Source organism: Triticum aestivum, chromosome 7B (assembly GCF_018294505.1).
Source record: "Triticum aestivum cultivar Chinese Spring chromosome 7B, IWGSC CS RefSeq v2.1, whole genome shotgun sequence".
NCBI classification, from domain to species: domain Eukaryota; kingdom Viridiplantae; phylum Streptophyta; class Magnoliopsida; order Poales; family Poaceae; genus Triticum; species Triticum aestivum.
This window is the reverse complement of record NC_057813.1, coordinates 311,643,762-311,787,940: the sequence shown is the minus strand read 5'-3', so window position 1 is coordinate 311,787,940 and position 144,179 is coordinate 311,643,762.

The window sequence follows — 144,179 nt, the reverse complement described above, 5'->3', positions numbered from 1 at the left end:
TGGTGGAGTCACTCATGTCACTCATGTGGTAGTGGATCTCCTCACATGGCAAATGGGGCATCTCGACATATGTGGGTGTCGGAGAGGTGTAGGTGCCAATGTCTCCATGTGCGGTCGCGTAGCTTGACTCGGAGTATGAGTCCAATACAGGCGCCGTCTTCATGTTGTTGAAGAGGTTCGTGCTCATCACCGTAGTCGAAGGGGATGGCCCATGCTCGACCATCTTGTCACCGTCTTGGTGTGGGAGGCCCATATGATGTGGCACCTCGTAGCTCGTCTCCATGATCAAAGGGAGTTTCCCATGCTCGGCCATCTTCCTTGAGGGGCTTCCGAAGATGGAAGTGTCGCCCTCGCTTGTAGGTGGTCGCCTTGGACATGATGAAGTCATTGTAGGTGTACTCATGGGAAGTAGGCGAAGATGTCGTACGTCCAAAAGTGAAGATGCCTTGATAGCGCTTGGCGAAGATGCCGAAGTGGTTGTTGTAGCCGTAGCACCATGTTGGTGGTGCTCGTCTCGCGGTCTTCTCTTTTGCTCATGAAGCTTGGACTTGGCATGAAGTAGGGCTTGTTGGGACTCGTACGTTTGCGCTTGTGGAGCATCTTCATGATGATGGTGTCGTTGTCGTGCTTGAGCTCGATGTCGTTCGTCGTCGTCGTGCACATGATGCTTGGAGGTGACTTGCCCTTCATGACGATGTTGCTCACCAACGTGATGGTGGTCGCCATGGAGATGTGGACGTGGACGAATGCGCTTGCATCGTTGTCGCGCTCCGAAGACTTGTGGCTTGAATGTCGCTGCCTTGAAGATGACGAAGGGGAAGAAGACTTGATCAAGCTCTAATATCCTCCATCCTTGCATCTTGCTCCTCTTTATGTGTGGAAAGCTTCTTGTCGATGTAGTCCCTTTTCCTTTCTTCAAAGTGAGGAATGTCAATGGAGATGTTCTCGATGCGCTCTCGCAATCTTGATTGTGCGCCGTGCATTTGTCGTTGTAGAACGAAGATGGACGCTTTGGAGATGTAGTTGTTCACACCGTCGTTGTTTTCGTAGACCGGAGAGGAAATGCCTTGCGTATCCATCACAAGACTCGAGCAAATATGAGTGGGAGAAAGAGAAGAACTATACCAAATGTACCTTGACCAATGTTGAAGATGGATCAATGAACTCAAATGTGTAACAAGGAAATAGCACAATTGGTACCAATTCTTGTCGGTTCTCACACCTACACAAGTAAAGCTTATGGTGGAGCTCAGTGAGGATAGTGGCACAAAAATTTGATGCAAAATGTTAGCAAGAGTCAATAATGTTGAAAGAGATTCACAAATTTGCAAGCGAAACAAGTAGACCAATAGCAATGAAAGGTACACGGAAACACACACACGGATAGATAAATGGGGTCGTGCAACCAAGGGATGAGCACAAAATGTGGAGTCCATGGAAAACTCTTGTTTTGCACAACTCAAGAGAGACGCTAGCACGATTGCTAAATAGGCGGATACGACACTTGTGCACAACCTATAAGATGCAAAATGGATAAACTCTCTATCCCAAGTATGCTATGTATGTATGGTTCCCGGTGTTTCTCACAAGATGATCCAAGATGATCGGATATGACAATCTTATGTGCAATGTGGTATGATGTTATGGCACTTGCTTACAAGCTTCTTTGCTCTCTTTCTTTTGCTTAAAAGCTTTATTTCTTTTTTGTATGGCCACTTTTGCACAATGCACAAACCAAGATAGCAATTGTGTATATGCGGGAACAAACTTGTGACACAAGATATGATAGCAATATATGCACCACGATGATATGGTATGTATGCTATGGGAAGTATGATCACTAATGTGCACAAGTAACATTGCCGGCAATACTCAAATGGCTAGTCTCGATAGGCAAGTAACGCAAAATGGGCTAGGGGTTAACAATGCAATGGCAAGGGGAATATATAATTGAGGGGTACCACGATACCAAGATGATATGGAGGTTACCGTCCTTGGCGATGATGAGTGGCGGTGTTCTTGATGTAGAAACCAATATGATGGAGACTCGTCCCTAAGTAGCCGAAACACCTTAGGAAACGGAAAAACCGTGAACTCAAAATCTCAAATGTCAAATGTCAAAATGGTGGTAGCAGAAAGCAGTGGTGGTTGCAGAAGTATTAGTGGAAACCCGAGTAGCCGAAGTTGAACGGGTTATGGTGGTGGAAGCGTATGATGGGCTATACACGGAGTCAAAGTTGAAAGCACGTCCCTAAGTAGCCGAAACACCTTAGGAGACACAACTCTCAACAAAACAAAATTGGGTTAAGTTGGGGTGGCGGAAGTTTATGGTGGGCAAGCCTATGCGGAAGTTATGGTGATGGTTGATGAAGAAGCAAGCGTCCCTAAGTAGCCTAAACACCTTAGGAGACTCAAGTCACTACTCAAACAACCTCAAATGCTATGGGGAACAAAATGGGTTAGGTTGCGGAAGTCGGTGGTGGCAATGCGGATGTTATGGTGGAAGGCCTAGGCAAAGATGCCAAAGTTCCAAAATTTTGATGGAGTAAAAAGGTGGTAAAACCAATGTGAGGATCTCGGGCTCGTTGATAGCTTCAAAACGAGCCAAAGAACACTCAAATCGGAGTTCGGAGCGAAAAGTTATGATGAAAAAGGTGAAAGAGGCGGATGTTGAAATTCTGTGCAATGTCTCGTTAGGCCGGAAGTTCCAGGGTTAGGGGGGATTTTGGGGTAAACTCTCTGTTTAGCCCGGAAGTTCTGGGGTTAGGACAGAAGTTCCGGGGGATGGAAGTTCTGGAGGAGGCCAGAAGTTCCGGGGGTCATGGAATTTCTTCCGGGACGAACCCTAAATTCCAGATCTGAGAACGGGGGCGGAAAAACTCGATTTTCGGGGTCAAAATTGGGGAGATTTTGTGGATGGAAATGGGGGAAAAGAAGGGGGTCAACTTAATATTCATGACATGATTAGATTACATGATCAAGATTATGCTAGGTAGCATTCCACATCAAAAATTATCTTTTTATCATTTACCTACTCGAGGACGAGCAGGAATTAAGCTTGGGGATGCTGATACGTCTCTGTCATATCTATAATTTTTGATTGTTCCATGCCAATATTCTACAACTTTCATATACTTTTGGCAACTTTTTATATTAGTTTTGGGACTAACATATTGATCCAGTGCCCAGTGCCAGTTCTTGTTTGTTGCATGTTTTATGTTTCGCAGAAACCCAATATCAAACGGAGTCCAAACAGGATAAAAACGGACGGAGATTATTTTTGGAATATTTATGATTTTGGGGAAGAAAAAACAACGCGAGATGGTGCCCCAGGGGGCCACGAGGCAGGGGGCGCGCCCCTAGCCCTCGTGGGCACCCCGTAAGGTAGTTGGCTCTCTTCTTTTGCCGCAAGAAAGCTAATTTTCGGAGAAAAATCTGGGTGAAGGTCTCAATCCAATCGGAGTTACGGATCTCCCGATATATAAGAAACGGTGAAAGGGCAGAATCGGAGAACACAGAAACAGAGAGAGACAGAGAGACGGATCCAATCTCGGAGGGGCTCTCGCCCCTCCCACGCCATGGAGACGATGGACCAGAGGGGAAACCCTTCTCCCATCTAGGTAGAAGGTCAAGGAAGAAGAAGAAGAAGAAGTGAGGTAGGGCGGAACCCTAGGGGCCGATCTTTCACGTTTGGAGAGGATCCCTACGAGGAACACGAAGAACGCGCGGAAGAACACGAGGGAAATCACGGGGGGTAAACGAGAGAAACACTCAACCAACACGAGTATGATCACACATGTGCTAGATCCAAGGAACGCAAAGAGATTCACGGTCCAAATCCAACAAAGGACGATACAAGTGGCAGTAGCTCATCTCTGAGAGGAGGTCTTGAATCTACGAGGGATCTTCCCGTAAAGGGGTCTTGAATCCATGGTGGATCTTCTCCGAAGAGGTTGCGGTCTCTCACGAGGAGGAGATCCGTATGGATGAGCAAAGCTCTATCTCAAATGAGCTAATCCTTTGCTAACTCTAACTAGGAGGAGGTGGGGGAGTATATATAGTACTAGCCCACGAAGGGGTAAGTGAGAGGGGGATACATGGGCCCTTGGCCCGTTCTCTGCGCACAGGCAGGCCGGAAGTTCCGGGCGGGGCCGGAAGTTCCGGGATCCGGAAGTTCCGGGCAGGTTCCGGCCGGGTTCCGGGCTATCCAGAGAGTTGGCGCACTCGGGGCTGGTCTGGACTCTGGGGGGCGGAGGTTCCGGGCAGGCCAGAAGTTCCGGGCTGAGGCCGGAAGTTCCGGGCTTTCCAGAAGCTTGTCCCTGCTTCTTCTTCCTTCTCCTCTTCCATGCTTGGCCTTGGTCCTTGGATCCTCTATGGTCGTCTCGGTTGTACCTGAGTGTATGCAAGGTCGAGGTCTCGTCATATGTCCTCTTGGGGCTTGGAGAGTCGTCGGAGTGTGCATGGGGATGAACGTGGGATGCTCCGCATCAAGAAGGGAGGCTCTCTCCCCCTTGCTTCCGGTGGCGCCGGAACGCCACCGGGGGCCATCATCATCACCGCGATCTACACCAACACCGCCGTCATCTTCACCAACATCTCCATCATCTTCCCCCATCTATATTCAGCGGTCCACTCTCCCGCAACCCACTGTGCCCTCAACTTGAACATGGTGCTTTATGCTTCATATTATTATCCAATGATGTGTTGCCATCCTATGATGTTTGAGTAGATTTTCGTTGTCCTACCGGTGATTGATGAATTGCTATGATTGGTTTAATTTGCTTGTGGTTATGTTGATGTCCTATTGTGCCCTCTGTGTCGCGCAAGTGTGAGGGATTCCCGATGTAGGCTGTTGCAATACGTTCATGATTCGCTTATAGTGGGTTGCTTGAGTGACAGAAGCATAAACCCGAGTAAGGGGGTTGTGGCGTATGGGATAAAGGGGACTTGATGCTTTAATGCTATGGTTGGGTTTTACCTTAATGATCTTTAGTAGTTGCGGATGCTTGCTAGAGTTCCAAGAATAAGTGCATATGATCCAAGAAGAGAAAGTATGTTATCTTATGCCTCTCCAACATAAAACTTGCTATCGGTCTAGTAAAGTAGTCAATTGATTAGGGACAATTTCACAACTCCTACCACCACTTTTCCACACTCTCTATATTTACTTTATTGCTTATTTATCTAAACAGCCCCTAGTTTATATTTACGTACTTTTTATATTCTTGCAAACCTATCCAACAACACCTACAAAGTACTTCTAGTTTCATACTTGTTCTAGGTAAAGCGAACGTCAGGCGTGCGTAGAGTTGTATCGGTGATCGATAGAACTTGAGGGAATAGTTGTTCTACCTTTAGCTCCTCGTTGGGTTCAACACTCTTACTTATCAAAAGAGGCTACAATTGATCCCCTATACTTGTGGGTTATCATCGTATCAGTGGAAAATAGGACTTGAGAGAATATTGATATTACCTTTAGCTCCTTGTGGGTTCGACAATCCATACTTATCACTTCCACCTTTGGAAATTGCTACGATGATTCCCTGCACTTTGGGATTATCAAGCTTTTTTCTTGCACCGTTGCCGGGGAGCAATAGCGTGGGGTTCATATTCTCGTGTGTGCTTATTTTCTTTCTTCACTGAGTAGTTTTTGTTTTCCTTTTGAGTTTTGATTAGTTGTGGGTGAAACATGCAACAAAAAAATGAAAATACAAAAAGATGCACTTGCCTCATATGCCTAAAAAGTTTTTAAAAAGAGAAGTGATTGGAAAGTTATGCATTGAAGAAGTGAGGGTCGACCTTGAGCACTTGTTCTCATGCTCATGAAAACAATGTAGAATTTTTCATAAAAGTTTTTCTGTAAATAATTATCCCCTTGTATATATCCATTGTATTATAAAAATAATGTGCCAAGCTTTGGTTTTAGGATGATTCGATTGCTTGTTTACTATGTGCAGTACGAAAACAGAAACTCTAGCTATAGCGTGTGAATTTACATTTTTTTACTAGAATGTCAAATAGGTCTGAATTTCTTTGCACGTTACTTCTGTACAAACTTTTTAAATTTTCATATTTTTGTTTGAATGTTTGGAGTTATAGAAGTATACTAAATTTCCAGATTACTACAGACTATCCTGTTTTTGACAGATTCTGTTTTTCGCGTGTTGTTTGCTTATTTCGATGAATCTGTGAGTAGTATCGGGGGGTATGAACCATAGAGAAGTTGGAATATAGTAGATATTACACCAATATAAATTAAGAATGAATTTTCAACAGTACCTAATGGTAGTGATTTGCTTTATTATACTAACGGATCTCACAAAGTTTTTGTTAAGTTTTGTGCGGATGAAGTGTTCGAAGAACGAGGAGTTACCGATGTGAGAAGAATAAAGAGAGGCAAGAGATAAATCTTGGGGATACCCAAGGCACCACAAGTAAATATTTCAAGGATACTCAAGCATCTAAGCTTGGGGATGCCCCGGTTGGCATCCCATCTTTCTTCTTCAACAATTATCGGTACACCTCGGTTTTTGTTTTCTTCACATGATTTGTGTCCTTTGTGTTTTTATTTTTCTTTAGGAACCATGCTAGTATGAGATAGCCCTTCAATGATATTATAGAATGCTCTTTGTGCTTCACTTAAATTTCTTGAGTATGGTTTTATAGAATGCTTCGTGTGCTTCACTTATATATTTGAGCTTGGATATTGGTTAGTATATGTTAATTGTAGAATGCCCCATGAACTTAAGTTATATCTTTTGGAGTATGAATAATACTATCATCTAAAGTGGGTTTGGAAGAGTGTCAACTTTAGGAATTAGTGATCCTGCTATTTTGGAGGGTGTTGAATCTTAGTGTGATATTTATGGAAGTGGATTTGGAAGAGTGTCAACTTTAGCTAGTAATGATTCCACTATTTCAGAAGAGGTTCCAATTGATTATGAGAACGAATTTGTTATCTATGATGATTATTGTGATGACATGTATGCTATAAAGGAATAAGTTAACCATGAAACTTGTCATCGTGCTTTTAATTTTCAATTGGATTATGCCTCACATGACAGTTATTTTGTTGAATTTGCTCCAACTATTCTGAATGAGAAGAATGTTTGCTTATGTGGAGAGTAGTAAAATTTCTATGCTTGTAGATCATGAAAAGAATGCTTTATGCAATGGTTGTACTGTTAAATTCATTCATGGTGCTACTGAAAATTATTATCAGGGAGGAATATATGCTTGTAGGAGTTGCAATAATATCAAGTTTCCTCTCTATGTGCTTAATGTTTTGAAGTTATACTTGTTTTGCCTTCCTATGCTAGTTGATTCCTTTTTCATAAGTTGTGTGCTCACTAAATCCCTAGGCATAGTAAGTGGGTTAGGTTTAAATTTGCTAGTCATATTCTTCATGACGCTCTCTTTATGTTTCAATTCTTATCCTTTATGTGAGCATCATTGAAATCATCATGCCTAGCTAAAAGGCATTAAAGAAAAGCGCTTGTTGGGAGAGAACCCAATATTTACCCTTACTGTTTTTGTGTGTTTTATATCTTTTGGTTCAATAAAGTGCCAAGTAAGACCTTTGGGAAGACTTGGGTGAAAGTTAATGTGATCTTTCTGTAAAAATCAGAAACTTTGCGCTCACGAGATAACTGTCATTTTTTACAAAAGAGTGATTTTGAGTTGATTCTTTTTGCTGAAGATTAATAGACAAATTCCTCACGTCCAACAATTTATTTCATAATTGGAGTAGAAGAAGTATGGTTGTTGTTCACATCATTACAGACTGTTCTATTTCTGGTAGATTCTGTTTTCATTGCATAGTTTGCTTGTTTTCTAGTTTCTATGGCTTATATTTCTCAATATAAATTGTAGAAATGATATGGTACAATAGGCATTGTGTGAGAAAAATTATGAATCTTGTCTTCTACAGTACCAAAGTGAATGGTTTACTCTTTATCATACTAACCCATCTCACGAAGTTCCATTAAGTTTTGTGTGATTGAAGTTTTCAAGTTTTGGGTGAGATATCGATATGAGGAGAATAGGGAGTGGAAAGACCCTAAGCGTGGGGATGCCCAAGGCACCCCAAGGTAATATTCAAGGAAGACTCAAGCGCCTAAGCTTGGGGATGCCCCGGAAGGCATCCCCTCTTTCGTCTTCAAAACTATCGGTATACCTTACTCGGAGCGATATTTTTGTTCATCACATGATATGTGTTTTGCTTGGAGCGTATTTTCAATTACTTACTATTTGAATAAAATCATTGGATCTGAAATCTTGAATGAAAAAGAATCCTCCCATGGCTAGTTAATTATTTGACTACTCGGTGTTCTTCATTTATATCTTTTTGGAGTAGTTTGTCATTTACTCACGTGCTTCACATATATCTTATGAGTAAACGGCTGAACGAATTGAATATCATAAATCTGAATTTATATATGTTTCATATGCTTATAACAGGGGGAGTAATGACTTCACACATAATAAGTATAGGTAGTAAACTTATTGAAAGTTAGCAAACACAGAATTGGTCACTTGAACAATTCATGAAAGAATATTAAAGGAAGAGACATTTCAGATATAAATATACTATCTTGGACATCTTTTGTAATTGTGAGCACTCATTAAAATATTACATGCTAAAAGGTTGATGTTGGACAAGGAAGACAATTTAATGGGTTATGTTTTCCTATATCCAAAACATTATATTGTCTTGGATCATCCAACATGTTGAGCTTGCCTTTCCCTCTCATGCTAGCCTTTCTTTTCACCAAGTAGAGATACTACTTGTGCTTCCAAACATCCCTTAAACCAGTTTTGCCATGAGAGTCCACCATACCTACCGTTGGATTGAGTAAGAATCTTCAAGTAAGTTGTCATCATGCATGCAATAAAAAATGCTCCTTAAATATGTATGATCTATTAGTGCGAAGAAAATAAGCTTTATACGAACTTGTGATAGAGAAGAAATAAAAGCGACAGACTGCATAATAAAGGCCTTTATCACAAGCGGCAATATAGACGTTCTTTTGCATTAAGATTTTGTGCATCCAACCATAAAAGCGCATGACAACCTTTGCTTCCCTCTACGAACGGCCTATCTTTTACTTTTATCTTCTACCCTTATACAAGAGACATGGTGATCATCAGCTTTCCCTTTTTACACTTTTTCCTTTGGTAAGCACCTTGTGTTGGAGCGATCCGGATATTATATATATATATATATATATATATATATATATATATATATATATATATATATCCACTTGGATGTAGGTTTTCATAGATTATTATTTTTGACATTACCCTTGAGGTAAAAGGTTGGGAGGTGAAACTATAAGCCCCTATCTTTCTCTGTTTCCAATTGAAACTTTAAAACCATAAATATCACATAAGTGTTAGCAATTGTGAAAGATTAAATGATAGTTGAGTATGTGGAGTTTGCTGAATCAAAGCACTTACATAGACCCTTCCCGAAAATAAGATGAATTGCAATTGTTTGATGACTAAGAGTATGGTTTGTTAGTTTTCGAGAAAGTTTATGATCTATACTTTAACATGTGAATAGCTTGGTACTTGATCATGAGAAGTTTTATGAGTTGAGCTATTGTTATGATATATAATGATGCTAGAAAAAGTGATTGAAACTATCATTGATCAAACTTAAGCACTTGCTAGCATCCACACTTCATAAATTATTTCTTTTATCATTTACCTACTCGAGGACGAGCAAGAATTAAGCTTGGGGATGCTGATACGTCTCCAACGTATCTATAATTTATGAAGTATTCATGCCATGTTTATAATATTTCTGCATGATTTTGGTATGATTTTATTAAAACTAACCCGGACTGACGTTGTTTTTAGCACAACTACCGTGGTGTTGTTTTTGTGCAGAAATAAAAGTTCTCGGAATCCGCTGAAAATCAACGGAGATTTGTTTTGGAAAATATAAAAAGTATAGGATCAAAAATCTACCGAAGGGGAGTCTCGTGGGCCCCACGAGGGTGGGGGCGTGCCCACCCCCCTAGGGCGCACCCCTGTACCTCGTGGACATCTCGTGGGGGCCGCTGACTTGTTCTCGATGCCAACCTCTCAAATAAATGCCCAAAACCTCCGGAAAATAACCTAGATCGGGAGTTCGGCCGCCGCAAGCCTCTATAGCCATGAGAAATCAATCTAGGCCCTCTCTGGCACCCTGTCGGAGGGGGCCATCATCACCGGAGGCCATGGGGAAGGATCTCGGAGGGGCCATCATCGCCATGAAGGCCAAGGACCAAAGAGGAACCTCTCCCCATATCCAGGGGAAGCCATGGAGGAGGAAGCACAAGGGGGAGAACCTCTCCTCCTCTCTCTCGATGGCGCCAGAGTTCCATCGGGAGGGGAATCATCATCGCAGTGATCGTCTTCATCACCATCACCATCCTCATCTCTTTTACGTGGTCCACTCTCCCGCACCCCGCTATAATCCCTACTTGAACATGGTGCTTTATGCCACATATTATGATCCAATGATGTGTTGCCATCCTATGATGTTTTGAGTAGATATCCTTTGTCTTTGGGTTAATTGATGATCTAGATTAGTATGAGTTGTATGTTTTATTTTGGTGTTGTCCTATTGTGCCCTCCGTGTCGCGCAAGCGCGAGGGATTCGCACTGTAGGGTGTTGCAATACGTTCATGACTCGCTTATAGTGGGTTGCTTGAGTGACAGAAGCATAAACCCAAGTAAGGGGGTTGTTGCATATGGGATAAAGGGGACTTGATATGTTAATGCTACAGCTGGGTTTTACCTTAATGATCTTTAGTAGTTGCGGATGCTTGCTAGAGTTCCAATCATAAGTGCATATGATCCAAGAAGAGAAAGTATATTAGCTTATGCCTCTCCCTCATATGAAATTGCAATAGTGATTACCGGTCTTGTTAACAATTGCCTAGGATAATTCCGCACATCGACCCATCATTATTCCACACTCGCTATTTATACTATTTAGTAATATATTCTAACTCTATGATAACAGCACCTACTTTTATATTCTAGCTCTGCGATATCATACAAAGTTATCCTCTTCATACCCACAACGTAGTTTTATTTCTCGTTTCTAGTTAGAAGCAAACATTCGGTGTACGTAGAGTCGTATTAGTGGCATATAGGACTTGAGAGAATATTGATCTTACCTTTAGCTCCTTGTTGGTTCGACACTCCATACTTATCACTTCCATCTTTGGAAATTGCTACGATGATTCACTGCACTTGGGGATTATCAACGCACTAATGTCTCATTTCACTCGGACATTATGTAGTCCAGAATCTGTCGAGGAATCACAGAAGGACAAGACCGACGGATGACCCGGGAGATTTAATGAGCGCCTTTGTAGCACTCAACTCACTCGGAAATGCACCTCAACTCGGCCCGCTTAACCTCGACCGATTCAGGGGCTAATGATGAGGACATTTACTAGGGATAGGGTAACAGCATGACCTACAGACCCTACTCAAGGACACCATGCACCGTATACTAGGCCCCTGGGTCAGATCACCGTTCAGACATACTGTACCTGAAGGTCACTCGGAAGCAAACAACCACTCGGGGTAAAGCACTCCACTTGACCATCTTATTTCACTCGAAGTACCCAACTTCACTCAGACGGAGAAGACTAGGAGGCTCCCTGGGACCGCAAAGGTCAGTACGTGCATCCACCCTCATCAAGTGTAATTAATACAGCCGTTACTAGTAACTGGCACCCTTAAAACCTCCCTTTAACCCTAGGTTATGGCAGCATTCACAAGGGGTCTGGCAGACTCTATATAAGCCACCTCTGGGCTCCATAACAAGGATTCGCATCTTCTGTAAACCATGCACTCAATCTAAATAGCTCCAGAGCACCAAGACATGGGGCTATTACCTCCACCGTGAGGGGCCTGAACTTGTAAATCCGAGTGTACCAATTGCGCCGTAACTAGGCTCTGCCCTCTAATTCATACCCATATACACTATTGTCAATCTTACACCCATGATAGGTCCTCTTGGACCTTGTCATATGAGACGGAGTCCCGCTCATCCGATCTCGCTCAGAGGCCCTCCTGCTGACGAACCTGGACGTCCAAAATTGGAAGGTGGATGGTTCGATCGCTGCCCGAATGGACAAGGTTTGGGTTGGCCCGGATTGTCCGGTAGGAGTCCGGACGTCTGGCCAGGGGCTGGAGCGGTCTTATCTTCTCTTATTCTCCTTGTTCTACTTCTATCCTAGATTGTCCATGCTCAGTTGCTTCTCCATGGTTGTTTGCATGGTACCCAAGTATGCACAAAATCTTTGTTTGAGGTAGTAGCCGGTCTAATTTGAATACACATCGAGAGTTCAAAGAGGAGAGAGGTAACCTCTTTTCAATAGCACGTGCATGGGCTCTAGTCATTGGTCCACTTGGCGCTTGGGGTGTTGGTGTATAATCCATGGGAATGGTCGTAGGGTGCTCTGCACCATGTCTGGAGTGGATCGGACGACGTCAAGCCATATACATATAGCAAAAGAAATCTGGAATGATGTGGCTGCTTGAGAGTGCACAAAAAGAAGAAGTTAATGGTTATTTATGGCAGGCTACATGCGCACGAAGAGTTAGTGGGAGCATGCACATGAAGAGTTAGTGGGAAAATATTTTTACATGGTGGACCTACTTGATGATATGGATAGGCTGCATGTCAAGATAAATAAGATAGTGGTGATGAATTTCTTAGGTATATAGGATTAATGAATTGGTTGTGTGCTATATGATCTACGTGCATGCGCTTGCACTTAAATGAGGGTTTGAGTATGAGAGGTGTGGTTTTCCAGGGTGGACAGATGAGGGGCGGACCAATGTTGTCCATGGACAGGATCACTAGTTCGGTTGTAGAAGCTCTTTGGGTAACTACAATGTGATTCACCAAGACGGCCCCAAATGTTTAGACCATGCTGTCTTTGACCCTTTTGGACATCCAACTTCGTGCAGCATACCTCTATGGCACGGTCCCGACGTCCAAATTCCCCAAATCCAGTACCAAACCTTGGAGAGGTTTGGCTGGGTTGAACATCCGCATGGCCCATTTGTTAGATTACTATTGGGAAACGTAGCATGCAATTTCAAAAAAAATCCTAGGCTCATGCAAGATATATCTAGTAGATTCATAGCAATGAGAGGGGGAGAGTGTGTCTACGTACCCTCGTAGAGCATAAGCGGAAGCATTTGACAATGCGCTTGATGTAGTCGAACTTCTTATAGCTCCGACCGATCAAGTACCGAACGTACGGCACCTCCGAGTTCTGCACATGTTCAGCTCGATGACGTCCCTCGTCCTCTTGATCCATCAAGATGTCGAGGAAGTAGATGAGTATCGTCAGCACGACGGCGTGGTGACGGTGATGGTGAAGTGATCTGCGCAGGGCTTGGCCTAAGCACTATGAAGATATGACCGGAGGCGTAAACTGTGGAGGGGGGGCACCGCACACGGCTAACAATTGATATTGTGTGTTCTAGGCACCCTCTCCCCATGTATATATAGGTGGGAGGGGGAGGGGAGCAGCAAGGGTGTGCCCCAAGTAGGAGGAATCCTACTTGGGGTCCTCCCCAATTCGGCCTCCCCCCTTCCATATTTGCCAGAGGGGGAAAAGGGAAGAGGAAGGAGAGAAGGAAAGGGGGGCGAACCCCCTCTTTCCCTTCCCACACTCAGACTCCTTCCATGGGGGGCACGTCACCCCTTTGTGGGCTGGTGTGCTCCCCTCTTATGACCCATATATTTTCCCCAGGGTTTCCAGTGACCCCCCCCCCCCCCCCGTACTCTGATAAATACCTGATACACTCTGGAACACTTCGAGTGTCCGAATACTATCATCCTATATATCAATATTTACCTCTTGACCATTTAGAGACTCCTCGTCATGTCCGTGATCTAATCCGGGACTCCAAACAACATTCGATCACCAAATCACATAACTCATATAATACAATATCATCGTCGAACGTTAAGCGTGCGGACCCTACGGCTTCGAGAACTATGTAGACATGACTGAGACACCTCTCCGTTCAATAACCAAAAGCGGAACCTGGATGCTCATATTGGCTCCTACATATTCTATGAAGATCTTTATTGGTCGAACCGTTATGACAACATACGTTATTCCCTTTGTCCATCGATATGTTACTTGCTCAAGATTCGATCATCGGTATCTTCATACCTAGTTCAATTTCGTTACCGGCAAGTCTCTTTACTCATTCTGTAATGCATCATCCTACAACTAACTCATTAGTCACTTTGCTTGCAAGGCTTCTTATGATGTGCATTATAGAGAGGGCCCAGAGATACCTCTCCGATACTCGGAGTGACAAATCCTAATCTCGATCTATGCCAACCCAACAAACACCTTCGGAGATACCTGTAGAGCATCTTTACAATCACCCAGTTACGTTGTGATGTTTGATGGCACACAAGGCATTCCTCCGATATCCGGGAGTTGCATAATCTCATAGTCAAAGGAATATGTATTTGACATGAAGAAAGCAATAGCAATAAAACTGAACAATCATAATGCTAAGCTAACGGATGGATCTTTGCCCATCACATCATTCTCCTAATTATGTGATCCCATTATCAAATGACTACTCATGTCCATGGTTAGGAAACCTTAACCATCTTTTATCAACGAGCTAGTCAAGTATAGGCCCACTAGTGACCCAGTATTTGTCTATGTATTCACACATGTATTTAGGTTTTCGATCAATACAATTCTAGCATGAATAATAAACATTTATCACGAATAAGGAAATATAAAATAACAACTTTATTATTGCCTCTAGGGCATATTTCCTTTAGTCTCCCACTTGCACTAGAGTTAATAATCTAGATTACAATATAATGGTTCTAACACCCATGGAGTCTTGGTGTTGATCATGTTTTGCTCATGGAAGAGGTTTAGTCAACGGATATGCTATATTCAGATCCGTATGTATTTTCCAAATCTCTATGACGCCCTCCTTGACTTGATCACGGATGGAGTTGAAGCGTCTCTTGATGTGTTTGGTTCTTTTGTGAAACCTGGATTCCTTTGCCAAGGCAATGGCTCCAGTATTGTCACAAAATATTTTCATTGGACCCGATGCACTAGGTATTACACCTAGATCGGATATGAACTCCTTCATCTAGACTTCTTCATTTGCTCCTTCTGAAGCAGCTATGTTGATAGAGGCAAAGGTGTCCCGTCTTTCGATGAGATGGTGAATTTCGCTTTGGTGGAAGTCGACTTTGACGATCCGACTACGAACGTGCGAGGACGTCACGCCTTAGCAATCGCTAAACCAACTCCGAGAGGTTATTGACCACGCCGGAGCACGATCAACCTGACCACGAGGGTCTGTTTCCTGCGAGCAAACGAAGAACAAGCAAGAAACTAAGATTGCAATCTGGATATTGCGAATATAAGATGAAAGCTTTATTGATCAAGGTGGGGTTCTGTGACGCCTTTGTCTGGTCGTTGAACACAAACGAAGTACGCGAAGTTGCAGCTATGGCGAACTTTTAATCTAAACAAAACCCCAAAGTCTAAACGATGCCCTAAGGGCTGTATATATGGAGGAAGAGGGGGGAATTTCGTGGCCCTTGGTGGAGGGGTCCGAAATCAACCCTATCTCTTGTTTCCCCACACATACGGACTCTAAAAATAGCCTATACTTATGTATTTCGAAATTACATGGGCCTGGCCCAATAATAAGGTGACACAGCACCTAAAATAGCCTCGGGACGAAATTTATGAAGTGGCATCTTGTATATTTCGTCCAAGGCTTCATGCACCCATTATGGTGGCTTCAAAGTCCTGAAATCATCACTTGTAACTCCGTTCTTGTTCCCCTTGCGCATGCCATCATCTCCATGCTTGTTCTTGCTCCAATGTTCATCCTTCTCCAAGCTAGACCCTTCATTTGTAAGCAAAACAAATGTATCCAATTTAGGCAGCATCATATTCTCATGAACATTAGAATCATTACCAAGAAACGAAAGTACCTGGTAATTTAGTTGGCGTGCACGAGCTCTAGTAATTGGTCCAGTATGTATAGCAGCAGGGGCTGTGGGTGTAACAATTGTATTGATGTCCTCATCATCCTCCCCTTCTTGAAATGAAGTCGTCCTCGACGGAAGTTCATCTTCCTCACCCAAATAAGGCTTCAAATCTGCAATGTTAAAAGTGGGACTAACCCCAAAATCTGCAGGCAGCTCAAGTTTATATGCATTATCATTTATTTTCTCTAACACCTTAAAGGGACCATCAGCACGTGGCATTAGCTTTGATTTGCGCAAATCAGGAAATCTATCCTTACGCAAATGTAACCAAACAAGATCTCCAGGTGCAAACACAACATGTTTTCTACCCTTATCTCCAGCAAGTTTATATTTAGCATTCATGCGCTCAATGTTTTCCTTAGTTAACTCATGCATTTTTAAAATCAATTCAGCACGTTGTTTAGCATCAAAATTAACCTTCTCCGAAGATGGAAGAGGCAACAAATCAATAGGTGCACGAGGTAGGAAACCATACACAACTTCAAAAGGGCACATCTTAGTAGTAGAATGCAATGAACGATTATAAGCAAATTCAATATGAGGCAAGCATTCCTCCCACATTTTCTTATTATTCTTCAAAACAGCCCTAAGCATAGTAGACAACGTTCTATTGACTACTTCAGTTTGTCCATCAGTTTGGGGGTGACAAGTAGTACTAAAAAGCAGTTTAGTCCCCAACTTAGCCCATAAACATTTCCAAAAGTGGCTAAGAAATTTAGTATCACGATCTGAAACAATAGTATTTGGTACACCATGCAAGCGAATAATTTCACGAAAGAACAAATCAGCAACATTAACAGCATCATCGCTTTTATGACATGGTATAAAGTGTGCCATTTTCGAGAATCTATCCACGACAACAAATATGCTATCCCTCCCCTTCTTTGTTCGAGGTAAACCTAAAACAAAGTCCATGGATATATCCTCCCAAGGAACACTAGGTACAGGCAAAGGCATATATAAACCATGAGGATTGAGTCGTGGCTTAGCTTTTTGACATGTAGTGCAGCGAGCAATAAAACGCTCAACATCCCATCTCATCTTTGGCCAAAAGAAATGTGTAGCAAGTACGTCCTCCGTCTTCTTCACGCCAAAGTGTCCCATTAATCCTCCTCCATGCGCCTCCTGCAACAACAAAAGACGAATGGAGCTAGCTGGAATGCATAGCTTGTTAGCACGAAACACAAATCCATCGTTAACAACAAACTTGTTCCACATTCTTCCTTCTTTACAATTCTGCATTACATCTTTAAAATCAGCATCATGCACATATTGATCTTTGATGGTCTCCAAACCAAATATTTTGAAGTCAAGTTGTGAAAGCATAGTATAGCGACGAGACAATGCATCAGCAATAACATTTTCTTTTCCCTTCTTGTGTTTAATGACATAAGGGAAAGTCTCAATGAATTCCACCCATTTAGCATGTCTACGATTCAGTTTAGCTTGACTTTTAATATGTTTCAAAGATTCATGATCAGAATGTATAACAAATTCTTTGGGCCATAAATAATGTTGCCATGTTTCTAAAGTCCGAACAAGAGCATATAATTCTTTATCATAAGTAGAATAATTCAGACTAGGCCCACTCAATTTTTCAGAAAAGTATGCAACAGGTTTGCCATCTTGTAATAACACACCTCCTAATCCAATTCCACTAGCATCACATTCAAGCTCAAAAGTCTTATTAAAATCAGGAAGTTGGAGTAAAGGAGCATGTGTCAACTTATCTTTCAATACCGTGAAGGCTTCTTCCTGTGCGGTACCCCAAAGAAAAGGCACATCTTTCTTTGTAAGCTCATTGAGAGGTGCAGCAATGGTGCTGAAATCTCTCACAAAACGCCTATAGAATCCAGCAAGGCCAAGAAAACTCCTCACTTGTGTGACCGTTTTGGGCTGCGGCCAACTCTCAATAGCTTCAATCTTGGCTTTATCAACTTCAATTCCCTGTGGAGTAACAACATAGCCAAGAAAAGATACTCGGTCGGTGCAAAAGGTGCACTTCCCAAGGTTACCAAACAAATGTGCATCACGTAGAGCAATAAAAACAGCACGTAAATGTTCCAAATGTTCTTCCAAAGATCTGCTATAAATCAATATGTCATCAAAGTAAACTACCACAAATCGTCCAATGAAAGCACGTAAAACTTCATTCATTAATCTCATGAAAGTACTAGGTGCATTAGTTAACCCAAAAGGCATGACTAACCACTCATATAATCCAAACTTAGTTTTAAATGCTGTTTTCCATTCATCTCCCAATTTCATACGAATTTGATGGTAGCCACTACGCAAATCAACTTTGGAGAATATTGTAGAGCCACTCAATTCATCAAGCATATCATCTAGCCTAGGAATAGGATGACGATAACGAATAGTAATATTATTAATGCCTCTACAATCAACACACATACGTGATGTACCATCCTTTTTCGGCACTAGAATAATAGGAACAGCACAAGGACTAAGGGATTCGCGTATATAACCTTTGTCGAGAAGCTCTTGTACTTGACGCATAATCTCCTTCGTCTCCTCTGGACTGGTACGGTATGGTGCACGGTTTGGCAGTGAAGCACCGGGAATTAAGTCAATCTGATGCTCAATCCCTCGAATAGGCGGTAATCCCGGTGGCACGTCTTGTGGAAAAACGTCAGCGAACTCCTGCAAAATGTTAGTGACAGCAGGAGGCAAAGAGGAAGGCACGTCCTCGAATGAAAATAATGCCTCTTTGCACACAGAAGCATAGCTAACAGATTTGCTGAAATCTAGCTCATCAATATCAGATTTGGTGGCAAATAAACATGCACTTTTCAATTTAATTTCAGAAGCAACACTAGATGGTTTATTATTAGGCTTCATTTGTTGCTCAAATTCTTTTGCCACAATCTGATTTTCACTCTTATTCTTCTCCTGTTGTGCTTTATTAGCTCTATTAATATCATCTTTCAAAATGGAATCAGGAGTCATAGGAAGCAAAGTAATATTTTTATCCTTATGAACAAGAGTATAGTGATTGTTTCTACCATGGTGTACAGAATTTTTATCAAATTGCCATGGTCTACCAAGTAATAAGGAACATGCTTGCATAGGTACCACATCACAATCAACATAATCAGCATATGTAGAGATACTAAAATGCACACGAACAGTACGTGTTACCTTAACCTTGCCGCTGTTGTTGAACCATTGGATGTAGTAAGGATGTGGATGTGGTCTTGTGGTGAGAGAAAGCTTCTCCACCATCTCCATGCTAGCCAAGTTGTTGCAGCTCCCTCCGTCTATTATGACGCGCACAGAACATTCCTTCACAACTCCCTTGGTATGGAACAAATTGTGCCTCTGATTTTGCTCAGCTTGTGTGACCTGCACACTCAAAACACGTTGAGCAACTAAACATTCATACCTGTCAGCGTCTTCAGGAGCCATGTATTGCGTCTCATGATCAGAATCATCTCCACCATGTTCTTCACGTGTAATAAGAGCCAATGTCTCCTCATCATAGTCACTAGCGGACTCATATCCACCATCCGCGGTAGCAATCATCACACGCGGAGATTTGCATTCTCTCGCATAATGACCTCCTCCCTTACAACGACGACAAATAATATCACTTGTGTGCCCTGTTGATGCCATGGAAGAAGAAGAACGCTGTGCAGGCCCCGCAGGTGCGCTCTTGGCAGATAATGGTGGTTGTGCCTGTTTTCTTGTATCACGGCTGGAGGTGGCACCGGATGGAGGTGCTGGTGCAGTTGAAGTAGAAGATGCAAGTGGTGTCCATGATGAATGTCGGCCTGCAGAAAAGTTAGTTCGCCCCAATGCTTGTCGATCCTGCACTTCACGTTCAGCTTTACAAGCAAGATGGAATAAACGAGTGATATTAGTATACTCCTTATAGTCTAGAATGGTCTGAATCTCTCTATTTAATCCACCCAGAAAACATGCAAGCATAGCTTCATTCTCCTCGACAATACCACATCTAATCATGCCAGTTTGTAATTCCTGATAATATTCTTCTACAGAATTTTTCCCTTGTCTTAAACGCTTCAATTTTTGAAGCAATTCACGTTGATAATATGGTGGAACCCAACGCGTACGCATAGCAGTTTTCAAAGCAGCCCAAGTAGTTGGAATAGGATATAATCTACAATGTTCAGACCACCATACACATGCAAAACTAGTGAAAGCACAAACGGCAGCAGCAACTCGTCTCTCCTCAGGATATTGTAAACATGTACATCGTTGTTCAGTTTCTAACTCCCAAGTAAGATATATATCAGGAACATATCTACCCTCAAATAGTGGAATATTCAATTTCAGTTTAGGAATATGGACATCATCTCGTACCTGAGGTGGTGGTGCAGGCCTACCATTACGAATATATACCTGAGGTCGACCTGCTGGTGGTGGTACAGGTGGCTGCATGTAGTGTTGATTTTGATCAACCTCATCCTCATAATCTCCCACATAATCATCCTCCTCCGCATCAGCAGCAGGAGCCACAGAAGTATCAACAGCAACACCAACAGTTTGGCCAAACGCAAGAGGAACACGGCTTGCTCGGCGGAGGTCTGCTTCGCGACGTGGAGGTAGTCGTTGTTGTTGTTGTTGGAGAGGTGCGTTAGGTGCAGCGGGTGGTGGTGGTGGAAGACGCGCGAGCAATTCATTAAACTTGTTATCGAGCTTTGTTTCGAACGTCTTCTCAAGGCCAGTGATCTTCTCCATGGCCTCTTCAAAATTGTTCAGCACATCTTGCACCTGTTCAGTCATCATTTGCTGAAACTTATCATGAAGCTCCTTGTTCGATAAATTCTCCCAGTCAATCTCGTCGGCTTGTGATCCTGGCATGGTTAGCAGCAATAGAAACACACAAGAATATGATCCTACAGACTACTAAGAAGTGGTGGTGGTGTATCACAAATCCGTCAAGCAAATCTCAAATTCTTACCAGTTCTTACCCAGCAGCAGGCGGTGATCGGCAACCGTTGTAGTCAAAAACTCTCAAAGCTTGGATAGAGCGATTACCAGGGAGAGTCAAACACACGACGTAGATGTATGTGGAGCTGGGAAGGCTTATAGTATGGTAGCAAAAAGGGTCAGCAATAATCAATTCAGAGATGCAAAGTTGAATAAACGCTCAACGACGGTACTGTGCTGGTCCTAGGCTAGACTGTGCTAGAGACGCGAGCCTAGAACACCAACAAAATCACGGCGCGGCACGTAAACAAGGGAAAAGCACACTCTGAATGTTTTTTTTCGCTCTTCTTTTTTTTTGCGCTGTTTTTTTTGCGCTGTTTTTTTTTTTGCGAAAAAGCACTATAATGGCGAGTGTCTCAAAACTCTTCTTAGCTCAAACTGACAGGATGGGCACGAAATTGTTTCGACCAAATTTTTTTTTTTGACTGCCCGGACCCAAAAACTGGAAACGGGTCAAAAAAAACTTCCTATAATGGCACCTGTCTCAAAACACTCAGAAACACCTAAAAATAGGATAGCCAGAAATTTTTTCGAAAAATGCGTTTTCGAAAAATTTTGGGCCTAAACGGAGCGTGGCTACCCGACTCTTTTTTTTTCTTTTTGCGAAACCTACTCCGGCAAGGAAACACGAATCAGAATCTAGATGGATCTCGAAAACAAACCTAATATGCAAGGAACTCGGATTGGTGGTGGATATATGGTGGTGGTATATGGCAGCGGTGGTGGTAGCGGTGGTAGTATATGGATATGGATATGAATCGGTGGTGGTATATGAATCGGTGGTGGTATATGGATACGGATTCGGAGCGGTGGCGGATAAGCGGTGGTGGTAGATGGCAGGGGTGATGATGATGGTGCGGCGGCGGCGTGACAACTTATGACCAGAACTCGAAACTCTAAAAGACTAGACTCTAAGACCAGCAACTAGACATGACGATGCAACCGCAAATTCAACAAAGAAAAACCCTAAAAAGATTATGCAAAGGCTCAGATTGGTTCGGATATGATGAACTAACCCTAATTTTTTTTGTGGCTTTTTCGTGGACTGTAGGTATGAAGAACAGACTCGATCTAAACTACGAAAAACTGGAAAATCTCACCGAGCAACCTGGAAATCTGATACCACTTGATAGAGGCAAAGGTGTCCCGTCTTTCGATGAGATGGTGAATTTCGCTTTGGTGGAAGTCGACTTTGACGATCCGACTACGAACGTGCGAGGACGTCGCGCCTTAGCAATCGCTAAACCAACTCCGAGAGGTTATTGACCACGCCGGAGCACGATCAACCTGACCACGAGGGTCTGTTTCCTGCGAGCAAACGAAGAACAAGCAAGAAACTAAGATTGCAATCTGGATATTGCGAATATAAGATGAAAGCTTTATTGATCAAGGTGGGGTTCTGTGACGCCTTTGTCTGGTCGTTGAACACAAACGAAGTACGCGAAGTTGCAGCTATGGCGAACTTTTAATCTAAACAAAACCCCAAAGTCTAAACGATGCCCTAAGGGCTGTATATATGGAGGAAGAGGGGGGAATTTCGTGGCCCTTGGTGGAGGGGTCCGAAATCAACCCTATCTCTTGTTTCCCCACACATACGGACTCTAAAAATAGCCTATACTTATGTATTTCGAAATTACATGGGCCTGGCCCAATAATAAGGTGACACAGCACCTAAAATAGCCTCGGGACGAAATTTATGAAGTGGCATCTTGTATATTTCGTCCAAGGCTTCATGCACCCATTATGGTGGCTTCAAAGTCCTGAAATCATCACTTGTAACTCCGTTCTTGTTCCCCTTGCGCATGCCATCATCTCCATGCTTGTTCTTGCTCCAATGTTCATCCTTCTCCAAGCTAGACCCTTCATTTGTAAGCAAAACAAATGTATCCAATTTAGGCAGCATCATATTCTCATGAACATTAGAATCATTACCAAGAAACGAAAGTACCTGGTAATTTAGTTGGCGTGCACGAGCTCTAGTAATTGGTCCAGTATGTATAGCAGCAGGGGCTGTGGGTGTAACAATTGTATTGATGTCCTCATCATATGTACTCCACTTCACACGTAGATCTCGCCACGACGCTCTGCTTGGAACTGCACCAACTGACAGCTCCACCATTCAAAATAAATACATATTCATTTTGTGACTTGGAGTCATCCAGAGCAGTGTCAAAACTAGCATCGATGTAACCATTTACGACGAGCTCTTTGTCACCTCCATAAATGAGAAACATATCATTGGTCCTTTTCAGGTACTTCAGGATGTTCTTGACCGTTTCCAGTGATCCATTCCTGGATTACTTTGGTACCTCCCTGCCAGACTTATGGCAAGGCACACATCAGGTCTGGTACACAACATAGCATACATGATAGAACCTATGGTTGAGGTATAGGGAATGACTTTCCTCTCTATCTTTTGCAGTGGTCGGGTATTGAGTCTGACTCAATTTCACACCTTGTAACATAGGCAAGAACCCTTTCTTTGACTGATACATTTTGAACTTCTTCAAAACTTTATCAATGTATGTGCTTTGTGGAAGTCCTATTAAGCATCTTGATCTATCTCTATAGATCTTGATGCCCAATATGTAAGTAGCTTCACCAACATATTCATTGAAAAACTCTTATTCAAGTATCCTTTTATGACATCTAGAAATTTGACATCATTTCCAATCAACAATATGTCATCCACATATAATATTAGAACTGCTATAGAACTCCCACTCACTTTCTTGTAAATACAGGCTTCTTTGAAAGTCTATATAAAACCATATGCTTTGATCACCTCATCAAAGTGTATATTCCAACTCTGAGATGCTTGCACCAGTCCATAGATGGATCGCTGGAGCTTGCACACTCTGTTAGCACCTTTAGGATCGACAAAACCTTCTGGTTGCATCATATACAACTCTTCTTTGAGAAATCCATTAATGAATGCAGTTTTGACATCCATTTGCCAGATTTCATAATCATAAAATGCGGCAATTGCCAACATGATTCAGACATACTTAAGCATCGCTACGGGTGAGAAAGTCTCATCGTAGTCAACTCCTTGAACTTGTCAAAAACCTTTCACGACAAGTCGAGCTTTATAGACAGTAACATTACCATCAGCATCAATCTTCTTCTTGAAGATCCATTTATTCTCTATGGCTCGCCAATCAGCGGGCAAGTCCACCAAAGTCCATACTTTGTTCTAATACATGGATCCTATCTCGGATTTCATGGCCTCAAGCCATTTATCGGAATCTGGGCTCATCATAGCTTCTTAATAGTTCTTAGGTTCGCCATGGTCTAGTAAATTGACTTCCAGAACAGGATTGTCGTGCCACTTTGGTGCAGATCGTGCTCTGGTTGACCTACGAGGCTCAGTAGTAACTTGATCAGAAGTTTCATGATCATCATCATTAACTTCCTCTCTAGTTGGTGTAGGCATCACTGGAACGGTTTTCTGTGATGAGCTACTTTCCAATTCGAGAGAAGGTACAATTACCTCATCAAGTTCTACTTTCCTCCCACTCACTTCTTTTGAGAGAAACTCCTTCTCTAGAAATGTTCCATTCTTGGCAACAAAGATCTTGCCTTCGGATCTATGGTAGAAGGTGTACCCAATTGTTTCCTTAGGGTATCCTATGAAGACACATTTCTCCTATTTGGGTTCGAGCTTATCAGGCTGAAGCCTTTTGACATAAGTGTCGCAACCCCAAACTTTAAGAAAGGACAGCTTAGGTTTCTTGTCAAACCACTGTTCATATGGTGTCATCTCAACGGATTTAGACGGTGCCCTATTTAACATGAATGCAGTTGTCTCTAATGCATAACCCCAAAATGATAATGGTAAATCGATAAGAGACATCATAGATCACACCACATCTAATAAAGTGCGGTTACGATGTTCAGACACACCATTATGTTGTGCTGTTCCACGTGGCGTGAGTTGTGAAACTATTCCACATTGTTTTAAATGAAGGCCAAAGTCATAACTCAAATATTCACCTCTGTGATCAGATCATAGAAACTTTATTTTCTTGTTATCATGATTCTCTACTTCACTCTGAAATTCTTTGAACTTTTCAAATGTTTCAGACTTGTCTTTCATTAAGTAGATATACCCATAGCTGCTCAAATCATGTGTGAAGGTCAGAAAATAACGATACCCGCCGCGAGCCTTAACACTCATCGGATTGCATACATCGGTATGTATTATTTCCAATAAGTCATTGGCTCACTCCATTGTTCCGGAGAACGGAGTTTTAGTCATCTTGCCCATGAGGCATGGTTCGCAAGTATCAAATGATTCATAATCAAGTGATTCCAAAAGTCCATCTGCATGGAGTTTCTTCATGCGCTTTACACTAATATGACCTAAACGGCAGTTCCAAAAATATGTTGCACTATCATTATCAACTTTGCATCTTTTGGCATCAATATTATGAATATGTGTATCACCACAATCGAGATTCAACAAAAATAGACCACTCTTCAAGGGTGCATGACCATAAAAGATATTACTCGTATAAATAGAGCAACAATTATTCTTCGATTTAAATGAATAACCATCTCGCACTAAACAAGATCCAGATATAATGTTCATGCTCAGCGCTGGCACCAAATAACAATTATTCAGGTATAAAACTAACCCCGAAGGTAGTTGTAGAGGTAGCATGCTGGAGAACGGAGTTTTAGTCATCTTGCCCATGAGGCATGGTTCGCAAGTATCAAACGATTCATAATCAAGTGATTCCAAAAGTCCATCTGCATGGAGTTTCTTCATGTGCTTTACACTAATATGACCTAAACGGCAGTGCCACAAATATGGTGCACTATCATTATCAACTTTGCATCTTTTGGCATCAATATTATGAATATGTGTATCACCACAATCGAGATTCAACAAAAATAGACCACTCTTCAAGGGTGCATGACCATAAAAGATATTACTCGTATAAATAGAGCAACAATTATTCTCCGATTTAAATGAATAACCATCTCACACTAAACAAGATCCAGATATAATGTTTATGCTCAGCGCTGGCACCAAATAACAATTATTCAGGTCTAAAACTAACCCCGAAGGTAGTTATAGAGGTAGCGTGCCGAAGAACGGAGTTTTAGTCATCTTGCCCATGAGGCATGGTTCGCAAGTATCAAATGATTCATAATCAAGTGATTCTAAAAGTCCATCTGCATGGAGTTTCTTCATGTGCTTTACACTAATATGACCTAAACGGCAGTGCCAAAAATATGTTGCACTATCATTATCAACTTTGCATCTTTTGGCATCAATATTATGAATATGTGTATCACCACAATCGAGATTCAACAAAAATAGACCACTCTTCAAGGGTGCATGACCATAAAAGATATTACTCGTATAAATAGAGCAACAATTATTCTCCAATTTAAATGAATAACCATCTTGCACTAAACAAGATCCAGATATAATGTTCATGCTCAGCGTTGGCACCAAATAACAATTATTGAGGTCTAAAACTAACCCCAAAGGTAGTTGTAGAGGTAGCGTGCCAACAACGATCACATCGACCTTGGAACCATTCCCGACGTGCATCATCACCTCGTCCTTAGCCAATCTTTGTTTAATTTGTAGACCCTGTTTTGAGTTGCAAATATGAGCAACCAAACCAGTATCAAATACCCAGGCGCTACTACGAGAATTAGTAAGGTACACATCAATAACATGTATATCAAATATACCTTTGTTCACTTTGCCATCCTTCTTATCTGCCAAATACTTGGGGCAGTTCCGCTTCCACTGACCAGTCCCTTTGCAGTAGAAGCACTCAATTTCAGGCTTGGGTCCAGCTTTGGGCTTCTTCTCGGGAGTGGCAACTTGCTTGCCATTCTTCTTGAAGTTCCCCCTCTTTCTCTTGCCCTTTTTCTTGAAACTAGTGGTCTTGTTAACCATCAACACTTGATGCTCCTTCTTGATTTCTACCTCCATGGCTTTGAGCATTGCGAAGAGCTCGGGAATTGTCTTCTCCATCCCTTGCATATTGTAGTTCATCACGAAGCCTTTGTAGCTTGGTGGCAGTGATTGGAGAACTCTGTCAATAACACTATCATCTGGAAGATTAACTCCTAGCTGAGTCAAGTGATTATGATATCCAGACATTCTGAGTATGTGTTCAATGACAGAACTGTTCTCCTCCATCTTGCAACTATAGAACTAGTTGGAGACTTCATATCTCTCAACTCAGGCATTTGCTTGAAATATTAACTTCAACACTTGGAACATCTCATATGCTCCATGATGTTCAAAATGTCTTTGAAGTCCCTATTCTAAGTCGTAAAGCATGGCACACTGAACTATCGAGTAGTCATCAGATTGAGCTTGCCAGACGTTCATAACATCAGCATCTGCTCCTGCAGCAGGCCTTTCACCTAGTTGTGCATCAAGGACATAATTCTTCTATGCAGCAATGAGGATAATCCTCAAGTTATGGACCCAGTCCGTGTAGTTGCTACCATCATCTTTCAACTTAGCTTTCTCTATGAACGCATTAAAATTCAAGGGAACGGTAGCACAAGCCATTGATCTACAACACAGATATGCAAATACTATAAGGACTAAGTTCATGATAAGTTAAGTTCAATTAATAAAATTACTTAAGAACTCCCACTTAGATAGACATCCCTCAAGTCATCTAAATGATACATGATCCAAATCAACTAAACCATGTATGATCATCCCGTGAGATGGAGTAGTCATCAATGGTGAACATCTCTATGTTTATCATATCTACTATATGATTCACGTTTGACCTTTCGGTCTCCAGTGTTCCAACGCCATGTCTCTACATGCTAGGCTCGTCAAGTTTAACCCGAGTATTCCACATGTGCAAAACTGTCTTGCACCCATTGTCTGTGAACATAGAGTCTATCACACCCAATCATCACGTGGTGTCTCAGCACGAAGAACTGTCGCAACGGTGCATACATAAGGAGAACACTTATACCTTGAAATTTAGTTAAGGGATCATCTTATAATGCTACCGCCGTACTAAGAAAAATAAGATGCATATAAAAGATAAACATCACATGCAATCAAAACATGTGACATGATATGGCCATCATCATCTTGTGCTTTTGATCTCCGACTCCAAAGCATCGTTACGATCTCCATCATCACCAGCTCGACACCTTGATCTCCATCGTTGCGTCATGGTCGTCTCGCCAACTATTGCTTCTACAACTATCGGTAACGCATAGTGATAATGTAAAGCAATTACATGGAGTTTGCAATTCATACAATAAAGAGACAACCATAAGGCTCCTGCCGGTTGCCGATAACTTTTACATAACATGATCATCTCATACAATAAAGTATATCAATTAATGTCTTGACCATATCACATCACAACATGCCCTGCAAAAACAAGTTAGACGTCCCCTACTTTGTTGTTGCAAGTTTTACGTGGCTGCTACGGGCTTCTATCAAGAACCATTCTTACCTATGCATCAAAACCACAACGGTGATTTATCAAGTTTGTTGTTTTAACCTTCAACAAGGATCGGCCGCAGTCAAATTCGATTCAACTAACGTAGGAGAAACAGACACCCGCTAGCCACCTTTATGCAAAACTAGTTGCATGTTTGTCGATGGAACCGGTCTCATGTACATGGTCATGTAAGGTTGGTCTGGGCCGCTTCATCCAACAATACCGCCGAATCAAAATAAGACAATGGTGGTAAGCAGTATTACGATCACCGCCCACAACTCTTTGTGTTCTACTCGTGCATATCATCTACGCATAGACCTGGATCGGATGCAACTGTTGGGAAATGTAGCATGCAATTTCAAATAAATTCCTACGCTCACGCAAGATCTATCTAGGAGATGCATAGCAACAAGAGGGGGAGAGTGTGTCTACATACCCTTGTAGACCGTAAGTGGAAGCGTTTGACAACGCAGTTGATGTAGTCGAACTTCTTCTCGCTCTGACCAATCAAGTACCGAACATACGACACCTCCGAGTTCTACACACATTCAGCTCGATGACGTCCCTCGTCCTCTTGATCCAGCAAGATGTCAAGGAAGTAGATGAGTATCGTCAGCACGACGGCATGGTGACGGTGATGGTGAAGTGATCCATGCAGGGCTTCGCCTAAGCACTATGAAGATATGGCGGGAGGTGTAAGCTGTGGAGGGGGGCGCCGCACATGACTAAAAATTGATGTTGTGTGTTCTAGGCACCCCTACCCACGTATATATAGGTGGGAGGGGGAGGCGAGTAGCAAGGGTGCACCCCAAGTAGGAGGAATCCTACTTGGGGTCTTCCCCAATTCGGCCTCCCCCTTCCATATTTGTTAGAGGGGGAAAAGGGAAGAGGAAGGAGAGAAGGAAAGGGGGGCAAACCCCCTCTTTCCCTTCCCCCACTCGGCCTCCTTCCATGGGGAGCATGCCACCCCTTGTTGGCTGGTGTGCTCCCCTCTTATGGCCCATATGGCCCATATCTTTCCCCCGGGGTTTCCGGTAACCCCCCCCCCCCCGGTACTCCGATAAATACCCGATACACTCCAAAACACTTCCGGCGTCCGAGTACTGTCATCCTATATATCAATCTTTACCTCTCGGCAATTTTGAGACTCCCGTCATGTCTGTGATCTCATCCAGGACTCCGAACAACATTCGGTCACCAAATCACATAACTCATATAATACAATATCGTCATCGAAGGTTAAGCGTGCAGACCTTACGGGTTCGAGAACTATGTAGACATGACCGAGACACCTCTCCGGTCAATAACCAATAGCGGAACCTGGATGCTCATATTGTCTCCTAGATACTCTACGAAGATCTTTATCGGTCAAACCGTCATGACAACATACGTTATTCCCTTTGTCCATCGGTATGTCACTTGCTCTAGATTCGATCGTCGATATCTTCATGCCTAGTTCAATTTCATTACCGGCAAGTCTCTTTACTCGTTCCGTAATGCATCATCCTGCAACTAACTCATTAGTCACTTTGCTTGCAAGGATTCTTATGATGTGCATTATCGAGAGGGCACAGAGATACCTCTCCGATAGTCGGAGTGACAAATCCTAATCTCGATCTATGCCAACCCAACAAACACCTTCGGAGATACCTGTAGAGCATCTTTATAATCACCAAATTACGTTGTGACATTTGATAGCACACAAGGCATTCCTCTGGTATCCTGGAGTTGCACAATCTCATAGTCGAAGGAATATGTATTTGACATGAAGAAAACAATAGCAATAAAACTGAAGAATCATAATGCTAAGCTAACGAATGGGTCTTTGTCCATCACATCATTCTCCTAATGATGTAATCCTATTATCAAATGACAACTCATGTCCATGGTTAGGAAACCTTAACCATCTTTGATCAACGAGCTAGTCAAGTAGAGGCTCACTAGGGACACAATATTTGTCTATGTATTCACACATGTATTTAGGTTTTTGATCAATACAATTCTAGCATGAATAATAAACATTTATCATGAATAAGGAAATATAAAATAACAACTTTATTATTGGCTCTATGGCATATTTCCTTCAACTACATCTTGCCACACCCGATGTACCTTCTCCTCTAGGTCTACATAGCCCACCCCGGTGATGAGGACATCAATACAATTGTTACACCCACAGCCCCTGCTGCTATACATACTGGACCAATTACTAGAGCTCGTGCACGCCAACTAAATTACCAGGTACTTTCGTTTCTTGGTAATGATTCTAATGTTCATGAGAATATGATGCTGCCTAAATTGGATACATTTGTTTTGCTTACAAATGAAGGGCCTAGCTTGGAGAAGGATGAACATTGGAGCAAGAACAAGCATGGAGATGATGGCATGCGCAAGGGGAACAAGAACGGAGTTACAAGTGATGATTTCAGGACTTTGAAGCCACCATAATGGGTGCATGAAGCCTTGGACGAAATATACAAGATGCCACTTCATAAATTTCGTCCCGAGGCTATTTTAGGTGCTGCGTCACCTTATTATTGGGCCAGGCCCATGTAATTTCGAAATACATAAGTATAGGCTATTTTTAGAGTCCGTATGTGTGGGGAAACAAGAGATAGGGTTGATTTCGGACCCCTCCACCAAGGGCCACGAAATTCCCCCCTCTTCCTCCATATATACAGCCCTTAGGGCATCGTTTAGACTTTGGGTTTTGTTTAGATTAAAAGTTCGCCATAGCTGCAACTTCGCGTACTTCGTTTGTGTTCAACGACCAGACAAAGGCGTCACAGAACCCCACCTTGATCAATAAAGCTTTCATCTTATATTCGCAATATCCAGATTGCAATCTTAGTTTCTTGCTTGTTCTTCGTTTGCTCGCAGGAAACAGACCCTCGTGGTCAGGTTGATCGTGCTCCGGCGTGGTCAATAACCTCTCGGAGTTGGTTTAGCGATTGCTAAGGCGCGACGTCCTCGCACGTTCGTAGTCGGATCGTCAAAGTTGACTTCCACCAAAGCGAAATCCACCATCTCATCGAAAGACGGGACACCTTTGCCTCTATCAAAAAAATCACTATAATGGCGAGTGTCTCAAAACTCTTCTTAGCTCAAACTGACAGGATGGGCACGAAATTTTTTCGACCAATTTTTTTTTTTTGACTGCCCGGACCCAAAAACTGGAAACGGGTCAAAAAAAACTTCCTATAATGGCACCTGTCTCAAAACACTCAGAAACACCTAAAAATAGGATAGCCAGAAATTTTTTCGAAAAATGCGTTTTCGAAAAATTTTGGGCCTAAACGGAGCGTGGCTACCCGACTCTTTTTTTTTTCCGAAACCTACTCCGGCAAGGAAACACGAATCGGAATCTAGATGGATCTCGAAAACAAACCTAATATGCAAGGAACTCGGATTGGTGGTGGATATATGGTGGTGGTATATGGCAGCGGTGGTGGTAGCGGTGGTAGTATATGGATATGGATGTGAATCGGTGGTGGTATATGAATCGGTGGTGGTATATGGATACGGATTCGGAGCGGTGGCGGATAAGCGGTGGTGGTAGATGGCAGGGGCGATGATGATGGTGCGGCGGCGGCGTGACAACTTATGACCAGAACTCGAAACTCTAAAAGACTAGACTCTAAGACCAGCAACTAGACACGACGATGCAACCGCAAATTCAACAAAGCAAAACCCTAAAAAGATTATGCAAAGGCTCAGATTGGTTCGGATATGATGAACTAACCCTAATTTTTTTTTGTGGTTTTTTCGTGGACTGTAGGTATGAAGAACAGACTCGATCTAAACTACGAAATACTGTAAAATCTCACCGAGCAACCTGGAAATCTGATACCACTTGATAGAGGCAAAGGTGTCCCGTCTTTCGATGAGATGGTGGATTTCGCTTTGGTGGAAGTCGACTTTGACGATCCGACTACGAACGTGCGAGGACGTCGCGCCTTAGCAATCGCTAAACCAACTCCGAGAGGTTATTGACCACGCCGGAGCACGATCAACCTGACCACGAGGGTCTGTTTCCTGCGAGCAAACGAAGAACAAGCAAGAAACTAAGATTGCAATCTGGATATTGCGAATATAAGATGAAAGCTTTATTGATCAAGGTGAGGTTCTGTGACGCCTTTGTCTGGTCGTTGAACACAAACGAAGTACGCGAAGTTGCAGCTATGGCGAACTTTTAATCTAAACAAAACCCAAAGTCTAAACGATGCCCTAAGGGCTGTATATATGGAGGAAGAGGGGGGAATTTCGTGGCCCTTGGTGGAGGGGTCCGAAATCAACCCTATCTCTTGTTTCCCCACACATACGGACTCTAAAAATAGCCTATACTTATGTATTTCGAAATTACATGGGCCTGGCCCAATAATAAGGTGACGCAGCACCTAAAATAGCCTCGGGACGAAATTTATGAAGTGGCATCTTGTATATTTCGTCCAAGGCTTCATGCACCCATTATGGTGGCTTCAAAGTCCTGAAATCATCACTTGTAACTCCGTTCTTGTTCCCCTTGCGCATGCCATCATCTCCATGCTTGTTCTTGCTCCAATGTTCATCCTTCTCCAAGCTAGGCCCTTCATTTGTAAGCAAAACAAATGTATCCAATTTAGGCAGCATCATATTCTCATGAACATTAGAATCATTACCAAGAAACGAAAGTACCTGGTAATTTAGTTGGCGTGCACGAGCTCTAGTAATTGGTCCAGTATGTATAGCAGCAGGGGCTGTGGGTGTAACAATTGTATTGATGTCCTCATCACCCGGGGCCCAGATTTAATGCATATGTGATGTATATGATTGGATGACCAGCTTGTTGGAATTATGCACTAGAGGCAATAATATTGTATTATTAATTTCTTATATTTCCATTATTCATAATTAATAGTTTATATTTCATGCTATAACTGCTATGATCCTGGAATATGTGATTCAGTGGAAAACTCATATGCACATGTGAAATGATAAATGGTTAAACAATAGGTTCCTGGTATCGCCTCTAAGACTGGCTCAAGTGTTGTTGGTGATCATGGTTTCTAGATCTTAGGATATTGTGAAGTGTAACGATAGTCCTAAATCAACATTGAGGGTATGCCATTAGAAGAATGATCATATTGAATCTACCAAAACTTGTGTCTTATACTTTGTGATTATATCGTCTAAAATCATTTGTTATAACATGGCGTGTTAGCATGTACTTTAGTTCCTCAGACCATGAGGTTGTATTGGTCACCTCGTACCAGACAGTGGTCTCTGGGGTTGCTCAAACGTCATCTGTAACAAGGTGATCATAACGACAATTTTCAGGCTCATCGAAAGTTTGACAAGTGACCGGATAGCTCGAGAGTGGGATTTGCTCCTTTGACGATGAAGAGATATTCTTAGGGCCCTCTTGGTATGATGGCATCAATCATCGTCTGGCCAGACACAGGTGACTACGTCACAGGGATGCCGAAACACATTAACGAGAAAGAAGAACAAAACCAGTAACGGGAGCAACGGTAGTGAGCATGGTGATGACTCAGGAGGATACCGATGCACACAGGATTTTGTAAAGTATCATGAAGCAAAGGGAACATCACATGATAACCAAAGGTTCACTCGAATATCGTTCATGTAATCATAGGGACCGAGATGGATGTCCACGATTTCGCTATCGGTCATTGAACGAAGGAGTTCCATTCATGTCTATGATTTACCGAACCTACGGGGTCACAAGCTTAAGGTAATCATGATCTACTGAGTATTATTAGTGCAGGAGTGATGAGAATATATTTTGTGAATTTTTTTATTAATATCCGGAATAGTTCTGAGAGGTTCCAGAAGCGTTTCGGGGTGAGCGAAAGGGTTTCGATGAATATCTGGTATTACCGGGTATTACTGATTAATATATATATATGTGGAAAATGTTTCCAAGGATGTTAAATTATATATATAATTCTCTAAAAGTGTTTAGAACAAATATATATTTAATTCAATATCAATTGGCCTAATAAGTCCAAGAGGTGGAAAAGGAATTGGGCCACAAGGGCTCAAGTAGGAAGGCGCCCCCCCCCCTTCCTTGTGGGGGCGCCGAATTGGACAGGGCGAGGGAGCACAACTCCCTCTCCATAGACCCGTGCCCCAAGGGGGACTTTCCCCCTTGGTGGCTTCCCTCTCCTCCTCCTCCGACCTATATATACTAGGGGATTTTGCTCTATTGGAGACACAAGTTTTGGAGCCTCCTCTAGTTGATCTAGTTCTAGTTTTAGTTGATCCTAGTTGAGTAATTAGAGATACCCCTAGCCACCACTAATTAATTGTCATAATTAGAAGCCCCGTGTGGTTCTACTCTCCTCCCTCTAATTCTCCGGCGGCGATTAGCTCTGGACGGTGGAGCGTTACCGGATCAAAGACAGTAAGCTTGTAACCAAGTAGAGAGGTCGTGCTTTCGGTCTTCAGTTCAAGGGATCGTTCGAGGGCAGTTCGCAGGATCGTCACCAAAGTTCGAGGGACTCCAAGTATGATCTTCACCAACTCGTCTACTTTCGCTGCACTCTGAAGTAAGTAATGATCATTGATCCAAACCCAATATGCATCTTCATATTGTTCCTGGGTGTTCGTAGGGCGATTTTTTTATTTTCTACTATGTTTCCCAATAGTGGCACCAGAGCCAGGTTCTATGACTAGATGCTCACATGTGATTGTGTGGGTGATGTTCTTCCTATGTTTCCCTCGAGTGTTCCTTTGGTTCAGTTCATTGATGACATGGTGTCGCTTTTCACAAGGTTCTGACAGTCGCTCAGCTCTGGCTATCGACGATATGCTAACAGTTCCTTGGGATCCACCATAGTCAAGAATAGTGAACTATCGCGTACGCAAGAGGGTGGTGAAGATGGATGATCTTCTAGGGGGTCATGCGTATTAGACGAAGTTTAGAGTGGGGGAATGAGATTTTTAATTAACTCTCTACACACCCTGAAATTTAATCTAGCAACAAGGATTGTCACTTTATGGTGTGCATGTAGGTAGCTAGGTTTATTCGGGAACCCTAGAAGCCACGTAATTAAAATTAGCCAAACCGATTAGAGGATGTCTAACTTGGTTTTGCAGGGTTTGCATATCATGTGGTATAGCCTTCGTCGTGATAATAAGTTTATGTATGAGATGGTTATATGTTGTAATGCTAAGTGGCCTACACGTCACTGCATGATGTGCTGGAGCCACGAGATTACCACCTTAATGTAAATGTCGTAGAGATAGGTTATAGGTGACTGTGTCAAGACATACACGGAGGACCCCGACAAGGAGAAGGTGCACCAGGCGCGGGACGAGGAGCTATAATTTTGGTGCCACGGCAAAGTTTTCTGAAATAGCTGCCATGGCAACATTTTCTGAGATTGTCGCCCACGACAACAAAATATTGGTCGTCAAGTCGCTTCAACTTGAGACTGAAGACGATCATGGAGAACTCCCAGCGCCCAGGGCTATACCATATCATGCTTTTATGAATTGCCTGAGATGTTTATCACTTTGTTGTTTGCACACTTCGATTGCGCAGTAGTTAATTATTAGGGTGATATCTCACAGCAAATATCAAGTTAAAAGGTGCTCTTCCCAGTGTTGCAACTGTCTATCACATAGCGTTCCGGAGTGCGTGCTACTTGTGAGTTGTGTTGGGATTTCCTCAAAGAGGAGGGAATGGCGCAGTACAGTAGACATAAGTATTTCCCTTAGTTATGAAACCAAGGTTATCAATCCAGTAGGAGAACCAAGCAACACTATGTAAACAACACCTGCACACAAACAACAAATACTTGCAACCCAATGCGTAGGGGGGTTGTCAATCCCTCAATGGTTATGAGCAATATTAAAAGATATAGTTTTTGATAGATAGATCTGACAAAAATAAAAAATAAAAAATAAAACAAAATTGCAGTGAGTTTTTTTTGTTTTAATATATGATAGGAAATAGACCCGGGGGGGCATAATTTTCACTAGAGGCTTCTCTCGAGAAAATAGCATATGGTGGGTAAATAAAATACTATTGAGCAATTGATAGAAAACCAAATAATTATGACGATATCCAACGCAATGATCATACATAGGCATCACGTCCAAGATTAGTAGACCGAAACGATTCTGCACCTACTACTATTACTCCACACATCGACCGCTATCCAGCATGCATCTAGTGTATTAAGTTCCAGGAAAAACGGAGTAATGCTTTAAGTAAGATGACATGATGTAGACAAGATAAACTCATGTATAAAATAAATCCCATCTTATTACCCTTAATAGCAACGATACATGTGTGTCATGTCTCCGTCTGTCACTGAGATTGAGCACCGCAAGATCGAACCCATCACAAAGCACCTCTTCCCATGGCAAGATAAATCAATCTAGTTGGCCAAACCAAACCAATAAATCGACGAAGAAATACGAGGCTATATTAATCATGCATAAAAGAGTTCAGAGAAAACCCAAATAATATTCATGGAGATGTGATCATAAACTCATAATTCATCGGATCTCAACAAACACACCGCAAAAGAGAATTACATCAGATAGAACTCCAAGAAGATCAAGGAGAACATTGTATTGAAGAACATCAAGAGAGAAGAATCCATCTAGCTACTACGAACCCGTAGGTCTATGGTAAACTACTCACCCATCATTAGAGGGGCAGCAAGGATGATGAAGAACCCCTCCATGATCGTTTCCCCCTCCGACGGAGTGCCGGAAAAGGCCTCTAGATTGGATCTCGTGGTTCTAGAACTTGCGGCGGTGGAAAAGTATTTCATGGAATCCCATGAGGGTTTTGGGATTTTATAGTATTTTATATAGGCGGAGATAGGTCAAAATGATGCTCGTGGCCCCACTACCTACCAGGGCACGCCAGAGGCCCCTGGCTTGCCCTGGTGCCTAGTGGGCCCCTCTTCCATCTTCTGGTTCCCTCTCGAAGCTTCCAGGGTCTCTTATCGCAAGAAAAAATCTCCAAAAAGTTTCATGGCATTTGGACTTTGTTTGGTAGTGATATTCTGCATAGTTAGAAACAAGCAAAAAACAACAACTGGCACCGGGCACTAAGTTAATAGGCTAGTCCCAAAAATGATATAAAGTTGTTTGTAATTGTATATAAAACATCTAGGATTGATAATATAATAGCATGGAACAATCAAAATTTATAGATACGTTGGAGACGTATCAAGCATCCCCAAGCTTAATTACTGCTCCTCGAGTAGGTAAATGATAAAAACAGAATTTTTGATATGGAATGATACCTAACATATTCATCATATGTTCTTTTCTTTGTAGCATGGACATTTGGACTTGAATGATTCAAAGCAATAATCTATAATTTGACATGAAAACATAAATACTCAAGCATATTAACAAGCAACCATGTCTTTCAAAATATAATGCTAAAGAAAGTTATCCCTGGCCCATTATGCTCAATCATTGATCCATTCATAAAACACACTCAAATATTAACTACGTCCAATGCATAATTATGACAATAGTGTTCCCTAGTTGGTGCCTTATAAGAGAAGATAGAGACTCAACATAAAAATAAAAATTGCATAAAAGTAAATAGATAGGCCCTTCGCAGAGCGAAGCATGGATTTATAGAGGTGCCAGAGCTCATAGCTTAAATTGAGAGATAAAATTATTTTGAGAGACATGCTTTTCCTGTCAATGAAAACGACCGAGAATTCCCAATATCTTACATGCTAGACAAATAATAGGCGGTTCCCAAATAGAAAGTAAAGTTGATTTCCTTTCTACCATTCTTTCACAATCCATGGCTAGTCGTATCCACGCGTGCCTTCCCTACCAACACTTTCCAAGGAATTTGCTATCATAGTATTTTTTCATTTCAGGACTTCGGATCCTTATTACCTGCCACACTCTCATGCTATGACAAGTGAATAAACACTCATCATGAGAATAAAATACCTATCATGGAAAATATTGGCCACCCATGCCGCTTCATGAGCAGTACGGGCACACAAAATGGAAATTCATTTTGAAAATTAGAGTTGGCACATACAAATTTACTTGGAACAACATGGAAATACCGCATATAGACTAGTACAAGTGAAGTTGGATGCACAACATGGACTCATTTGGCACAACTTTGGGTTTAAGGAGTTGGATGCACAAGCAGTATTCCCTCTTAGTACAAGTGAAGGCTAGCAAATAGATTGAGAAGCAACCAACCAAAAAACAAAAACATTCATAAACATGCATTAAACATAATTAACACCAAATAATGCACCACAAGTAGTATATAATTTCACTGCATAACTATTGACTTTACGTGCATGCATAGGGACACAAACCTTAACACCAATATTCCTACTAAAGCATACTTACTCACCAACATGACTCACATCTCACTATCTCCATATTACAAAACTATTGCAAGGAATCAAGTTTATAATATCCAATGATCTTCATGAAAGTTTTTATTATATCCCCCTTGGATATCTATCACTTTGGGACCAAATCATATCTCGTGCAAATTACCATTACTATTCTTAACTCTTAAAAAGATCTAAGTGAAGCAAGAGAGCATAAATATTTCTTCAAAATTTATCAACTCTCAAAATAATATAAGTGAAAGTGCAACTATCCCTAGGTGGTTTTGGTAATTCATAACAACATATATCTCATTGAGCTAATGCTATTCCAAGACTATTATTTCAGGAAAGCTCAATGAATGGCATGGCATGGATGATGAAAGTGGACCCCTCAAAATATCAAGGATAAAGGATTGGCTCAAGCTCAAAAGCTCAAGACTCTTCATTTTACATTTTAGTGATCCAAGATCACATTGAGTCTATAGGAAAAGCCAATACTATCAAGGAGGGATGAGGTGTTGCTTAATGAGCCTCTTGCTTCAAGTGCTTAGTGATATGCTCCAAATACCCTCAACTACTTTCTCACATCCTCATATGACCTAAACCTAAAGCCAAAATCGGTCACACCGATTCTTTCTATCCAGCGCCACCGAGTTCAGATGTCATAGCCACTGCCACAAACCCTAGGCAAATCGGTCTCACCGATAGGGATCTCGGTCTCACCGAGATGGGATTGTAATCTCTCTGTTTCCCTTCGTAACGTTTCGGTCTAACCGAAGTGAGCGATCGGTCCCACCGCGATTGCAATGTAAACTCTCTATTTCCCTTTTGTAACATTTCGGTCTCACCGAAATCAGTCTCACCGAAATCGGTCCCACCGAGTTTACCTGACCAACTCTCTGGTTAGATAATTACCAAAATCGGTCTCACCGAGTTTGTGTAATCGGTCTCACCGAGATTATGTTATGCCCTAACCCTAACCATATCGGCCCTACCGAGTTGCATGTCGGTCCCACCGAAAATCCTAACGGTCACTAGGTTTACTAAATCGGTCTGACCGAGTTTGTTGATTCGGTCCCACCGAGATTGGTAAATTGTGTGTAACGGTTAGATTTTGTGTGGAGGCTATATATACCCCTCCACCTTCTCTTCATTCATGGAGAGAGCCATTAGAACAAACCTACACTTCCAACTTACCAGTTCTGAGAGAGAACCACCTACTCATGTGTTGAGGCCAAGATATTCCATTCCTACCATATGAATCTTGATCTCTAGCCTTCCCCAAGTTGCTTTCCACTCAACTCTTCTTTCCACCAGATCCAAATCCTATGAGAGAGAGTTGAGTGTTGGGGAGAATATCATTTGAAGCACAAGAGCAAGGAGTTCATCATCAATGCACTATTTGTTACTTCTTGGAGAGTGGTGTCTCCTAGATTGGCTAGGTGTCACTTGGGAGCCTCCGACAAGATTGTGGAGTTGAACCAAGGAGTTTGTAAGGGCAAGGAGATCGCCTACTTCGTGAAGATCTACCGCTAGTGAGGCAAGTCCTTCGTGGGCGACGACCATGGTGGGATAGACAAGGTTGCTTCTTCATGGACCCTTCTAGGGTGGAGCCCTCCGTGGACTCACGCAGCCGTTACCCTTTGTGGGTTGAAGTCTCCATCAACGTGGATGTACGATAGCACCACCTATCGGAACCACGCCAAAAACATCTGTGTCTCCAACTGCGTTTGAATCCTCCAAACCCTTCCATTTACTTTCTTGCAAGTTGCATGCTTTAATTTCTGTTGCCTATATACTCTTTGCATGCTTGCTTGATTTGAGTGATGATTGCTTGACTTGTCCAAAGATTGCTAAAATCTTCCAAACTCTAAAATTTGGAAAAGGTTAAGTTTTTAATTGGTCAAGTTGTCTAATCACCCCCCCTCTAGACATACTTCAAGGTCCTACAAGTGGTATCAGAGCATTGGTCTCCATTTGCTTTGATTCCCATAGCTTTTGGTGGTCATAGCCTTGGTTTCACAACCTAGGAGAGTATGGCGTCTAGCGAGGGAAATTATCACCGTAGAAGTCCTTACTTTGATGGCACTAATTTTGCTAGTTGGAAACATAAGATGAGAATGCATATTCTCGGACATAACCCCGCCGTTTGGGCTATTATTTGTATTGGCTTGCAAGGTGAATTCTTTGATGGGAGAGAGCCGAACCGTGAAGCTAATGCAGACGAATTGAAGATGCTGCAATACAACGCTCAAGCTTGTGATATCATCTTCAACGGATTGTGCCCCGAAGAATTCAACAAAATCAGCCATCTTGAGAATGCAAAGGAAATTTGGGACACTTTGATTGATATGCATGAAGGTACCGACTCCGTCAAGGAATCCAAGTTGGATGTGCTCCAAAGTCAGCTTGACAAGTTCAAAATGAAGGATGGTGAAGGTGTCGCTGAAATGTACTCTAGGCTTGCTCTTATCACAAATGAGATTGCCGGCTTAGGGAGTGAAGAGATGACCGACAGATTCATCATCAAGAAGATCCTAAGAGCATTGGATGGAAAGTATGATACCGTGTGCACATTGATCCAAATGATGCCAAACTACAAAGATCTCAAGCCAAAGGAAGTCATTGGAAGAATTGTTGGTCATGAGATGTCACTTAAGGATAAGGAAGAACTTCACAACAAGTCAAGTGGTGCTTACAAAGCCTCATGTGAAGCCCCCCCATCATCAAGTGAGAAACAAACCTTTAGTGAAGAATTGAGCTTAATGGTGAAGAACTTCAACAAATTCTACAAGAGTAGAAGCAAAGAAAGAAGCTCCAAGTCAAGGCCATACAATGACAAAAGATCTTCTAGTCGAGAGTGCAATTGCTACAATTGTGGAAGACGTGGACACTATTCCAATGAGTGTACGTCACCCCACAAAAGAAGAGAAGATTCTCCTAAAAGAAGAAGTAGAAGAGAAGAATCACCACCAAGAGAGAGAAGGAGTAGAGATGATCGTTATGAACGAAGACCCTCACGGAGAAGCAAGGATTCGGAAAGGAAGGACAAGTCATCAAGGAGCTACACAAAACAAAGACATCAAGCTCATGTTGGTGAATGGGTATCCGGCTCCGACTCCGACCATCAGTCCGAGAGAAGCTATCACTCTGACTCCGAATATACTCAAGATGAGGGTGTTGCCGGTCTAGCACTTGTGTCAACCAACTCCTACGACATATTTGACTCACCAAATGAAGGAATTGGAAGATGCTTCATGGCCAAAGGTCCAAAGGTAACACATCCCGAGTATGTTGATTTCAATAGTGATGAAGATGACTTGCTAGGTGATGATGATTTACTTGTTGACAACTCTAGTGACGAATACTATGATGGAACGTCAATTAATCATGCTAAACAAGATAAAATGAATGACAATGATAAGGAGAAGATTGAGCTTCTAACTAAAGAACTAAACACTCTTAAGTTAGCTCATGAAACTATCTTCGAGAATCATCGAGAACTTTTAAGGGCTCATGAGAAGTTACGCTTTGAAAAGCTCAATCTTGAGCAAGAGCATGAGTTGTTAAAGGCAAAATGATGATCTTCGCAAGAAAAGTTCTTCTTATATTGCCAAGCGTTTACTCTTATCCACTTACATGCCTCAAGTCAAGTCTAGTAACAAGAACAAGAAAGATTCTTCCTCTAGTAGTAATAATGAGTATGCTAAATTAAATATTGTTGCTTCTAGTAGTTCCCTTGATTCCACTAATGATTCTCTTACCCAAGTTACGCTTGAGCAAGAAAATAGCTTATTGAAGGGAATTATAGAGAAAGGTGTATACAAGAGTCTTTCCGGGAGTAAGCAATTCGAGGAAATTGTACACAAGCAAGGAAAGCACCGGAAGAACCAAGGTGTTGGTTTTGAATGAAAGTTCAATGCCAATGGAGTTGAGTGGGAAGAAGATCAATACCCCAAGAAGAAGTTTGTTCCTCAACAAGAGAAGTATGATCCTACTTCCTTCAAGGGAACACAAATGCAAGATGATCTTCCACCACAAGACAACAAGAACAAAGGCAAGGACAAGCTTCAAGAGGAGATTAATGCATTTGAAGAAGCACCCAAGGCCTTGGTCAAGTGGGTTCCCAAGACTACGTCAAGTTCTACTTCATCAAGTACAACTACAACTCCAAGGATTCCCATCAAGATGATGTGGATCCCGAAGAAGAAGAACTAGAGAGTTCTTGAGGGTGACTCCGCCAACATTCTTCACTCATATCATTATGGCAAGAACAAGTGCAATCAACTTCCACATCTTGCACTAGTTCAAGGAGTCACAAACCCTCATGTTGGTAAGGCAAGGGACAAGGTAACCTAATGATTTCATGGACATCATCTTGTGTGTGCATCACTCTATGTCTATGGATATTCTTGTTTTGTTCCTTGTGGGACTAACCCATGTAGGTATGATGAAAGTGCAACTCACTCCAAAGGATTGCTCCAAATGATCTACATCAACATTGAGCATTCACATCTTCAACACCTACATGAAGTCATCATCGACAAAACCCGAGGTTAGTTCATTCCTCTAAAAGGGGATCTCACATCTAGGGGGAGCTTAACTCTAAGAATTGAGTCAAAGCAACTCTAATGGTGTGAACACATCAATGCATTATGTAAAAGTGGTAACCCCACTTGAGCTTAAACGATGAGTATGACCTATGATCAAATGTTCTCATTTGACTCCTAAGTCAATATACTCATATATAGATGACCTAGTCATCGCCAATTGTTTGATATATGCTAGATTTGGTTGTGCATGCTTTGCCACATATTTCATTTGTCATTTTATTGTGTGAGCATGCTGGTTGCATATTTTAATCATTCGAGGACATCCACTTGTTTGTTTTGATTGATCGGTTTCTATTTCTTTGGCCAAGTGGATGGACAAGAATGCCTAAGAACCTTCTCTAGCTACCTATGTTTTTCTCGTCTCAAACTCTATTCATGCTACATCACAAAATTTGATCAAGTCAGATTCGAACCACTCTGTGTGAGGAGCACTCGAAGTCCCTGATTCGTCAGAGACTTAAACTTCCAAAACTTCTTTGTGATTCTCGGTCTGACCGATTCCTCCATTTCGGTCCCACCGAGATCACTAAGTCGATCTAGGTTTTCAATCTTGGTGCAACCGATTTGAACTTTTTGGTCCCACCGAGTTGCAGTAACTGTATACAGTTATGCATCTCGGTGTCGCCGAGTTGTTCCACTCGGTCACACGGACAGGGTCGGGCTATATATAGTCACGGGCAAAAATTTGGAAATTCCTCCAAACCCCTTCGTCCGCGCATTGCTCACTCTACCTCCAGGGTATCCGGATCGTCTCCTCGTCGCCAACCGCCTCCTGTCGCTGGTCTCCGCCGCCGTCAATGGATTTCACCCCCTCCGTTGCCGCCGTGGCGAGTTCATCGCCAAGCTAGGGTATGGACTCGATCAAAGTGCTATCTTCGTCTGATTCCTAGCACATTGTGTTCATCATGTATCTTGCCACAATTGAAACACTCCTATCCAGTCAATATGATCCTTAGAATAGATGTGATTTAAGAATTTAGGGTTAGGTTTCGCCGAAACCATCTCGGACCCACCGAGTTGAAAAACTTGGTCCCACCAATTTGGCTAACGCCATTGCACTAGTAACTCTCGGTCTGACCGAGAATTACAAATCGGTGTGACCGATTTTAGAACTTTGTGAAACCCTAGCAGTCTCGGTGCCACCGAACTGTGACTCGGTCTGACCGAGTTCACTAGTTTAGGTTCCAAAACTGCTTCGGTATCACCGAGTTTGAATGTCGGTAGATCCGAAATGCTTTCTGTGGAAACTAAAACTAAGTTTTTGAATCATTCTTTTGCAAAAATCTCTGCATTTTGTGATGCTCATCCATTCTATCTCATCTATAACTATTCACAGGGTCAGCAGTCAGTGATTTGCAGCATGTCAAACCAAAGTGATAGTCAGAACAAGTCAGTAGAGCAGATTCACATGAGTGAGGGCACTAGTCCCTCTAGCAGCTCAGATGAAGGGAGCAGAAGCACTCCAAGCAACTTGCCCAAAGCAGCCACAAGAGCAAGAAGGAAGAGAACCTCAGACTTTGAGGATGAGGATTATGTGGCTGTTGAAGATGAGGCTACTTCCAAGAAGGTAGAGCTCAAAGGTGCACAGCTCAACTGTAGTAAAGCCAGGCATGAAGATCAAAGGGCCAGCAGGAAGACAGCCAATGTCCAAAGCCAGGGCATCAACTCAAGTACCTGAAAAGCCTGATCCCAAAGAGCCAGCTGCAGATGGAAAGAAAAGGAAGGAAAGGGTCAAGAAGACCATGGCCAGAGTTGTTGGTCAACCTTCCATGATGGAAGAGGAAGAAGAGGTTGTTGCACCAGCACCCAAGACACAGAAGCTCATGGGTGATGCTATAAGATCAGGGGCTGCAACATCAAAGCCCAAAGAAGCACCCAAAGCTGACCCCAAGCCCAAGAATGCACCAAAGAGGAATACCAGGAGTATTCCAGCTGCTGAGAAGAACAAGGCCCCAGTGCCTGAAATTGCTGATGATGAAGAGGATGAAGGACAAGTCCTGAGGAAGCTAAAGCCCAAGATTCCAGACCACAATGATGCTCATCCTGTGGCTGAGGACATGAAAATCAGGAGAGACTCAGGGTTGAGGCTATGGAGGATGACAGATCCATATGCCACCAGGAGAAGGACTATTGTTGATTACAGGTTCCATACAAAGGAACAGCAGGACTTCTATGAGACAATCTTGTTGGACAAGAAGCCCATAGTGTGTGATATGAGGTGGGTCGACTGGACCTACATGAAGGAGAATGAGGAACACTATCCTGGAGTGTATGACAGTTTTGAAGCTTGTGGAGTTGCAGATTTTGTTGGGCAGAAGCTCACCAACTGGAATGATGAACTCATTATGCAATTCTACTCCACAGCACACTTCTATCTAGATCCAGGATAGTGTGGATGTCAGAAGGTACGAGGTACCAGTCAACCATAGAAGAATGGGCTAGCCTGATCAATGCCCCCAAGGAGAGTGAAGATGACTTCGATGTCTATGCCAAGAAGAAAATGGGACACAATACTATGTCACATATGTACAAGGAGATCCCAGACAAAGCTCTTGAGACTTTCTCGTTTGGATCGGTCCACTTTCTTCTGTCAGGGCTGCCTACGATCAACTGGATCCTAAGGCACACTCTTTTGCCCAAGTCAGGTGACCACAACATGATTAGAGGGCATGCTATCAACTTGCTGCATATATTTGATGTGCCACAGAAATTCAAAGTCATGAGCCTTATGGTTGAGACCATTAAGAGGACTGCAGCAGACCATAAGAGAAGTTGTGGATATGTCCCACAGATTCAGGAGTTGATAAACTCAAAGATGGGCACAGGCAAATATCTGTTGGATAAGGAACATTTTGCTCTTTATCCAGACTTTGAGGACAATCAAGTTGTCATGACTGAGAATGAACCATCATCAGTGCAAGCTCAAGAGAAGAAGGAGAAGGCAAGGAAAGAGAAGGCTGCCAAGATGCCAACTCAAGAGGAGGCATCTGAGTATTTCTTGAAGAACAAACAGGAGCAGCTTGGTTACTTGATAGCATCAACACTGAGGATTGAGAAGGGGTTGGCCACCCTAACTCAAAACCAGGAGATCCTGGAAAGAATCATGGAACAAAAATTATATGATCTTGATGTCAAAGTAACTGAGATTCAGTCAGTTGTGGAGCAGCTTTAGGAAGACATGCAGGAGAGGAAGGGCAAGACAACCACTGATGCATTTACCAGAGTTCCTAGATCTCAGAGGTCAGTTGTCGTGCCTGTGACAGACACTAGAGCCACATCATCTGCACCAGCAACAGCTTCTACAGCTCCAGGACAACCAGCTCCAGCACCAACTCCTCCAACTCCCTCTACATCAGCTGAAGCCTTCATTCATGGAGTTATCCGTACACCACCACCACCTGAAGACCAAGCCTGAGAATCGATCTAGCACTATGCATTTTTTATGAACATTTTGGTAACTTGTTGCCAAAGGGGGAGAAAAATGTATAGATCATAGGCTTCAAGAGAGAGAGTGTTGGTTCTTTTGTTCTCTCTTGTCTTCTTGGTTAAACTTTGTTTGCTTTTGATTGCTTGAGATACTATGCAATTACCTGTGAGACATTGATGATCATGTGTTTGATCATAAGCTACACTTATGCCTGTTTGATGATATTATCTTACCTATCCTTATATGATCATTCACTTTGCTTGGTGATGAGTGCATGTATTCAATCTTTATTATTTTGAGCGCTCCACCAAGATGTATGTGACATGGAAGAGTAACCCATGAGCCTAATTCCTTGTGCATTTGCAGTCCAAAGCAAATCTTAAACTATGCACAAATTTAGGGGGAGCTCTTGCTTATCACATACTTCTCAAAGCGACGATGTTTTACAATCTTATTATCTTTTGTCGAAGATTTGATCTATATGTTGTCATCAATTACCAAAAAGGGAGAGATTGAAAGTGCAACTATCCCTAGGTGGTTTTGGTAATTCATAACAACATATATCTCATTGAGCTAATGCTATTCCAAGACTATTATTTCAGGAAAGCTCAATGAATGGCATGGCATGGATGATGAAAGTGGACCCCTCAAAAGCTCAAGACTCTTCATTTTACATTTTAGTGATCCAAGATCACATTGAGTCTATAGGAAAAGCCAATACTATCAAGGAGGGATGAGGTGTTGCTTAATGAGCCTCTTGCTTCAAGTGCTTAGTGATATACTCCAAATACCCTCAACTACTTTCTCACATCCTCATATGACCTAAACCTAAAGCCAAAATCGGTCACACCGATTCTTTCTATCCGGCGCCACCGAGTTCAGATGTCATAGCCACTGCCACAAACCCTAGGCAAATCGGTCTCACCGATAGGGATCTCGGTCTCACCGAGATGGGATTGTAATCTCTCTGTTTCCCTTCATAACGTTTCGGTCTAACCAAAGTGAGCGATCGGTCCCACCGAGATTGCAATGTAAACTCTCTGTTTCCCTTTTGTAACATTTCGGTCTCATCGAAAAGAGCATATCGGTCCCACCGAGTTTACCTGACCAACTCTCTGGGTAGCTAATTACCAAAATCGGTCTCACCGAGTTTGTGTAATCGGCCTCACCGAGATTACGTTATGCCCTAACCATAACCATATCGGCCCTACCGAGTTGCATGTTGGTCCCACCGAAAATCCTAACGGTCACTAGGTTTACTAAATCGGTCTGACCGAGTTTGTTGATTCGGTCCCACCGAGATTGGTAAATTGTGTGTAACAGTTAGATTTTGTGTAGAGGCTATATATACCCCTCCACCTCCTCTTCATTCGTGGAGAAAGCCATCAGAACAAACCTACACTTCCAACTTACCAGTTCTGAGAGAGAACCACCTACTCATGTGTTGAGGCCAAGATATTCCATTCCTACCATATGAATCTTGATCTCTAGCCATCCCCAAGTTGCTTTCCACTCAAATCTTCTTTCCACCAGATCCAAAACCTATGAGAGTTGAGTGTTGGGGAGACTATCATTTGAAGCACAAGAGCAAGGAGTTCATCATCAACGCACCATTTGTTACTTCTTGGAGAGTGGTGTCTCCTAGATTGGCTAGGTGTCACTTGGGAGCCTCTGACAAGATTGTGGAGTTGAACCAAGGAGTTTGTAAGGGCAAGGAGATCGCCTACTTCGTGAAGATCTACCGCTAGTGAGGCAAGTCCTTCGTGGGCGACGGCCATGGTGGGATAGACAAGGTTGCTTCTTCGTGGACCCTTCTTGGGTGGAGCCCACCGTGGACTCGCGCAGCCGTTAGCCTTCGTGGGTTGAAGTCTCCATCAATGTGGATGTACGATAGCACCACCTATCGGAACCACGCCAAAAACATCTGTGTCTCCAACTGCGTTTGAATCCTCCAAACCCTTCCCTTTACTTTCTTGCAAGTTGCATGCTTTAATTTTCGTTGCCTATATACTCTTTGCATGTTTGCTTGATTTGAGTTATGATTGCTTGACTTGTCCAAAGATTGCTAAAATCTGCCAAACTCTAAAATTGGGAAAAGGTTAAGTTTTTAATTGGTCAAGTAGTCTAATCACCCCCCCCCTCTAGACATACTTCAAGGTCCTACAATAAGTGAAGCAAGAGAGTTTATTTCTTTAAAATTTATCAACTTTCAAAATAATATAAGTAAAGCAAGAGAGTTTATTTCTTTAAAATATAACCACCGCCGTGCTAAAAATGATATAAGTGAAGCACTGGAGCAACTGCATAGCTCAAAAGATTTAAGTGAAGCACATAGAGTATTCTAGCAATCATGATATGTGTGTGGATCTCTCAAACAAGTGTGTCCAGCAAGGATGATTGTGACAAACTAAAAAGCAAATAAAGCGAAGACTCATACACAAGACGCTCCAAGCAAAACTCATGATATGTGATGAATAAAAATATAGATCCAAGTAAAAATACCAATGGTCGTTAAAAGAAAGAGGGTATGCATTCCGGGGCATCGCCAAGCTTAGTTGCTTGGGAGTCCTTGAATATTACCTTGGTGTGCCTCAGCATCCCCAAGCTTAGGCTCTTTTCACTCCTTATTCCTTCATCAATCGTGATTTCACCCAAAACTTGAAAACTTCAATCACACAAAACTTAACAAAACCTCATGAGCTCCGTTAGTGTAATAAAGCAAATCACCACTTTAAGTATTGTTACAAATCCACTCATATTTTATTATTGCATTATACCTACTGTATTCTAGCTTTACCATGGCTTATACCCCCACCCCCAAATACAATCCATGGATTCATCAAAATAAGCACATAATGCAATGAAAAAAAGAATTTGTCAAAAATAGAACAATCTGTAGCAATATGAACTTTGACCATACTTCTGTAACTCCAAAAATTCTGAAAAAATAGGAAAACATGGGCAATTTGTATATCAATCATGTGTAAAAAAATCAGATTTTTTGCCGCTCTAGTGATTTTTAACAATTCTTCTACTGGACGTAAGTATTCTGTTAATGCACATAATCAAAGCAACTATCACCCAAATCATCCCAAAGGCTTTACTTGGCACAAACACTAATTAAAACATAAAAACACAATCATAACAGTATCATAATTGTATATTTATTGGAATATAGAAATTAAAACAAAATAATAAAAGATAACTATTGGTTTGTCTCCCAACGAGCGCTATTGTTTTATGCCCATAGCTAGGCATAATGCACAGTTTCAAGTATTGCCATCTTTGTTTTCTATCTCCTAAATTAGACAACCATACCTCTTAAGAGTTCTAGCACACATGTTTCTAATGATCACACTCCTAGGGATAAAATTGAGAAATTTATTCTCATAGATCGGTTCCTTTAGTTAATCAACAAAATTGGGGTGGACACTAATTATTTTAAGATCCTCGTTGTTGATGCTAGTTGTGGCACCCTTGTCTTTAGGAACATAGATAGGATTGCACTTTCTATTAGTAGGATTTTTTCAATAGTTTTAATGGAAGAAAAAGCATAACCCAAAATGTTAATAATTTCCTCCAACTTATCAATCCTAGCGGGACTTTGTTGTACCATTTCACTGATTATTGGTTCTTTCTATTTTAGCATCTTTAGAGTAGTTCCTACCTTTGATCCAAATTGAGTGACATGGTCATGAATTTTTTTATCCAAATTGTCAATACGTTCTATGGTAGGCATCTTCTTTTCAGTAGCATCCAATCATTGTGTAACATGTTTCAAAGTTAAAATCGTTTCATTAACAGTGACAGGTGGTGATCCCACTAAATTTCCCATAGCATTGAAAGCATCAATATAAGAACACATAAAGAAATTCCCTTCGGTAATAGTGTCAAGCACAAATCTATACCAAGTGGTAATACCCACATAAAAATTGCGAAGAAGAACGGTAGTAGATTGCTTACGAGTTGATCTATTATGAGCATTGCAAATCCTATACCAAGCATCTTTTAAATTCTCTCCTCCCCTTTGCTTAAAATTGAGAACTTTGTTCTTAGGAGTGCATGTAGCAAGGGAAGAACTAGCCATAACGATAAAATAGGCAAGCAAGCAAAGGAGCAAACAAGAAAACACACAAAAGGCAAACGAAAAAATATTTTTGTATGTTTGTAGAAACTTTTTAGAAGTGGGGAAGATGAAAATGAGAGGCAAATGGCAAATAATATAAATGCAAGCAGATGAAAGTTTATGAATAGGTGCTTGATAGATGTTGATGATGTCTCCCTGGCAACGGCGCCAGAAATTCTTCCCTCTACTATGAATTGCGTTGGGGTTTCCTCGAAAAGGAGTGGATGATGCAATATAGTAGAGGCAAGTATTTCCCTCAATTATGAAACCAAGGTTATCAATCCAGCAGGAGAATCAAGCAACACTATGTAAACAACACCTACACACAAACAACAAATAATTGCAACCCAACACGTAGAGGGGTTGTCAATCCCTCAACGGTTACGGGCAAGATTAAAAGATATAGTTTTTGATAGATAGATCTTAAAAAATACAAAATAAAATAAATAAAAGAAAATTACAGCAAGGTATTTTTCTTTTAATATATGAAAGTAAATAGACCCGGGGGCCATAGTTTTCACTAGAGGCTTCTCTCGAGAAAATAGCATACGGTGGGTAAACAAATTATTGTTGAGCAATTGATAGAAAAACAAATAATGATGACGATATCCAAGGCAATGATCATACATAGGCATCTCGCCCAAGACTAGTAGACCAAGATTCTGCATCTTCTACTATTACTCCACGCATCGACCGCTATCCAGCATGCATCTAGTGTATTAAGTTCATGGAAAACAGAGTAATGTTTTAAGCAAGATGCCATGATGTAGACAAGATAAACTCACGTATAAAATAAATCCCATCTTGTTACCCTTAATAGCAATGATACATGTGTGTCATGCCTCTTTCCGTCACTAGGATTGAGCACTATAAGATCGAACCCATCACAAAGCACCTCTTCCCATGGCAAGATAAATCAATCTAGTTGGCCAAACCAAACCAATAAATCGGAGAAGAAATATGAAGCTATATTAATCACGCATAAAAGAGTTCAGACAAAACCCAAATAATATTCATGGATAGATCTGATCATAAGTTCAGAATTCATTGTATCTCAACAAACACACTGCAACAAAGAGTTACATCAGATAGAACTTCAAGAACATCAAGGAGAACATTGCATAGAAGAACATCGAGAGAGAAGAATCCATCTAGCTACTAACTACGGACAGTAGGTCTGTGGTAAGCTATTCACGCGTCATCAGAGGGGCAGCAAGGATGATGAAGAAACCCTCCGTGATCGTTTCCCCCTTCGACAGAGTGCCGGAAAAGGCCTCTAGATTGGATCTTGTGGTTTTGGAACTTGCCTTGGCGGAAAATGTATTTCGTGGACTCACAAGAGGGTTTTGGGATTTTAGAGTATTTATAGAGGTGGGGTAGGTCAAAAAGATGCCCGTGGGCCCCACTAACTGCTACTTATTGATATTGCGTTGGTTTTTCCCTTGAAGAGGAAAGGGTGATGCAGCAAAGTAGAGATAAGTATTTCCCTCAGTTTGAGAACCAAGGTATCAATCCAGTAGGAGGTAACGCACAAATCACCGAATACTTGCACAAACAATCAAACAACTTGCACCCAACGCGATAAAGGGGTTGTCAATCCCTTCACGGTTACTTGCAAAAGTGATATCTGATAGACATAGATAAACGATAAAGTAAATATTTTAGGTATTTTTGGTTTATAGACCGGAAAGTAAAATATTGCAAAAATAGTAAATTGGAAACTAATATTGTAGATCGAAAACTTATATGATGGAAAATAGACCCGGGGGGCATAGGTTTCACTAGTGGCTTCTCTCAAGATAGCAAATAATACGGTGGGTGAATAAATTACTGTTGAGCAATTGATAGAAAATCGCAAAAGTTATGATGATATCTAAGGCAATGATTATGAAATATAGGCATCACGTCTGTGTCAAGTAGACCGAAATGATTCTGCATCTACTACTATTACTACACACATCGACTGACTCCTTCCTGCATCTAGAGTATTAAGTTCATGAAGAACAGAGTAATGCATTAAGTAAGATGACATGATGTAGAGGCATTAACTCAAGCAATATGATGAAAACCCCATCTTTTATCCTCGATGGCAACAATACAATAGGTGCCTTGCTGCCCCTACTGTCACTGGGAAAGGACACCGCAAGATTGAACCCAAAGCTAAGCACTTCTCCCATTGCAAGAAAAACCAATCTAGTTGGCCACACCAAACCGATAGTTCGAAGAGAATTACAATGATATCAAATCATGCATAAAATAATTCAGAAAAGATTCAAATAATATTCACAGATAAGTTGATCATAAATCCACAATTCATCGGATCTCGGCAAACACACTGCAAAAGAGTATTACATCAAATAAATCTCCAAGAACATCGTGGAGAACATGGTATTGAGAATCAAAGAGAGAGAAGAAGCCATCTAGCTACTAGCTATGGACCTGTAGGCCTGTGGTAAACTACTCATGCTTCATCAGAAGGGCAATAGAGTTGATGTAGAATCCCTCCGTGATCGAATCCCCCTCCGGCAGGGTGCCAGAAAAGGTACCTAGATGGGATCTCATGGGTACAGAAGGTTGCGGCGGTGGAAAAGTGTTTTCGTGGATGCCTCTGGTGGTTTGGGGATATTTGGGAATATATAGGCGAAAGAATTAGGTCAGGAGAGTCATGGGGGGGCACAAGGGTGGGGTGTGACCTACCCCCCTGGCGCACCCTCCGTCCTTGTGGCCGCCTCATGGCTCCTACAACTTCATCTCAAAGTCTCCTGGTTGTCTTCTGGTCCAAGAAAAACCATCGCAAAGGTTTTATTCCGTTTGGGCTCCTGGTATTCCTTTTTGCAAAACTCAAAAACAAGGAAAAAATAGGAACTAGCACTAGGCTCTAGGTTAATAGGTTAGTCCCAAAAATAATATAAAATAGCATATTAATGCATATAAAACATCCCCAACATATAATATAATAGCATGGAACAACCAAAAATTATAGATACATTGGAGACATATCAAGCATCCCCAAGCTTAATTCCTACTCGTCCTCGAGTAGGTAAACGATAAAAACTGAAATTTTGATATGAAGTGCTACCTAACATATTTATCCATGTAATTTTCTTTATTGTGGCATGAATGTTCAGATCCATAAGATTCAAAACAAAAGTTTAATATTAACATAAAAAAGAATAATACTTCAAGCACACTAACAAGGCAATTATGTCTCCTCAAAATAACATGGCCAAAGAAAGCTTATCCCTACAAAATAATATAGTTTGACTATGCTCCATCTTCATCACACAAAATATTCAAATCGTGCACAACCCCGATGACAAGCCAAGCAATTATTTCATACTTTTGATGTTCTCAAACTTTTTCAACTTTCAAGCAATACATGAGCATGAGCCATGGACATAGCACTATAGGTGGAATAGAATATGGTGGTTGTGAAGAAGACAAGAGGGAGATAGTCTCACATAAACTAGGCGTATCAACGGGCTATGGAGATGCCCATCAATAGATATCAATGTGAGTGAGTAGGGATTGCCATGCAACGGATGCACTAGAGCTATAAGTTTATGAAAGCTCAAAAGAAAACTAAGTGGGTGTGCATCCAACTCGCTTGCTCACGAATACCTAGGGCAACTTGTGGAAGCCCATCATTGGAATATACAAGATGTCGGAGTAATGGGCCACGGGTAGGCTAACCCGAGCCCCAGAACCTTTCAAGACATCGGGGCAGGCCGCGCCCCTCAAAGCCGAGTCCCAGATGGTGACTCCTAGATGAGCCAAGTTTCAGATGGCGACTCCCAGATGAGCTGAGTCTTAGATAGCGACTCCCAGGGGAGCCGAGTCTCAAATAGCGACTCGCAGATGAGCCGACTCGTGGCCGGCGACTTTCGGAGGAGCTGGCTATGGAGAGTCGGCCCACGACTCTACACTCATCGCAATAGGCGAGGCGGGTACGACCATGGCGTGGCCGTCACCTCCAGCTTGTGAGGGGCCAGCATGGCTATAGTGTGACGTATCGCTGGAGATCTCCGGCGTGGCCCAGCACTGTTGCCATGCCAGCCCTGACCTCGGCCACAGTGTGCGGCGCACTGTGGCCATGATGGCCTACCTATACGGCTCGGAGACGGCGGACCCGCCAGTCAGTGAGAGCATAGAAGGCGGCGGATACGCCCCGAAGGCGGCCCCGTGGGAGTCGGCTCCCCAGAGTTGGCGGGCCTCTCCCACGGGGCCCACGCTTCATCAACCAGACAAGACGAGAAGTAACGACAGTGATCGCCCGATAGACGGCGGCACTGTTGGCACGACCCGGTGACCAAGCCTGCGTCGCTAGAATCACGGCTACAGTGCCGGACTCGCCGGCGGGGCCCGCAAGTCGGCGGGCCCCAGCACTCGGCGGAGAAGACGGCGGCCTGTGAGACAGACGGCTAGGACCCACGCCCAGCCGGATTACTATTGTACCCCCGGGGGGTAGGCCTATATAAACCCCCCGGGGCACCCATGCAAAGGGTTGGCATCCATTAGCCTTAGACCAGGTCATATAGGAGGAAGAGAGCTAGCCTTGCCTCCTTCTACCTCCTGAATATAGCTCTAGGAGCAACCTTGTAGTCACTACGCCTTAGTGATCATGCGGAGACCCCGCAGAGCAGCAGTAGGGGTGTTATCTCCCCGGAGAGCCCCGAAGCTGGGTAAGATTCGCCGGCGTGCATGCCTTCGCCTAATCCCGCTTCCTGGCACCGGCGACGTTCTACTCGCTCCCACCATGATAAGCCATCCTTTGGGATATGTCGCACCCAACCCCCGACATTTGGCGCCCACCGTGGGGTGAGGTGCGCCGTCGTCTGGAGACCTGCTTTGGACGGGAACCCTTTTCCTCCCCCGCGAGCATAGCTAGCCCGGCACCCCCAATGGCGCTTGCCCTGACGCGCTGCAAAGCGTCGACGACGCCTGTGCGGCAAGCTGCCTCGCTGACCTTCTCGGCGAGGTTAGCATCTCCGACGAGCCTGCATCCGATGCGGGCACGGGCGGCCCCGAAAGCCTCCTCGCGGGCCTCCTCGACCATCTCCACGTCGCCGGCGAACCTGCCGTGGACTTGGAGTCCGTAGGCTCCACTGACCCGATGCTGGTCGACTCCGACAGCGTGTCACTCGACACGTTCCCCTCCAATGTGGTGATCTACGACGAGCCGCTACCTCGTGAAGAGAGCGGCGGAAGAGCCGTAACGGAGGTGCTCGTAATTAGTCATGGCGAGCACTCCGGTGAAGGAGCCCATGACCCGCTCGACGCGGCTCTGCGAGACCTGTCGGCACCCATTCTAGAGGACGCTGATGCCGAGACGCTGGAGGCACGCCGCCTTCAGCTTGTCGAAGGCGCGAAGAAGCTGGCAAGCATGAGACGCTTGTCGGAGGCCTACCAACGTGAGATGGATCGCGCCGTGGGCGGCTCGCCAGCGCCGACTGGGCATAGCCGCCTAGGCGCGGTCCGACAACGCAGCGTGGCCATCGCCAACCTGTTCGGGGCCGATCGCGCCGTATATGCCACGCCTGCGGAGAACATCCGTGCCACCCAGGTGGCGGCAGATGAACTAGACAACTTCGAAGGCGAAGAGCGCCTGTCGGGGGTTGGATACGAAATATGCCAAAGGATGGCTTATCATGGTGGGAGCGAGTAGAACGTCGCCGGTGCCTGGAAGCGGGATGAGGCGAAGACATGCACGCCGGCGGAACTTACCCAGCTTCAGGGCTCTCCTAGGAGATAACACCCCTACTGCTGCTCTGCGGGGTCTCGGCATGATCACTAAAGCAAGGTAACTACAATGGTGCTCCTGGAGCTGTTTCTGGAGGTAGAAGAGGGCAAGGCTAGCTCTCTCCTCCCTGGGCTATCTGGTCTATCTTCCTCTCTAGGGTCCAACCCTTTGCATGGGTGCCCCGGGGGGTTTATATAGGCCTACCCCCCGGGGGTACAATAGTAATCCGGCTGGGCGCGGGTCCCAGCCGTCTGTCTCTCAGGCCGCCGTCCTTCCCGCCGGCTTTTGGGGCCCGCCGACTGGCGGGTCCCGCGGACAGGCTTGATACTGTAGCGGCACTCCTGATGACGCAGGCTCGGTCATCGGGTCGTGGCAACAGTGTTGCCGTCTATCGGGCGATCATTGTCGCCATTCCCCATCTTATCTGATTAATGGCTCGTGGGGCCCGGGAGGAGTCGGCCGACTCCAGGGAGGCCGACTCCCATGGGCCCGTCTTCGGGTCGCCCAGGCCGGCTTCGGCCCTCCCACTGACAGGCGGCCCCGCCGCCTTCGGGTCGTACAGGCCGGCGTCGTGGGCACAGTGCACTGCGTACTGTGGCTGAGGTCAGGGCAGGCATGGCGACAGTGTCGTATCCCGCCGGAGATCTTCCAGCGCTACGGCTTACTGTAGCCACGCCGGCCCTTCGTAGGCAGGGGAAACGGCCATGCCGTAACCGTACCCCGCGTCGTACTTCGGGCCAAGGGAGGAGTCTTGGGCCGACTCTCCGTAGTCGGCCTCCCTGGAAGTCACCGCCTGGGAGTCGGCTTATCTGGGAGCCGCCGCCTGGGACTTGGCATATCTTGGAGTCGGCCCCGGGACTCGGCCTGAGGGGCGCGGCCTGCCCTAATGTCTTGAAATGTCTTGGGGCTCGGGTTAGCCTACCCGTGGCCCATTACTCCGACAATAGTCCCCGAAGCTGGTGAAACCCTGCGGTCGCTGTATTGTGGGGCTTTAACAGCTTCAATCTTTTTAGAAGGACAGACTTTGGGACTCGGCTGCCGTCTTCCCTTGGGCCGACTGTCGAAAGTCGGAGTTTCGGCGAAGAGCCTCAAGTCGAAGGTCGCGGCGGGAAACCAGGCGGCGTGCCTGATACGCTTCCCCGCAGCCATCAGGGCGGTCCTATCGCGCGGTGCCACGTGGGGAGAACAGTCTGCCTGCCCACGCGCGCGATGGGACGGGCCGTCAGGCGGGGCCCCCCACTACCGCGCCTCGGCATACGAACGGATCCGTTGTGGCTGAGGACGGTTGGTTTTTCCCACGTCGTTACTGCGTGCAGTAACTTCGTGGGTAAATCGTGGGGCGGCGTGGGGCATCGTGCACAGTTAATCCCATGCCCGCCCCCTTGGCTTCTCAGCCCGCAGGGCTATAAGTAGGCGGGGGGAAGCGGAGCGGCCCAGCTCGCGCGCCCTTCTTCCCCGCTCCCTCGCCTCATCTTGCTTCTTCTCCCTCCTTCCTCCGCCGTCGAGTAGGAGCGCAGCCTACCGCGGCGATGAGCTCTTCCTCCGCCGCGGCCTCTGCCGTGCGCTCCGGCGTATGGGACGGCTCGGAGGTAGAGGAAGAACACATCGAGTTCCTCTGCCAGACCCGCCGTCTCCCCAGCGCGGACCTCGTGCGCGCCCACGCCGCGCCGGAGGGGGAAATCCGGCCGGCGCCAGAAGAGGGCGAGCGGGTCATCTTCCGCTCGCACCTTATGCGCGGCCTGGGGCTGCCGGCGAGCGGCTTCTTCCGCTCATTCCTGGAGTTCCATAGCCTTCAGCCGCACCACCTCACACCGAACACGGTGGTGCTGCTTTCCTCCTTCACCACCCTGTGCGAAGGCTTCCTCGGTGTTCTCCCCACCATCGAGTTGTGGGGAGAATTCTTCTCTTCTAAGCTCGGCACGCACATCGCCGGCGTGCCGGCCCAGTGCGGCGCCTTCATCGCGATGTGGCGCTCGACGGCCGACAACCCCTTTCCTCCCATCATGTTGATCAAGTCGGTGAAGATGTGGCAGCGCTCGTACTTCTACGTGAAGAACCTCGCCTCAGACGGCGACTGAGTCAACCTGCCGCCTTACAACGCCGCTCCCCTGACTGGGCAGCTCCCCAGCTGGTCCCACCGAGTCAAGACGCTGACTCCCGCCGGAGCCGCCGCCGTGGTGCGGCTCTGAGTCTTGACGCAGTCGGAGGGACTCATCGGGGCCGACTTGCTGGCCGCCTTCGTGGCACGCCGAGTTCTCCCGCTCCAAGGCCGTCCTCACCTGATCTGTCAGATGAGCGGCCTCCGAGACCCAAGTCGGACGAGCACCAAGGAGATGCCCCGCAAGGAGGTGGCGAAGATGGTAAACCACATCGCGCACTGCAAGTACGAGGAGGACTGGCAGTTCGGCAAGGAGCCGTACTCGCGCGTCAACCCTCCACCAGTGGTAAGTCGCGTCTCCCTGCTGTTTTATCTTTTTCCGCAGCCGACTTCGGCTTCTGACTCTTGTTAGCTTCTTCTGAACTAGAATCCTCTTATGCAGCCTGCCGCCGGCGCCACGAGGCAGCCCCGCGAGTATGTTTCCGACCGCGCGGAGAGCGACGTCGACGACCCCGACTTGGGGGCGGCAGCGATGGAAACCGACGCCGAAGGCGGGGGAGGGGGCAGAAGGCGACTTCAGGCCCTCGGCCACCTTCGTCGACTGGCCTGATGACGATGCCGAAGGCGAAGTCGCTCCGCGCCACCAGCTGAAGATCGGCCCGTCGGGCGCCGGCTCCTCCGCCGGCCAAGGCGGCGCGAAGAGGCGTCACGCCGGGCCGAGTGCGCCCAGCGGCAAAATGAAGAAGTTCAAGGGGGCGGCCGCCGCGACCAGACGAGAGGAGGCGGCCGCGAAGGCCAACCGCTTCCAGAGGGAAGTGAGAAAGCCGCCGCTAGTATCCGCGTAAGTCTTTACGCTCTTTTATTTTCTTCGTTGAGTCTTGTCCGAGTCTTCGTTTATATACACCCTCCATTCTTCTTCAGGGCCCCTCTTTCCCTTGAGAGAGTCGCTGTCCCCTCTGTCATGGGGTCGGCAGAGACGTCCGCCAATACTCGGCGGCCCGATCCTGCCATCGACCTCCGGGAGGCGACGGAGCGGAATGCGCGGGAGAAGCACGAGGAGGAGGAGGCCGCGCGTTTGGAGAAGGCGGAGGCCGACAGGGCGGCCGCCCCCACTATCATCTGCACCGCCGCCTCCGGAGTTCACGGGGCAGACCGGGGGAGCCGGCACCGAGAACCCCATCGCGGAGAAGGAGAGCAGCGAGGCCTCCATGTCGGATGCTCTCGTGCCGCCGCCGCCGCCTCCACCGCCGTCTGGGAGGCCGCACGGCAAACAGCCGGTGGATCCGTCGGAGCCGCCGGCAGTGGACGAGGCCGAAGCGCGGCTGCTTCTCCAAGTCGCCTCGCCGGTGCGTCGCCGCCTTGAGAGGGCGACCTCGGCACCGCGACATCGGGAGATCGCCGCTGCCAGCTCGGCAGCTCTAGACGCCGAGGCCACAAGCGCCGCGCCCACCGGGTGGGTGCGCGGAGGCGGCGCCGGGCCGTTAAATCAATCACTCCTGGAAGTCCAAGCGAAGTTGCGGGCCAAAGGCGACGCCCTTCAGGCCTGCACCAGAGCGCACCTGGCCGCGCGAACGGCCGTCCGAGTAAGTTTCTTCTCCTTCTTGATTCTTGTTTTTCTCTGTGGGGGCGCGCCAGCGCACCCACTGGGTGTAGTCCCCGAGTTCCGGGCCGGCTGCTGAGCAAGCGGTTCGGAACTCCCTCTGGCGAGTTCCAAACACTAACTTTGTCTTCAGTGACTTATTGTAGGAGTATCACAACCTCCGCGCCACTGCCTTCAACCGCAATGTTGAGGAGTTGAGCAAGCGGGCTGCCAACTTGTCGGAAAGCTGGAGTGAGTTCTTCTTCTTCGCGGGGGCGCGCTGGCGCACCCGCAGGCTGTAGTCCCCGAGATTCGGGCCGACTGCTGAGCAGTCGGGCCGGATCTTCCCGGCGATCTTCTTTGCTGGCGACTAATTCGTTTTCTCTTTCGATTTTCAGGAGCCAACGCCGCTCTTCAGGAGCAGCTGGGCGAGGCCAATACCGCCCCTCGAGCCAAGGAGGAGGAGTGTGACAGGCTCGCCACGGAGCGTGACCTGCTGGCGGCGCAGCTGGCTGAGCAGAAGGAGATGCTCAAGAAGGCGCAGGACGAGGCCGAGAAGAAGGAAGCCGCTCTCCTGGCCGAGTTCGAGAGCGAGCGCTCCTCCTGGACTGACAGGGAGGCGATGCTGACCTCCGGTTTCCACGAGATCAAGTATATTGTGGATGGTACGTTTCTTTCGATTCTTCGCACTTCCGACTTAGTGTCGGGCCGACTTCTGATTTTCGACTTTCTTCTTTTTCGTCTTGGCAGACTTCTTCCCTGGCCACTCGCAGGCGGTCCCTCTGGCCATCGAGGCTGCTCGTGAGGCGCAAAGGGCGAATGGTGAGGAGATCGCCGCCAATGCCCCCCGAACCGTTGACGAACAGCTCCTGAGCATTGAAGCCCGTCTTCATCCGGTCCACTGGCAGATGCGCCGGCTTCAGCGTGTCGGCGCCCAGGCGGTTGCCGCTTTGTGGCCGGATATGCTGGCTCTGCGCACCGCCAGTCGGACCGCCGACTGGCTGGAAGTCGCTGCCGGCCGTCTTGACGCCTGGAAGGGCTCCTCGGCCCGGGCCGGAGCGCGCCGGGCCTTGGAGTTTGTCAGGGCGTGGTATCCAGGGCTGGACCTGGACCGCCTGGCCGCGTTCCGGTCAGAAGCCCAGGCCGAACTGGAGGCCGTGGAGGGCGCCCTTGTCGAGCGTGCGGCGGCCATCGCCGAGTACACGGACACCAGCGTCTTCGTGCCCGAGCGGGCTGAAGGCGGCGAGGAAGTGTCGGCAGAGTGGTTCGGGATGAACCCAGAGTACGGCGAGGACTCGGCGGAGGTGATCGACTCCAGCACTGAGGAGGAGGACGAGGCGGAGGCCCAAGGCGAGGCGGAGGTGCCAGAAGACGGAGCAGGCGGCCAGCCTCAGCTCGACCGCGCCTCCAGCAACGAGCCGCGTCAGGAGAAAGCGACTGCCACTGGAGGCGATCAAACCGAGACCGCCTAGCCGACTCCACCAGCACCTGACACCGCCATCTCCTCCGACCCTCCAATCCCAGACGCCGCCTCCTAGGCTGCTTTTTCCCCTCTGTTTGTCTGTCTTAGTAATATTTTGAAAACTTTGTTAGATTTGAACAATTCCACCCGCGGGGTGTATCTTGAACTTCTATTTGAAGATTCGGCCAAGGGCCTATGTAAATATTAATCTGCTTTCCGTCTTTCCTTGCTTACTGCTCTTTAGGCTTTTCCTTTTGCCGCCTTCCTTTAGTCGCTGCCTTGTCAGTCGAGCAGCCGCTCTGCGGACTGTCACTGGGTCAAGTGCTTGGCTACTTTGGGAAGGCAAGGACTTGGTCGTTTAGAGTTTCTTTAGCAAGTCGGATAGAAAACGGGATGCCGACTACCCAAGAGTCGGCCGTCCTTAATAGAGGCTAATGAGGACGGCGAGCCGGCTACTCATGAGTCGGCCTTCCGCTTCAGAAATGCCGGGGGCCGTCTTATGCTATGTTCGTGCTTTAGGTCCTTAGCCATTTTTTTGCGTGGGTGCCCGTTCTTCCTCACTCCTGCCTGCCTCACAGTCGCTCTGCGGGTTGCTGCTTTGCCAGGAGGCGGATTGGGCACCGCACACTACTTGTCTGACTGCGGGAAGCTTCTCATAGAGCAAGGCGGCGAGTCCCCGGGCCGACTAGTCATGCCCGGTGTCAAGCGGCTTGTAATGAAAGTAAAGTACTTGGAGGCATAATTCTGATCGTACAGATAACAAAAAGGGCAGTCCCCGAGCTTGTCTCGGGGGGCCCAAAGTCTTAGTACTTTAATACAAAGGGGTAGTGTGATACATACTGCATCAACTGTAAAATCTTCGAAGAAGATTTGCATTCCACGGGCGTTCTGTCTCTTTGCCGGAGTCGTCCCTCTTGCGCGCTCAGGGCTTCTGGGCGTCGACCAAATAGTAGGCGTCATTCCCTAGCACCTTGCTGACAATGAAGGGGCCTTCCCAAGGTGCCGACAGCTTGTGCTGGCCGGCCGTTCGTTGGATCAACCGGAGCACAAGGTCGCCTTCTTGAAAGGATCTTGGCCTGACCTTCCTGTTGTAGTATCGACGCAGACTCTGCTGGTAGATGCTGGACCGGCTGAGTGCCAACAGCCGGCCCTCTTCCAGCAGATCGACGCCGTCTTGACGTGCTTCCTCTGCTTCTTCCTCGGTGTACATGGTGACTCGCGGGGAGTCGAACTCTATGTCCGTTGGGATGACGGCTTCGGCGCCATAGACGAGGAAGAATGGTGTGAAGCCGGTTGACTTGTTTGGAGTCGTGCGCAGACTCCAAAGGACGGCTGGCAGCTCCTCGAGCCAACAGCCGGCAGATCGCTCCAGCGGTGTGACGAGTTGAGGCTTGATGCTGGATAGGATGAGGCCGTTTGCTCGCTCCACCTGGCCGTTTGACTGCGGGTGGGCAACGGACACTAAGTCTAGTCGGATGCCCTGTGTCACGCAGAAACGGGCCAAGGCGCCTTTGGCAAAATTTGTGCCATTGTCGGTGATGATGCTATGTGGGATGCCGTACCGAGTTGTGATGTCAGCGATGAAGGTCACTGCAGTCGGACCATTCAATTTCTTGATGGGCTTCACCTCCACCCACTTGGTGAACTTGTCCACCACGACAAGTAGGTGAGTCAAGCCACCTCGTGCCGTCTTGAACGGTCCCACCATGTCCAGGCCCCAAACTGCAAAGGGCCAGGCGATGGGGATAGTCTTGAGTGCGGAAGCCGGCTGAAGCGGCTTGGAACGAAAAACCTGGCACCCCTTGCACTTTTGGACTAACTCTTTGGCCTCTTCCAGAGCGGTTGGCCAGAAAAAACCGTGCCGGAAGGCTTTGGCGACGAGTGCCCTTGAGGCCGCGTGGTGACCGCACTCGCCTTCGTGGATGTCTCTGAGGATTGCCTGACCTTGTTCTGCTTCGACGCAGCGTTGGAAGACGCCGGTAACGCTGCGCCTGACCAGCTCTCTGTTGACTATGGTGTAGGCTGCTGCTCGGCGTTGCACTTGCCGAGCCAAGATTTCGTCGGTTGGCAGCTCTCTGTTTACTAAGAATCTGAGGATGGGCTGGGCCCATGAAGGTGCTGCTATTTCTTCAACTGCCACTAGCGCGACTTGGATAAGGGCGGCCGGGCTGGGAGGCGGCGGGTTGGAGTCCGCAGCCGCTTGCTGATTTGACAAAGTCCCGGGGCCGACTGGAGCAGTCCCCGGGCCGAGCTCTGGGGTCTTCGATCTTGCTACTGCAGTCCCCGGGCCGGGTTCTGAAGTCCCCGGGCCGGCTTCGACTGTATGTTTCTTGGAGCTGGATCCGTCCTCCTCAGGTGGAGCCGGCACATAGATTGAATCCGATTCTGGTGACGGCTTGATAGAAGGCTTGAGGAGGCGCCGGAGGGCGACACCAGATGGTATTGCCTGGCGGGTGGAGCCGATTCGTGCCAAGGCGTCTGCTTGGTCGTTGTCGTTCCTTGGCACGTGGAGGAACTCGCACCCCTCGAAGTATCCGCTGAGTTGCTGGACGAGGAAACGGTAGCTCGCCATATTTGCGTCCTTGGCGTCCCAATCGCCAGATGATTGCTGGACCACCAAGTCAGAGTCGCCATAACACAGGATCCGGCGAATGCCGAGTTCTTTGGCAAGCCGGAGCCCGTGGATGAGCGCCTCGTACTCGGCCACGTTGTTGGAGGCGGCGAAGTGGATCTGTAGCGCATATCTGAGCTTGTCGCCCTTGGGGGAAGTGAGGACGACGCCGGCTCCCAGGCCGGTGCGCATCTTGGAGCCGTCGAAGTGCATCCGCCAATGGGTGGAGTCGGGCGCTGGCGGCAGATACTGGGTCTCGGCCCAGTCGACGAGGAAGTCGGCCAGTGCTTGTGACTTGATGGCGGTGCGGGGCTCGTAGTAGATGGTGTAGGGAGCCAGGTCGATGGCCCATTTGGCCACCCGGCCGGAAGCATCTCGGCTTCCGATGATCTCGGCCAGTGGAGCTGTGCAGACCACAGTGATTGGATGCTCTTGGAAGTAAGGCTTCAATTTCTTGGCGGCAAAATGCACGCCGTAGCACATCTTCTGGTAATGGGGGTAGTTCTGCTTGGAGGTCGACAGCACCTCGCTCAAGTAATATACTGGTCTCTGGACGGGTAGCGCCTTGCCTTCCTCCTTGCGCTCGACTACAATGACCGTGCTGACTACTCGGCTGGTGGCGGCAATGTATAGGAGCATGGGCTCTTTGGGAGTCGGAGCCGCCAGCACAGGGGGAGTAGTCAACATCTTCTTTAGCTGGAGAAAAGCCTCGTCCGCCTTGGGAGTCCACTCAAAGAAGGTCGTCTTCTTCATGAGCTGATACAAGGGGAGAGCCTTCTCGCCCAGTCGACTGATGAATCGGCTGATGGATGCCAAACAGCCGGTGAACTTCTGCACATCTAACAGTCGTCTGGGTGCCTCCATCCTCTCGATGGCCTTGATCTTTACTGGTTGCACTCTATGCCGCGTTCGGAGACCAGGAAACCGAGGAGCTGGCTGGCTGGTACTCCGAAACGCACTTCTCCGGGTTGAGCTTGATCTGGAATCGGCGCAGATTCTCAAATGTTTCCTTGAGGTCCTCCAGCAAGGTTCCACGCTTCTCCGTCTTCACCACTACATCATCCACATAGACGTGGGCATTTCTGCCGAGTTGCTTCAGGAGGCACTTCTGCATGCAACGCTGAAAGGTGGCGCCGGCATTTCTCAAGCCGAACGTCATGGTCAGGTAGCAGAAGGCTCCAAATGGCGTGATGAAGGCGGTCTTCAGTCTGTCTGCCGGGTTCAGCTTGATCTGATGATATCCTGAATATGCATCTAGGAAACTCAACAGCTCGCATCCGGCTGTGGAGTCTATCACCTGATCAATTCTTGGCAGAGCAAATGGGTCCTTGGGGCAGGCTTTGTTGAGGCTCGTGTAATCAATGCACATCCGCCACTGCTTGTTCTTCTTCAGCACCAGTACTGGGTTTGCCAGCCACTCTGGAAAAAATACTTCCATGATGAAGCCGGCTGCAAGGAGCCGGGCTATTTCTTCTCCAACAACTCTTCTTTTTTCTTCTGACAGGCGGCGCAAGGGCTGCCTGACGGGCTTCACATCAGATCGGACGTGTAATTTGTGCTCGGCGAATTCCGTCGGGACACCAGGCATGTCCTTGGGGGACCATGCGAAGATGTCGCGATTCTCACGGAGGAAATCGACGAGCTCGCCTTCCTATTTGCTGTCAAGGCCTGTGCCCATGACAGCGTACCTCTCCGGGTGCTCCGGGTCCTATGGTATCTTCTTTGTTTCTCTGGCCGGCTTGAATGATCCTTCTGCTTCCGACTCCTTGGGGTCAGGCGATAACTCGGGCTGCTTGTCGGCCATCTCCACAACCCGATCAAGGAGCCGTTTCTCAGCTGCGATCACCAAGGACTCGGCCAGCCGACTGCTTTTGGCCGCGCAAGCGGACGACTTCCTGTAGTCGCCGGTCACGGTTAGGATTCCCTTAGAACTCGGCATCTTCATCTTGAGGTAGGCGTAGTGGGGGACCGCCATGAACTTGGCCAAGGCGGGTCGGCCAAGCAGTGCATGATATGGGCTCTCAAGGTCCACCACCTCAAACCAAATTGGCTCTCGGCGGAAATGATCTTTGTCTCCGAAGAGGACATCTACCAGGATCTTGCCGATTGGTGAGCAGGAAAGGCCAGGGACGATTCCGTGGAACATAGTCCGGCTGCTCTGAAGCTGTCTTCGCTTGATTCCTAATTTCTCCATTGTATCCTTGTACAGGATGTTGATACTGCTGCCTCCGTCTATCAGTACTCGCGAGAAGCGAGCGGCCCGCCTATCTGTGGCGAGCGTGGCGCCTAAGACCAAGGCGTAGGAGCCCGGACTCGGCATCACCTCTGGGTGATCATCTCTGCTCCAACTGATAGGCCTTTCGGACCAATGCATGAACTCCGGAGTGCTTGATGCGACCGCGTTTACTTCTTGCTGCTGTTGGCGCCTGCTGCGCCGGTCATCCGCTACACTGGTGAACACCACATAGGCTCCGTGCTCCTCTGGGAACTCATCTTGTATCGCGCCGACTGGCCTGACAGCCGGCTGCTGGGGCGGTGGTGGAGGAGGCGGCCCAGCAGGAGCGGGAGGGAGCAGGCCGTCCCCCTTGGCGATTCTGGTCAGCCAGTGGCATTTCCTGGTGGTGTGGTTTGACGGCTTCGCGCCGCTTTGAAACTTGCAGGGACTATCTAGAGTCTGCTCGTAGGAGAAAGCCGGCAGCTAGTTGGACTTGCCGCCCTTCTGCCGCTTCGTCGAAGGCGGTCCCTCCAGCTGTTGGTCCTCTGCCGTTGCCACTTGCCGACTGTTGGAAATCGGCTGCGGGGCTTTGCGCTTCTGGTCATTCTGCTGCTGCCGCCGACTGGTGTCTCCAGCCGGAGTTCTTGGAGCCTGAGGGGCGACTTTACCAGTTGTGCTGACCCGAATCTCCGCCTTCATGGAGGAGTCGGCCGTGGCGTACTTGTCCGCTGTGATCAATAGCTCGTCGAGGGTCTCCGGCTCGTCGCAGAGGAGCTTGTGCTTGAGGAGGGTGCCTTCTCTGCACCCGGCAGTGAAGTACTCGATGGCCTGCACCTCGTGCACGCCCTCGCAGGAGTTCCGGAGTTCGCCCCATCGTGTGAGGTAGTCGCGAGTAGACTCGTCAGGGCCTTGCACGCACAAGGAGAGCTGGCGTGGCTTGGGAGGTCGCTTGTACGTGCTCGTGAAGTTGCGGACGAAAGCCTCGGTGAAGTCGACCCAGCTATTGATGTTGCGAGGCTTCAGACTGTTTAACCACGTCCGGGCCGAGCCCTGGAGCATGAGCGGGACGTATCTTACGGCAACACGCTTGTTGCCGTTCGCTATGTTAACGGCTGTGGAGTAGTCGATTAGCCAATCTTCCGGCTTCACGGTGCCGGTATATTTGGGCGTGTCTCGGGGGAGCGTGAACCCTTTGGGAAAGGGCTCGTCCCGGATGCGGGGTCCAAAGCAGGGGGGACCCAACTCGTCTTCTTCTTCCAGTGCCAGGGATCGGTGGAGTCGGTCGATCCGGTGGCGGGCGTCGTTCTCTCCGACTCCCTCTCGGCGGCCAAGGCGGTCGCCGAGAGTCGGATGTTCCACGGGCGGCGGGGAGACTTGTCTTTCTCTGCGAGGAGGGGGAGGTAAGTAGTCGTCCCGCCGTTCCACCGCTCTAGGGCGGCCGTCTTGGTCGCGCTCGATGGTGATGTGAGTCCGACTGCGGCTGGCAGCCGGCTCCTTGTCCTTCTTCCCACGGGCCCCGCCAGTCAGCGTTCGGGACGTCGCACCTTGGTCTCAGCGAGGCGGTGGGTCATCGTTTTGGTGCTGCGGCACCTCGGTGCGGCAACCGGCGTTATTCTGCGCGGCAGCCGTGTTGAGGAGCTGCTGAACTCGCTCCATCATTATGCGGCGCTCTTCGCCTTCGAAGTTGTCGAGCTCGTCTGCTGCCTCCTGGGCAGCACGGATATTTTCTGCGGGCGTGGCATACACAGGGCGATCCGCCCTGAAGAGGTTGGCGATTGCCGCGCCGCGCTGTCGGACCGCGCCTAGGCGGCTAGGCCCGGTTGGAGCCGGAGAGCCGCCTACGGCGCGATCCATCTCTCGTTGGTAAGCTTCTGACAAGCGCCTCATGCTTGCCAGTTTCTTCGCGCCCTCGATGAGCTGAAGGCGGAGCGCCTCCAGCGTCCCGGCGTCGGCGTCTTCCGGAATCGGTGCTGCGAGGTCTCACACGGCCGCGTCAAACGGGTCATGCGCTCCTTCGCCGGAGCGCTCGCCATGCTCGAGGACGAGGACCTCAGTGACGGTGCTTCCGCCGCTCCCCGCGTACGAGAGCGGCTCGTCGTAGACCACCACATTGGTGGGGAACGCGTCGAGCGACGCGGTGTCGGAGTCGACCAACATCGGGTCGGTGGATCCTATGGACTCCAGGTCCGCGGCAGGCTCGCCAGCGACGTGGAGTTGGTCGAGGAGGCCCACGAGGGGGCCCTCAGGGCCACCCGTGCCCGCGCCGGGCGCAGGCTCGTCGAAGAGGCAAACCTCACCGATAAGATCGGCGAGGCAGCTGGCGGCACAGGCGATCTCAGCGCCGCACAGTGCGTCGGCACAGACGCCGTCCGGCGTGCCGGGCTGGCTGTGCTCGCCGGGGAGGAACAGGGTTCCCGTCCAGAGCAGATCTCCGAACGACTGTGCACCTCGCCCCACGGTGGGCGCCAAATGTCGGGGGTTGGATACGACATATGCCAAAGGATGGCTTATCATGGTGGGAGCGAGTAGAACGTCGCCGGTGCCTGGAAGCGGGATGAGGCGAAGACATGCACGCCGGCGGAACTTACCCAGCTTCAGGGCTCTCCTAGGAGATAACACCCCTACTGCTGCTCTGCGGGGTCTCCGCATGATCACTAAAGCAAGGTAACTACAATGGTGCTCCTGGAGCTGTTTCTGGAGGTAGAAGAGGGCAAGGCTAGCTCTCTGATGGAAGCGAGGGTGTCCCGATCTTTCGATGAGATGATAACTATCGATTTGGTGGAGACGACTTTGACGATCCGACTACAAACGTGCACGACGTTGCGCCTTAGCAATCGCTAAACCAATCTCCTGAGGTTACTGACGATGCCGGAAGCACGGTCAGCCTGACCACGAAGGTCTATTCCTGCAAGCAATCGAAGAACGAGCAAGAATATGATAAAGCAATCTGAATATTGCAAATATATATGAGGTATTGATAATGGTGGGGATCCGTAAGCGGTCTTGGTCTGGTCGTTGGACACAAACGAAGTACACGAAGTTGCAATGGCTAACTTTTAACTAAACAAATCCCAAGGAAAAGCTACTAGATGGGTCTACTTATATAGGAGCAAGGGGTGGCGGCCAAGGAGGTGGGAGGACGTCCCAAGGCAGCCTAAAACTAAATCTAGGTCGTACAAGGCCAATGGGCCCAAATGGAGGTGATGTAACACCTTTGGACTTGTAGTTTGACTCGGATTCTGCTGCAGCGTCAGATTGTTTCGTCCACAACTCAACGCTCTGGACGAATTTGAAGGTGATTCCAATTGGGTTGGAAAGTGCACGAAATCTAGTTTCCAACAAAAAAAGAATCACCCAATTCGGAGTCCGTATGGAAAATTTGTGTGCGTTTTGAGTCAGGTATGTCTGTGCAGTCCGAATCTGAATCCAGAACGTAAGAGACTTGGACTCTATCTTCTCTTGGACCAAAAGTGACGTGTGAGAACTTTTTGTACAGCAAATAAACATCTCTTTCTTCCTTATATTCATATGTGGATTGTACAAATGTCCCATACACCTGCAATTAGACAAAACACAAAAGTGTGTGAAGTATTTTTGTTCTGGATAACACAAATAGATTATTGAATAGTTTGCACTAGAAATCACCTGACAAATATGCATATATGCAATATTTTTGGTCATATCCAAGGTAGTCATGTCCACATCATCCTCCCCTTCTTGAAAATAAAGCCGTCCTCGGCGTTGCTTAATCTGAAATGTGGCTAACAAAAGAGACAAGGTGTACATGTTGTATATGTATATGTCATCCATTTTTACTTCCCTTGATTTTTGCATATATGACACATGAATAGATGAGTAACTTGCATAGTTCATAAAATCTAAAGCCAAAAAATTAGCACAAGAAGTAGAAGGCATGAAAATATTGCAACTCAGTTTGCACATATAAGTGAAGCTCTTATTCATTTCAAAAGATTGACAATGTTCATCATTAAACCATCCCAACATTGGTGAATAAACCTTACTTGCATCAAATTTACATGCTACAACATGCTTAAATAAGCAAACATGCAATAAGTCATTCAACACAGAATCATCACCAAGATTAGAGGTCATATCAAAATGATTAAACGTTGGTTCTTTTGCATCAATAGTTAATTCAATGGGTGCACTCAAAATTGTTGGTATTTCAGTTGTTTGATCACATGGCAAAGTCAAATTATCAACGTAGTCCTCTAAAATAGGTGGTGTGATCAAAGTAGTGGGTAGCTCATCAGATGGTGCATTCAAATTGACAAGGCATTCATCATTCTCATGTAGAGATGGAAGATCAGTACCTTTGTCATTACCTCTTATGATCAACTCAGATGATGTAGCCACTCTCGGGGGCGATGTGTCACATGGTGGAGGTGATGTAGTCCTGACAACAATGGATGTGGTTGTCATAGTATGCCTAGTAGTTGAAGGAACAATCATATCAACTCTTGGAATGTGCACCATGCGCTTGTTCTCCTCGTGGCCAACACGTCGTTTTATTTCTTGTTCAGCTTTGCAAGCAAGATGAAACAAATGGCCCATAGGATAACACTCTTCATGAATTAGTATCTCTTGAATATCACGGTTTAATCCTCCCCAAAATCTATCCATAAAATCATCTTCACTTTCTTCTAAAGAGGAATGCAACAAGGTAGTTTGTAAATCATCATAATATTTTGTTACAGTTTCACTACCTTGTTTTAAGTGTTGCAACTTCTTAATCATGTCACGAGTATAATAAGCAGGGACGAAAGTATGTCGCATGGCAAGTTTCAAATCATCCCAAGTAGTAGGTATATAATCAGGGTGTAACCGACAATATTCACTCCACCAAACCAAAGCATAACCAGTGAAAGAACCAACCGCAACCTTAACCTTTTTATGTTCATCGAAATTATGGGAAGCAAATATATTTTTTATGTCGAACTCCCATTCAATATATAAAGCAGGTTTAAAACGGCCATTAAATGGTGGTATAGATACATTAACCTGATCATGTGCATTTGGATGTTTGTGCACCTCTCGTGACGGTTGTGGTATTTGCAAAGGTGGTGGCACGTCTCCCGCGATCGACAAAGCCCATGAATTGACTCTGGATCCTGTCATGATTAGTAGAACAAGAAACAAAACCCAAAAATAATGTTCCTATAACTACTAGGATGTGGTGGTAAAACGCTCACAGTAAAGCAAATATCAATGTCTTACAAGTTCTTACCATGCAGCAGGCGGTGATCGGCAACCAGCGGTGTCAAGTAACTCCGAATATTGAGTAAAGCGATTGCCAGGGGAGCGTACGTATACACGGTGTAGAAATATGTGGAGCTGGGTTGGCTATATATGGTAGCAAAAGATTAGCAATAATCAATTCAAAGATGCAATGTTGAATAAACGCTCAACGACGGTACTGTGCTGGTCCTAGGCTAGACCGGACTAGAGACGCGAGCCTAGAACACTAATGAGGTCACGTCGTAGCACAACTAGCATCAATAAAGGATACTAAGTAGCTCTGGACAGCAAGATATAAGTGAAGATCACAACGGCAGTAAAGATAATGAGGTGAAACTACAGCCAAGCAGGATATATCAACAACTTTGTCTCCAACTTTCCTCTGAAAAAGTTTGTGCCGATTTTTTTGTTTTTTTTTCTTCTCTCTTTTTTTCCTCACACTTTTTTTCTTTCTCTCCTTTTTTTTTCTCTGACTTTTTTTTCCTTTTTTTCTCTCTTTTTTTTCTCTCTTTTTTTCTCCCTCTTTCCAAAACAAACTAGATAAGATGCAGATTGGATCAAGTGAAGATGTGAACGATCTCAACTATTATTATGACAATGAATGGTGGGTAGCACGTGGTGGAAATTGATGGATGGGTGGTGGACAGCGGAAGAGATAATGATGCAGCGGTGGCGTGACTAATGTGAACAGAACTCGAAACTCTAAACGAACTAGACACTAAGACCAGCAACTCGACACGACGATGCAATCGATAATTCAACTATGCAATCAATGGAAAAAAATTGCAAAGGCTCAGACTGGCTTGGACCAAGGATGAATAGATGTAACTCTTTTTTGTGGCTTTTTCTTGGACAATAGGTAAGAAAGTAAATCTAATCTAGGAAAACTGGAAATTCTCACCGAGCAACCTGAAAACTGATACCACTTGATGGAAGCGAGGGTGTCCCGATCTTTCGATGAGATGATAACTATCGATTTGGTGGAGACGACTTTGACGATCCGACTACAAACGTGCACGACGTTGCGCCTTAGCAATCGCTAAACCAATCTCCTGAGGTTACTGACGATGCCGGAAGCACGGTCAGCCTGACCACGAAGGTCTATTCCTGCAAGCAATCGAAGAACGAGCAAGAATATGATAAAGCAATCTGAATATTGCAAATATATATGAGGTATTGATAATGGTGGGGATCCGTAAGCGGTCTTGGTCTGGTCGTTGGACACAAACGAAGTACACGAAGTTGCAATGGCTAACTTTTAACTAAACAAATCCCAAGGAAAAGCTACTAGATGGGTCTACTTATATAGGAGCAAGGGGTGGCGGCCAAGGAGGTGGGAGGACGTCCCAAGGCAGCCTAAAACTAAATCTAGGTCGTACAAGGCCAATGGGCCCAAATGGAGGTGATGTAACACCTTTGGACTTGTAGTTTGACTCGGATTCTGCTGCAGCGTCAGATTGTTTCGTCCACAACTCAACGCTCTGGACGAATTTGAAGGTGATTCCAATTGGGTTGGAAAGTGCACGAAATCTAGTTTCCAACAAAAAAAGAATCACCCAATTCGGAGTCCGTATGGAAAACTTGTGTGCGTTTTGAGTCAGGTATGTCTGTGCAGTCCGAATCTGAATCCAGAACGTAAGAGACTTGGACTCTATCTTCTCTTGGACCAAAAGTGACGTGTGAGAACTTTTTGTACAGCAAATAAACATCTCTTTCTTCCTTATCTTCATATGTGGATTGTACAAATGTCCCATACACCTGCAATTAGACAAAACACAAAAGTGTGTGAAGTATTTTTGTTCTGGATAACACAAATAGATTATTGAATAGTTTGCACTAGAAATCACCTGACAAATATGCATATATGCAATATTTTTGGTCATATCCAAGGTAGTCATGTCCACATCACTCTCTCCTCCCTGAGCTATCTGGTCTATCTTCCTCTCTAGGGTCCAACCCTTTGCATGGGTGCCCCGGGGGGTTTATATAGGCCTACCCCCCGGGGGTACAATAGTAATCCGACTGGGCGCGGGTCCTAGCCGTCTGTCTCTCAGGCCGCCGTCCTTCCCGCCGGCTTCTGGGGCCCGCCGACTGGTGGGTCCCGCGGACAAGCTTGATACTGTAGCGGCACTCCTGATGACGCAGGCTCAGTCATCGGGTCGTGGCAACAGTGCCGCCGTCTATCGGGCGATCACTGTCGCCATTCCCCATCTTATCTGATTAATGGCTCGTGGGGCCCGGGAGGAGTCGGCCGACTCCAGGGAGGCCGACTCCCACGGGCCCGTCTTTGGGTCGCCCAGGCCGGCTTCGGCCCTCCCACTGACAGGCGGCCCCGCCGCCTTCGGGTCGTACAGGCCGGTGTCGTGGGCACAGTGCACTGCGTACTGTGGCTGAGGTCAGGGCAGGCATGGCGACAGTGTCGTAGCCTGCCGGAGATCTTCCAGCGGTACAGCTTACTGTAGCCACGCCGTCCCTTCGTAGGCAGGGGGAAACGGCCATGCCATAACCTTACCCCTCGTTGTACTTCGGGCCAAGGGAGGAGTCTTGGGCCGACTCTCCGTAGTCGGCCTCCCTGGAAGTCGCCGCCTGGGAGTCGGCTTATTTGGGAGCCGCCGCCTGGGACTCGGCATATCTTGGAGTCGGCCCCGGGACTCGGCCTGAGGGGCGCGGCCTGCCCTGATGTCTCGAAATGTCCTGGGGCTCGGGTTAGCCTACCTATGGCCCATTACTCCGATAGCGCCGCTTGATGACCAGGCGAGTCCAGCGACTCCTCAAAGCGGCCGCCGCACACGAAGCTGGCTGCCGCACGGAGGCGCCGCAACGACAAAATGATGACCTACCTCCCCGTCGAGATCAAGGTGCGACGTCCCGGACGCCGACTGGCGGGGCCCGCGGAAGAAGAGAGAAGGATCCGGCTGTCAGCCACAGTCAGACTCTCATCACCATCGAGCGCGACCAAGACGGCCGCCCAAGAGCAGTGGAACGGCAGGGCGACTACCTACCCCCCCCCCCCCCACCACGAAGAGAAAGACGAGTCTCCCCGCCGCCCGTTGAGCATCCGACTCTCGGAGACCGCCTCGGCCGTCGAGAGGTAGTCGGAGAGAACGACGCCTGCCTCCGGGTCGACTGACTCCACCGATCCCTGGCGCTGGAAGAAGAAGATGAGCTGGGCCCGCCCTGCTTCGGGCCCCACATTCGAGACGAGCCCTTTCCCAAAGGGTTCACGCTCCCCCGAGACACGCCCAAGTACACCGGCTCTGTGAAGCCGGAAGATTGGCTAGTTGACTATTCCACAGCCGTCAATATAGCGAATGGCAACAAGCGCGTTGCCGTGAAGTACGTTCCGCTCATGCTCCAGGGCACGGCCCGGACATGGTTGAACAGTTTGAAGCCCCGCAGCATCAACAGTTGGGTCGACTTCACCGAGGCTTTCATCCGCAACTTCACAAGCACGTACAAGCGACCCCCCAAGCCGCGCCAGCTCTCCTTGTGCGTGCAAGGCCAAGACGAGTCAACTCGTGACTACCTCACGCGATGGGGCGAGCTTCGAAACTCCTGCGAGGGCGTGCACGAGGTGCATGCTATCGAGTACTTCACCGCCGGGTGCAGAGAAGGCACCCTCCTCAAGCACAAGATCCTCTGCGACGAGCCAGAGACCCTCGACGAGTTGCTGGTCATAGCAGACAAGTATGCAACGGCCGACTCCTCCATGAAGACAGAGATTCAAGTTAGTGCGACTGGCAAAGTGGCCCCTCAAGCTCCCAGAACTTCGGCTGGAGACTCCAGTCAGCGACAGCAGCAGAATGATCACAAGTGCAAGGCCCCACAGCCGACTTCCGGCAGTCGGCAGGTTGCGACAGTCGAAGACCAACAGCCTGAGGGGCAGCCTCCGGCGAAGCGACAGAAAGGCAGCAAGTCCAACTGGTTGCCGGCCTTCTCTTATGAGCAGACTTTGGATGGTCCCTGCAAGTTCCACAGCGGCGCGAAGCCGTCAAACCATACCACCCAGAAATGCCACTGGCTCACCAGAATCGCCAAGGGAGACGGCCTCCTCCCTCCTCCGCCTGCTGGGCCGCCGCCTCCACAGCCGCCCCAGCAGCCGGCGGCCAGGCCAGTCGGCGCCGTACAAGATGAATACCCCGAAGAACACGAAGCTTATGTGGTGTTCACCAGTATGGCTGATGATCGGCGCAGCAGACGGTTGCAGCAGCAAGAAGTAAATGCAGTAGCATCAGATACTTCGGAGTTTATGCATTGGTCCGAGAAGCCTATTAGTTGGAGCAGAGCTGATCACCCAGAGGAGATGCCGAATCCGGGCTCCTACGCCTTGGTTCTGAGTGCTACCTTGGCCACTGATAGGTGGGCCTCTCGCTTCTCGCGAGTGTTGATAGACGGAGGTAGCAGCATCAACATGTTGTACAAGGATATCATGGAGAAATTAGGAATCAAGCAGAAGCAGCTTCAAAGCAGCCGAACTATTTTCCACGGCATTGTACCTGGCCTCTCTTGCTCCCCAATCGGCAAGATCCAGATAGATGTCCTCTTCGAAGACAAAGATCATTTTCGCCGAGAGCCAGTTTGGTTTGAAGTGGTGGACCTTGAAAGCCCATACCAAGCATTGCTTGGCCGACCTGCTCTGGCCAAGTTCATGGCGGTCCCCCACTACGCTTACCTCAAGATGAAGATGCCAAGTTCAAAGGGTATTCTGACCGTGGCCCGCGACTATAGGAAGTCGTCCGCCTGCACGGCCAAGAGTAGTCGGCTGGCCGAGTCCCTGGTGATCGCAGCTGAGAGGCGGCTCCTTGATCGGGTTGTGGCAATGGCCGGCAAGCAGCTAGAGATGTCGCCCGACCCCAAGGAGTCGGAAGCCGAGGGTTCGTTCAAGCCGGCTAAAGAAACAAAGAGGATACCTTTGGACCCGGAGCACCCGGAGAGGCACGCTGTCATAGGTGCAAACCTAGACAGCAAATAGGAAGGCGAGCTCGGCGATTTCCTCTGTGAGAATCGAGACATCTTCGCATGGTCCCCTAAGGATATGCCAGGTGTACCGACGGAATTCGCCGAGCACAAGTTACATGTCTGATCTGATGTGAAGCCCGTCAGGCAGCCCTTGAGCTGCCTGTCAGGAGAGAAAAGAAGAGTTGTTGGAGAAGAGATAGCCCGACTCCTAGAGGCCGGCTTCATTATGGAGGTGTTCTTTCCAGAATGGCTGGCGAACCCGGTCCTAGTGTTGAAGAAGAACAAGTAGTGGCGGATGTGTATCGACTACACCAGCCTCAACAAAGCTTGCCCCAAAGATCCATTAGCTCTGCCAAGAATTGACCAGGTGATAGACTCCACAGCCGGATGCGAGCTGTTGAGCTTCTTAGATGCATATTCAGGATATCACCAGATCAAGCTGAACCCGGCAGACAGACTGAAGACTGCCTTCATCACGCCGTTTGGAGCCTTCTGCTACCTGACTATGACGTTCAGCTTGAGGAATGCCGGCGCCACCTTTCAGCATTGCATGCAGAAGTGTCTCCTCAAGCAACTCGGCAGAAATGCCCACGTCTATGTGGATGATGTGGTGGTGACTCGATACGGCATACCACATAGCATCATCACCGACAATGGCACAAATTTTGCCAAAGGAGCCTTGGCCCGTTTATGCACAACGCAGGGCATCCGACTGGATTTAGCGTCCGTCGCCCATCCACAGTCAAACGGCCAGGTAGAGCGAGCCAACAGCCTCATCCTTTCCGGCATCAAGCCCCGCCTGGTTGAACCACTGGAGCGTTCGGCCGGCTGTTGGCTTGAGGAGCTGCCAGCCGTCCTCTGGAGTCTGCGCACGACTCCAAACAAGTCAACCGGCTTCACGCCTTTCTTCCTCGTCTACGGTGCTGAAGCCGTCATCCCGACGGACATAGAATTCGACTCCCCGCGAGTCACCATGTACACCGAGGAGGAAGCAGAAGAAGCACGTCAAGACGGCATCAATCTACTGGAAGAGGGCCGGCTGTTGGCACTCAGTCGGTCCGGCATCTACCAGCAGAGCCTGCGCCGGTACTACAACAGGAAGGTCAAGCCAAGATCTTTCCAAGAGGGTGACCTTGTGCTCCGACTGATCCAGTGGACAGCCGGCCAGCACAAGTTGTCGGCACCTTGGGAAGGCCCCTTTATTGTCAGCAAGGTGTTGGGCAATGACTCCTACTACCTGATCGACACTCAGAAGCCCCGAGCATGCAAGAGAGATGACTCCGGCAAAGACTCGGAACGACCATGGAATGCAAACCTCCTTCGAAGATTTTACAGTTGATTCAGTATGTATCACGCTACCCCTTTGTATTAAAGTACCAAGACTTCGGGGCCCCCGAGACAAGATCGGGGACTGCTCCTTTTTGATTATCTGCATGATAAGAATTATGCCTTCAAGTATGCTACTTCTTGCTACGCCGCTTGGCACCGGGCTCGACTAGTCAGCCCGGGGACTCGTCGTCTGGCGCTATGAAATGTTTCCTGAAGTCGGACAAGTAGTGTGCGGCGCCTAAGCCATCTCCTGCCAGAAGCCGCAGCTCGCAGAGCGACTGTTTGGTAGGCAGGAGTAAGGATGAATGGGCGTCCACATGAAAAATGGCTAAGGACCTAAAACATCAACATAGCCTAAGCCGGCTTCCAGCCCCCTTTTACAAGCCGACTCGCGAATATTCGGCTTACTGCTTTCTATCCAACTTGTTAAATAAACTCCAAAGAAAGGCAAGTACTTGCTTTCCCCAAAGTAGCCAGGCATTTGGCCCAGGGGCAGTCCGCAGAGTGGTTAGCCGGCTGGCTAAGCGGCAACTAGGGGAAGGCGACAAAGGAAAAAGCCAAAGGAGCAATGAGCAAGGAAAGATAGAACTCAGATTAATATTTACATAAGCACATGCCCATTGGCCGAATCTTCAGACAGAAGTTTAAAATACACCCCGAGGGTGGAATTGTGCGAATTAACAAGTTCATCAAAGACTTTCTAGAACAGATAAATAAAGCCAGAAGGCAGCCTAGGGAGCAGCAGACAGGTTCGGAGGGTCAGAGGAGACGGTGGTGTCAGGCGCCGGGGGAGTCGGCTGGGCAGTCTCGGCTTGATCGCCGCCAGCGGCAGTCGGCCCGGCCGGACGCGGTTCGTTGCTACAGGCATGGTCGAGCTGAGGCTGGTCGCCCGCTCCGCCTTCTGGCACCTCCGTCTCGCCTTCGTCCTCCGCCTCGCCTTCTTCCTCGGTGCTGGAGTCAATCACCTCCACCGAGTCCTCGCCATATTCCGAGTTCATCCCGAACCACTCTAGCGGCACCTCCTCGCCGCCTTCAGCCCGCTCGGGGATGAAGACACTGGTGTCCGTGTAGTCGGCGATGGCCGCCGCACACTCAACAAGGGCGCCCTCCACAGCCTCCAGCTCGGCCTGGGCCTCTGACCGGAACGCGGCCAGACGATCCAGGTCCAGCCCCGGATACCACGCCTTGACGAATTCCAAGGCCCGGCGCGCTCCGGCCCAGGCCGAGGAACCCTTCCAGGCCTCAAGACGGCCGGTTGCGACCTCCAGCCAGTCGGCAGTCCGGCTGGCGGTGCACAGAGCCGGCATGTCTGGCCACAGGGCGGCAACTGCCTGGGCGCCGGCACGCTGAAGCCGGCGCATCTGCCGGTAGGCCGGACGAAGACGGGCCTCGATGCTCAGAAGCTGCTCATCGACAGTCAGGGGAGCGTTGGCGGAAATCGCCTCGCCGCTTGCCCTTCGCGCCTCACGATCAGCCTCGATGGCCAGAGGGACTGCCTGTGAGTGGCCAGGGAAGAAGTCTGCCAAGACAAAAAAAAAGAAGCAAGTCAAAAAATCAGAAGTCAGCCTGACACATGGTCGGAAACTCAAAGAAAGAAAGCTCACCATCGACGATATCCTCGATCTCGTGGAAGCCGGAAGTCAGCATCGCCTCCTTGTCGGTCCAGGAGGAGCGCTCGCTCTCGAACTCGGCCAGAAGAGCAGCCTCCTTCTTCTCGGCCTCGTCCTGCGTCTTCTTGAGCAGCTCCTTCTGCTCGGCCAGCTGCACAGTAAGCAGATCGCGCTCTGCAGCGAGCTTGCTGCACTCCTCCCCCTTGACGCGCAAGGCGGTGTTAACTTCACCCAGCTGCTCCCGAAGAGTAGCGTTGGCCCCTGAAGAACGAAAGAAAGAGACAAATAAGTCGTCAGCAAAGAAGATCGCCGGGAAGATCCGGCCCGACTGCTCAGTAGTCGGCCCGAATCTCGGGGACTACAGCCCGCGGGTGCGCCAGCGCGCCCCCGCGAAGAAAGAAGAACAAGAAAGGAGACGTTGAAGTCATCAAGAAGGAAGATCGCCGGGAAGATCCGGCCCGACTGCTCAGCAGTCGTCCCAAATCTCGGGGACTACAGCCCGCGGGTGCGCCAGCGCGCCCCCGCAAAGAAGAGGAAAAGAACTTACTCCGGCTTTCCGTTAAGTCGGCAGTCCGCTTGCTCAACTCCTCAACATTGCGGTTGAAGGCAGTGGCGCGGATGTTGTGATACTCCTGCAAACAAAGATTTCAGACAAAATAAGTACTTGGAACTCGCCAGAAGGAGTTCCAGGCCGCCTACTCGAAACTCGGGGACTACACCCAGTGGGTGCGCTGGCGCGCCCCCACAGAGAAGAGCAAGAAAGACAAGAATCAAAGAGGAAAACATACCCGGACGGCCGCTCGCGATGCTAGATGCGCCTTGGTGCAGATCTGGAGGGCGTCGCCTTCGGCTCGAAGCTTCGCTTGGACATCCAGAAGCGCCTGGTTCAGCGGGCCCGAGCCACCTCCGCGCACCCACCCAACGGGCGCGGCACTCGTCGCCTCGGCGTCTGGGATGGCCGAGCTGGCGGCTCCGACCTCCAGGGGCCGCGGCGCCAAAGTCGCCTTCTCGAGGCGGCGGCGCACTGGCGCGGCAACCTGAAGAAGCAGCCTCGCCTCATCCTCAGTCGGCGGCACCGGCGGGCCTGCCGGCTATTTGCCGTGGGCTCTCCCAGGCGGCGGTGGAGGCGTAGGCGGCGGCACTAGCGTGTCTGACATAGAGGCCTCGCCGCTCTCCTTCTCCACGACGGGGTTCTCGGCGCCGGCTTCTTCGGTCTGCCCCGTGAATTCCGGAGGCGGCGGTGCGGAGGACAATGGGGGACGAGCATTGCCGATTGGCGACGTACGGCCTCCTCAGCTCACTGTCTCGCCGCAAGGGCGGCTTCAGCGTCCTCCAGCTTCTTATGGGCGGAGGCAGCCGCCTTCTCGGACTCCGCCTTCTCCAGGCGGTCGGCCTCCTCCTCGTCGCGCTTCTCCCGCGCGTTTCACTCCGTCGCCTCCCAGAGGTCGGCGGCGGGGTCGACCCGCCGAGTATTGGCGGACGTCTCTGCCGACCCCATGATGGAGGGGACGGCGACTCTCTCAAGGGAAAGAGGGGCCCTAAAGAAGAACGGGAGGAGTATAAAAGAAGACTCGGACAAGACTCGCCGGAGAAAAATAAAGACAAAAGCGTAAAAACTTACGCAGAGACTAGCGGCGGCCTTCTCACTTCCCTATGGAAGCGGTTGGCCTTTGCGACCGCCTCCTCCCGCTTGGTCGCGGCGGCCGCCCCCTTGAACTTCTTCAACTTGCCGCCGGGCGCACTCGGCCCGGCGAGACGCCTTTTCGCGCCGCCTTGGCCGGCTAGGCCGGCGGAGGAACCTGCGCCCGAGGGGCCGACCCTTAGCTGATGGCGCGGGGTGACTTCCCCTTCGGCGTCATCCTCAGGCCAGTCGGTGAAGGTGGCCGAGAGCCTGAGGCCGCTTCCCGCTCCTCCTCCTCCGCCTTCGGCGTCGGCTTCCATCGCTGCCGCCCCCAAGTCGGGGTCGTCGACGTCGCTCTCCGCACGGTCGGAGACGAACTCACGGGGCTGTCTCGCGACACCGGCTGAAGGCTGCATGAGGGGGTTCTAGCTCAGAAGAAACCAATGAAAATCAGAAACCGGATTCGGCTATAAAGAAGACAAAGCAATAAGGAGATACGACTTACCACTGGAGGGGGGTTGGCGCGCGAGTACGGCTCCTTGCCGAACTGCCAGTCCTCCCCGAACTCGCAGTTTGCGATATGGTTCACCATGTTTGCCACCTCCGCGCGGGGCATCTCCTTGGTGCTCATCTGACTCGGGTCTTGGAGGCCGCTCATCTGACAGATCAGGTGAGGCCGGCCTTGGAGCGGGAGGACTCGGTGCGCCATGAAGGCGGCCAGCAAGTCGGCCCCGACGAGGCCCTCCGACTGTGTCAAGACTCGGAGTCGCGCTACGGCGGCGGCTCCGGCGGGAGTCAGCGTCTTGACTCGATGAGACCAGCTGGGGAGCCTCCCAGCTGGGGCGCCGCCTTCATAAAGCGGCAGATTAACCCAGTCGCCGTTGGAGGCAAGGTTCTTCACGTAGAAGTACGAGCGCTGCCACATCTTCACCGACTTGATCAGCGAGATGGAAGGAAAGGGGTTGTCGGCCGTCGAGCGCCGCATCGCGATGAAGGCACCGCACTGAGCCGGCACGCCGGCGATGTGCGTGCCGAGCTTAGATGAGAAGAATTCTCCCCACAGCTCGATGGTGGGTAGAACGCCAAGGAAACCTTCACACAGAGTGGCGAATCGGACAGCAGCACCACCGTATATGGGGTGAGGTGGTTTGGCTGGAGGCCGTGAAACTCCAAGAAGGAGCGGAAGAAGCCGCTCGCCGGCAGCCCCAGGCCGCGCATGAGGTGCGAGCGGAAGATGACCCGCTCGCCCTCCTCCGGCGCCGGCGATATCTCCCTCGCCGGCACGGTGCGGGCTCGCACGAGGTGTGCACCGGGGAGGCGGCGCATCTTGCGGAGGAAGTCAATGAGGTCGTCGTCGACCACCGAGCCGTCCCACCCGCCGGAACGCACGGCCGGAGCTGCGGCGGCGAAGGAAGAGCTCATCGCTGGCTGGTGCGGTGTGGTTCTGCTCGCCGATGGCAAGAAGAAGGAGAGAGGAGGCAAGAGGAAGCGGGGATCGGGGGAGATGGGCGCGCGTGCTATGCCGCTCCACTCCCCCCTACTTATAGCCCCAGAGGCTGAGAAGCCGAGGGGGCGGGCGTGGGATTAACTGCGCACAGAGCCCCACGCCGCCCCACGATTTACCCCACGAAGTTACTGCGCGCAGTAACGACGTGGGTAGCCCAACCGTTCCCACGGCCGCAGCGGATCCGTTCGCGTGCCAAGGCGTGGTAGTGGCGGGGCCCGCCTGACGGCCCGTCCCATCGCGCGCGTGGGCCAGCAGACTCTCCCCGCTGCGTGGCGTCGCGCGATAGGGCCGCGGCGGGTGGCAGCAGGGAAGCGTACCAGGCACGCTGCCTGGTCTCCCGCCATGACTTTCGAGCTCTCCACAGAGCAGGACGGCCCTCTATGAATCCGACTTCGAATAGTCGGCCCAGAGGAAGACGGCAAGCGAAGCCCAGATTTCACCACCAGAGGAATGAAACTGTTGAGGCCCCCCAGCAAGTCACTCTCGGAGCCTCACCAGCTTCGGGGACTACTGTCGGAGTAATGGGCCACGGGTAGGCTAACCCGAGCCCCAGAACCTTTCAAGACATCGGGGCAGGCCGCGCCCCTCAAAGCCGAGTCCCAGATGGCGACTCCCAGATGAGCCGAGTCTCAGATGGCGACTCCCAGATGAGTTGAGTCTCAGATAGCGACTCCCAAAGGAGCCGAGTCTCAAATAGTGACTCCCAGATGAGCCGACTCGTGGCCGGCGACTTCCGGAGGAGCCGGCTATGGAGAGTCGGCCCACAACTCTACACTCGTTGCAATAGGCGAGGCGGGTAGGACCACGGCGTGGCCGTCACCTCCAGCTTGCGAGGGGCCAGCATGGCTACAGTGTGTCGTACCGCTGGAGATCTCCGGCGTGGCCCGGCACTGTTGCCATGCCAGCCCTGACCTCGGCCACAATGTGCGGCGCACTGTGGCCATGATGGCCTACCTGTAGGGCTCGAAGACGGCGGACCCGCCAGTCAGTGAGAGCATAGAAGGCGGCGGATACGCCCCGAAGGCGGCCCCGTGGGAGTCGGCTCCCCAGAGTCGGCCGACCTCTCCCACGGGGCCCACGCGTCATCAACCAGACAAGACGGGAAGTAACGACAGTGATCGCCCGATAGACGGCGGCACTGTTGCCACGACCCGGTGACCAAGCCTGCGTCACCAGAATCACGGCTACAGTGCCGGACTCGCCGGCGGGGCCCGCAAGTCGGTGGGCCCCAGCACTCGGCGGAGAAGACGGCGGCCTGTGAGACAGACGGCTAGGACCCACGCCCAGCCGGATTACTATTGTACCCCCGGGGGGTAGGCCTATATAAACCCCCCGGGGCACCCATGCAAAGGGTTGGCATCCATTAGCCTTAGACCAGGTCATATAGGAGGAAGAGAGCTAGCCTTGCCTCCTTCTACCTCATGAATACAGCTCTAGGAGCAACCTTGTAGTCACTACGCCTTAGTGATCATGCGGAGACCCCGCAGAGCAGCAGTAGGGGTGTTATCTCCCCGGAGAGCCCCGAAGCTGGGTAAGATTCGCCGGCGTGCATGCCTTCGCCTAATCCCGCTTCCTGGCACCGGCGACGTTCTACTCGCTCCCACCATGATAAGCCATCCTTTGGCATATGTCGCACCCAACCCACGACACAAGACAAGTTCTATAATGAAAAATTCCCACTAGTATATGAAAGTGACAATATAGGAGACTCTCTATTATGAAGATCATGGTGCTACTTTGAAGCACAAGTGTGTTAAAAGGATAGTAATGTTGTCCCTTCTCTCTTTTTTTATTTGGGCCTTTCTCATATATTTTTTTGGCCTCCTTTCCTCCTTTTTTCATTTTTCGTCCGGAGTCTCATCCCGACTTGTGGGGGGATCATAGTCTCCACCATCCTTTCCTCTCATGGGATAATGCTCTAATAATGTTGATCATCACACTTTTATTTACTTACTACTCAAGAATTACAACTAGATACTTAGAACAAAATATGACTCTATATGAATGCCTCCGGCAGTGTACTAGGATGTGCAATGAATCAACAGTGACATGTGTGAAAGAATTATGAACGGTGGCTTTGCCAGAAATACGATGTCAGCTACATGATCATGCAAAGCAATATGACAATGATGATGTGTGTCATAATAAATGGAATGGTGGAAAGTTGCATGGCAATATATCTCGGAATGGATATGGAAATGCCATAATAGGTAGGTATGGTGGCTGTTTTGAGGAAGGTATATGGTGGGTGTATGGTACCGGCGAAAGTTGTGTGGTACTAGAGAGGCTAGCAATGGTGGAAGGGTGAGAGTGTGTATAATCCATGGACTCAACACTAGTCATAAAGAACTCACATACTTATTGCAAAAATATATTAGTTATCGAAACAAAGTACTACACGCATGCTCCTAGGGGGATAGATTGGTAGGAAAAGACCATCGCTTGTCCCCGACTGCCACTCATAAGGAAGACAATCAAAAAATATCCCATGCTCCGACTTCATCACATAACGGTTCACCATACGTGCATGCTACGGGAATCACAAACTTTAACACAAGTATTTCTCAAGTTCACAATTACTCACTATCATGACTCTAATATCACCATCTTCATATCTCAAAACAATCACAAGGAATCAAACTTCTCATAGTATTCAATGCACTTTATATGAAAGGTTTTATTATATCCCTCTTGGATGCCTATCATATTAGGACTAAATTTATAACCAAAGCAAATTACCATGCTGTTTAAAGACTCTCAAAATAGTATAAGTGAAGCATGAGAGTTCATCAATTTCTACAAAATAAAACCACCATCGTGCTCTAAAAAGATATAAGTGAAGCACTAGAGCAAAATTGTCTAGCTCAAAAGATATAAGTGAAGCACATAGAGTATTCTAATAAATCACGATTCATGCGTGTCCCTATCAAAAGGTGTGTATAGAAAGTATCATTGTGGAAAACTAAAAAGCAAATACTCAAATCATACAAGATGCTCCAAGCAAAACACATATCATGTGGTGAATAAAAATATAGCCTCAAGTAAAGTTACCGATAGACGAAGACGAAAGAGAGGATGCCTTCCAGGGCATCCCCAAGCTTAGGCTCTTGGTTGTCCTTGAATATTACCTTGGGGTGCCTTGGGCATCCCCAAGCTTAGTCTCTTGCCACTCCTTATTCTATAGTCCATCAAATCCTTACCCAAAACTTGAAAACTTCACAACACAAAACTCAACAGAAAATATCATAAGCTCCGTTAGTATAAGAAAATATATCACCACTTTTGGTACTATTGTGAACTCATTCTTTATTTATATTGGTGTAATATCTATTGTATTCCAACTTTTCCATGGTTCATACCTGTCGGTGTCAAAACCGGCGGATCATGGGTAGGGGGTCCCGATCTGTGCATCTTAGGCTGATGGTAACAGGAAGCAAGGGACACAATGTTTACCCAGGTTCGAGCCCTCTCGATGGAGGTAAAACCCTACTTCATGCTTGATTAATATTGAAGATATGTGGGATACAAGAGTAGATGTACCACGAGATCGTAGAGGCTAAACCCTAAGAGCTAGCCTATGATGGTATGATTGTAATTGTGATCGGCCTTCTAAGGACCATCCTCTCCGGTTTATATAGGCACCGGAGAGCTAGGGTTTACATGGAGTTCATTACAAGGAAGGAAACATAATATCCGGATCGCCAAGCTTGTCTTCCACGCAAAGTAGAGTCCCATCCGGACATGAGCCGAAGTCTTGAGTCTTGTATCTTGACGCTTCTATAGTCCGGACGATGTATATAGTCCGGCTGTCCGGATACCCCCTTATCCAGGCCTCCCTCAGTAGCCCCTGAACCAGACTTCAATGACGATGAGTCTGGCGCGCAGTCTTGTCTTTGGCATTGCAAGGCGGGTTCCTCCTCCGAATACTCCAAGGTTCCCATCACGACGAACAGTGTTCGGCATCTTCATCAATGTTGTACTCCTCGGGTTCAGTGTATCAATAATGATAATTCCCACGTGTCGAGCGAATGTGAGGAGTCGAGGCATTTTTGCATTTGCCACCCTCGGCCCTTTGGGCTAGCCGTCTATTTGAAGAGACGGGGATTCCCAGATCCAAACCTCACTCTCCCTCCTCGAGCAAGCATCCAATAGAGCGCCCAGAAAAAACCATTCCAGCATGGCTAATCGTCGCAGCTCTTCTGCTCGCTCCCCCTGCCCCAAGCCGGGAGACTGGGGAGAGTGTTCAATTTCTCATAGCCATTTGATAAAGCTACAAACTCAAGGGCTCCTCCCGCTGGCATTCATGGTCCCTGTTCGAGCTGGAGTTGCCACCTATAACGGCGGAGAACAAGCGGAGAGATCCCCCAATCCGTCTCCAGAGGAGCGAATATGCTTAATTCCGCATCTGTTAAGGGGTGTTGGGTTTCCTATTCATCCATTCCTTCATGGGCTTCTGGAGTTCTATGGCCTCCAGCTGCACAATTTTACCCCAGCCTCCATACTGCATATAGCAGGGTACGTTGCCCTTTGTGAGCTATTCCTAGGCTGTGAGGCTCATTTCGGATTGTGGAAGAAGCTGTTCTGCCTTGTCCCCCGCAACCAGGGAGAATCCCTATGTCAAGTGGGCGGGGCCGAAGTATGGCGTATTGCTGAGACCGGATACCTGTCATTACTCCCAAGAAGGCTCCAGACAACTGGGCTTCAGAGTGGTTTTATATTGACGATGCTCCCCTTCTGGATCCAGTCCAGACAGGACTCCCCAAGTTTAATAACTCCCTGCCGAGGGCACGTTTAAGCTGGCACCCCCGAGGCCCCCAAGAAGAGGATTCCAGGGAAGTACATTTCCTGATGAACAGGATAAAGTTACTGGCCAAATCCGGACTGACGATAGTCGAGGTGATGGTAGTATGCATAATGCGGGGAGTGCAACCGCTTCAATATCGGAGCAATCCCATGTGGCACTACAACGAGACAGACGGCGCCACCCGCTGCGGCCGTAAGGGTCCCGACTCTCCCACCACTTTGGCAAGGATAATGTCCGACCTGTACAAAGGAGAAGAGGAAGAATTCCTCCATATCAAACTGGGGGACGGATTCTCCATGTACAATCCCCCAAACTGGGTAAGTCGTCATTTATTTTATCGCTTCACTTATTGTGGCGTTCTTTGCTAAAGTTACCTGCGTCGATATTTCCAAGCAGGAACTAAGGAGGGACGTGGAAGGAATCACCAGCCCTTCTCCGCAGCCAGAGGACCCCGAAAGGGCCCTGGATCCAGGACTCGAAGACGACCCAGATGCGGCCGTGGAGCTTGTCGACAGGATATTTTATCGGACGAGTCGTGACGGCGCCCCAGTGGCTATTACCGCCGATTATCCCGGACGGTTACCTTCGTCGCGTGTAAGCCAAGCCGAAAACTCGATCCTCCGAAGAGAATTCTTTCCTGATGTCACACCTTATCCCTGATATGTCGTGGTTTTACAGAAGTGACGTTCGGAGCGCAGGGCCGAGCCCCTAGGAACCCGTCAGCCACAGCCGTCCGAATTGGGCAGGCTCAAGAGGAAAGCGATTAGAGCCGACATGCCTCTACAGAGGTAAGAAAACAACCTATCATGCAATTTTGTTGTCATTTGAAGTATAACAGCGCCCTTTGTACATTTTGGCAGGAAGAGGAGTATCTGGATTGTATCCGGAGATCCTACCAACCACGCCTCCACCAGTCGGGCTCCAAGACCAACTTCGAGAGAGGAGGCGGACGTAGGGCCGACGCCGCATAGTCCTCCGACAAAGGATGCAGATATGCTCTCCGCCACCAATTCGGAGGTAGAGAGCGCCATGGATCATCGGCGTCGACAGGCCGTGCTTCGCAACAACATTTTCTCCAAAGATGCGTTTAATGCCTTCAATTTGGGAGACGCGTACATCTGAGCTGCTCAAAGCGGACTCGCCCGGGCGACAGTCCAGTATACCAAAGATATACGGGTAAGAAATCTTGATGAGCATATATATAGTAGTAGCCCCTGAGACTTGAAACGGTTGAAACAACAGTTTTAAGTATCAATTCATGCGCAGGTTCTTGTTGGTAAGAATGAGCAATTGGCTCGGGAGCTAGAGGAGTGCAAGACTCAACTGACGGCCACAGTTGCCAAGCTAGAGGAATCCCAGAAGGCCTCGTGTGGTAATATTTATCTGAATTATATGAAAATGCACCAATTGGCAACCGGCTAGTATGACAAATTTAACAGAGAGTTCTGTAGACAACCCCGGAGTAAATCCGGAGGGCGCCGGGGAGGACGAGTCGCATCTCTAGAGGCAACTAAAGGCCGGTGAGCGCATCCTAATGCAAGTGAAGCATGATAAGAATATGCTCCAAGATGCCAATGTTCGGCTGGACGTGGAATTGAAAGACGTCCACGCACAGCTGGCGGACTCCGTGAAGGAGAACAAAAGGCTTCGCCACGGCATTTATCGTAAGTGCCTAAACGAACTATAGTATAGTTCGGCAAGGAAGCATATTGAAAAAAGTTATGGTTGCAGGAATGCTGACGGGTTGCCCTAAGGAGGAGATGCCCGCATCTGCAGGTGATTTACTACAGGACCTCTCACAACTGCACGAGCGAGCTCGGCAGGTGATGCAGGGCATTGCGCGGTCTTTGTGGCCATCAAGCTCCCTGCCAAAGGGCATGGGGGGCTTGTGGACATGCTTCAGGGAGTACGGCAGCGCTTCCGTTTGTGGAAGATATCCGCCTGCCGGCAAGGTGCAAGAGAAGCATGGGCGATGGTGAAGACGTGCTACACCAAGCGGGACCCGAACCATATGGCCGAAGTTGGACCGGCCGGGCCAGATGGGCAAGAAATTCCCACGAGTCTAGTATATGACTAGGTGGTGTTAGCCGCAAAGTATTCTCAACAGGATTGTAAGTTAGATAGCTTGTTGGACCAATAGAGGATGAATATAATCAGTCCAAATGACTGTGTAATTTGATGGACATAAGTAGCCCTTAGCCGGATTTAAAATCGTTTGTCGTGGCGGACCTTTTCGCTTCAGCCCCCGGATCCTAAAGTCCAGGGTGTGTCCGAATACCCGCTCGGTTATATAAAACCGAGTATGCGTGGAGACCAGGCGTAGGGGCCATAAGTGCTTGAACAGACAAGTACCCAACTAGTTATGTTATATTGCATGGTTAGCAAGAAACATCTTCCAGGGAGAATAGTTCCGTTAAGGGTTCCTTTCCCTGGGTAAGCATGTGTCAAGGCACATGTCCAAACTGCAAACCAAAGCGCAGGATACGAAACTTCTGGGGATTAATGTTATAATAAATGAAGACATGTTTTGTTCACCGACCGAATATTCTCTTAAGGAAACTAGCTTTCGGCTTCACCCAGTCTGAGGTACACATCCGGCTCAATCGGCAGTAACAATCGCAGAGGTGCTCCCCTTATGCCCTAGCCGAATTAACGGGAACGTAGGGCATAAACACAGGAGCCAGGCAACCCAGCTTGGGCACGTCTTAAGTCATATCGATGCATATAATGGTGAAGAAAAGGCACACATGGAAAAAGAAACGCATGTGTGATGGGCAAGAAGCCCTTAAAGTAATTTATATTAAGCTTCCGTGTAGGAAGCCCCCAGGTAAAGTTTACACACATAGTGCGGCTGGAGTAATCCGGGAATCCGTACTGTATGAAATACTTGTGTGAAAAGAAAGATATCAAGAAAGGAAAAATGGAGGGAGCATAATTGAAAAAGGAGGGTTAAGGAGACGAACACTGAGTTCGGTGCTAGGTGTAGAATCTCTGGAGTCTGGCCGCGTTCCATGGGTTCGGCTCAAGTCTGTTATCGGATGCATTACGTAGGCGGTACGCTCCTCCAGTGAGAACTTTGTCGATGATGAAGGGGCCTTCCCATTTGGGTTTAAGCTTGTCCTTCTTCTTCTCTGCTAAGCGTAGAATGAGTTCGCCAATATTATAAGTTTTGGCCCGCACTTCTCTGCTTTGGTATCGTCGAGCCTGTTGCTGATAGAATGCGGAACGGGCCTTAGCGACATCGTGCTCCTCCTACAGGGCATCCAAATTATCCTGCCGATCTAACTTGGCTTCCTTCTCTTCGTACATGTGTACGCGTGGCGAATCATGTATTATGTCGCATGGCAGTACTGCTTCCGCGCCGTACACCATAAAAAAGGGTGTGTATCCGGTGGTGTGATTCGGTGTGGTCCGGAGCCCCCAGAGTACGAAGTCGAGCTCCTTGACCCACTGAGTATCCGACTCTGTCAAGGATCGCACTAGTCTGGGTTTGATGCCGCTCATAATAAGACCGTTTGCCCGTTCGACCTGGCCATTTGTTTGAGGATGGTAGACGGAAGCATAGATGAGCTTAATGCCCATTTTGCCGCACCAAGATTTCACCTCAACGGCCGTGAAATTCAAGCCATTATCGGTGATGATGCTGTGGAGGACACCGTATCGATGTACGACCCCGGATATAAAGTCTATAATTGGTCTGGATTCGGTCGTTTTGACTGGTTTGGCTTCTATCCATTTGGTGAACTTGTCAACCATGACCAATAAGTATTTTTTCTGATGGCTTCCCCCTTTAAGGGTTCCAACCATATCCAACCCCCAGACCGTGAAGGGCCAAGTTATGGGGATTGTTTGGAGAGCGGTAGGGGGCATATGGCTCTGATTGGCGAAGAGCTGGCAACCAACGCAGTGTTGGACAAGGTCCTGTGCGTCTGCTCGGGCTGTCGGCCAATAGAAACCTGTACGGAAGGCCTTGCTGACTAGTGCTCAAGCCGCAGCGTGGTGCCCGCCCAGTCCGGCGTGGATTTCAGCCAAGAGTCGCCGCCCTTCCTCTTTGGAGATGCACCTTTGGAGCACTCCGGTAGTACTTTTCTTATAGAGATCTCCTTCATTGACTTTGTAAGCTTTAGAGTGCCGGACAATGCAGCGTGCTTCATTTTGGTCTTCAGGGAGCTCCTGCCTATATAGGTAGGCCAAGAAAGGTTCAGTCCACGAGGCAATGACAGCCATTACTTCGTGGGCTGACGATGTTATTTCGATGGTAGAACCTCCGACTATGTTTGATAGTTCGGAATCTGGGGATGTATTCGGATCCGTGCTGGTATTGCCGGACTCCCCTTCCCATACCACGGATGGCTTGAACAGCCTTTCCAGGAATATGTTAGGTGGGATGGGGTCGCGTTTAGCGCTGATGCGTGCAAGGACATCTGCCACTTGATTGTTTTCTCGAGCCACATGGTGGAATTCGAGCCCCTCGAACCGAGCTGACATTTTAAGGACGGCATTGCGATAGGCCGCCATTTTCAGATCCTTGGCATCAAAGTCTCCATTTATTTGTGATATTGCGAGGTTTGAATCCCCGCGCACCTCTAGGCGTTGAATGCCCATAGAGACCGCCATCCGGAGACCCTGCAACAGAGCCTCGTATTCGGCTACATTGTTGGAGTCTGTGTATAATATTTGCAGGACGTACTGGACCGTGTCCCCGGTGGGAGAAGTCAGGACTACACCTGCTCCCAATCCGGCCAGCATTTTAGAGCCGTCAGAGTGCATGATCTAGTTAGAGTACGCATCGTACTCTTTAGGGAGTTCGGCTTCCGTCCATTCGGCGACGAAGTTGGCTAATACTTGCGACTTGATAGCCCGCCGGGGCTTGTATGTTATGTCAAACGGAAGGAGTTCGATGGCCCATTTAGCAATCTGGCCCGTGGCATCGCGGTTATTTATTATATCGTTGAGTGGTACTTCGGAGGCCACCGTAATCAAACACTCCTGAAAGTAGTGTCGTAGCCATGAAGACTGCGTATGCAATTTTTTGAAGTGTGGGTATCGGGATTTGCATGGGGTGAGGACCGTGGATACGTAATAAACCGACTTCTATAGCGGGAATTTGTATCCGTCAACCTCTCGTTCGACGACGAGTGCTGCGCTTACAACTTGATGTGTTGCAGCTATGTACAGCAGCATAGGTTCGCCGATAGTTGGTGCTGTTAGGACTGGATTACTGGCCAATAAGGTCTTTATTTCATCTAGTCTAGCCGCGGCAGCATCCATCCACACGAAGTGTTCGGTGCGCCGAAGGAGGCGATAAAGAGGCAATGCCTTTTCTCCTAACCTGGAGATAAAGCGGCTCAAAGCAGCCACGCATCCAGCTAATTTCTGGATGTGTTTGAGGTCTGTTGGTATAGCCAACTGTGACAAAGCTCGGAATTTTGCCGGATTAGCTTCAATTCCTCTATTGGAAACGATGAAGCCCAGCAGTTTTCCAGAGGGGACGCAGAAAACGCATTTCTCCGGATTCAGCTTGATGTCGTATGTTCGTAAGTTGTGAACGTAAGCCTCAAGTCATCAATTAGGGCTTCGACGTGTCTTGTTTTAACGACTACATCGTCCACGTATGCCTCCACTGTTTTTCCGATTTGCTTTTCCAGGCATGTTTGAATCATGCGTTGATAGGTTGCTCTGGCGTTCTTAAGCCCGAAAGGCATAGTGTTGAAGCAGAAAGGGCCGTATGGCGTTATGAAAGCTGTTGCAGCTTGGTCGGACTCTGCCATCTTTATTTGATGGTATCCAGAGTATGCGTCGAGGAAACACAGCGAGTCGTGTTCAGCTGTGGCATCGATGATTTGATCGATGCAAGGGAGGGTAAAGGGATCCTTGGGGCAAGCCTTGTTAAGGTCTTTGAAGTCGACGCACAGGCGCTAGGATTTGTCCTTCTTTGGTACCATTACCAGGTTCGCCAGCCAATCCAGATGTTTGATATCTCTGATGAATCCGGCCTCAAGTAACTTGGCTAGCTCCTCCTCCATGGCTTGCCTTTTGGGCTCTGAAAATCGCCTTAGGGTCTGTTTAACAGGTCTGTATCCCTTTCATGTCCGGCATGTCCGATGGGTGCCAGCCGAAGATATCCCAATTCTCGCGTAAGAAGTCGCGCAGTGCGGCGTCCATAGCGGGGTTCAATTGTGTCCCGATGGAAGCTGTCTTCATGGGGTCCGTTGGGTGGACTTAGAATTTGACTATCTCATCTGCGGGTTTGAATGAGGTGGACTTGGGTCGCTTGTCGAGTATCACGTCGTCCCTGCCCCCGGTGGCACGTAGCATGGTTAATTCTTCTGCCGCTAGGGCTTCGGATAGTGCTTCCAAGGCCAGCACTGCGGTTTTGTTTTCGGCGCGGAGTGCGACGTCCGGATCGCTAGCTAGAGTGATGATTCCATTGGGTCCAGGCATTTTAAGCTTCATGTACCCGTAATGGGGTATTGATAGAGGCAAAGGTGTCCCGTCTTTCGATGAGATGATGGATTTCGCTTTGGTGGAAGTCGACTTTGACGATCCGACTACGAACGTGCGAGGACGTCGCGCCTTAGCAATCGCTAAACCAACTCCGAGAGGTTATTGACCACGCAGGAGCACAATCAACTTGACCACGAGGGTCTGTTTCCTGCGAGCAAACGAAGAACAAGCAAGAAACTGAGATTGCAATCTAGATATTGCGAATATAAGATGAAAGCTTTATTGGTCAAGGTGGGGTTCTGTGACGCCTTTGTCTGGTCGTTGAACACAAACGAAGTACGCGAAGTTGCAGCTATGGAGAACTTTAATCTAAACAAAACCCAAAGTCTAAACGGTGCCTTAAGGGCTGTATATATGGAGGAAGAGGGGGGAATTTCGTGGCCCTTGGTGGAGGGGTCCGAAATCAACCCTATCTCTTGTTTCCCCACACATACGGACTCTAAAAATAGCCTATACTTATGTATTTCGAAATTACATGGGCCTGGCCCAATAATAAGGTGACGCAGCACCTAGAATAGCCTCGGGACGAAATTTATGAAGTGGCATCTTGTATATTTCGTCCAAGGCTTCATGCACCCATTATGGTGGCTTCAAAGTCCTGAAATCAGCACTTGTAACTCCGTTCTTGTTCCCCTTGCGCATGGCATCATCTCCATGCTTGTTCTTGCTCCAATGTCCATCCTTCTCCAAGCTAGGCCCTTCATTTGTAAGCAAAACAAATGTATCCAATTTAGGCAGCATCATATTCTCATGAACATTAGAATCATTACCAAGAAACGAAAGTACCTGATAATTTAATTGGCATGCGCGAGCTCTAGTAATTGGTCCAGTATATGTAGCAGTAGGGGTTGTGGGTGTAACAATGGTATTGATGTCCTCATCATCCTCCCCTTCTTGAAATGTAGTCGTCCTGAAGCTCATCTTCCTCACCCAAATAAGGCTTCAAATCTGCAATGTTAAAAGTGGGACTAACCCCAAAATCTGCAGGCAGCTCAAGTTTATATGCATTATCATTTACTTTCTCTAACACCTTAAAGGGACCATCAGCACGTGGCATTAGCTTTGATTTACGCAAATCAGGAAATCTATCCTTACGCAAATGTAACCAAACAAGATCTCCAGGTGCAAACACAACATGTTTTCTACCCTTATCTCCAGCAAGTTTATATTTAGCATTCATACGCTCAATGTTTTCCTTAGTTAACTCATGCATTTTTAAAATCAATTTTGCATGTTGTTTAGCATCAAAATTAACCTTCTCCGAAGATGGAAGAGGCAACAAATCAATAGGCGCACGAGGTAGGAAACCATACACAACTTCAAAAGGGCACATCTTAGTAGTAGAATGCAATGAACGATTATAAGCAAATTCAATATGAGGCAAGCATTCCTCCCACATTTTCTTATTATTCTTCAAAACAGCTCTAAGCATAGTAGACAAAGTTTTATTGACTACTTCAGTTTGTCCATCAGTTTGGGGGTGACAAGTAGTACTAAAAAGCAGCTTAGTCCCCAACTTAGCCCATAAACATCTCCAAAAGTGGCTAAGAAATTTAGTATCACGATCTGAAACAATAGTATTTGGCACACCATGCAAGCGAATAATTTCACGAAAGAACAAATCAGCAACATTAACAACATCATCGCTTTTATGACATGGTATAGAGTGTGCCATTTTTGAGAATCTATCCACGACAACAAATATGCTATCCCTCCCCTTCTTTGTTCGAGGTAAACCTAAAACAAAGTCCATAGATATATCTTCCAAAGGAACACTAGGTACAGGCAAAGGCATATATAAACCATGAGGATTGAGTCGTGACTTAGCTTTTTGACATGTAGTGCAGCGAGCAATAAAACGCTCAACATCCCGTCTCATCTTTGGCCAAAAGAAATGTGTAGCAAGTACGTCCTCCGTCTTCTTCACACCAAAGTGTCCCATTAATCCTCCTCCATGCGCCTCCTGCAACAACAAAAGACGAACGGAGCTAGCTGGAATGCATAGCTTGTTAGCACGAAAGACAAATCCATCGTTAACGACAAACTTGTTCCACATTCTTCCTTCTTTACAATTCTGCATTACATCTTTAAAATCAGCATCATGCACATATTGATCTTTGATGGTCTCCAAACCAAATATTTTGAAGTCAAGTTGTGAAAGCATAGTATAGCGACGAGACAATGCATCAGCAATAACATTTTCTTTTCCCTTCTTGTGTTTAATGACATAAGGGAAAGTCTCAATGAATTCAACCCATTTAGCATGTCTACGATTCAGTTTAGCTTGACTTCTAATATGTTTCAAAGATTCATGATCAGAATGTATAACAAATTCTTTGGGCCATAAATAATGTTGCCATGTTTCTAAAGTCTGAACAAGAGCATATAATTCTTTATCATAAGTAGAATAATTCAGACTAGGCCCACTCAATTTTTCAGAAAAGTATGCAACAGGTTTGTCATCTTGTAATAACACACCTCCTAACCCAATTCCACTAGCATCACATTCAAGCTCAAAAGTCTTATTAAAATCAGGAAGTTGGAGTAAAGGAGCATGTGTCAACTTATCTTTCAATACCGTGAAGGCTTCTTCCTGTGCGGTACCCCAAAGAAAAGGCACATCTTTCTTTGTAAGCTCATTGAGAGGTGCAGCAATGGTGCTGAAATCTCTCACAAAACGCCTATAGAATCCAGCGAGGCCAAGAAAACTCCTCACTTGTGTGACCATTTTGGGCTGCGGCCAACTCTCAATAGCTTCAATCTTGGCTTTATCAACTTCAATTCCCTGTGGAGTAACAACATAGCCAAGAAAAGATACTCGGTCGGTGCAAAAGGTGCACTTCCCAAGGTTACCAAACAAACGTGCATCACGTAGAGCAATAAAAACAGCACGTAAATGTTCCAAATGTTCTTCCAAAGATCTGCTATAAATCAATATGTCATCAAAGTAAACTACCACAAATCGTCCAATGAAAGCACGTAAAACTTCGTTCATTAATCTCATGAAAGTACTAGGTGCATTAGTTAACCCAAAAGGCATGACTAACCACTCATATAATCCAAACTTAGTTTTAAATGTTGTTTTCCATTCATCTCCCAATTTCATACAAATTTGATGGTATCCACTACGCAAATCAACTTTGGAGAATATTGTAGAGCCACTCAATTCATCAAGCATATCATCTAGCGTAGGAATAGGATGACGATAACGAATAGTAATATTATTAATGCATCTACAATCAACACACATACGTGATGTACCATCCTTTTCCGGCACTAGAATAATAGGAACAGCACAAGGACTAAGAGATTCGCGTATATAACCTTTGTCGAGAAGCTCTTGTACTTGACGCATAATCTCTTTCGTCTCCTCTGGATTGGTATGGTATGGCGCACGGTTTGGCAGTGAAGCACCGGGTATTAAGTCAATCTGATGCTCAATCCCTCGAATAGGCGGTAATCCCGGTGGCACGTCTTGTGGAAAGACGTCAGAGAACTCCTGCAAAATGTTAGTGACAGCAGGAGGCAAAGAGGAAGGCACGTCCTCGAATGAAAATAATGCCTCTTTGCACACAAAAGCATAGCAAACAGATTTGCTGAAATCTAGCTCATCAATATCAGATTTGGTGGCAAATAAACATGCACTTTTCAATTTAATTTCAGAAGCAACACTAGATGGTTTATTATTAGGCTTCAGTTGTTGCTCAAATTCTTTTGCCACAATCTGATTTTCACTCTTATTCTTCTCCTGTTTTGCTTTATTAGCTCTATTAATATCATCTTTCAAAATTGAATCAGGAGTCATAGGAAGCAAAGTAATATTTTTATCCTTATGAACAAGAGTATACTGATTGTTTCTACCATGGTGTACATAATTTTTATCAAATTGCCATGGTCTACCAAGTAATAAGGAACATGCTTGCATAGGTACCACATCACAATCAACATAATCAGCATATGTAGAGATACTAAAATGCACACGAACAGTACGAGTTACCTTAACCTTGCCGCTGTTGTTGAACCATTGGATGTAGTAAGGATGTGGATGTGGTCTTGTGGTGAGAGAAAGCTTCTCCACCATCTCCATGCTAGCCAAGTTGTTACAGCTCCCTCCGTCTATGATGACGGGCATAGAACGTTCCTTCACAACTCCCTTGGTATGGAACAAATTGTGCCTCTGATTTTGCTCAGCTTGTGTGACCTGCACACTCAAAACACGTTGAGCAACTAAACATTCATACATGTCAGCGTCTTCAGGAGCCATGTATTGCGTCTCATGATCAGAATCATCTCCACCATGTTCTTCATGTGTAATAAGAACCAAAGACTCCTCATCATAGTCACTAGCGGACTCATACCCACCATCCTCAGTAGCAATCATCACACACTGAGATTTGCATTCTCGCGCATAATGACCTCTTCCTTTACAACGACGACAAATAATATCACTTGTGTGCCCTGTTGATGCCATGGAAGAAGAAGAGCTCTGTGTAGGTCCGGCAGGTGCGCTCTTGGCAGATAGTGGTGGTTGTGCCTGCTTTCTTGTATCATGGCTGGAGGTGGCACCTGATGGAGGTGCTGGTGTAGTGGAAGTAGAAGATGCACGCGGTGTCCATGAGGAAGGTCGACCTGTAGAAAAGTTAGTGCACGCCATTGCTTGTCGATCCTGCACTTCACGTTCAGCTTTACAAGCAAGATGGAATAAACGAGTGATATTAGTATACTCCTTATACTCTAGAATGGTCTGAATCTCTCTATTTAATCCACCCGTGAAATGTGCAAGCATGGCTTCATTCTCCTCAACAATACCACATCTAATCATGCCAGTTTGTAATTCCTGATAATATTCTTCTACAGAATTTTTTCCTTGTCTTAAACGCTGCAATTTTTGAAGCAATTCACGTTGATAATATGGTGGAACCCAACGAGTACGCATAGCAGTTTTCAAAGCAGCCCAAGTAGCGGGAATAGGATATAATCTACAATGTTCAGACCACCATACACATGCAAAACTAGTGAAAGCACAAACAGCAGCAGCAACCCGTCTCTCCTCGGGATATTGTAAACATGTAAAACGTTGTTCAGTTTCTAACTCCCAAGTAAGATATATATCAGGAACATATCTACCCTCAAATGGTGGAATATTCAATTTCAGTTTAGGAATATGGACATCATCTCGTACCTGAGGTGGTGGTGCAGGCCTACCATTACGAATATATACATGAGGTCGACCGGCTGGTGGTGGTGCTGGTGGCTGCACGTAGTTCTAATTTTGATCAACCTCATCCTCATAATCGCCCGCATACTCATCATCCTCCTGGGTACCAGCAGGAGCCAAAGAAGCATCAACAACATGAACAGAAGCACCAGAAGTTTGGCCATCCTCAATAGGAACACGCTTCGCTCATCCATACTGATTCGGAAGGAGGCGTTGTTGTTGTTGTTGTAGAGGTGCGATAGGTGCAGCCGGCGGTGGTCGTGGAAAACGCGCGAGCAATTCATTAAACTTGCTATCAAGCTTTGTTTCGAACGTCTTCTCAATGCCATCTATCTTCTCCATGGCCTCGTCAAATCTGTTTAGCACATCTTGCACCTGTCCACTCATCATTTGCTGAAATTTATCATGTAGCTGTTTGTTCGTCAGGTTCTCCCAATCAGTCTCATCGGCTTGTGATCCTACCATGGTTAGCAGAAAATAGAAACACACAAGAATATGATCCTACAGACTACTAAGAAGTGGTGGTGGTGTATCACAAACCCGTCAAGCAAATCTAAAATTCTTACCAGTTCTTACCCAGCAGCAGGTGGTGATCGGCAACCGTTGTAGTCAAAACTCTCAAAGCTTGGATAGAGCGATTACCAGGGAGAGTCAAACGCACGACGTAGATGTATGTGGAGCTGGGAAGGCTTATAATATGGTAGCAAAAAAGGTCAGCAATAATCAATTCAGAGATGCAAAGTTGAATAAACGCTCAACGACGATACTGTGCTGGTCCTAGGCTAGACTGTGCTAGAGACGCGAGCCTAGAACACCAACAAAATCACGGCGCGACACGTAAACAAGGGAGGAGCACACTCTGAATTTTTTTCTCTTTTTTTTTTGCACTTTTTTTTGCTCCGCAACAAAAAAATTTCGAAAAAGTCTACAAATGGTCTAGAAACTGATAGAGGCAAAGGTGTCCCGTCTTTCGATGAGATGATGGATATCGCTTTGGTGGAAGTCGACTTTGACGATCCGACTACGAACGTGCGAGGACGTCGCGCCTTAGCAATCGCTAAACCAACTCCGAGAGGTTATTGACCACGCCGGAGCACGATCAACCTGACCACGAGGGTCTGTTTCCTGCGAGCAAACGAAGAACAAGCAAGAAACTAAGATTGCAATCTGGATATTGCGAATATAAGATGAAAGCTTTATTGATCAAGGTGGGGTTCTGTGACGCCTTTGTCTGGTCGTTGAACACAAACGAAGTACGCGAAGTTGCAGCTATGGCGAACTTTTAATCTAAACAAAACCCAAAGTCTAAACGATGCCCTAAGGGCTGTATATATGGAGGAAGAGGGGGGAATTTCGTGGCCCTTGGTGGAGGGGTCCGAAATCAACCCTATCTCTTGTTTCCCCACACATACGGACTCTAAAAATAGCCTATACTTATGTATTTCGAAATTACATGGGCCTGGCCCAAAATAAGGTGACACAGCACCTAAAATAGCCTCGGGACGAAATTTATGAAGTGGCATCTTGTATATTTCGTCCAAGGCTTCATGCACCCATTATGGTGGCTTCAAAGTCCTGAAATCATCACTTGTAACTCCGTTCTTGTTCCCCTTGCGCATGCCATCATCTCCATGCTTGTTCTTGCTCCAATGTTCATCCTTCTCCAAGCTAGGCCCTTCATTTGTAAGCAAAACAAATGTATCCAATTTAGGCAGCATCATATTCTCATGAACATTAGAATCATTACCAAGAAACGAAAGTACCTGGTAATTTAGTTGGCGTGCACGAGCTCTAGTAATTGGTCCAGTATGTATAGCAGCAGGGGCTGTGGGTGTAACAATTGTATTGATGTCCTCATCATCCTCCCCTTCTTGAAATGAAGTCGTCCTCGACGGAAGTTCATCTTCCTCACCCAAATAAGGCTTCAAATCTGCAATGTTAAAAGTGGGACTAACCCCAAAATCTGCAGGCAGCTCAAGTTTATATGCATTATCATTTATTTTCTCTAACACCTTAAAGGGACCATCAGCACGTGGCATTAACTTTGATTTACGCAAATCAGGAAATCTATCCTTACGCAAATGTAACCAAACAAGATCTCCAGGTGCAAACATAACATGTTTTCTACCCTTATCTCCAGCAAGTTTATATTTAGCATTCATGCGCTCAATGTTTTCCTTAGTTAACTCATGCATTTTTAAAATCAATTCAGCACGTTGTTTAGCATCAAAATTAACCTTCTCCGAAGATGGAAGAGGCAACAAATCAATAGGTGCACGAGGTAGGAAACCATACACAACTTCAAAAGGGCACATCTTAGTAGTAGAATGCAATGAACGATTATAAGCAAATTCAATATGAGGCAAGCATTCCTCCCACATTTTCTTATTATTCTTCAAAACAGCCCTAAGCATAGTAGACAACGTTCTATTGACTACTTCAGTTTGTCCATCAGTTTGGGGGTGACAAGTAGTACTAAAAAGCAGTTTAGTCCCCAACTTAGCCCATAAACATCTCCAAAAGTGGCTAAGAAATTTAGTATCACGATCTGAAACAATAGTATTTGGCACACCATGCAAGCGAATAATTTCACGAAAGAACAAATCAGCAACATTAACAGCATCATCACTTTTATGACATGGTATAAAGTGTGCCATTTTCGAGAATCTATCCACGACAACAAATATGCTATCTCTCCCCTTCTTTGTTCGAGGTAAACCTAAAACAAAGTCCATAGATATATCCTCCCAAGGAACACTAGGTACAGGCAAAGGCATATATAAACCATGAGGATTGAGTCGTGACTTAGCTTTTTGACATGTAGTGCAGCGAGCAATAAAACGCTCAACATCCCGTCTCATCTTTAGCCAAAAGAAATGTGTAGCAAGTACGTCCTCCGTCTTCTTCACGCCAAAGTGTCCCATTAATCCTCCTCCATGCGCCTCCTGCAACAACAAAAGACGAATGGAGCTAGCTGGAATGCATAGCTTGTTAGCACGAAACACAAATCCATCGTTAACAACAAACTTGTTCCACATTCTTCCTTCTTTACAATTCTGCATTACATCTTTAAAATCAGCATCATGCACATATTGATCTTTGATAGTCTCCAAACCAAATATTTTGAAGTCAAGTTGTGAAAGCATAGTATAGCGACGAGACAATGCATCAGCAATAACATTTTCTTTTCCCTTCTTGTGTTTAATGACATAAGGGAAAGTCTCAATGAATTCAACCCATTTAGCATGTCTACGATTCAGTTTAGCTTGACTTTTAATATGTTTCAAAGATTCATGATCAGAATGTATAACAAATTCCTTGGGCCATAAATAATGTTGCCATGTTTCTAAAGTCCGAACAAGAGCATATAATTCTTTATCATAAGTAGAATAATTCAGACTAGGCCCACTCAATTTTTCAGAAAAGTATGCAACAGGTTTGCCATCTTGTAATAACACACCTCCTAATCCAATTCCACTAGCATCACATTCAAGCTCAAAAGTCTTATTAAAATCAGGAAGTTGGAGTAAAGGAGCATGTGTCAACTTATCTTTCAATACCGTGAAGGCTTCTTCCTGTGCGGTATCCCAAAGAAAAGGCACATCTTTCTTTGTAAGCTCATTGAGAGGTGCAGCAATGGTGCTGAAATCTCTCACAAAACGCCTATAGAATCCAGCGAGGCCAAGAAAACTCCTCACTTGTGTGACCGTTTTGGGCTGCGGCCAACTCTCAATAGCTTCAATCTTGGCTTTGTCAACTTCAATTCCCTGTGGAGTAACAACATAGCCAAGAAAAGATACTCGGTCGGTGCAAAAGGTGCACTTCCCAAGGTTACCAAACAAACGTGCATCACGTAGAGCAATAAAAACTACACGTAAATGTTCCAAATGTTCTTCCAAAGATCCGCTATAAATCAATATGTCATCAAAGTAAACTACCACAAATCGTCCAATGAAAGCACGTAAAACTTCGTTCATTAATCTCATGAAAGTACTAGGTGCATTAGTTAACCCAAAAGGCATGACTAACCACTCATATAATCCAAACTTAGTTTTAAATGCTGTTTTGCATTCATCTCCCAATTTCATACGAATTTGATGGTAGCCACTACGCAAATCAACTTTGGAGAATATTGTAGAGCCACTCAATTCATCAAGCATATCATCTAGCCTAGGAATAGGATGACGATAACGAATAGTAATATTATTAATGCCTCTACAATCAACACACATACGTGATGTACCATCCTTTTTCGGCACTAGAATAATAGGAACGGCACAAGGACTAAGGGATTCGCGTATATAACCTTTGTCGAGAAGCTCTTGTACTTGACGCATAATCTCCTTCGTCTCCTCTGGATTAGTACGGTATGGTGCACGGTTTGGCAGTGAAGCACCGGGAATTAAGTCAATCTGATGCTCAATCCCTCGAATAGGCGGTAATCCCGGTGGCACGTCTTGTGGAAAAACGTCAGCGAACTCCTGCAAAATGTTAGTGACAGCAGGAGGCAAAGAGGAAGGCACGTCCTCGAATGAAAATAATGCCTCTTTGCACACAAAAGCATAGCAAACAGATTTGCTGAAATCTAGCTCATCAATATCAGATTTGGTGGCAAATAAACATGCACTTTTCAATTTAATTTCAGAAGCAACACTAGATGGTTTATTATTAGGCTTCATTTGTTGCTCAAATTGTTTTGCCACAATCTGATTTTCACTCTTATTCTTCTCCTGTTGTGCTTTATTAGCTCTATTAATATCATCTTTCAAAATGGAATCAGGAGTCATAGGAAGCAAAGTAATATTTTTATCCTTATGAACAAGAGTATACTGATTGTTTCTACCATGGTGTACAGAATTTTTATCAAATTGCCATGGTCTACCAAGTAATAAGGAACATGCTTGCATAGGTACCACATCACAATCAACATAATCAGCATATGTAGAGATACTAAAATGCACACGAACAGTACGTGTTACCTTAACCTTGCCGCTGTTGTTGAACCATTGGATGTAGTAAGGATGTGGATGTGGTCTTGTGGTGAGAGAAAGCTTCTCCACCATCTCCATGCTAGCCAAGTTGCTGCAGCTCCCTCCGTCTATTATGACGCGCACAGAACGTTCCTTCACAACTCCCTTGGTATGGAACAAATTGTGCCTCTGATTTTGCTCAGCTTGTGTGACCTGCACACTCAAAACACGTTGAGCAACTAAACATTCATACCTGTCAGCGTCCTCAGGAGCCATGTATTGCGTCTCATGATCAGAATCATCTCCACCATGTTCTTCACGTGTAATAAGAGCCAATGTCTCCTCATCATAGTCACTAGCGGACTCATATCCACCATCCGCGGTAGCAATCATCACACGCGGAGATTTGCATTCCCTCGCATAATGACCTCCTCCCTTACAACGACGACAAATAATATCACTTGTGTGCCCTGTTGATGCCATGGAAGAAGAAGAACGCTGTGCAGGCCCCGCAGGTGCGCTCTTGGCAGATAATGGTGGTTGTGCCTGTTTTCTTGTATCACGGCTGGAGGTGGCACCGGATGGAGGTGCTGGTGCAGTTGAAGTAGAAGATGCACGTGGTGTCCATGATGAAGGTCGTCCTGCAGAAAAGTTAGTTCGCCCCAATGCTTGTCGATCCTGCACTTCACGTTCAGCTTTACAAGCAAGATGGAATAAACGAGTGATATTAGTATACTCCTTATAGTCTAGAATGGTCTGAATCTCTCTATTTAATCCACCCAGAAAACGTGCAAGCATAGCTTCATTCTCCTCAACAATACCACATCTAATCATGCCAGTTTGTAATTCCTGATAATATTCTTCTACAGAATTTTTTCCTTGTCTTAAGCGCTGTAATTTTTGAAGCAATTCACGTTGATAATATGGTGGAACCCAACGCATACGCATAGCAGTTTTCAAAGCGGCCCAAGTAGTTGGAATAGGATACAATCTACAATGTTCAGACCACCATACACATGCAAAACTAGTGAAAGCACAAACAGCAGCAGCAACTCGTCTCTCCTCAGGATATTGTAAACATGTAAATCGTTGTTCAGTTTCTAACTCCCAAGTAAGATATATATCAGGAACATATCTACCCTCAAATGGTGGAATATTCAATTTCAGTTTAGGAATATGGACATCATCTCGTACCTGAGGTGGTGGTGCAGGCCTACCATTACGAATATATACCTGAGGTCGACCTGCTGGTGGTGGTGCTGGTGGCTGCTCGTAGATCTGATTTTGATCAACCTCATCCTCATAATCGCCCGCATACTCATCATCCTCCTGGGTACCAGCAACAGCAGTAGCAGGAGCCACAGAAGTATCAACAGCAGCACCAACAGTTTGGCCAAACGCAAGAGGAACACGGCTTGCTCGGCGGAGGTCTGCTTCGCGACGTGGAGGTAGTCGTTGTTGTTGTTGTTGGAGAGGTGCGTTAGGTGCAGCGGGTGGTGGTGGTGGAAGACGCGCGAGCAATTCATTAAACTTGTTATCGAGCTTTGTTTCGAACGTCTTCTCAAGGCCAGTGATCTTCTCCATGGCCTCTTCAAAATTGTTCAGCACATCTTGCACCTGTTCAGTCATCATTTGCTGAAACTTATCATGAAGCTCCTTGTTCGATAAATTCTCCCAGTCAATCTCGTCAGCTTGTGATCCTGGCATGGTTAGCAGCAATAGAAACACACAAGAATATGATCCTATAGACTACTAAGAAGTGGTGGTGGTGTATCACAAATCCGTCAAGCAAATCTCGAATTCTTACCAGTTCTTACCCAGCAGCAGGCGGTGATCGGCAACCGTTGTAGTCAAAAACTCTCAAAGCTTGGATAGAGCGATTACCAGGGAGAGTCAAACACACGACGTAGATGTATGTGGAGCTGGGAAGGCTTATAGTATGGTAGCAAAAAGGGTCAGCAATAATCAATTCAGAGATGCAAAGTTGAATAAACGCTCAACGACGGTACTGTGCTGGTCCTAGGCTAGACTGTGCTAGAGACGCGAGCCTAGAACACCAACAAAATCACGGCACGGCACGTAAACAAGGGAAAAGCACGCTCTGAATTTTTTTTCGCTCTTTTTTTTTGCGCTCTTTTTTTTTGCGCAGCTTTTTTTTTTTGCGAAAAATCACTATAATGGCGAGTGTCTCAAAACTCTTCCTAGCTCAAACTGACAGGATGGGCACGAAATTTTTCGACCAATTTTTTTTTTCGACTGCCCGGACCCAAAAACTGGAAACGGGTCAAAAAAAACTTCCTATAATGGCACCTCTCTCAAAACACTCAGAAACACCTAAAAATAGGATAGCCAGAAAATTTTTCGAAAAATGCGTTTTCGAAAAATTTTGGGCCTAAACGGAGCGTGGCTACCCGACTCTTTTCTAACTCCCAAGTAAGATATATATCAGGAACATATCTACCCTCAAATGGTGGAATATTCAATTTCAGTTTAGGAATATGGACATCATCTCGTACCTGAGGTGGTGGTGCAGGCCTACCATTACGAATATATACATGAGGTCGACCGGCTGGTGGTGGTGCTGGTGGCTGCACGTAGTTCTAATTTTGATCAACCTCATCCTCATAATCGCCCGCATACTCATCATCCTCCTGGGTACCAGCAGGAGCCAAAGAAGCATCAACAACATGAACAGAAGCACCAGAAGTTTGGCCATCCTCAATAGGAACACGCTTCGCTCATCCATACTGATTCGGAAGGAGGCGTTGTTGTTGTTGTTGTAGAGGTGCGATAGGTGCAGCCGGCGGTGGTCGTGGAAAACGCGCGAGAAATTCATTAAACTTGCTATCAAGCTTTGTTTCGAACGTCTTCTCAATGCCATCTATCTTCTCCATGGCCTCGTCAAATCTGTTTAGCACATCTTGCACCTGTCCACTCATCATTTGCTGAAATTTATCATGTAGCTGTTTGTTCGTCAGGTTCTCCCAATCAGTCTCATCGGCTTGTGATCCTACCATGGTTAGCAGAAAATAGAAACACACAAGAATATGATCCTACAGACTACTAAGAAGTGGTGGTGGTGTATCACAAACCCGTCAAGCAAATCTAAAATTCTTACCAGTTCTTACCCAGCAGCAGGTGGTGATCAGCAACCGTTGTAGTCAAAACTCTCAAAGCTTGGATAGAGCGATTACCAGGGAGAGTCAAACGCACGACGTAGATGTATGTGGAGCTGGGAAGGCTTATAATATGGTAGCAAAAAAGGTCAGCAATAATCAATTCAGAGATGCAAAGTTGAATAAACGCTCAACGACGATACTGTGCTGGTCCTAGGCTAGACTGTGCTAGAGACGCGAGCCTAGAACACCAACAAAATCACGGCGCGACACGTAAACAAGGGAGGAGCACACTCTGAATTTTTTTTCTCTTTTTTTCCTTTTTTTTGCACTTTTTTTTGCTCCGCAACAAATTTTTTTCGAAAAAGTCTACAAATGGTCTAGAAACTGATAGAGGCAAAGGTGTCCCGTCTTTCGATGAGATGATGGATATCGCTTTGGTGGAAGTCGACTTTGACGATCCGACTACGAACGTGCGAGGACGTCGCGCCTTAGCAATCGCTAAACCAACTCCGAGAGGTTATTGACCACGCCGGAGCACGATCAACCTGACCACGAGGGTCTGTTTCCTGCGAGCAAACGAAGAACAAGCAAGAAACTAAGATTGCAATCTGGATATTGCGAATATAAGATGAAAGCTTTATTGATCAAGGTGGGGTTCTGTGACGCCTTTGTCTGGTCGTTGAACACAAACGAAGTATGCGAAGTTGCAGCTATGGCGAACTTTTAATCTAAACAAAACCCAAAGTCTAAACGATGCCCTAAGGGCTGTATATATGGAGGAAGAGGGGGGAATTTCGTGGCCCTTGGTGGAGGGGTCCGAAATCAACCCTATCTCTTGTTTCCCCACACATACGGACTCTAAAAATAGCCTATACTTATGTATTTCGAAATTACATGGGCCTGGCCCAAAAATAAGGTGACGCAGCACCTAAAATAGCCTCGGGACGAAATTTATGAAGTGGCATCTTGTATATTTCGTCCAAGGCTTCATGCACCCATTATGGTGGCTTCAAAGTCCTGAAATCATCACTTGTAACTCCGTTCTTGTTCCCCTTGCGCATGCCATCATCTCCATGCTTGTTCTTGCTCCAATGTTCATCCTTCTCCAAGCTAGGCCCTTCATTTGTAAGCAAAACAAATGTATCCAATTTAGGCAGCATCATATTCTCATGAACATTAGAATCATTACCAAGAAACGAAAGTACCTGGTAATTTAGTTGGCGTGCACGAGCTCTAGTAATTGGTCCAGTATGTATAGCAGCAGGGGCTGTGGGTGTAACAATTGTATTGATGTCCTCATCAGAAACTGCCTAGCCAGAATTTTCCAGACTTAGTTTTTTTTTTAGTTTGGAACTATTTCTCTACTGCGGGTAGCACGGAAGTTGGGAAGTCCTTCTCTGGCACGACTCGGAGTATTGCGTGATCTGGAAATCTAAAACAGAGTAACAAAATACTGGACTCGGAATAGGACTGGTGGCGGAGATGTAACTGGTGGAACTCGGACTGGTGGCGGAGATGAATCTGGTGGAACTCGGACTGGTGGTGGATATATCTTGCAGGTGGACTCGGATGGGCGTGATGGCGGCGGATATGTGGTGGCGTATATGGACTTGGATTGGCGGTGAATATGTGGTGGTGGTATATGGCAGCAGCGACGATGATGATGCGATGGTGATAGATGGCAGCGACGACGTGACAACCTATGAACAGAACTCGAAACTCTAAAGGACTAGACGCTAAGACCAGCAACTTGACACGACGATGCAACCGCAAATTCAACAAAGCAAATACAGAAAAGATTATGCAAAGGCTCAGATTGTTTCGGATGGGATGAACTAACCCTTTTTTTGGCTTTTTCGTGGACTATAGGTATGAAGAACAGACTCGATCTAAACTATGAAAAACTGTAAAATCTCACCGAGCAACCTAGAAATCTGATACCACTTGATAGAGGCAAAGGCGTCCCGTCTTTCGATGAGATGATGGATTTCGCTTTGGTGGAAGTCGACTTTGACGATCCGACTACGAACGTGCGAGGACGTCGCGCCTTAGCAATCGCTAAACCAACTCCGAGAGGTTATTGACCACGCAGGAGCACAATCAACCTGACCACGAGGGTCTGTTTCCTGCGAGCAAACGAAGAACAAGCAAGAAACTGAGATTGCAATCTAGATATTGCGAATATAAGATGAAAGCTTTATTGGTCAAGGTGGGGTTCTGTGACGCCTTTGTCTGGTCGTTGAACACAAACGAAGTACGCGAAGTTGCAGCTATGGCGAACTTTAATCTAAACAAAACCCAAAGTCTAAACGGTGCCTTAAGGGCTGTATATATGGAGGAAGAGGGGGGAATTTCGTGGCCCTTGGTGGAGGGGTCCGAAATCAACCCTATATCTTGTTTCCCCACACATACGGACTCTAAAAATAGCCTATACTTATGTATTTCGAAATTACATGGGCCTGGCCCAATAATAAGGTGACGCAGCACCTAGAATAGCCTCGGGACGAAATTTATGAAGTGGCATCTTGTATATTTCGTCCAAGGCTTCATGCACCCATTATGGTGGCTTCAAAGTCCTGAAATCAGCACTTGTAACTCCGTTCTTGTTCCCCTTGCGCATGGCATCATCTCCATGCTTGTTCTTGCTCCAATGTCCATCCTTCTCCAAGCTAGGCCCTTCATTTGTAAGCAAAACAAATGTATCCAATTTAGGCAACATCATATTCTCATGAACATTAGAATCATTACCAAGAAACGAAAGTACCTGATAATTTAATTGGCGTGCGCGAGCTCTAGTAATTGGTCCAGTATATGTAGCAGTAGGGGTTGTGGGTGTAACAATGGTATTGATGTCCTCATTAGGTATGGATTGAAAGCTCACAAGCGCTTCCCGCCCTAGAAGGGCGTGATATCCGCTGTTGAAAGGAGCCACTTGGAATGTGATTTCTTCGGACATGTGATTCTCTGGGGTGCCGAATACCATGTCGAGTGTGATTTTTCCCGCACACCAAGCCTCCCGACTAGGGATAATTCCCCTGAAGGTCATGCCACTTTGTTCAATGCGGCTTTTGTCAATCCCCATCTTTTTGAGGGTTTATTCATAGATTAGGTTTAATCCGCTTCCACCGTCCATGAGTACTTTAGTGAGCCGAAAGCCATCCACTATTGGGCTGAGGACCAGAGCAGCCGGCGCCCGGACTGACTGGAATTGGGGTTCGTCACTGGCATTGAAGGTTAAAGCAGTGTCGTTCCACGGATTTACTTTTTCCACATGGCAAATTTCAATGGAGCTTTGATGCGCTCGCTTGCGCCTATTGTTTGAGGCGAAGGTCTCGAAGACTGTCAGCATCGTATTGTGTTCTTTGGCGGGATGTGGTTCTGCTTTATGGCTCTCGAGGAGATCCTCGCCACTCTTAGCTACCTGCCGGAGTATCCAACATGCTCTAAGGCTATGGGTCGGTGTAGCGTCTGGCGTGCCGTGAAGCTTACACGGCCCGTTGAGCCATCCTTCCAATACGGTTCCACGCCCTGGGGCGGGCTTTGGTTTCTTGGGAATTGAGTTGCTCGACTTATGAGAGTTCGGCCGTTTAGTTCGGACAAAGGTTCCGATGAGGGCCGTACTATCCCAAAATTCTGTCTGGGTTTTCCAGGCATTTTCCATCACACAGTACTTTTGTACTATGGTTTCCAAGTCTGTAAGGTGCTCTATGTCACGGCGACTTATAGCATTAAGGAGTCCTTTGTTCGTGCAGTTTCTGCAGAAAAGAGAGACTACGTCCTCCTCGTGGCAGTCCTTGACCTTATTAAGAGCAAGGAGAAATCTGGCCCAGTAATGATGTACCGTCTCCGGGGGCTCCTGTCGGACACGAGAGAGACGGATTAAGTCCGAGCGGGCGTCATTGGCTGAAGTTGGATTTTGATCCGATCTGACGCCCAGGGGCACGGGAAGTGCCGAGCCTGACAGTTCGGGATCTGGAGTATTACCTAATCCCTTTGGCCCAGCGCCCGATTCTAAGTCCGGGACCTAGGTCATGTAGTCCTTTGGGTGGGTGTTCGGCTCACTGAATTCGGTGATCCGAACATAATTCATCCTCAAAGTTGTGGGGCGACCCATGTGTGATTCCTCCACTACCGCTATCTCATGGGTGGCCGGCGGGGATCTAATGTCCCTCTGGTCGGGTTTGAGCCCAATCTGGTCATAGTCCATAGCGACTCCCAAGGTGGCGATGCGATCCAAGAGCTCGTTAAGAGAGGAGAGCTCCATCGGATCCATCTGTTCGGAAAGCTCCGAACCAATGCGAAGGTTATGCATGATGACCCGAGAGGCCATCATCGGCGCGACAACCGATGGGGCGGTCATAATGAAGCCGCCAAGCCGGAGAGTTTGGCCTACATCCAGCATTCCCCCAGAAGTGATATCGTCCTTGACAATGAGACGAGACATCGAGCCCTTGCAGCGGCGACACAGAGGAACTCTCAATGAAAGCACCAATGTCGGTGTCAAAACCGGCGGATCTCGGGTAGGAGGTCCCAATTTGTGCGTCTTAGGCTGATGGTAACAGGAAGTAAGGGACACAATGTTTACCCAGGTTCGGGCCCTCTCGATGGAGGTAAAACCCTACTTCCTGCTTGATTAATATTGAAGATATGTGGAATACAAGAGTAGATCTACCACGAGATCGTAGAGGCTAAACCCTAAGAGCTAGCCTATGATGGTATGCTTGTAATTGTGATCGGCCTTCGAAGGACCATGCCCTCCGGTTTATATAGACACCGGAGAGCTAGGGTTTACATGGAGTCGGTTACAAGGAAGGAAACATAATATCCAGATCACCAAGCTTGTCTTCCACGCAAAGGAGAGTCCCATCCAGACATGAGCCGAAGTCTTGAGTCTTGTATCTTGACGCTTCTATAGTCCGGACGATGTATATAGTCCGGCTGTCCGGATACCCCCTTATACAGGACCCCCTCAATACCCCCCGATACTACCCATAAATTCATCAAAATAAGCAAACAACAAATAGAAAACAGAATATGTCAAAAACAGAACAGTCTATAGTAATCTGTAACTCTCGAATACTTCTATAACTCCAAAAATTCTGAAAAATCCGGACAACCTGGGAATCAGATTAAAATCACTCTTCTATGAATTATGAAAATTATTTTCCTGGGCACAAAAGTTTCTGTTTCTCAGCAAGATCAAAACAACTATCACCGTAAGCTATCCCAAAGATCTTACCTGGCACAAACACTAATTAAAAATACAAAACCACATCTAACCATAGACTAGATGAACTATTTATTACAAAACAAGAACAAAAAGTAAAGAACAAAAACAAAATCGGGTTGCCTCCCAATAAGCACTATTGTTTAACGCCCTTAGCTAGGCATTGATAATTTCAATGATGCTCACATAAAAGAGAATAATTGAAGCGCAGAGAGAGCATCATAAAACACGTGACAAACACATCTAAGTCTAACATGCTTCCTATGCATAGGCATTTTATAAGGAAACAAATTGTCAAGATAAGCAAAAACTAGCACAATTATTAGCACAATTGACATTAATAGAATTTATAATAACATCATTGCAATCATGCTTTTGATTCAAGGAATTATCAAGTATGGGTGCAATAGCACCAATATCATGTTTAACATAAGGGACTATAGAAAATTCATCTCCATAAATTTTGGCATCATGGCCATAAGAATAGCAAGCATCATGTTCATCAAGGGATATTTCATTCAAATAATTGGAATCATAAGTATCTATAGATTCATGCATATCATTATTTTCTCCCAAAGCAATGGTAATTCTCTCAATAAATTCCTTAACATAGGCATTATGAGCATACTTCTCATAGCAATATTTAAGTATATCAAAATTTTCAAATTTGTAAAGAGTAACATGATACGTCTCCAACGTATCTATAATTTTTATTGTTCCATGCTATTATATTATCCATATTGGATGTTATATGCATTTATATGCTATTTTATATGATTTTTGGGGCTAACCTATTAACCTAGAGCCCAGTGCCAGTTTTTGTTTTTTCCTTGTTTTTGAGTTTCGCGGAAAAGGAATATCAGACGGAGTCCAAACGAGCTGAAAATTTACTGTGAATATTTTGGGACCAGAAGAAGCCCACGGAGCATCAGAGTTGAGCCAAAAGAGTCCCGAGCCAACCACAAGATAGGAGGGCGTGCCCTACCCCCCCTGGGCGTGCCCCTATCTTGTGGTTGACTCGGGGACCCTCCCTGACTTGTTCCCGATGCCAACACCTCTTATATATCCCCAAACTTCCAGAACAAAACCTAGATCGGGAGTTCCGCCGCCGCAAGCCTCTATAGCCACCAAAAACCAATCAGGACCCTGTTCCGGCACCTTGCCGGAGGGGGGATCCATCACCGGTGGCCATCTTCATCACCTCGATGCTCTTCATGACGAGGAGGGAGTACTTCACCGTCGGGAATGAGAGTATGTACCAGTAGCTATATGTTTGATCTCTCTCTCTCTCGTGTTCTTGATTTTGCATGATCTTGATGTACCGCGAGCTTTGCTATTATAGTTGGATCATATGATGTTTCTCCCCCTCTACCTTCTTGTGATGAATTGAGTTTTACCTTTGAGGTTTCGCTGTTATCGGATTGAATACTATTATGGATCTGAGAAAACTTGATGTATGTTTTGCGTGGGATACCCGTGGTGACAATTGAGTATTCTATTGATTCAATTGATGTATGTTTTGGCACTCAACTCGCGGATTCCCGAAGTGACATTGGGATAATCTATGCATAGGGGTTGATGCACGTTTTCATCCTTGTTTCTCCAGTAGAAATCTTGGGGCACTCTTTGAAGTTCTTCGTGTTGGTTTCAATAGCTGAAATTGAGATTGTGTGATGCATATCGTATAATCAAACCTGTGGATAATTGTGGTGACATTGGAGTATCTAGGTGACATTAGGGTTTTGGTTGAAGTGCGTCTTAAGGTGTTATTTTAGTACGAACTCTAGGGCTGTTTGTGACACTTATAGGAATAGCCCAATAGATCGATCAGAAATAATAACTTTAAGGTGGTTTCGTACCCAACAATAATCTCTTCGTTTGTTCTCCGCTATTAGTGACTTTGGAGTGACTCTTTGTTGCATGTTGAGGGATTGTTATATGATCCAATTATGTTATCATTGTTGAGAGAACTTGCACTAGTGAAAGTATGAACCCTAGGCCTTGTTTCCTAGCTCTGCAATACCATTTTCGCTCACTTTTGTTACTTGCTACCTTGCTGTTTTTATATTTTCAGATTATAAAAACCTATATCTACTATCCATATTGCACTTGTATCACCATCTCTTCATCGAACTAGTGCACATATACAATTTACCATTGTATTGGGTGTGTTGGGACACAAGAGACTCTTTGTTATTTGGTTGCAGGGTTGATTGAGAGAGACCATCTTCATCCTACGCCTCCCACGAATTGATAAACAGTAGGCCATCCACTTGAGGGAAATTTGCTACTGTCCTACAAAACTCTGCGCTTGGAGGCCCAACACGAGTCTACAAGAAGAAGGTTGCATAGTAGACATCAAGCTCGTTTCTGGCGCCGTTGCTGGGGAGGTTAGTGCTTGAAGGTATATCTTTTGATTTTGCAATTGAATCTTTTAGTTTCTTGTTTTATCACTTGTTTAGCTTATAAAAGAAAACTACAAAAAACGGAATTGAAGTTGCCACATATGCTTCACCTTTTTAATGTCTTTCATGAAAATGATGGAAAGGAAAATTGTGCTCAAGTATTAGAAGAAGAAGTCTATAAAAATTTTGGCACTAAATCTTTGTATGATGAGCATGGTTGCAATGTTGTTAGTATGAATTCATTGAATATCCATGATGCTAATGATATGCAAAGCCATAAGCTTGGGGATGCTATGTTTGATGAATACAATATTTTTAGTCCCCCGAGTTTTGATGAGAATATTTATTATGATGAAAGCATGCCTCCTATTAATGATGATTATATTGATGAAAGTGGATCTGGAAGAGTTTCAACTTTAGGAAGTAATGAAAGTGGACTTGGAGAGGTTATGACTTTATTTAGTGATGAATCCACTATTTCGGAAGAGGTTCCAATTGATTATGAGAACAAAGTTGCTATCTATGATGATTACTGTGATGACATGTATTCTATAAAGGATAATGATAACCATGAAACTTGTCATGTTGATTTTATTTTTCAAATGGATTATGCCTCACATGATAGTTATTTTGTTGAGTTTGCTCCCACTACTAAGAATGAGAATATATTTGCTTATGTGGAGAGTAATAAAAATTCTATGTTTGTGGATCATGAAAATAATGCCTCATGTGATAGTTATATTGTTGAATTCATTCATTATGCTACTAAAAATTATTATGAGTGAGGAATATATGCTTGTAGGAGTTGTAATAATGTCAAGTTTCCTCTCTATGTGTTGAAAATCTTGAAGTTTTGCTTGTTTTACCTTCCTATGCTAGTTGATTCTTGTTCCCATAAATTGTTTGCTCACAAAATGCCTATGCATAGGAAGTGGGTTAGACTTAAATGTGCTAGTCATATTATTCATGATGCTCCCTTTGTGTTTCAATTCTTATCTTCCATGTGTGCATCACTGAAATCATCATGCCTAGCTAGAAAGGCATTAAAGAAAAGCGCTTGTTGGGAGACAACCCAACACTTACCCCTACTGTTTTTGTGTGTTCACATCATTAATCCTTTGTATAAATCATGTTTTATAGCTTTTGTTTCAATAAATTGCCAAGTAAAGCCTTTGGGATAGTGTGGATGATAGTTGACTTGATTCTGTGCAAAAATAGAAACTTTTGCGCTCAGTCAAGAAAATTTGAAAATTCATTGGAACGTGCATTTGATCTGAATTTTTTACACAAGATTGATATACAAATTACCTAGATTGTTCTAATTGTTTAGAATTTTTCGAGTTACAGAAATTGCCTTGATTCTGTTTTTGACAGATTTTGTTTTCTATTGTTTGCTTATTTTGATGAATCTAAGAGTAGTATCGGAGGGTATGAACCATGGAAAAGTTGGAATACAGTAGATATAACACTAATATGAATTTATAATTAGTTCACAATAGTACCTAAGTGGTGATTTTATTTCATTATACTAACGAAGCTTACGAGTTTTCTGTTGAGTTTTGTGTTATGAAGTTTTCAAGTTTTGGGTAAAGATTCGATGGACTATGGAATAAGGAGTGGCAAGAGCCTAAGCTTGGGGATGCCCAAGGCACCCCAAGGTAATATTCAAGGACAACCAAGAGCCTAAGCTTGGGGATGCCCCGGATGGCATCCCCTCTTTCATCTTCGTTCATCGGTAACTTTACTTGGAGCTATATTTTTATTCACCACATGATATGTGTTTTGCTTGGAGCGTCATTTTATTTTATTTTATTTTTCTTGCTATTTGAATCTTTACCCCCAAGGTTAGAGAGTCTTCACATAGTTGCACAATTATTCGACTACTCATTGATCTTAGTTATATCTTTTGGAGTAGTTTGTCATTTGCTTTAGTGCTTCACTTATATCTTTTTAGAGCATGGCGGTGATTTTATTTGAAGAAATTGATGAACTCTCATGTGCTTCAGTTATATTATTTTGAGAGTCTCTAAACAGCATGGCAATTTGCTTTGGTTATGAATTTAGTCCTAATATGATGGGCATCCAAGAGGGACATAATAAAAACTTCCATATAAAGTGCATTGAATACTATGAGAAGTTTGATTCCTTATGATTGTTTTGAGATATGAAGATGATGATATTAGAGTCATTCGAGTGGAGTAATTGTGAATTGGAGAAATACTTGTGTTAAAGTTTGTGATTCCCGTAGCATGCACGTATGGTGAACCGTTATGTGATGACGTGGGAGCATGATTTATTTATTGATTGTCTTCCTTATGAGTGGCGGTCGGGGACGAGCGATGGTCTTTTCCTACCAATCTATCCCCCTAGGAGCATGCGTGTACACTTCGTTTTGATGATTAATACATTTTCACAATAAGTACATGAGTTATTTATGACTAATGTTGAGTCCATGGATTATACACACTCTCACCCTTCCACCATTGCTAGCCTCTCGTGTACCACTTAACTTTCGCCAGTAACATACACCCACCATATACTTTCCTCAAAACGGCCACCATACCTACCTATTATGGCATTTCCATAGCCATTCCGAGATATATTGCCATGCAACTTTCCACCATTCCGTTTATTATGACATGCTTCATCATTGTCATATTGCTTTGCATGATCATGTAGTTGATATTGTATTCGTGTCAAAGCCACCTTTCATAATTCTTTCATACATGTCACTCTTGATTCATTGCACATCCTGGTACACCGTCGGAGGCATTCATATAGAGCCATATTTTGTTCTAAGTATCGAGTTGTAATTCTTGAGTTGTAAGTAAATAAAAGTGTGATGATCTTCATTATTAGAGCATTGTCCGAGTGAGGAAAGGATGATGGAGACCATGATTCCCCCACAAGTCGGGATGAGGCTCCGAACGAAAAATAAAAAAAATAAAAAAATAAAAAGGAAAAAGGAAAAAAAGAGAGGCCAAAGAAGCCCACCCAAAAAAGAAAGAAAAAATGAGAGAAAAAGAGAGAAGGGGCAATGCTACTATCCTTTTTCCACACTTGTGCTTCAAAGTAGCACCATGATCTTCATGATAGAGAGTCTCCAATGTTGTCACTTTCATATACTAGTGGGAGTTTTTCATTATAGAACTTGGCTTGTATATTTCAATGATGGGCTTCCTCAAATTGCCCTAGGTCTTCGTGAGCAAGCGAGTTGGATGCACACCCACTTAGTTTTCTTTGAGCTTTCATAAACTTATAGCTCTAGTGCATCTGTTGCATGGAAATCCCTACTCACTCACATTGATATCTATTGATGGGCATCTCCATAGCCCGTTGATACGCCTAGTTGAAATGAGACTATCACTCTCTTTTTGTCTTCTCCACAACCACCATATTCTATTCCACCTATAGTGCTATGTCCATGGCTCACGCTCATGTATTGCGTGAAAGTTGAAAAGGTTTGAGAATACTAAAGTATGAAACAATTGATTGGTTTGTCATCGGGGTTGTGCATGATTTGAATATTTTATGTGATGAAGATGGAGCATAGCCAGAATATATGATTTTCCAGGATAACTTTCTTTGTCCATGTTATTTTGAGAAGACATGATTGCTTTGTTAGTATGCTTGAAGTGTTATCGTTTTTATGTCAATATTAAACTTTTGTTTTGAATCTTATGGATCTGAATATTCTTGCCACAATAAAGAAGATTACATTGATAAATATGTTAGGTAGCATTCCACATCAAAAATTCTGTTTTTAACATTTACCTACTCGAGGACGAGGAGGAATTAAGATGGGGATGCTTGATACATCTCCAACGTATCTATAATTTTTGATTCTTCCATGCTATTATATTATCCATATTGGATGTTTTTTATGCATTTATATGCTATTTTATATGATTTTTGGGACTAACCTATTAACCTAGAGCCCAGTGCCAGTTTCTGTTTTTTTCCTTATTTTTGAGTTTCGCAGAAAAGGAATACCAAACGGAGTCCAAACGAGCTCAAAATTTACGGTGATTATTTTTGGACCAGAAGAAGCCCACGGAGCATCGGAGTTGGGCCAGAAGAGTCCCGAGCCAACCACAAGAAAGGAGGGTGCACCCTACCCCCCCTGGTGCCCCCCCTATCTTGTGGTTGACTCGGGGAACCCCCCCTGACTTGTTCCTGATGCCAACACCTCTTGTATATCCCCAAACTTCTAGAATAGAACCTAGATCGGGATTTACGCCGCCACAAGCCTCTGTAGCCACCAAAGACCAATATGGACCCTGTTCCGGCACCCTGCCGGAGGGGGGATCCATCACCGGCGGAAATCTTCATCATCCCGGCGCTCTCCATGACGAGGAGGGAGTACTTCACCCTCGGGGCTGAGGGTATGTACCAGTAGCTATGTGTTTGATCTCTCTCTCTCTCTCTATCTATCTCTCTCTCTCTCTCTCTCTCTCTCTCTCTCTCCTGTTCTTGATTTGGCAAGATCTTGGTGTACCGTGAGCTATGCTATTATAGTTGGATCATATGATGTTTCTCCCCCACTACCTTCTTGTGATGAATTGAGTTTTACCTTTGAGGTTTCACTGTTATCGGATTGAATACTATTATGGATTTGAGAACACTTGATGTATGGCTTGCGTGGGATACCCATGGTGACAATGGGGTATTCTATTGATTCACTTGATGTATGTTTTGGCACTCAACTCGCGAATTCCCGAGGTGACATTGGGGTAATCTATGCATAGGGGTTGATGCATGTTCTCGTCCTTGTTTCTCTGGTAGAAATCTTGGGGCACTATTTAAAGTTCTTTTTGTTGGTTTGAATAGATCAATCTGAGATTGTGTGATGCATATTGTATAATCAAACCCACGGATGGTTGTGGTGACATTGGAGTATCTAGGTGACATTAGGGTTTTGGTTGATGTGTGTCTTAAGGTGTTATTTTAGTATGAACTCTAGGGCTGTTTGTGACACTTATAGGAATAGCCCAATAGATCGATCAGAAAGAATAACTTTGAGGTGGTTTCGTACCCTACAATAATCTCTTCGTTTGTTCTCCGATATTAGTGACTTTGGAGTGACTCTTTGTTGCACATTGAGGGATTGTTATATGATCCAATTATTTTATTATTGTTGAGAGAACTTGCACTGGTGAAAGTATGAACCCTAGGCCTTGTTTCCTAACTTTGCAATACAGTTTTCGCTTACTTTTGTTACTTGCTACCTTGCAGTTTTTATATTTTCATATTATAAAAACCTATATCTACTATCCATATTCCACTTGTATCACCATCTCTTCGCCGAACTAGTGTACCTATACAATTTACCATTGTATTGGGTGTGGTGGGGACATAAGAGACTCTTTGTTATTTGGTTGTAGGGTTGTTTGTGAGAGACCATCTTCACTACGCCTCCCATGGACTGATAAATAGTAGGCCATCCACTTGAGGGAAATTTGGTATTATCCTACAAAACTCTGCGTTTGGAGGCCCAACACGAGTCTACAAGAAGAAGGTTTCATAGTAGACATCAAGCTCTTTTCTGGCGCCGTTGCGGGGAGGTTAGTGCTTAAAGGTATATCTTTAGATCTTGCAATCGAATCTTTTAGTTTCTTGTTTTATCACTTGTTTAGTTTATAAAAGAAAACTACAAAATAATGGAATTGAGATTGCCTCATATGCTTCATCTTTTTAATGTCTTTCGTGAAAATGATGGAAAGGAAAATTGTGCTCAAGTGTTAGAAGAAGAAGTCTATAAAATGTTTGGCACTAAATCTTTGTATGATGAGCATGGTTGCAATGTTGTTAGTATGAATTCCTTGAATATCCATGATGCTAATGATATGCAAAGCCACAAGCTTGGGGATGCTATGTTTGATGAATATGATATTTTTAGTCCCCCAAGTTTTGATGAGAATATTTATTATGATGAAAGCATGCTTCCTATTTATGATGATTATATTGATGAAAGTGGGTTTGGAAGAGTGTCAACTTTAGGAAGTAATGATCCCACTATTTTGGAGGGTGTTGAATCTTACTTTGATAATCATGAAAGTGGATTTGCTTAGTGATGAATCCACTATTTCGGAAGAGGTTCCAATTGATTATGACAACAAAGTTGCTATCTATAATGATTATTGTGATGACATGTGCTAGAAAGAACAATGATAACCATGAAACTTTTCATCTTGGTTTTAATTTTCAATTGGTTTATGCCTCACATGATAGTTATTTTGTTGAGTTTGCTCCCACTACTAAAAATGAGAATATATTTGCTTATGTGGAGAGTAAAAAAAAATTCTATGCTTGTGGATCATGAAAATAATGCCTCATGTGATAGTTATATTGTTGAATTCATTCATGATGCTACTGAAAATTATTATGAGGGAGGAATATATGCTTGTAGGAATTGCAATAATATCAAGTTTCCTCTCTATGTGTTGAAAATCTTGAAGTTTTGCTTGTTTTACCTTCCTGTGTTAGTTGATTCTTGTTCCCATAAATTGTTTTCTCACAAAATCCCTATGCATAGGAAGTGGGTTAGACTTAAATGTGCTAGTCATATTATTCATGATGCTCCCTTTGTGTTTCAATTCTTATCTTTCATGTGAGCATCACTGAAATCATCATGTCTAGCTAGAAAGGCATTAAAGAAAAGCGCTTGTTGGGAGACAGCCCAACACTTACCCCTACTGTTTTTGTGTGTTCACAAGATTAATCCATTGTAGTAATCATGTGTTATAGCTTTTGTTTCAATAAAGTGCCAAGTAAAGCTTTGGGATAGTGTGATGATATTTGACTTGATTCTGTGCAAAAACAGAAACTTTTGTGCTCAGTCAAGGAAATTTGAAAATTCACTGCAATGTGCTTTTGATCTGAATTTTCTACACAAGAATGATATACAAATCCTAGACTTTCCTAATTGTTTAGAATTTTTTGACTTACAGAAGTATGGAAAGTTTCCAGATCACTACAGATTGTTCTCTTTTTGACAAATTCTGTTTTCTATGTGTTGTTTGCTTATTTTGATGAGTCTATGAGTAGTATCGGAGGGTATGAACCATGGAAAAGTTTGAATACATTAGATATAACACTAATATGAATTTAAAATGAGTTCACAACAGTACCTAAGTGGTGATTTTCTTTTATTATACTAACGGAGCTTACGAGTTTTCTGTTGAGTTTTGTGTTGTGAAATTTTCAAGTTTTGGGTAAAGATTCAATAGACTATGTAATAAGGAGTGGCAAGAGCCTAAGCTTGGGGATGCCCAAGGCACCCCAAGGTAATTTCAAGGACAACCAAGAGCCTAATCTTGGGGATGCCCCGGATGGCATCCCCTCTTTCGTCTTCGTTCATCGGTAACTTTACTTGGAGCTATATTTTTACTCACCACATGATATGTTTTTTGCTTGGAGCGTCATTTTATTTTATTTTGTTTTTCTTGCTGTTTGAATAATATCCCAAGATCTTAAATTCTTAAAGGTTATAGAGTCTTCACATAGTTGCACAATTATTCGACTACTCATTGATCTTCACTTATATCTTTTGGAGTAGTTTGTCATTTGCTCTAGTGCTTCACTTATATCTTTTTAGAGCACGGCGGTGGTTTTATTTTAAATAAATTCATGAACTCTCATGTGCTTCACATATATTATTTTGAGAGTCTCTAAACAACATGATAATTTGCTTTGGTTATGAATTTAGTCCTAATATGATGGGCATCCAAGAGGGATATAATAAAAACTTTCATATAAAGTGCATTGAATACTATGAGAAGTTTGATTCCCTATGATTGTTTTGAGATATGAAGATAATGCTATTAGAGTCATGCTAGTGGAGTAATTGTGAATTTGAGAAATACTTGTTTTAAAGTTTGTGATTCCCGTAGCATGCATGTATGGTGAACCGTTATGTGATGAAGTCGGAGCATGATTTATTTATTTATTGTCTTCCTTATGAGTGGCAGTCGGGGATGAGCGATGATCTTTTCCTACCAATCTATCCACCTAGGAGCATGCACGTAGTACTTGATTTTGATGAGTAATAGATTTTCTTAATAAGTACATGAGTTCTTTATGACTAATGTTGAGTCCATGGATTATACGCGCTCTCACCCTTCCACCATTGCTAGCCTCTCTTGTATGGCACAACTTTTGCCGGTATCATACACCCACCATACCTACCTATTATGGCATTTCCATAGCCATTCCGAGATATATTGCAATGCAACTTTCCATCGTTCTGTTTATTATGACATGCTTCATCATTGTCATATTGCTTTGCATGATCATGTAGTTGACATTGTATTTGTGGCAAAGCCACCTTTCATAATTCTTTCATACATGTCCATCTTGATTCATTGCACTTCCTGGTACACTGCCGGAGGCATTCATATAGAGTCATATTTTGTTCGAAGTATCGAGTTGTAAGTAAATAAAAGTGTGATGATCTTCAATATTAGAGGATTGTGCCAGTGAGGAAAGGATGATGGAGACTATGATTCCCCCACAGGTCGGGATGAGACTCCAGATGAAAAAAGAAAAGAAAAGTAAAAAAAAGTTAAAAAAAGAGGCCAAAGAAGCCCACAAAAAAAGAAAATAAAAAAATGAGAGAAAAAGAGAGAAGGGGCCTTGTTTCCTAGCTTTGCAATACCCTTTTTGCTCACTTCTGTTACTAGTTACCCTACTGTTTTTATATTTTCATATTACAAAAATCCATATCTACCATTCATGTTACGCTTGTATCACAATCTCTTCGCCAAACTAGTGCACCTATACAATTTACCATTGTATTGGGTGTGTTGGGGACACAAGAGACTCTTTGTTATTTGGTTGCAGGGTTGTTTGAGAGATATCATATTCATCCTACGCCTCCCACGGATTGATAAACCTTAGGTCATCCACTTGAGGGAAAATTGCTATTGTCCTACAAAACTCTGCGCTTGGAGGCCCAACACGAGTCTACAAGAAGAATGTTGCATAGTAGACATCATAATATCAAAAATTTCAATCAAAGAAGCAACTTCATAAGCACCCTTAAAAGCAACAAATTCTTCAATTTGTTCGATATCATAGTAACTATAAACACCCTTTTCATAAGAAGATAAGTTTTCATTATCATTAAACTCACATAGGCAGGGAAGGTGTTTTTTAGGGTTCTTAGAGCAACAAGTGAAATCACAAAGTTCACAAAGATTCCAAGCATAACATAGCAAACAATTTATTTGATTCCATAGGAGTCTCCCTTTTTCAGACAAACGATGACGCACAAAATGAGCATGCTCATCTAAAGATTTTCCCTCAACTCAACTAAAGGAAATATGCCCTAGAGGCAATAATAAAGTTGTTATTTTATATTTCCTTATTCATGGTAAATGTTTATTATTCATGCTAGAATTGTATTAACCGGAAACTTGATACATGTGTGAATACATAGACAAAACAACATGTCCCTAGTATGCCTCTACTAGACTAGCTCATTGATCAAAGATGGTTAAGTTTCCTAGCCATGGACATGAGTTGTCATTTGATAACGGGATCACTCATTAGTGGAATGATGTGATGGACAAGACCTATCCATTAGCTTAGCATAATGATCGTTCAGTTTTATTGCTACTGCTTTCTTCGTGTCAAATATATATTCCTCTGACTATGAGATTATGCAACTCCCAGACACCGGAGGAATGCCTTGTGTGCTACCAAACATCACAACGTAACTGGATGATTATAAAGATGCTCTACAGGTATCTCCAAAGGTGTTTGTTGGGTTGGCATAGATCGAGATTAGGATTTGTCACTCCGAGTATCGGAGAGGTATCTCTAGGCCCTCTCGGTAATGCACATCATATTAAGCCTTTCAAGCAATGCGACTAATGAGTTGGTCACGGGATGATGCACTACAGAACAAGCAAAGAGGCTTGCCGGTAATGAGATTGAACTAGGTATGAAGATATCGACGATCGAATCTCGGGCAAGTAACATGCCGATGACAAAGGGAATAACTATATTGACATTGTGGTTCGACCGATAAAGATCTTCGTAGAATATGTGGGAACCAATATGAGCATCCAGGTTCCGCTATTGTTTATGGACTGGAGAGGTGCCTCGTTCATGTCTACATAGTTCTCGAACCCATAGGATCCGCACGCTTAACGTTTGATGACGATTGGTATTATATGAGTTATGTGTTTTGGTGACCGAAGATTGTTCGGAGTCGCGGATGAGATCACGGACATGACGAGGAGTCTTGAAATAGTCGAGAGGTAAAGATTGATATATTGGAAGGTTATATACGGACAACAGAATGGTTCCGAAGAGGTTCGGGGATTTTTTGGAGTACCGGGAGGTTACCGGAACCCCCGGGGAAAGTTAATGGGCCACATGGGCCTTAGTAGAGAGGAGAGGGTAGGCCACAGGAGGTGGCGCCCCCCCCCTCCCCAAGCCAATCCGAATTGGACAAGGGGTGGGGGCGCGGCCCCCCTTTCCTTCTCCCTTTCCACCTCTTTCCCCTTTCCCCCTCTCCATAAGAAGGAAAAGAGGGGGCGGGGCGAATCCTACTAGGAGTGGAGTCCTAGTAGGACTCCCCCCTCCATGGCGCGCCCTTGGTGGCCGACCTCCTCCCCCTCCTCCTTTATATACGGGGGCGGGGGCACCCCAAAGGTACAACAATTGTCTTAGCCGTGTGTGGTGCCCCCCTCCACCGTTTACTCCTCCAATAGTATCATCCTAGTGCTTAGGCGAAGACCTGCACGGATCACATAACCAACACCACCATCATGTCGTCGTGCTGACGGAACTCATCGACTCCATCGATACTCTGCTGGATCAAGAGTTCGAGGGACATCATCGAGCTGAACGTGTGCAGAACTCGGAGGCGCCATATGTTTGGTACTTGATCGGTTGATTCGAGAAGATGTTTGACTACACCAACCGCGTTAAGTTAACACTTCCGCTTCCGGTCTATGAAGATACGTGGACACACTCTCCCCTCTCGTTGCTATGCATCTCCTAGATAGATCTTGCGTGAGCGTAGGAATTTTTTTGAAATTGCATGCTATGTTTCCTAACATAAACTAGTTGGGGTTTCAGCACGAGCACATATGGATCGAAGATGATCCAGGTAGAAAACTTTGAGTGGATCCATATCAATAGATTTTTAGCAAGCAAAGATGCAAGCAAAATAGAACACACATGGAAACACAAGCAAACATAAGATCGAACAAAAGAGGGGCGAAGAAAAGGGCAAATCTTTTCGAAAATCATTTTAGAAGTGCGGGAGAGGAAAAAGAGAGGCGAATGGTGAATAATGTAATGCAAGAGATGAGAGTATATGATGGGTACTTGGTATGTCTTGACTTGGTGTAGATCTCCCCGGCAACGGCGCCAGAAATTCTTGAGTTTGCGTTGGTTTTTCCCTTGAAGAGGAAAGGGTGATGCAGCAAAGTAGAGTCCCTCAGTTTGAGAACCAAGGTATCAATCCAGTAGGAGACAATGCACAAATCACCGAATACTTGCACAAACAATCAAACAACTTGCACCCAACGCGATAAAGGGGTTGTCAATCCCTTCATGGTTACTTGCAAAAGTGAGATCTGATAGAGATAGAAAAACGATAAAGTAAATATTTTTGGTATTTTTGGTTTATAGATCGGAAAGTAAAAGATTGCAAAAATAGTAAATTGGAAACTAATATTGTAGATCGGAAACTTATATGATGGAAAATAGACCTGGGGCCATAGGTTCCACTAATGGCTTATCTCAAGATAGCAAATAATATGGTGGGTGAATAAATTATTGTTGAGCAATTGATAGAAAAGCGCAAAGTTATGATGATATCTAAGGCAATGATTATGAAATATAGGTATCACGTCCATGTCAAGTAGACCGAAACGATTCTGCATCTACTACTATTACTCCACACATCGACCGACTCATGCCTGCATCTAGAGTATTAAGTTCATGAAGAACAGAGTAACGCATTAAGTAAGATGACATGATGTAGAGGAATTAACTCAAGCAATATGATGAAAACCCCATCTTTTTATCCTCGATGACAACAATACAATATGTGCCTCGTTGCCCCTATTGTCACTAGGAAAGGACACCGCAAGATTGAACCCAAAGCTAAGCACTTCTTCCATTGCAAGAAAAAATAATCTAGTTGGCCAAACCAAAACGATAGTTCAAAGAGAATTACAAAGATATCAAATCATGCATAAAAGAATTCAGAGAAGATTCAAATAATATTCATAGATAAGCTGACCATAAATCCACAATTCATTGGATCTCGGCAAGCACACCGCAAAAAAGTATTACATCGGATAGATCTACAAGAACATCGAGGAGAAGAAGCCATCTAGCTACTAGCTATGGACCCGTAGGTCTATGGTAAACTACTCACGCTTCATCAGAAGGGCAATAGAGTTGATGTAGAAGCCATTCATGATTGAATCCCCCTCTGGCAGGGTGCCGGAAAAGGTCCCTAGATGGGATCTCATGGGTATAGAAGGTTGCGGCGGTCTAAAAGTGTTTTTGTGGATGCCTCTGGTGGTTTAGGGATATTTGGGAATATATAGACGAAAGAATTAGGTCATGAGAGTCACTGGGGGACCACAAGGGTGGGGGGCGCGCCCTACCCCCTGGGCGCGCCCTCTATCCTTGTGGCCACCTCGTGGCTCCTCCAACTTCATCTCCAAGTCTCCTGGTTGTCTTCTGGTCCAAGAAAAATCATCGCGAATGTTTCATTCCGTTTGGACTCCGTTTGGCATTCCTTTTCTACGAAACTCGAAAACAAGGAAAAAAAACAGGAACTGGCATTGGGCTCTAGGTTAATAGGTTAGTCCCAAAAATAATATAAAATAGCATATTAATGCATATAAAACATCCAAAACAGATAATATAATAGCATGGAACAATCAAAAATTATAGATACATTGGAGATGTATCACTACCCACGAAGGCGTGCCACTCGAAGCTTCCTGGGTCTCTTATCGCCAGAAAAAAATCTCAAAAAAAAATTGTGGCATTTGGACTTCGTTTGGTACTCATATTCTGCAAAGTCAAAAACAAGCAAAAAACAACAACTGGCACTGGGCACTAAGTAAATAAGTTAGTCCCATAAAATGATATAAAGTTGCTTGTAGTTGTATATAAAACATCCAAGATTGATAATATAATAGCATGGAACAATAAAAAATTATAGATACATTGGAGACGTATTAGTGCGTCATGTCCAGATGAGTACAAACGGTATGTGAGATGTAAGACGGGGATGGTCAAACCATGTATGCAGATAGCTCTCGGTTGTCTTGAAGTTCTAGCAAAATCATTCTGAGCTCGGAGCATGAAGCATCGAAAGATGGACAAGAGTCATATGGAGATATGATCGGTAAAAGTTTGCCCACCGGTCAAAATTCTCATCATCAGTGATGTCCACATAAATGGTTGAGAACTAGACTTGGATCTTGAAACACACACTATTAATTATGAGAGACGTTAATTTGAGTGGGAGTGCACTTTAAATTAAAATTTGTTTTAATAAACTAGTCCAATATTAATTATGAATTGTGTCTAAAATTATTCGTGTGTTTATCATTATGGATTAAATGGCTCGCAATATGTTCAACTTAGCCCCTATGCTTGAGAAAGAAAAGTTGGCTGCAAATGGTGAAAACTATGCGGATTGGATCTAGAACTTGAGATTTGTTCTCAGGAGTGCTAAGGAGGAGTAGGTGCTGGATCAGCCCCTGGGTGATGCTCCCTCAAAGGATGCACCACCAGAAGAAGTTGATGCTTATGTTGCTCGTAGCGATGACTGGTGACTATGAGGCAGTCCAGTGTCTCATGTTAATTTGCATGGATCCTCAACTACAAAAGCGTTTTGAACAATCTACCACTCAATCTATAGTTGGGTCACTGGAAGTTTTGTACAAGAAACAGGCAAGGACCAAATGGTTTGAATTAACCAAGGCCCTGATTGAGTGCAATATGAAAGAGGGTTCCTTAGTGAGTGAGCATATATAGTGAAGCTTGTTCGCTATGTTGATAGACTTGCTTCACTGGAATTCGGAATTCCGCCAAAACTCGGTACATATATTGTGCTTGCTTCACTCCTCCCATCTTACGATGGTTTTATCATGAATTACAACATGAACAGGATGAAGAAAAGTGCAAACGAGTTGTTTGCTATGCTCAAAATTGCGGAAGTTGGGATGCAGAAGAACAAAGAAGTGTTGATGGTCAACAAGACTACAAGTTTCAAGAAGAAGGGTAAGTCCAAGAAGAAATCTACTGGTGCTGGTAGGACCATCTCTCATACTAAGAAGAACAAGGGTGAAGCCACCAAAGAGACTGAATGTTTCTGCTGCAAACAGAAGGGTCACTAGAAGCGTAGCTGCATTAAGCACTTAGCGGATAAGAAGAATGGTTCTTCTAGTAAAGGTATAAAAGTTATACAAAGTTAATGTTGTTTTACTTGTTCTGTATGTCACAAGTATTTGATACTGATCGATTGCTCTTGTTTGCAATCCGATGCAGGGACTACAGAAAGCTCACAAGTTGAGAAGAAATAAAGACGGGATTCTAGTAAAGGATGGTGATGGGATCGCTACTCGAGACTCATGGAGTCTATCTTCAAGATTTATCTTAGGATCGAATGATAGATATTACGTTTCGGAGTTGTGTAAGACATTATGTTTTGGATTATGCAACGGATATTCTTATAAAGTTTACAATAGTTGTTGAAGTGGTTATAAGAATATGTTTGGATTTACCTTAGATTTTGATGGTTTATTCATGAATCTTGATTTGAAATTTTTATAACATCGGTGCTAAACGTCTTGAGAAGACTGATGAGCCCCATTGCTTGGTTATATCGGGGAATAATCTTCATATAGATGTAGTATTGAATTATCTTGATTGATAAATCAAATAAAAGAATACATAGTGATGTATAAGGTCTGATGAATAACACGGGGACCAGTGGATAATTATGCTTCATTAAAAGTTAGGAAAATATGATTTACTTAACATAAAATCTGAAATACTTGAATAGTTCAAAGGAATTTCAAAATGTATTACTTGTAGAGTTCAAATATTTTATAATGAAGATATGGATCATTATGACAAAAGATAAAGAGATTCTTTAACATTGAAGAAAATTATCTGAGTCATAACTTTCGCAAACCACTCGGATAATTGTGGTATTATTACCGATCTATTTTATAAAATTTGGGGTATAATTGAAACAACAAGATATACACTAAACAGGGCACCGCATATTAGTTTGGCTAATAGAAACCATATGAGTTATGGAGTTTATAAACCAGATAAATGCTAAATTGTAGGCTATCTCAAAAACATGATTTGGATTCGTTTCATTGAAATGTTCAAAATGCAAAGTGTTTGTCACTGATGAACACTTTTCCAAGAAAGGATTTTCTTGTTAAAGAAATAAGTGGGAGGACATTACAACATGAAAAGGATTATTGAATCTCTAACGGTAATAAGCAGGATTAACAAACCGGGAGTTGTGTCGATAGAGTCTGCAAAATAAATCGTAAGTTACTACATTTGTGTACAAACTCTAAAGCTTGTAAAAGGATTATGCACATCATGAATATCATTGAAATTTTCCGAAATTTCACAATGGGATATTCATCTTGGAAGAAGATGAACTAGCACAGTACAGGGAAGCGATGGCGGTGTCCAACTCAAAGGAATGGCTCATAGCCATGCACACTAGAATGAAAATTCATATACAATTAAGTTTAGAACTTAGTTGTTAATTTTCATACATAATAAACAAGTTTAGAACTTGGTTGATATTTCAAAGAGCATGAAGTAAATAGAATGGATATCAAAACAAGTTTCCTAAATAAGAAAGGATGTATGAATGATACAACCGGAAAAGTTTTAGAATCCTCAGGACACCGGATAAATATGCAAACTTCAAAAGAGTTTTTGAAGATTATAACAAGTGAGCTAGTATTGAGATTTTGATCTTGTCAAAATGATAAAAGTACTTTGTGTATATATATAGAACTCAGTGGGAGCTATATAGTATTTCTGATCTCATATGTATGACATATTATGGAATGGGAATGCTATAAAACTTCATAGCACAAACAAAATGATTTTGAAACATGTTTTCCATCAAATTGTAAGGCATAATATTGGGCATAAAAGAATCTATAAAGATAGATCAAAATGTCTGACTGAGCTAAAATAAGTTTATATATTTTGACAAAGGTTTAAATAGAGAAAAATGTTTTCTCTCAATGTCATATAACTCGATGCTTATGTGAATCAATTGATAAGCATGGATAGATGAATGAATTCATCTTGATAGTTATGATGTATATAAAAGGGCTAAAGAGTTTTACTAAGTGTTAGAAACAGATATCAAGGATCTCAACATAATAAATGTATTGTTTTGAGAATATGAAGTTAAAGTTCATTATTAAGAATATATGAATATCAACTTCATAATTGATATAACTGAGCTATGATAATTACTTAGAATTACTTGATGAACAATATTGTTGATTCTATTGCGATGGGCATATGTGTTTTGAAAACATTAGATGTTTCAATATTGTTTGAATCAAGAAATGTCTTTACAGAAGTTGTAAACCCATAAACATTAGATTATGAATATGGATAATCAAGAAGAGTCTTGATATAAATGGGTGGATCCAAAGTATGATGTGAATATAATCAAGAATAGTCTTGATATAGTTGATGTGATTCCAAGTGCAATGAGTCCAATAATATTTTATTTTGAATAAAATGTTATAGCTCAAAGCAAGATGGATTGAGATCCTTAAAATCAGATAAGACTAACACAAATATTACAATGTTTTGAATATGTCAAAACTAATGACAAAGGCTCTACCACAAGCAAAGCATGAGCAACACCAGATAAGCCATATGTGTTTTAAAGACCATGTAGCTAGACTAGTGACTCTAGTGCAAGTGAGAGACTGTCGGAAATATGCCCTAGAGGCAATAATGTTGTATTATTACATTTCCACTATTCATAATTAAAAGTTTATATTTTATGCTATAACTGCTATGATCCTGGAATATGCGATTCGGTGGAAAACTCATATGCACGTGTGAAATGATAAACAATTAAACAATAGGTTCCCAATCTTGCCTCTAAGACTAGCTCAAGTGTTGTTGCTGATCATGTTTTCTGGATCTTAGGATATTGTTAAGTCTAACGATAGTCCTAAAACAACATTGAGGGTTGATGTTAGAAGAACGATCATATTGAATCGACCTCTCCAAACTTATCTGTTATACTTTGTGATTATATCATCTGAAATAATTTGTTATAACATAGAGTGTTAGCATGTGTTTTAGTTCGTCAAACCATGAGAGTGTCTCGGTCACTTCCTACCAGATGGTGGTCTTTGGGATTGCTCAAACGTCATCTGCAACAAGGTGATCATAACGACAACTTTCAGGATCATCGGAAAGTTTGACAAGTGACCGAATAGCTTGAGAGTGGGATTTGCTCCTCTAACGATGGAGATATATTCTTAGTGCTCTCTTGGTGTGACAACATCCATCATCGTCTGGCTAGACACAGGTGACTACATCACAAGGATGCCGGAACACATTAACAAGAAAGAAGAACAAAACCGGTAATGGGAGCAACGGTATAGTGAGCATGCTGATGACTCAGGAGGATACCGATGCACACCGGGTTTTGCAAAGTATCGCTAAGTAAAGGGAACATCACATGATAACCAAAGGTTCAGTTGAATATCATTCTGTAATCATAGGGACCGATATGGATGTCCACGGTTCCGCTGTCGGTCATTAAAAGAACGAGTTTCGTTCATGTGTATGATTTACCGAACCTATGGGGTCACAAGATTAAGGTAATAATGATCTGCTGTGTGTGTATAATTTAACATCCCCGGAAACATTTTCCACCTATATATATTAATCGGTAATACCTGATATTACATGATATTCACCGAAACACTTCCAGTTACCCTGAAACGCTTCTCGAACCCCTCGAAGCTATTTGGGATATTAATGAAACAATTTCACAAATATATTCTCATCATTCCCCCACTACTGACACCCACACACACAATGCTTTGAATTTTTTAGAACAAATATATATTTAATTTAATATCAATGGCCTTAATAAGGCCAAGAGGTGGAAAAGGAATTGGGCCACAAGGGCCTAAGTAGGAAGGCACCCCCCTTTCCTTGGGTGGGGGGCGAATTGGACAAGGGGAGGGAGTCCAACTCCCTCTCCCTAGGCCACGCCCCAAAGGGGACTTTCCCCATTGGTGGCTACCCTCTTGATGTGGAACATCCCTCGTCCATCCACATGGACACGCCATCACCATCGCAAGCACCGAGAGGACCGGTGACAAGAGCACGTGCACGCAACATCGACAACGAGGTCACTTCTTTTCTCTTCGAGTTTCGTTCGGAATCACATATGAATCGGGTTCTACCTCAAATGGTTTCATTGTGCCTTCTTAGGTACCAAGGACTTGACCATGAAGAAGCTAGGAGGGAGACTCATGCACACGTCGAGGAAGGAGAAGGAGGGAAGCATCGAGACGTGCGGGAAGACGGAGTTCCGAACACAAAGCCACGGGTGAGGGAGTCCTGGATTAGGGGGTATCCGAACAGCCGGACTATATACATCGTTCGGACTATTGAAGTGTGAAGATACAAGACTCAAGACTTCGGCCCGTGTCCGGATGGGACTCTCTTTTGTGTGGAAGACAAGATTGGCGATTCGGATATTATGTTTCCTTCCTTGTAACTGACTCCATGTAAACCCTAGCCCTCTCCGGTGTCTATATAAACCGGAGAGGATGGTCCTTAGAAGGCCGATCACAATTACAATCATACCATCATAGGCTAGCTCTTAGGGTTTAGCCTCTACGATCTCGTGGTAGATCTACTCTTGTACTACTCATATCTTCAATATTAATCAAGCAGGAAGTAGGGTTTTACCTCCATCGAGAGGGCTCAAACCTAGGTAAACATTGAGTCCCTTGCTTCCTGTTACCATCAGCCTAAGATGCACAGATCGAGACCCCCTACCCGAGATCCGCCGGTTTTGACACCGACATTGGTGCTTTCATTGAGAGTTCCTCTGTGCCGTCGCTTCCAGGCTTGATGGCGTCTTCAATCGTCAATGACACGGTCCAGGGTGAGACTTTTCTCCTCGGATAGATCTTTGTGTTCGGCGGCTTCACACTATGGGCCAATTCGCTTGGCCATCTGGAGCAGATCGACAGCTACGCCCCTGGCCACCAGATCAGGTTCGGAAACTTGAACTACACGGCGGATGTTCGCGGAGACTTGATCTTCGACGGATTTGGCCATGCGCCGGGAGCGCTGGATAGTCACGACGAGCATGGCCTAGACCTGCTGTCGGACAATGCTTAGGACATCATCCCTACAGCAGCCCCGGATCTAAATCCGGAGCAGATTGTGTTGCCCAAGGACGGAGGGGTGGACCCTGCCCTGCAGGCCGCACACTCATCGGCGGTGGAGCCGAACACAGGTCTCATCTCTGTGGAGGCCTGTAACCCCGGACCCCCGGACTCGTATCCGGTTGTTGGTTCCGGTCTGCATACCCTCTAGCCAGCCAAACCAGGTTTGGCTCCGGTAATGGAGTTTACCGCTGCGGACATCTTTCAGCACTCGCCCTTTGGCGACATGCTGAACTCATTGAAGTCTCTCTCTTTGTCAGGAGGCTCTGGACCGAACTATGTTCGGCTTGAGTGGGAAGCAGGCGACGAAGAAATTCGCTGCCCACCCACCACCCACTTCATTGACACGATCGATGATTTAACCGACGTGCTTGACTTCGACTTCAAAGACATCGACGGTATGGACGACGATGCCAGAGACGTACAGGAGCCACCGCTCACAGGGCGGTGGACATCCACCTCTTCATATGATATATATATATATATGGTGGACACTCCGAAAGAAACTAATGGTGATGAGGCAACAGAGGATAACCCCTCCAAGAAAAAAGCAAAGCATGGCCATCGCCAGCGCCGCTCCAAGCCCCACCAAGGCAATACCGGTACCGGAGACGAAAACAATTCGGACGGTGCCGACGACGAATACAACCCCGAACAGCCCGCCTTCGAGCAGGCCGAGCGGGAAGATGGGCAGGATAGCCCAGATGAACAGGCGACGGGCGGGTATCCGGAGGAGGACAACTACATGCCTTCCTCCGAAGACGAGATTAGCCTCGGCGACGACGAGTTCGGCGTGCCCGAGGACCCCGTGAGTAGGAGCGCTTCAAGCGCCGGCTTATTGCCACTGCGAGAAGCGTGAAGAAGAAGAAGCGGCAGCTTTAAGCTGATCAAGACCTGCTCACAGATAGATGGACAGAAGTCCTGGCAGCCGAGGAATATGGACTCGAGCGCCACACGGCTGACCGGCCGCCTCGAGGTCGGGACAAAAATGGCACATCAGCCTGAATACTAGCCCGCACCCCCATGCCAGTTTACTACGGCCTGGGGCAACACTCAGGACATGCACGATAAACTGGATAACGCCGCAGGACAACCTAGATCGATCTACGGATCACGGGGGCGCGCCGCAACACATGACGATGACCGTCATACCGGATACACTAATAGCAAATCCGGTCGGGCCGAATATAACCAGTCAGACGCAGCCGAACTGCGTTGCGACATGGCTCGGCACAAAGGCGCCGCACACCCCCTCTGCTTCACCGATGAAGTGATGGATCATGAATTCCCAGAAGGTTTCAAACCCGTAAACATCGAATCATACGATGGCACAACAGACCCCGCGCTATGGATTGAAGATTTCCTTCTCCACATTCACATGGCCCGCGGAGATGATCTACATGCCATCAAGTATCTTCCCCTTAAGCTCAAAGGACCCGCCCGGCACTGGCTAAACAGCCTGCCCGCAAATTCCATTGGCAGTTGGGAAAATCTGGAAGACACATTTCTTGACAACTTCCAAGGCACATATGTGCGACCTCCGGATGTCGATGACTTGAGCCACATTACTCAACAGCCCGGAGAATCAGCCAGGAAATTCTAGACTCGGTTCCTAACTAAAAAGAACCAAATAGTTGATTGTCCGGACGCTGAAGCCCTGGCGGCCTTCAAGCATAATATCCGTGACGAGTGGCTCGCCCGACACCTCGGCCAGGAGAAACCCAAGTCCATGGCAGCTCTCACGACACTAATGACCCGCTTTTGTGCGGGCGAGGATAGCTGGTTGGCTTGCAGTAGCACTACGCCACATTCTGGCACTTCAGATGTCCGGGACAATAATGGCAAGCTACGGCGCAACAGACACAAGTGATGGAACAACGGCGACAACACCGAAGACACGGCAGTCAATGCCGGATTCAGCGGATCTAAATCCGGTCAGCGGAAGAAGCCATTCAAAAGAAACAATCAGGGATCGTCCAGTCTAGACCGTATACTGGAGCGCTCGTGCCAAATTCATGGCACCCCGGACAAGCCAGCCAACCACACCACTAGAGACTGCCGGGTATTTAAACAGGCCGGCAAAATAAACGCCGAAAACAAGGACAAGGGGCTGCACAGCGACGATGACGAGGAGCCCCGGCGTCCGAACATGGGGGGACAGAAGAAGTTCCCCCCGGGTGAAAACGGTCAACATGATCTACGCCACCCACATCCCCAAGCGGGAACGAAAGCGAGCACTACGGGACATCTACGCGATGGAGCCAGTCGTCCCCAAATTCAACCCATGGTCAGCTTGTCCGATCACCTTCGATCGTAGGGATCATCCTACTAGCATCCGTCATGGTGGCTCGGCCGCATTGGTCTTAGACCCAATCATCGACGGATTCCACCTCACGCGAGTCCTTATGGACGACGGCAGCAGCCTGAACCTGCTTTACCAGGACACAGTGCGCAAAATGGGCATCGATCCTTCAAGGATTAAGCCCACCAAAACCACCTTTAAAGGTGTAATTCCTGGAGTAGAGGCCCGTTGTACGGGCTCTATAACATTGGAAGTGGTCTTTGTATCTCTGGATAACTTCCGAAGCGAAGAGCTAATCTTCGATATCGTCCCTTTTCGTAGCGGTTACCACGCACTTCTCGGACGAACCGCATTCGCTAGATTCAATGCGGTACCACACTACGCATACCTCAAGCTCAAGATGCCAGGCCCGCGCGGGGTCATAACAATCAACGAAAATATGGACCGCTCTCTCCGTACAGAAGAGCACACTGCAGCCCTTGCGGCAGAAGTACAATGCGGCCTCCTCCGGCAAACCACCAATCCGGCGACGACAACCTCAAGCTCCGTCAAGCAAGGGCGGAACACCCCGCAATAGGATCAGCAGGCACGCCAAGAGCATGACTAGCAGTCTGGCCTCCGCTCAAAACCCATCAAAGCAGCATTCATGCCATGCGTACACAATTACGCACTCAAAATACCATGGGCTCAGGCGGAGGCGTAGCAGTGGCTCAGTCAACAGTACGGTATTGCTTCGTAACCTTTCCTTTTACCTTTAAGGACAGTACTTTAGTGCAGCTTCTCCAGAAGAGTCGGATTGTCGGACTTACATAGGAGAGAAAACCAAGGAGGCAACAGGCTTTGCGCACAAAAGGAAACACCCAGGTGGAATCTATTTACGATCGTTATACCTGCTTTATCTATTTGTACGTAGCCGGCCTCTGGATAGGATATGTCAAATAATCCTATTTATCTCCGCTTAATGTGTTCATTGTAAACATACGCCTAAACGTATTATTCATCAATGGGAGATTATATACAGCGTCAGCTTATTATTCCTATTTGAGCATTTTTATTACAAATGTCTATTTGATTTTGCATCCGTACACTTTGGTACGTTCAGTTTGCCAGGGGCTTCTTATGGCGCCCCATAATATGGTAAGACAAGTCTGAACACTTTCAATAGTGCGGCACCCCGAACTTATAGCATTATATGCATCAGCTCTGAATCATGTCTTGGGTCTATAGTTGGGATAGCCCGGCTCCCTTGTTTTGGTGCCTTACATTCCGTTATATCGGCTAAGGTAGCGCAGGGAGAACTACTGCGATTGTGCCCTGGTTCTTCCGGATGAGCACCTCAGTAGAGAAAGCCGAAAACTGACCGGCATGATGTGGCGAGAGTTGGTCGCTGTTCGAGAGGTCTTAAAATCCTTAAAGATTTTTCCGCTTTAGGCGATAATTTGGCTTCGTCCGATCTAGGCGTATATAGCGCCCCAATTCGGCCTTTCGGATTCTAGGGGCTTCGCCAAAATTTAAAATTGTAGACTTCTATGGCTAAGTGAAGGTTATAAAACCGCATAGTCTGATTGCCTTGTTCGCTGTGCCGGACACCTCCTTAAGGGAGCAAACATTTGGATAAAGAGTATCCGGGTTTTCCACGAACACCCCAGTACTAGTTACATGGGGGCAGAAGCCGTCGACTGGCCTACTTTCAGATTTTGATAAACAGCCGCACAAAAGGTAATATTTTAAATAACAAAAGCGCTACATAGCGCAAGTAACTTCGTCTTTACATTACAAACATGACAGAGGTGAATTCATTCAAAAATTATGTCCTTGGTACATTCATCGGCCACAAGGCAAGCACCCTTCATAACGCCATCATAATACTTCTCGGGGACGCGATGCGGCTTGCCCTCTGGCGGCCCGTCCTTCACTAGCTTCTCCGCATCCAGCTTGCCCCAATGCACCTTCGCACGGGCAAGGGCCCGGCGGGCACCCTCAATGCAAACGGATCGCTTGATGACTTCCAGTCGCCGACAGGCATCCACCATCCGCCTGATCAGGCCGAAGTAGCTGGTGGGCAGGGGCTCACCAGGCCATATCCGGACTATGAAATCCTTCATAGCCACTTCGGCCGCCTTGTGGAGTTCGGCCAACTGCTTCAGTTGGTCACTCAAGGGTGTTGAATGTTCGGACCCAGCATACTGGGACCAGAACAGCTTCTCCGTTGAGCTCCCCTCCTGGGCACAATAGAACTCCACGGCATCTGATACGCTGCGTGGCAGATCTGTGAATGCCCCTGGAGAGCTCCGGACTCGGGTAAGTAAAAGAAACGCCTCATCCACATGTTTGCTTTGCGTAAAGAATTTCTTACCCGCCGTTATCTTTTTGGCCTCCTGGATTTCCTGCTGTGCCCTCTCGGCTTCGGCCTTGGCGTCTTTCATACTTGTAAGAGCCTTCGCAAGCTCGGCCTCTTTTGCTTTAAGCTCATGCTCCACGGACTCAAACTTCTTGCCGAGCTCCTGGAGCTCTTCTTGTACTTCGCCCACTCGGGCTTCTTGCTTTTTGCGCTCCTTGCGTTCCAAGGCCGCTTTGTGTTCGGCCTCGGACAACGCCTTCTTGAGAGATGCTACTTCGGTGGTGGCCTCTGTTACCAAATCACGACGCTTCGTCGTTAGCATAATCAAATTTTATTTACCATTCATTATATGAGAGAGGGGAATCATTCACCTTTGCTCTCCTCGAGCTGCCTCCTCGTGAGGCCGAGCTCTCCCTGTGCCCGCTCCAAGTCCTGCGTTAGGCCGGCGATTTCGGCCGTGCAAGCAGCAACGGCCAGTAGCACAGCCTGTTTATTCACATTCAAACTTACTGTTAGACTCCTGCGGATTATAATTGACCCTCCGTTTGGTTTTTCCTTACGAACACCAAACAGAGTATTAGGGTCTACTACCTATCGGGTGGTAACTTCACACATTTTTACCGCTTACCTCAAAGCCTGTTAGGAGGCTGGTGCAGGCTTCGGTTAGTCCGCTCTTGGCGGACGAAACCTTCTGAATCACTGCACTCATGAGAGTACGGTGCTCTTCATCTATGGAAGCGCCACGAAGCGCTTCCAGCAGACAGTCCGGTGCCTCGGGCGCAACGGATGTCCTCGATACAAACGGCCCTCCCTCCCTAACGAGGGGCTGCCCGCCTGCATCCGGAACCACTGAAGGCTCCGGGACAGTGTTCGGCTGAGAGTCCGGCTTACTGCGGCTCTCATCAACACGATCCGCGGGGATCTTGAACCCGGCGTGTCCGACGATTGGAATGCCGCCTTGGGGCGCCTCCAGATCCACCTGCCCCTGCTCGGGGATCCTTTGGGACAACACCTTCATGTCATCCACAGGCCGAGGAGAGGTGGTCGTCGGAAGTGAGTTCATTGCTGACTCACTCAAGGACCCGTCCGAAGACGACACCTCGGGATGGGCCCTGGACGGACTACATACAAGTTCGGCATTATAACAAAACTATGAAGCAAAATTATGATGGAGTGCGGATACTTACGAGCGCACTAGGGGCTTCTTCCTGGGCAGCCACCCTTCCTCGCTATCGGTGGCGGTGGAGGAGTAGTCCGGAAGGGACACCTTTCCCTTCTTGGACGTCCCAGTCTCTCCCACCGGGGCGGCCTTCCTCTTCCCCCCCCCCCAGTACGGGGAGGTGGAGTTTCTTCCTGTTCCTCCCCGCCTCCACGGGAGGAATCTGCCTCGTCGTCATCGGACGACAAGGGTATGATGGCCTTGCGCCGGGGGCCTCTCCTGGCCCCTTGGTCCGCCATCTCAGGCCCCCCATCCTTTCCGGATGGGGCGGCCTCCTCTTCTTCTCCTTCTTCCCCTTCGGGGGAGGAGTCTTCCTTGTCCTCTTGGGACGAGGCTTTTGGCGTAGCCTTATGCCGGAGACCCTTTTGGGCCCCTGGGGCCTTCTTATCAGCCTGCTTCTCCGGCCCCTTGTAGGGCGCCGGGACCAGCATCCTCATCAGAAGATCAGTAGCTGGGCTTTCCGGCAGAGGAGCCAGATAGTCTATCTGCTCCGCTGTCTCCACATACTCCTGCACAATATGCACAGTCACTTAAGGATTCCCCATGAATATATTGGGAAGAACCAAACCCGAGGGCAGCCTGAGAAATCACCTGGATAGGGTGTCGCGCGGCATGGAGCCCACGGTCCTCGGATATGAGAGGAGGTACTTCGGAGGCCTTGAACAACACCTTCCACGCGTTTTTGTGCTTCATGTCGTAGAGCCTCTGGAGCGTCTAGTGTTCGGCTAGAACGAACTCCCACAGATTAAATGCCCGCCTTTGGCACGACAGAATTCGGCAAACGAGCATGACCTGGATCACTTTGACAAGCTTGATGTTGTTGTCCTTCATGCCCTTGATGCAGTTTATGAGTCTGGTCAGCTCTGCAGATTCGCCCCATAACAGGCCCTTCTGTTCCCAGGAGGTGAGCCGCATAGGGGTTCCTGATCAGAACTCGGGGGCCGGCACCCAGTCGGCGTCGCACAGCTCGGTGATGTAGAACCACCCCGACTGCCACCCCTTCACGGTTTCCGCGAAGGAGCCGTCAAGCCAGGTGACGTTAGGCATTTTGCCCACCATGGCTCCTCCGCACTCCGCTTGCTGGCCGCTCATGATCTTCGGCTACACACAGAAGGTTTGCAGCCACAAACCGAAATGAGGCTTGATGCGGAGGAAAGCCTCGCATATGACGATGAACACCGAGATGTTGAGGACGAAGTTTGGGGCTAGATCATGGAAATCTAGCCCGTAGTAGAACATGAGCCCGCGGACGAAGGGGTGGAGTGGAAACCCCAGTCCCCGGATGAAGTGGGCAAGGAACACGACCCTCTCGTGGGGTCCTAGAGTTGGGATGACCTGCCCGCCGTCTGGTAGCCGATGCGCTATGTCTATGGCCAAGTATCCAGCCGCCCGAAGACTTGCGATGTTCTTCTCCTTCACGGTGGAAGCCACCCATTTGCCTCCAGCTCCGGACATGTTTAGCTGTGCAGAGAAGACTTGGACTAGGGCACTGGAGCTCGAGGAGGCAAGAGTGGGCAGAGGAGGAAGAATGCGTGGGTAGGAATGGGGAACTCTTATCCCTTTATAGAGGCGACAAAAGCGGTGCGCCCCCCACTGGCCTGTTAAGAGTCGCTTACTTCCCAAGCGCCACGATTGATGGCACGGGGGGATTACCCATACCCGTATTGATGAGAATCCCGTGATAAGGGGACATGATCTTTGCTTTGACAAGACGTGTCAAGGAAACCGCCTCGCAATACGCGTTGTGGCTGGTTGCGGAAAAACGGTTCGAATAATGACCCGACCATAAGGACATGTCACGTCGATTAAAAAGTTGTCAGCTGAAGTATCATTCTCTCTACGATGGTATGTGAAGATCATTTTGCAGATCCGGACATGGCCTATGTGTTCGATAATAACCTTGGAGTATTCGTAAGGAGGAACCCGCCTTGCAATGCCGAAGACAAGACTGCGCGTCAGACTCATCGTCATTGAAGCCTGGTGCAGGGGCTACTGAGGGAGTCCTGGATTAGGGGGTATCCGGACAGCCGGACTATATACATCGTCCAGACTATTGAAGCGTGAAGATACAAGACTCAAGACTTCAGCCCGTGTCTGGATGGGACTCTCCTTTGCGTGGAAGACAAGCTTGGCGATTCGGATATTATGTTTCCTTCCTTGTAACCGACTCCATGTAAACCCTAGCCCTCTCCAGTGTCTATATAAACCGGAGAGGATGGTCCTTAGAAGGCCGATCACAATTACAATCATACCATCATACGCTAGCTCTTAGGGTTTAGCCTCTACGATCTCGTGGTAGATCTACTCTTGTACTACTCATATCTTCAATACTAATCAAGTAGGAAATAGGGTTTTACCTCCATTGAGAGGGCCCGAACCTGGGTAAACATTGTGTCCCTTGCTTCCTATTACCATCAGCCTAAGACGCACAAATCAGGACCCCCTACCCGATATCCGCTGGTTTTGACACCGACAACGGGAGGGGCCAAGTCCTCCTGGACACCCCGGGTGCCCGGCCGTCGCCACCTGGGCGTCACCCCGGCCCACCCCGGGTGCCCGGCCCTTTGGCCCCGGGTGCCCGGGCCTCCTCCCAGCCGCCAGCCGCTGCACTCCGGGTACCCAGCCCCTTGGCCCCGGGTGCCCGGGCCCCCCTCTCCAGCCGCTGGTCGCCGCCCCGGGTGCCCGGGCCATCAACCCCCGGGTGCCCGGCCTCCCTCCAGCCGGCCCTCGGCCCGGACCAGGTGCCCGGCCCTCTTCGTCTCGGGTTCCCGGCCCCCCTATGCGCCAGCCCCTGTCCACCCTGGGTGCCCGAGCCTCACACCCCCGGGTGCCCGCACCACTCCGAGGGCCTGCGTTCCTTTTTGGGTTTTTACCCATGTATCCCCCCTCCTCCTCTTATTTGGTCCCTAGACTATATATACCCCTTCGCTAGCTCATTTGTAGCAAAGCTAAGAATAGACACAAATCATAGAGCTTAGCTCATGTATCTCCCGTTGTGGGTTTCCTCCTAAGGGAGAAGGATCCCTAGGATCATCAAGACCTCCTTAGGGAGAAGGATCCATAGGATCATCAAGCCCTCCTAAGGGAGAAGGATTCCCCAAGTGAATCATCAAGCCCTCATCTCCTTCATAGGATTTGGGATGAACTCTACCATGTATCTTGTTTCCCTTTGATTGTTCATGTACCTTGTGGATCTTGTGTGTTTGTTGGTCTAGTGGATGTGTGATTGGACTTGTTCTTGAGTGTTCCTCTTGTTTTCTCTCTTGTGTTCATCTTGTTCTTGGGGATTCCCCCTCCAATTCGTGAAAGATCTTCACTTAGGGTTCCACCCTACAACATCTTGGTATCATCAGCCACGTTGATCACGAAATTGGAGCCTCCCCTCTTTGTTTTCTAACCCAATTTTGTGTGTTCTTCCCCAATTTCAAAATTTCCCCACCAAAAATAGCCCCAATTTTTTTTGTGATTTGTTGGTTTGATGAGATTTTGTTGGATTTGATCCATGGATTTGCTTGGTTTCAAGTGGATCTAGCATTCCCCTCATCCATCTC